This window comes from Schistocerca nitens, chromosome 3, assembly GCF_023898315.1.
Source record: "Schistocerca nitens isolate TAMUIC-IGC-003100 chromosome 3, iqSchNite1.1, whole genome shotgun sequence".
NCBI lineage: Eukaryota > Metazoa > Arthropoda > Insecta > Orthoptera > Acrididae > Schistocerca > Schistocerca nitens.
Window position 1 is genome coordinate 587,945,113 of NC_064616.1, and position 144,179 is coordinate 588,089,291.

The following is a 144,179-nucleotide window of genomic DNA, read 5'->3' on the forward strand; positions in this document are numbered from 1 at the left end:
TACGTTAGAAACAGTACCTGAAAGAAACAGGTTTTATATAATATTGAGCCGGAAAAGTACCTTGCATCCTTAAACAGAATATTGACTTGCAATTAGGAATTAATACCGTAGATATGTTCCATCTGGAGGCTGATCTTATATTGACTTGCTAGAACGAATAAAAAGTAAGAAAGCTTGTGTTACATCTACGTCATACTACGCAAGCCACCTAATGATGTGTGGCAGAGGATACTTTCGGTACCTCTCTCTGATCTCTCCAACCCTGTTCCACTCGCGAATAGTGTGTAGGAAGTATGACTACCAGTGAGCAGTCTACTGGCTCTAATTTCTCTAATTTTCTCCTCGTGGTCAATAAGCGAGATGTATGTGGGGCGGAAATAATATGTTGTCCGACTCCTGAAAATTGTTGTCCCAAAATTTCAATAGTAAATCTCACTGTGATGGAGAACGCCTCTCTTGTAACGTCTGCCATTGTAGTTTGTTCAGGATCTCCATAAAGCTCTCTCGCCAACTAAACGATCCTGTGACGGAATGCGCCGCTCTTCATTGTATCTTCTCTAAGTCCTCTATTAGTCCTGCTTGATGGGGATGCCAGACATATGAACAACACTCAAGAATCGAGCGAACAAGCGCCTTATAAGCCACTTCTTTCGTGGATGAGTTACATTTCCTTAACATCTTCTCAATAAATCTGAGTGTGGTACCTGCTTTTCCCACTATCTGTTTCATGTGGTCATTTTATTTAAGGTCGCTCTGTATAGTTACACCTAGATATTTTACGGCTATCACTGTCTCCAGCTGTTTGTCATCAATTGTGTAGCTGCGCAGTAGTGGATATCTTTTCATATGTGGGCGCAATATGTTACATTTATTTATGTTCAGGGTCAACTGCCAGATCCTGCACCATTCATCAATTCCCTGCAGTTCGTTCTGCTAATTCTAGCTTCTGGCGTTGCTACTTTGGTATAGACAACTGCATCATCTGGGAATAGCCTTAAGGAGCACCTGACGCTTTCTACTAGGTCCTTTATGTATACTTTAAACAGCAATGGTCCTATCACACTTCTATGTGGTACTCCAGATATTACCTTTACATCTGTCGATTTTGTTCAATTAAGAGCAATGTGTTGAGTTCTGTTTGCGAGGAAGTCTTGAATCCAATGGAAAGTCTCCTCCGATACTTGATAAGCTCGTATTTTTTTTAAAAAAGCAATGTGGAATGGTTTCAAATGCCTTACTGAAATCAAGGAACGCAGGATCAACCTGAGTGGTGTTGTCCACTGTGCTGTGAATGTCGTGGAGTAAGAGAGTGAGTACCCTTTGCAAAGTCCATATTGATTTTTATAGAGGAGCTGTTCATGTTCCAAAAATGTCATAATTCTTGAGCATACAACATGTTCCAATTAATGTGAAAAATAATGATAAAAATGTTTTTATGGGCTATAAAATCTAATGTGTTTGCCTTAGATAAAAATGCAAACACTGTTACAAAATATAGAAACGTTAGTGTTGATAGTGGTTTAAAACTTGAAAATTTTGAGTTTACTATGGTTATTCACAATATTCAAATAAATTGAGACTAAAATTAATATATGTATTAATGGTTCTCCATTTGATGAAAAATATTAAGTGTATCCACTAAAAGCTATGAAATGCAAAAAGGAAAGCATAATAAATTGATTTATTTTAAAACTGGTGAAAATTCACACTATTGATGTATAAAAATTTATCTATGCTTGTTTCCAGTCAAATCACAGAACATAAAGAAGTAAAATTTAATTGTGATATTTGTTTACTCCACTTCAATAGTAGGGGGAAAATTAAATAGTCACTTGCCAAACTGCCTAGTTAACAAACCATTAAAGGTAGACTTCCTGGAAAAAAGTTTCTATGTAAGCTTTAAAAATTATAATCATACCCAGAAAGTTCCTTTTGTTATGTATGCAGATTTTGAAAGTTTGCTTTTATGACTGTATAATTCCAAAAATTATAAAAAGATTTAAATTGCCTCAAAAATTCCTTTTTTGACAGGGTACATTATTTACAGTGGTTTATACAAGGAAATATTAAAAGATAGATATAAACTTAGCAATGAAAAGATAAATATAATGGAGTTAAAGTTAAATGACGAAACGTATACTGTGAAATGTCAAAAATACAAACCAAGTGCTTATCATTACTATCCAAAGTCCATCAATGGAGTTGTACAGATCCAGTCATATGTCAAGGTTCAAACTGTCATAAAAAATTCATTTACTGTCCAAAAAATGAGGTTGAAGGGATTAGAAGAGTTTATTCTGAAATTAGAGAAATGAGATCTTATGTAGATGTCATTAAACGAAAAATAATAAAAAAGTTCATCACCATGATCATTCACCTGGAAAATACAGTATATAGGTCCACTACACAATCAATGTAATCTTCACCTGAAGGACCATAACTTTGTACCAATATATTTACATGATCTCTCAGAATATTATTTTCATTTGTTCATAAAAGAACTCAGTTGTGATAAAAATGTCATAGATCTTATACCCAACAATGAAGATAGATATATTAATATAGCAAGAGGACAGGAAATTTGAAGAGGAGATTTATCGATTGATTTAGAGTCATGGCTTCAAGCCCTAAGAAACATTCATCAAATTTGGAAATGATCAAATGACCAAAATTAAAAATTGTTATCCTGAAAATGTAGTCAATCTTGTAATGAGGAAAGTTGTTTATCCCTATGATAATATGGAAGAAATTTGAAGGAACTCAGGTTCCAGTGAGGCAAGTATCTTACAGTAAACTAAATGACTCTTAAATCAAAAATGAAGATTATAACCATGCAAAATTAATTTGGAAGAAATTTAGTATCAAAAATCTTGGTGAATATCGTGATCTGTATCATAAAACTGATGCTTTGTTCTGAGCTGATGTTTTTGAAAATTTTAGAAAAACTTGCAAAAAAGCACTTGGTTTATCTTGGGATGGAATGCTACAAGTTACTGGACAACTGTTTGAATTTTCACATGATTTCAATATGTTTGCTATGACAGAAAAAGGAATAAGGGGTGGTGAATCCAAATGTTGTAAAATATATGTGAAGGCGAACAATAAATATCTTGTAAGATTATGAAGTAAAAGAGATATCAAATTATTTAGTACATTTAGAATAAACAATCTGTCTGGTTATGCTGTGAGGCAACATTTCCTGTATGATGGATATGAATTGGATGATCTAGATGCATTTTATTCTAAAAAAAACATCACTGAGATTTCAGACACTTTTAACTCTAGATATATATTTGAAATAGATATAGAACATGCAAAAGACCTGCATGATTTTTGGCTGTGTATGGAACTTTCACTCACCCTCTGCACATTTACATCTGGAACTCTTTGTCGACCGGTACTTTTCTGTTTACAGTGACAACCAGTGTCCCTATACTGTCGATACCAGCGCTCAATTCTCGGTTTACCTAGAGGCTATTTCCTATAATTTCCCACGAATGCGTGCTGTACGGTTGTAACAGATAAGCATTTTGCATCTTAAAACACACAAAAGCTCTTTTCAGAATGAGATTTTCACTCTGCAGCGGAGTATGCGCTGATATGAAACTTCCTGGCAGATTAAAACTGTGTGCCCGACCGAGACTCGAACTCGGGACCTTTGCCTTTCGCGGGCAAGTGCTGCCCGCGAAAGGCAAAGGTCCCGAGTTCGAGTCTCGGTCGGACACACAGTTTTAATCTGCCAGGAAGTTTCAAAAGCTCTTTTGTTGCCTTGTCCCCGTTTTGTGAATACACTACACTCCTTGCAATGCAAATTCGTTGAGTTTTCAGTTTTATTCATGCACTTTAGAAAACACAGAACTTTAAACACAAATGCATGTGTTATAGCCGCTGCTGTCAGTGACCCCAGAGGACGAGAATTACGTACCTATCTGGCCGTGATTTGTTTCATCTCACCTATGTGTATCTTCATATTACAGTTATGTACTGTGTTTCTCAGATGTAAGACACGGAGCTAGACAGCCAGTTCCTTGTGCAGGTGTTGGACACCTGCAGTCTCGCCTTGCACCAGGCTGATAGATATCAGCGCGCTGCCGAACTTTATGAGCATGTGTTGCACATGCCATCAGATATTTTACACTCTTAGAGCTGGATTATCGAACATGGATGTGTTTCTGCTGTTTCTGAGGTCATCAGCAGCCACCTACTGTTCCTACAATGATGCAGCCGGAATCGGTAACATGTTACTTCTATTTTCTATTAACTTCATGCCATTTTTCCTACCTGTAATACTTTTGGCTCAGATTTTTCCTAAGCTAGCAATGAGCTTTAATCCTTTCACCTAATTTCACAACGGACAGATTGAGGTCATTAAATAATGGCATGAAGTTGAAGTTGGTAGAGTTTCTATAGTCACTATAATTGTAAGCAGTACAGAAATAGGATAGAATTGATGCCCTGGCGTCATTCACGTCGTTATAGACATTACACTAGTTTAGTTACACTAGGACAGGACAGAAAATGGCTGAGACTTACTTGAAGGAATAAACTTGCCATCCGGCTGTGGTGATTTGTGGGAACTAAGATGCCCTAAAAGAGAACAGGGATCTGAATAGTGCTTCTCTGTGCATTAACCATTCCTCCGTCTGACTTTGTAGTTATGAATACCAATAAAAACGCAAAGCAGGAAAAGAGTAACGTAACAACCTGAGAATCACTATAAAGGTTTTGCCTTGTTTGTGAATATGGGGCATACGATGTGAATGTAAGAACCATTTTATTGGCCTATTGTGAGCTATTGTGATCTGGATTGGACCATTCTCTTGATAGCAATATGCATGATGTTACGAGTATAATACAACTGGTGATGCAGCTGTTAAGAAGAGCAGCAGCAACAAATTACACTTTCCGTTTATTCACACGTCACACTCAAACTGCTGAGTTGAAATACTTCAAATGCCCAGATTAAGGCTCCAGATTCAGCGTCCAGTGCTAAGTTACCTCTAACATACATTTTAAGTGGATTTTAATGATGATTGTGACACTTACCGTACCGTTATTTTATTAAGGCAAATTACTTGATCACCTGCATCGTTACAGCTGGCTCTGAGCACTATGGGACTTAACAGCTGTGGTCATCAGTCCCCTAGAACTTAGAACTACTTAAACCTAACTAACCTAAGCACATCACACACATCCATGCCCGAGGCAGGATTCGAACCTGCGACCGTAGCAGTCGCGCGGTTCCGGACTGCGCGCCTAGAACCGCGAGACCACCGCGGCCGGCATCATCGTTACAGCTGCCTAGGTAGATGATGTGTGTGAGCCTTTTACCCTTTATAAAAACAACCCCTCTCACATTTTCGTCATGCAAGTAGACTACCCGGCAAAGCCACAGGGGCCTCACCAGCAGACGACAGATAGAAGAGAGCACAGGCTCACCAGGTCGACAGGAGGCTGCGTCAGCACCACCAGAGTTCACTGGCCTTGCGGACCTGCTTCTTCTGTAGGTCATGTGGCTGCAAATAGTTCGAGCTGTATCCTGGCGGCGGCAGGGTATTTAGGCTAGGGCCTAGCCGCTCCAGGCCTGTCTTTTCCTTCTAGGTTTCTGGGCCAGGTGCCGACCACGGTAGTGGTCAGTCAGTCAGAGCTCCCGCTAAGGAAGAAATCGGAACCTTCGACGCCGCGCTGCAGCAGTCACCACCGAACGTGGAGCCGCCAGTGACTGCCTAAGGCATCGTCAGGAAGTGCCCTCTACACGGGAGACCGAAGGCGACTTGGGTATTGGCCGTCGGCGTTATCTTACGTTGTAACTGTTCCACTTCTCAGACTTTGACTTTGTCCGCAATTCGGGCCGTCTGCCCTCATATGAACTTCAGTAAAATCAACTATTACTTCTTGTAAATAACTTACACGAAGAAGGAGCTTTTGTTTGTGTGCTTTTTAATTAACTTAATCAGAATTGTTTAACTGGGCAGTGTTATCATCGTGCTTCCGCCAGCGCGAGACATGTCAGAAGGTAGTCAGGATCATACAAACGAAAGTACTTCTTAATGTACACCTCAATACAGAGGACACATTTCACTTTATTTTCACACTCCAATACAGTTTAATCTCTTGTGCTGGTACACACGAATGTATTTTATAAACTACTCGTGTACTTCAGTACGAAGCACACTATTTGACAGGGGAGGAAGGAGACCCAGACTTGGATCGAGTCACTGTGGTGGAATGGTCTGGCACACTGCCCGCTCAAGTTGAATTACTTTGAGAAATACGGTAACTAGGAGCTTTTATATCTTATATCATCCAAAGATGATGGAAGAGGGCGTGCAGCCTGGATAGCATTATTTCTTCTTCCGATATTTCGCTTGATAACCTTACAGCCAATATCAAGGTGAGTCGCTGGCAGATGGCTCAAAGGCCCTAAAGATGATGGGATATTCTAATCCGCTGGGGAAACTTCAAGGAACCCAGTTATTATATCGCCTTATTTATGCCACGTTTTTTTAGGCCTTCACCCATCTTCAGGTAGTGGAACACATTTACATTTACTTGACTACTACAACTCCTACCTCTCATGAAAAATGGACTTTCCCATTGTTGGGGTGGCTTGCGAGACTCAGCGATACAGTATATGCAGCCGCAATGGAGGGGATCTGTTGAAAGGCTAGTTCCTGAAAAGACGAAGCAGCCTTTTCAGCAGTTGCAGGGGCAACAGTCTGGATGATTGACTGATCTGGTTATGTAACATCAACCAAAACGGCCTTGCCGTGCCCATATTGCGGACGACTGAAAAATGGGGAAACTACAGCCGTAATTCTTCCCGAGGGCAGGCAGCTCTACTGTACGTTTAACTGATGATGGCATTTTCTTGGGTAAAACGTTCCGAATATCCAGTAGAACGCCACTCAGATATCCGGGCACTGACTACTGAGGAGGATATCGTCATCAAGAGAAACAAAGCTGGCATTCCACGAATTGGGGCATGGAGTTTTAGATCCCTTAATCCAGTAGGTAAGTTAGAAAATTTAAAAATTGTAATGAATAGTTTGAAATTAGATATAGTGGGGATTTCATAAGTTCGGTGGCAGAAGGAACAGCACTTCTAGTCAGTGGAACACAAGGTTATAAATACAAAATCACATAGAGATAATACAGTAGTTGGTTTAATAATGATTGAGAAAATTAAATACACGTAGGCTACTATGAACAGCACAGTGAGCGCATTATCGTAGCCATCGTAGTCACGAAGGCCAAACACAACACAGTAGTATAAGTTTATGTGCCAACTAGCTCCATAGATGATGAAGAGATTGAAGAAATGTATGACGAGATAAAATACATTTTTCAGATAGTTAAGAGAGATGACAATTTATTTGTGGTGGGGCACTGGAATTCAATAGTAGGAAAATGAAGAGAAATAAAAATAAAAGGTGAATATAAACTGGAGAAAAAAAATGAAACAAAAAGCCACCTGGTAAAATTTTGCAGAGAGCATCATTTAACCATCGCTAACATTTGGTTTTAGAATAATAAAAGCTGGTTGTTAGTCTAGTTTGGTTTAGTTATGTCATGTTCCGTAGATCATTTTCACGATTACTTTATCGATATGTTGTGGAACTAGTCAGATTACAAGATATATATACACACACATGAATAGCGCCAATAGTAATATTACTGAAACTTTTAGCTCTACACATTCAACTACATTTAGAGGTACAATTTTTCTTACCAGTTCTGAAGCAGAGACTGGTCCATGGAATAGAAGGAGTTGTCCAAAAGAAATGATTTGAAGCTAGATTTAAAACTTGATCTGCTACCTGCCAGACACTTTATGTTGTTGGGCAAATGATCAAGGATTTCTGTTGTTGAATAATGTACTCCTTTTTGAGCAACTGACAGCTTCAATAACGGGTAGGAACGGTCAGTTTTTCCTCTAGTGTAGTACGTATGAGCATCACTGTTCTTCGAGAATTGAGATGGATTATTTATAACGAATTTCATTAGCGAGTATATGTACTCTGATGGTGCAGTTAAAATACGTAAATCCTTGAATAGGTGCCTACAGACGTCCTTGGATGAACACCAATAATTATTCTCACTGCTCTCTTTTGTGCAATCAATACTTTATGTCTAAGTGGTGAGTTGGTTCAAATGGTTCAAATGGTTCTGAGCACTATGGGACTCAACTGCTGAGGTCATTAGTCCCATAGAACTTAGAACTAGTTAAACCTAACTAACCTAAGGACATCACAAACATCCATGCCCGAGGCAGGATTCGAACCTGCGACCGTAGCGGTCTTGCGGTTCCAGACTGCAGCGCCTTTAACCGCACGGCCACTTCGGCCGGCCAGTGGTGAGTTACCCAAGAAAACTATTCCATAAGACATTATTGAGTGTAAATATGCAACGTACGTTAGGAGGCTGATCTGTTTATTACCAAGACTAGCGATTATACGAAGAGCGAAAGAAGCTGAACCTAACTGTGTGAGAAGCTCAGTAATATGCTTCTTCCATCAATGTGAACACCCAAAAATTTGGAGAAATCTAGCCTGTTAACTGAGCCCTGTTCATATGCTACATCAATTATCAGTATGGCTATTCGCTGTACAGAACTGAATATAGTGAGTTTTTTTCAAAATTAAGGAAGAGTTCATTTTCTGAGAACCACTTAATAATTCTTTGAAAGCCATCCTTAACAATATCTTCAGCTGCTTTTTCTGGAATGGGGTTTATCATAACACTAGCGTCATCTGCAAAAAGTACTAGTTCTGCTTGTTGAACGTTAAGTGAGAGGTCATTCAGATGAATAATGAACAGCAGAGGAACCAAAATTGACCCTGTGGGACTCACTTTGTGATAACGCCACATTCACTAGAATCTACCACCCTCCCAACACTATTTGTGTTATTCAGCACAACTTTTTGCTTTCTGTTCGGTAAGTATGAATCAAACCAGCTATGTGTATAGCCTTCAATTCCATAAAACCTGAGGTTTTCTAAGAGTGTGACATGATCCACACAGTAAAATGCCTTGGAAAGATCACACAAATATACCAACTGGCAATAATTTGTTATTTAGGGCTTGTACTATTTGATGGGTAAATGTGTAGATAACATTCTCAGTCGAGTAACCCTTCCGGAATCCGAACTGTGACATGCTGAGTAAATTATTTTCACTTAAATGTGAGACTACTCTTGAATAGATAACGTTTTCGAATATTTTAGAAAATGAAGTCAGCAATGAAATTGGTCTACAATTTTTTAAGTCACTCTTGTCCCCTTTCTTATGAAGAGGTTTGACAACTGCGTATACCAATCTGTCTGGACAAATTCACTGTGCCAGCGAAGCTTTACATATATCACTAAAGACTCCACTTATTAAATTAGAATAACACTTCAAAATTCTGTTAGCGGCTCCATCAACACCACATGAGCTCTTGTTTTCCAGTATATTTATAATTCCATTAATTTCAGTGGGGGATGTTGGTGCTACTTCTAAAGGCCTGAAGTCCTGGGGAACGACATTTTTAACATTTTTTTTTTTGCTTCTTCAACTTAACCCATTAATTCTATTTTTGCTGCTACATAGAGACAGTGATTGTTAAAAACACTTGCAACTTGTGAATTAACACTCACAGCATCAACATTTAGCTTTATTGCTATGGTATGCTGTGCACTGTCAGGCTGACCCATCTCCTGTTTGACAATATTCCATATAGTTTTAATCTTATTATCCACATTATTGATTTCTGTCAAAACACATAAGATTCTCGACTTCTTAATGACTTTCCTTAAAATATTACAATATCTTTTGTAGTAAGCAAGTAACGTGGGATCCTGACTTGTTCTGGCCTCTTCATCTATTTCCCTCTTCCTCTTACACGATATCTTAATTCCCTTAGTAATCCATGGCTTACTTGACTTTGTAATGGCTTTTTTGGATAACGTTTCAGGAAAGCAACTCTCAAATACTGAAACAAATTTACGGTGCAATAAATTGAATTTGGCATCATCATCATTTTCTGTGCATACTTCATCCCATTCTACCTCTTCTAGGCTGCTCTTACCCTGTTAGCATCAATAAGCCTCCCTGCCTTGTATGAACCTGCCTGAAGCCTGTAAGGTGCTATATGTGTTATTTCCATTAACTGTGCATCTTGATCAGGTAGCCCATTAACAACTGGGTAAACATTAATTGTTTCTGCCTGAACACTGTCTTTGAAAATCTTATCGATGAGTGACCTACTATCCTGCTGCACACGAGTTGGAAAATTTACAACAGATACTAGATTGAAACAACCAAACAAAGATTCTAGCTAATTTTTCGTATCCGTATCTTTTAAGAAATCTACATTAAAATCACCACAATCTTCTAACTACATCTTTTTGTCTGACAGGTAGCTCAATAATGTCTCTAGATGTTTCATGAATTGATGAAAGTTACCTTGAGGGGATTAGTAGACTGTTACAATTACTATAGGAGTATATAGCAGTAGCACATGCTTCAAGGATCTGATCACCACAAAAACTATTTGTTGCTATATTTTTAACTTTGTGTCCAGTTTTTATATAAGTAGCAACTCCTCCTTTTTCCATGTTGACTCTACATGAATAAGATGCTAATCTGTAATTCCTTAAATTTAACTTCACCATCCCTGCTGTTGCACAAAACATCTATACCTTCAGAATTTACTCCATTTTCTAGGCATACAAGAAGCTCATCTATCTTATTTTCCAATCCTCTAATGTTCTGATGACACACAGAAATTTTATTTCTTTGGATACTGCTACAGACATTATGGCACTGTTCTGTTTTAATCTCTTTCAATACTCTCTGTCTGTAACCTGACGCCAACTAGAAAAATGTGTCCCTCTGACTCTAGTAATCTCGGGTATTTTGCCTTGGGTTCGAGGAAGAAACCTGGAGACTCCAGGAGGTTTCCGATCGATTATATAATGGTAAGACAGAGATTTCGGAATCAGATTTCACGCTGTAAGACATTTCGAGGGAGAGATGTGGAGTCTCACCACAATTAATTGGATATTAAATGTAGAGAGAAACTGAAGAAATTAAAAAAGAGTGGGAAATTATGGAGATGGGACCTGGATAATTTGAAAGGACCAGAGGTTACTGAGAGTTTTAGGGACAGCATTAGGCAACAAATTGACTACAACAGGGGAAAGAAATACAGTAGAAGACGAATGGGTGGTTTTGATAGATGAAAAAGTGAAAGCAGCAGAAGGTGAAATAGGTAAAAAGACAAGGCCTAGTAGAAATCTTTGGATAACCCAGGACATATTGAAATTTACTTGATGAGAGGGTAAAACATAATAATGCAGCAAATGATGCAGGACTAAGGGAATACGAACGGTCAAAAAATGAAATAGACAGGAAGCTCATAATGGTTTTGTGGGAATAGCTAGAGGACAAGGGTAAGGATTTGGAAGTTTGTTGTTGTGGTCTTCAGTCCTGAGACTGGTTTGATGCAGCTCCCCATGCTACTCTGTCCTGTGCAAGCTTCTTCATCTCCCAGTATCTACTGCAACCCACATCCTTCTGAATATGCTTCGTGTATTCATCTCTTGGTCTCCCTCTACGATTTTTACCCTCCACGCTGCCCTCCAATATTAAATTCGTGGTCCCTTGATGCCTCAGAACATGTCCTACCAACCGATCCCTTCTTCTAGTCAAGTTGTGCCACAAACGTCTCTTCTCCCCAATCCTATTCAATACCTCCTCATTACTTATGTGATCTACCCATCTAATCTTCAGCATTCTTCTGTAGCACCACATTTCGGAAGCTTCTATTCTCTTCTTGTCTAAACTATTTATCGTCCATGTTTCACTTCCATACATGGCTACACTCCATACAAATGCTCTCAGAAACGACTTCTTGACACTTAAATATATACTTGGTGTTAACTAATTTCTCTTCTTCAGAAACGATTTCCTTGCCATTGCCAGTCTACATTTTATATCCTCTCTGCTTCGACCATCATCAGTTATTTCTCTCACCAAATAGCAGAACACCTTTACTATATTAGCTGTCTCAATTCCTAATCTAATTCCATCAGCATCACCCGACTTAATTCGACTACATTCCATTATCCTCGTTTTGCTTTTGTTGATGTTCATCTTATATCCTCCCTTCAAGACGCTATCCATTACGTTCAACTGCTCTTCCAAGTCCTTTGCTGTCTCTGACAGAATTACAATGTCATCGTCGAACTTCAAAGTTTTTATTTCTTCTCTATGGATTTTAATACCCACTCCGAATTTTTCTTTTGTTTCCTTCACTACTTACTCAATATACGGATTGAATAACATCGGGGAGAGGCTACAACCCTGTCTCACTCCCTTCCCTTTCATGTCCCTCGACTCTTATAACTGCCATCTGGTTTCTGTACAAATTGTAAATAACCTTTCGCTCGCTGTATTTTACCCCTGCCACCTTCAGAATTTGAAAGAGAGTATTCCAGTCAACATTGTCAAAAACTTTCTCTAAGTCTACAAATTCTAGAAACGTAGGTTTGCCTTTCCTTAATCTAGCTTCTAAGATAAGTCGTAGGGTCAGTATTGCCTTATGTGTTCCAATATTTTTACGGAATCCAAACTGATCTCCCCCGAGGTCGGCTTCTACCACTTTTTCTCTTCGTCTGTAAAGAATTCGCGTTAGTATTTTGCACCCGTGACTTATTAAACTGATAGTTCGGTAACTTTCACATCTGTCAACACCTGCTTTCTTTGGGATTGGAATTATTATATCCTTCTTGGAGTCAGAGGGTATTTCGCCTGTCTCATATGTCTTGCTGACCAGATGGTAGAGTTTTGTCAGGACTGGCTCTCCCAAGGCTGTCAGTAGTTCTAATGGAATGTTGTCTACTCACGGGGCCTTGTTTCAACTCAGATCTTTCAGTGCTCTGTGAAACTCTTCACGCAGTATCTTATCTCCCATTTCATCTACATCCTCTTCCATTTCCATAATATTGCCCTCAAGTACATCGCCCTTGTATAGACTGTCTATATACTCCTTCCACCTTTCTGCTTTCCCTTCTTTGCTTAGAACTGGGTTTCCATCTGAGCTCTTGATATTCGTACAAGTCGTTCTCCTTTCTCCAATGGTCTCTTTAATTTTCCTGTAGGCAGTATCTATCTTACCCCTAGTGAGATAAGCCTCTACATCCTTACATTTGTCGTCTAGCCATCCCTGTTTAGTCATTTTGCACTTCCTGTCGATCTCATTTTTGAGATGTTTTTGTATTCCTTTTTGCCTGCTTCATTTACTGCATTTTTATATTTTCTCGTTTCATTAATTAAATTCAATATTTCTTCTGTTACCCAAGAATTTCTACTAGCCCTCATCGTTTTACCTACTTGATCCTCTGCTGCCTTCACTACTTCATCCTTCAAAGCTACCCATTTTTCGTCTACTGTATTTCTTTCCCCCATTCCTGTCTATTGTTCCCTTATGATCTCCCTGAAACTGTGTACAACCTCTGGTTTAGTCAGTGTATCCAGGTCGCATCTCCTTAAATTTCCACCTTTCTGCAGTTTCTTCGGTTTTAATCTACAGTTCGTAACCAATAGATTGTGGACAGAGTCCACATCTGCCTCTGGATATGTCTTACAATTTAAAACCTGGTTCCTAAATCTCTGTCTTACCATTATATAATCTATCTGAAACCTTTTAGTATCTCCAGGGTTTTTCTACGTATACAACCTTCTTTTATGATTCTTGAACCAAGTGTTAGCTATGATTAAGTTGTGCTCTATGCATAATTCTACCAGGCGGCTTCCTATTTCATTTCTTATCCTTAATCCATATTCACCTGGTACGTTTCCTTCTCTCCCTTTTCCTACTACCAAATTCCAGTCACCCATGACTATTAAATTTGCGTCTCCCATCACTATCTGAATAATTTCTTTTATTTCATCATACATTTCTTCAATTTCTTCGTCATCTGCAGAGCTAGTTGGCATATAAACTTGTACTACTGTAGTAGGCGTCGGCTTCGTGTCTATCTTGGCCACAATAATGCGTCCACTATGCTGTTTGTAGTAATTTACCCGCACTCCTATTTTTTATTCATTATTAAACCTACTCCTGCATTACCCCTATTTGATTTTGTATTTATAACCCTGTATTCGCCTGACCAGAAGTCTTATTCCTCCTCCAAAAGTCTTGTTTCTTCTGCCACCGAACTTCACTAATTCCCACTATATTTAACTTTAACCTATCCATTTCCGTTTTTAAATTTTCTAACCTACCTGTTCGCTTAAGGGATCTGACATTCCACGCTCCGATCCATAGAACGCCAGTTTTCTTTCTCCTGACAACGACGTCCTCTTGAGTAATCCCCGCCCGGAGATCCGAATGGGGGACTATTTTACCTCCGGAATATTTTACGCAAGAGGACGCCATCATCATTTAACCATACAGTATAGCTGCATGCCCTCGGGAAAAAATAGAAGTATGTATCGCTAAAGTAAAGAGAGATGCTGAGTAGAGGAAATTGAACTAGGCCTTTTGAAAAAGAGAAGCAGCTGTATGAATATCAAGACCTCATCGTGAAAACCAGTACTAATCAAAGAAGGAGAAGCTGAAAGGTGGAACGTCGTATAGTCGTTACAAGGGAGGTGAACTTGAAGGCAATATTCTAGAAATAGAAGAGGACGTAGATGAACATGAGATGGAAGATACAGTACTGCGAGCAAAATTTGACAGAGCACTGAAAGACCTGAGTCGAACCAAGGCCCAAGGAGCAGATGACACCCCGTGAGAACTGCTGATTGCCTTGGGAGAGCCAGGCATGGCAGAAGCAGGAAGTATGAAACAGGTGAAATACCCTCAGAGTTCAAGAACCATGTAATAACTCAAATTCCAAAGAAAGAAGGTGCTGACAAGTGTGAAGTTTACCTAACTATAAGTCTGACAAGTCATGGTTGCAAAATACTAACACGAATTCTTCACAAAATATTGGAAAAACAAGTAAATGCCAACCTGGAGGAAGATCAGTTTTGATTCTGTAGGAACATGTGAGGTAATAGCGAGCCTACGATTTATCGCAGAAGATGGGTTAAGGAAAGGTAAAGCCACGTTTGTAACATTTGCAGTCTTAGAGAAAGCTTTTGACAGTGTTGACGGGAATACTGTCTTTGAACTCCTCGAGGTAGCAGAGGTAAAATGCAGGGAGCGAAACGCTATTTACAACTTGTACAGAAACGAGACGGCAGTTATAAGAGTCAAGGGGAATGAAAGGGAAGCAGTGGTTGAGAAGGGAGTGAGACTAGGTTGTAGCCTCTACCCGACGTGTTCAATGTGTACACTGAGCAAGCAGTAAAGGGTACCAAAAAATTATGGTAGGAATTAAAGCTCAGGGAGAAGAAATAAAAAGTTTGAGGTTTTCCGACGTCATTGGTCTTGTCAGAGACAGAAAAGGACTCACAGGAGCAGGTGAACGAAATGGACAGTCTTGAAAGGAGTATATGAACATCAACAGAAGTAAAGCGAGGATAATGGAACGTAGTCTAATTAAAGAAAGTGACGCTGACGAAATTATATTAGGAAACGAGATTCTGGAAGTAGTAGATGAGTTTTCTATTTGGGCTGCAAAATAACTGCTGACTGACGAAGTAGAGAGCGTACAAAATGTAGGCTGCCAATGTCAAGGAAAGCATTTCTGAAGAAAAGAAAATTGTTGACATCGAATATTGATTTAAGTGTTAGGAAGTCCTTCCTGAAGTACTTCTACGGATTGAAGCCATCTATCGAAGTGAAACGTGGATGGTAAACAGTTTAGAAAAGAAGAGAATAGAAACTTTTGAAATGTGATGCTGCAGATGAATGCTTAAGATTATATGGGTAGATCACATAACTAATGAGGACGTAGTGAATAGAATTGGGAGAAGTGAAATTTGTGGCAGAACCCGACTAGAAGAAGGAAGTGGTTGATAGGACACATTCTGAGTCATCAAGGGATCGCCAATTTAGTATATCAGAGAAGAGTGGAGGGTAAACATCGCAGAGGGATACCAGGAGATGGACACGGTATGGAGATTCAGAAGGACGCAGTAGTTATTCGAAGATGAAGAGGCTTGCACAAGACAGAGTAGGATGGAGAGCAGCAACAAACCAGTCTTCAGATTGAAGATCACAAGAATAACAACGACAACACACAGTTTCGTCGAGAGCACCTTACACGATGCATTTGCCCTGCATCAAATGACAATTCGTTTCACTACCACATTTCCCGAGTTGAATATTTACGGATAATTAGTAGTTGATAGCACTCAACTAGTGGTTCCTTTTGTAGCGTCATTGATGGGCTGAGGAACAATAGCATTCACCATGTGGTTTGTTCAGGCATTAGATTACACTGCTAATTACATCTAAAGTCACGATAAAAGTCTACTAGGACACTTTCTGAACCTCAAAGCAAGAACTGTTTTCAGTAACTTAAACGTCACACTTTCTGAAAAGTACGGAAGGCTCTCAATACCTTGTAAGATAATTTTAACATTAATTTCTCTATTACAATGGAGTAACTTGACTTTAGACATAATTTCGCAAACAAACAAACGTATAAGTCGGCCACATTACGAATACTGTGCTGCATCAGTGAAGTTAAAAGCATTTGCGCTATGTATATAAAGGAAAAACACGGAGATAAAAAGTAAATACATCTAACTATTAGTTAAATGTAAATACACAATTCTGGAAACGTGTTAGCTAAACAAATTGTTGTTTGGTACAGACCAGGTGCATAGTTCAAAAAGCAGTGGATAAATGTTTGTTTTAACGAATATGTGAATGTATTAATCCAATTCAAGTGGCACAAATGAATTTACATAAAAAATTTCTGATTTCTGTATTTCTTCAAGTAATTTAATCCACAGCAAATAAGCTCAGACACCATTAACAGGGATAAATCAATCTGAGTGTAGCCATTAGGTTGTTTTCCAAGTTCGTTCAGGAAAGTTCCGGGCTGGTCCCAAATTTCAGCATCAGAAAATGCGATATACAAACAGTTAAAACACGGTACCACACAGAACAAAATTTACACGATTCACAGACAGACTGCGATACACGACACGACAACTTCGGTAACAGAGAGAACATCTGGCCACAAGGTTAAAATAAAACAAATTTTCCAAATCACGAAGCTCAGTCGTACGACGGAATAAAAGCTACGAAAGAGGGATGCAAACGTATTTAAATTTTTTGTTATTGTGAGATTATCTTAATTTTCTATGATCACAGAAGAAACATCATTAGGGTGGACAGAAAGGTTACAAAAATGAGCTTGTAGTGTCTTTTTTGACGATCAAGAATGCAGGCAGAAAGGAATACATCACGCCAGGCGTACCTCAGCGTCTGCCATTGTTGTTATGGGAGGGGCGTCACATCTGCATGGTCTGCAGGGCAGCGATACGGCACAATGGTCGGTCCATACTGGCCAGATAATTTATGACTCAATGGAATATGCTGTTTGCATATAATGTAGGAGATATTTTCGAAAACATGCGTTACAGATGTTTACCAAAATATGCATTACTGAGGAACACTTCTTGAAGTATAACACTTATTGACAAGTGTGTCCTTTTTAGGGCAAGTAATCACGAATTTGCAAAACAGCAGTGATTATTTCCAACAGACAGCTCGATTGGTGGGGCAGAAATACCGGGCTCGACAGTAAATTGTAAGGAAATTACGTCAGTGACTTTTCAGAATGCTCCGAGAGCACATAGACTTCAATAAATTGCTAAAACAGGGGGCTTTGCTACTATGTCTGATGTGAGACAGTTTATCATGTATTGGTTGATTCTTTCAGAAATAATAACAGCAACCAGCTGCTTTTTATAATGATATTTATTTACATAAATAGCGCCGTTACCGGTTTCGAAGCGACAGATTCATCATCAGACGACTTGTTCACGTTAAGATACATTTTTGTTGTAGTTTACATTATTTTTCACGTTTTATTCCCCAATATGTTGAAATTCCTTGTGGTGGTGATGAACTAGAACCAAAACATGTTATAAGAAACTGTCTATTTAACTGTAATTGTGCCTCATAACGATTGTAAGAGATGTAAACAAATTATTACGATGAAAATGTTTGTGTTACTTATGTCGAAAATTTTTGCCATTACGTTTGCAATGCTGGCTGCTATAGTGTTCACGCAGCAGCGAAGACTACTTGAAGTACTTTCTTTATGTGTATATGTAGGTGAATATATAACATAAACCACCAATCATACACACCAGAAAGTTTCGCCACATGGAAGGATGTATACAAGATAGCTGTATCACAACCATAACAATGCCAAAGAATTCCTCTCTACGTGATATTTCGATATATACAATGCTGTGACAATAGAAATTTATAAAATACAAACGTTCCAACTGATTACAATTAAGATAAACACATAAAGCAGACAGTTTTTCATAAAGCGTTACTGCAATGATGTTATTTAGATATCATGGTATACACTGGAAGCAAAGTAAGTAATGAGGAATAGATGTACATAAGTAAATATTACAACAGTGGACATTATATTAAAATTTTGGTAGCTAATTGAAGATATTGCATGGCGTTGTTATATTTTATGCATTTGAGTTATCGTCTGCATGTTGTTATTGTCAAAGGGAGTAGTGTTTACTTTAATCTGGAAAATAGGCGAATAAAATCTTGGCTAACGCAGCCGGGTCATTGAGAAGATTTTGTAATGATTTGCTTTTATGTAGATGTATTCCAATCTCTTCAGGCTAATTCATAATGCTACCTTTCTCAACTTGATGCAATACCTGATGTGATCTTCATGGTCATTTGTTCCACTACTTGTAATAGCTGTGTGCAATGCAAATATAGATTTCGTTATATTGTTCAAACGTATGGCATCTATATGATCGTTGAACCTAATCTCAAAGCTTCTCTCAGTTTGTCCTACATAATAGGAAGGGAAACATTGGCAGCTGAGTTTGTATACGCCGTATTTTTGGTATGGAGGGTTATTATTCTTTAAATTGTGAACTGGCACCTGCTGAAGTTTGTTGTTTGTGTGGAAGCTTATCTTAATGTTTGTGCTCTTAAGTAGATCGCTTACTTTGTAGAAATTTCTTCCTAAGGAAGGTAGTGCAACGTATTTCTGCTGTTTTCGCCTCCATCTTGTGTTAACTGCGAGGTTGTCTGGCGTACAGCTTTGTTGTATCACAGTTTTTTGAATTTTTATGACAGTTTGTCTATTATGAAAGGGCTGTATAGATTTATGAGGCTGTTGTCTTAACGATATTGATTTCTTTTCCTTTTTGAACTGATTTAAGTGGAATTTTGTGTAGGTCATTCAGTGTGGACGTAAAATATGCCATCTTATGCTGCTTTGGATGACAAGATGCGCTGTTGAGACACGTATCAGTGGATGTTAGCCTTCTATAAATGTTGTTGAGGCAATAGCGCCCATTTTTTCTGCAGAGCAGCTCGCAAGTTTAGAGAGTGGTTGGTGGATGCTGAGGTGATGCAACCCGTCTCCCTAGTGAATTCTAGACATGCTCTAAGGGATTCAAATCTGAAGAGCGAGCAGGCCAAGCAGTGTGTGCAATATCATCCGTTTCTAAGAGAACGTCAACCAGCCGTGCTCTACGATGTCGCGCGCATTATCGTCTATTAGTGCGAAGTCTGGGTCCACAGCACTTCGCAACAACCGCACTTGAGGTCCCAAGATTTTCTCGCGGTACCTGACAGCAGTTAAATCTTGCTGATTCATGCGTACAATTTCATGAATAGGCCTTCCAGTGTTAACATAATTCCTACCGACACTATTAGGGATCCTCCTCGATATTGGTCTCTTTCCTCAATGCTTGGTCCCGAAAACATGTTCCACATTCGCTCTAGATGCGAATCCGTCGAGAATCACTATCTAGACTACATCGGGCCTCATCTGTTAAAAGCACATTGGCCCATTTTTCGACTGTCCAGGTGCTTTGTGAACGACTCCACTCTAGACGTTCTCTTCTGTGAAGACGTGTCAGAGGTACTCATACAGCAGGTCTCCGACAGTAAAGGTCACTCTGCCGAAGTCTTCTGTACACCTTTTGCGTCGATGCAAGACGTCCAGTGGATGCTGCGAGGGCAGATGCCAGCTGCCATGCTGTTGCAGTGCCCCGGTCTTCGGGATACAGTTACGGTCACAATAACTGTTGCCACACCTGAGAAACAACGCAACCATTTACATTACGCCATCGGGCCACATCAGTTTGCGATTGTCCTGATACAATTCTTCCTATGGGCCTCCACCGGAGAGAATCTGGTACGCGTCTTCTCTGTGCATTATTGCACCGTCTGTGACTGTGTACACAGCGATTGTGGATGTGGGACTAACCGGAAAACAGTACACCCTTTTACGGGTGCCCTGACGTCATCTGTGGAGTGGTTATCCGTTCATCGGAATGGCATCTTCCGTACAGATCACAATCGTACGGACGTCTGATGGCAGTTTGTATGATTATATCGTGAGTTACATAAAGGTCGGGGAAATAGCGGTTTGTTGCTTTAATCTTGGACACAGTGTATTTTTGTTGTAGTGAATCACCACCACAAAGGAATTTCATCATATGGGGAATAAGAAGTGAAAACTAATGTAAACTACAACAAAAATTTATCTTAACGTGAACAAGCTGTCTGATGATGAACCTGTAGATTCGAACGGCGCTATCTGTGTAAATAAACAGCATTATGAAAAGTGGCTAATTGATGTTATCTTCTCTGCAGTAGTCAACCTGTATTTTGTACACAGCTACGGGCTCAAAATGTCAGTTTTCGACAAAATTGCAGTTTATTATGTGCTGGAAAGTCGATCATGGCTTTGGTCATGAATGCATGCGGTGACAGACAGTCAGAGTCAGTGATGTTAGACATCTGGTGCCGTCCTGCTGGGTCGCAGCTACACAAGTCACCGTCACTCCCTACTATCTCTGATACACGTCATATGAGTCGCCTGATGCCTTCAAACTCGTCATGTACCAGTTGGTAATGAAATAAACAAATACGTGGACGTGCTGAAAAGTAATTCCCTGTAAAGTAATGCTTTCAATTCTTTTATTCTGTTCTCAACATTAATAGAGTTATTAAATGTCGTCCATATTGCTCGACTGTCTCCCGCTTCTTTGATTCAAGTTGCAAACCTTTGCCACTAGAGGGTCCAGCAGTGTAGCTTGTAATATGGTGGTGAATAACGTAACTATATCGGTGCGTGAGGAACAGCTTGCTGTATTCGAGTTTTTACCCGCATAAAACGTTCGTCCACAAATGGAGCAGCTTCTCCTTCAGCATGACAATACCACACCACAAACGAGGTCTGCGACATCTACAACAGTCCGACGCCTTGGGTTCACTGTCGTCCATCACTCTCCCGACAGTCCCTTCTTACCCCCATCCGATTTTCATCAGTTTAAAAAACTTAAAGAACAGCCTCGAGGACCTCACTTTGATAGTGATGGTGCCGTGCAAGCAGAAGTATGGTTATGGCTACGTCAACAAAGTGAAACGTTCTACAGTGACGGTATCAACAAACAGGCTCTCGTTGGAAGAAATGTCTTCGTTGCCAGGGTGACTATGTTGAGAAATAAATACGTAGACATGAAGAATAAAGATGTAGAATGTTAATAGCGTTCGTTTTATTTAAAAAGCTTTAAAAGATTCCACATTAAAATTATGAGGAAATACTTTTAAGCACGCTTTCGTATACCCATAAAAGTCTGTTTGCTGATGTTCCATTCATCCCAATCATAAATAACAGCAAGGAAAGCAGCCGCGAGGTTATTGTTAAGGCAGTAGACGCTCGTATCATTGGTGTCACAGTTTTACTTCAAATGTAAATATGTTAGTTTTCAGATCAATCGCTTCATAGTATTGTATTACGTAACTTTGTAAACTGGCACAACAACTTATTTAGCAATTGTGCAAAATGCATCATTCATATAGAAGTAAAAGCATTTTTGATGTACTTTAACTAGATTCCTGCGGTATGGCAGCTAGCCTTTCTTTTATTCTTTTCAAATTCTGGACTCATGTATTTATCACATAAAGCAATACGCATTTTATTAATAGTCTATGCTTGATCGTAGAGTCAATGGCTACTAAAACCACCGTGTTTTCATTTCGACTAACAACGCTGTTCCCATTTTGCGCAGCAGTAGTTTTCCGATGACCTCAGCAACGAAAATTTCATTTTCTCCCCATTTCGTTCCGAGAGGTCGGGACGCCGCAATCACTCGCTGCCTACGCATGCTGAACCGGATGGTAAATTGCGCGTGGGATGAGAGCGGGCGTTTTTATTAGATGATCAGCTCGACGCTCTGATGAATTAATTCGAGTCTCCTAGCAACGTTATTAAATGTTGAAGCAACCAAACACTGTGCGTAACTGCGCAACATGCAGTCGCTTCAATGTTTTGTGGCCCTAAGGCGTGAGTGAAAATAAGTGACCTGGTGTTATATCAGCACCTACTCTTGCAGTGTGTACGCTGTCCGTAAAATTCTTGTCAAATTAAAAGTGCTCACAGGACAACTCTCTACGGCGTGTACTATGCAATCATACATCAAAGCCTCCCTTAAAGTCTTAACTAACCTTGTTGGCTCAATTGCCGGATGTAAACGCAAAATCCCTCAAATTACTTACTATCACAGTAGCCACAGGGCTTGCAGAGCTATCTGAATTTCACTGCTATAGCATTGTTAACAAATCTTCACGTGGCCGATACATGAGGTATGAGTCCGCTAGACTGTCATATTTAAAAACACACAACACAGCGTACCATTCAGGTTTTAGGCTGTCCATTGTAGTGTTTAACACCAAACCTGTTCTCACATTTTTAATGAGGCTAGTGAACCACCACCCTCTTATCTGGCGGCAGCTCTTCATGACGGAAAAGCGTCGAGTGTACTCGTATCCACATTCGCTTGCACACAGTATTATTGATCGCTCAAATTTCGAATGACCCTTTAAGAGCCGTTAGAGTAATGTGGCCAATTGAGATTTGTTAAAGTGTTTTGTTTTAGGAATTAGTGTCGTATACAGGGTGTTACAAAAAGGTACGGCCAAACTTTCAGGAAACATTCCTCACACACAAATAAAGTAAAGATGTTATGTGGACATGTGTCCGGAAACGCTTAATTTCCATGTTAGAGCTCATTTTAGTTTCGTCAGTATGTTCTTCCACCTACGCTCAATGGAGCACGTTATCATGTTTTCGTACGGGATACTCTACCTATGCTGCTAGAACATGTGCCTTTACAAGTACGACACAACATGTGGTTCATGCACGATGGAGCTCCTGCACATTTCAGTCGAAGTGTTCGTACGCTTCTCAACAACAGATTCGGTGACCGATGGATTGGCAGAGGCGGACCAATTCCATGGCCTCCACGCTCTCCTGACCTCAACCCTCTTACTTTCATTTATGGGTGCATTTGAAAGCTCTTGTCTACGCAACCCCGGTACCAAATGGTGGATGCATGTGTCCTCGCTAACGGAGGACATTTTGAACATTTCCTGTAACAAAGTGTTTGTAGTCACGCTGGTACGTTATGTTGCTGTGTGTTTCCATTCCATGATTAATGTGATTTGAAGAGAAGTAATAAAATGAGCTCTAACATGGAAATTAAGCGTTTCCGGTCACATGTCCACATAAGATATTTTCTTTCTTTGCGTGCGAGGAATGTTTCCTGAAAGTTTGGCCGTACCTTTTTGTAACACCCTGTATATGCGTACTGGACGTTTCACGAGAATAATTTGGAGTAGAAATCTAAGCTTTGTTTCTTAAGAGTCGCACAATTACTACAGTCTTAAGTATATTAAAGAAAGAGTAAACTAGACATAAAAATTTTGATTCTGTTTTTATAATACAGTCTGTTTCAAAAAGATTCAGCCGATTTCTCAAGACTGTATCTCCTAAAAGAGTGAAGACAGAAACTGTATGTAAATATTAGCTTACGGGTAGAATTTCAAAGAATTTACTAGGGACATCATTTACGCGCATGAACATAGAATATTGGACTACGTTTTACAATTGCGTGTAGCATCAAAGTGTTCATTTACCTGTCACGATCAAAGAGTGGGAATGTCAAACGTTCTAAGAGCCAGAACACGCAGGTTCTAATGCGGTATTGTGCTTCGTGTTGAATAATGAAATTTTAGGCATATTCTCGTAATGGTGGAGGTCGATCTCCAACATATTCAGGCACGCGAGTACTGTAACGGTCTTTTCAACAACAAATGAATGTGCTGCAAATTCTTCCTCAGGAACGGGGTAAAACAAATGACGCTCTGGTGAAGTATCCCTTGCATGTCTATGGTATGTGGGTGGTGTGTTACCCACAGTCTAACACTGTGTAAGTTCACTTTCCACTTAAATGGAACGTAGCCACTGAATTTATGGCGTGGGTGATGGTAAAGAGCAATAAATTGTGATGGTTGAAAGAATCTTCCAGCTGATTTGCACCCATCGTCGCCATTATCAAAGCGGCTCCTGTAGGACCTAGTCCAGGGGAGCGATCACAAATTCAGGCATTGTCCCAAAAGCTCAACGCCTTTACATGAGAGTGAATTTGAACTTTCCGTATTTTTAACGCTTGAAAATTGTACAATGGATTGAAAATATACCGAGCATATCGAAAAACATTGCGCTTATAATTATTGCCTTCTACGAACAGTATGAGGCACAGTTGACTCTATGTAGCTTACAAACGAGCATTTGACTATAACTGTCATTTCTACTGTCTCCTTTCCAAATGTAGCGTCTTCTGAGTGATAAATATCTCTCTTATTTTTCGCCACAGTGGGAGACTCCAACATATCTCGAGGCTGTCTGAAGCAAAACATAAATCCATATCTTTGTTTGTGTCTTATTATTAAGTAAATAAGTTGTACTGTTTTTCTATTACCACTTGGACTTTTCAGTTTACATCTGATTGGTGCATTTAGGACACAAGTAGTACGTTAGAATTTCCACACAAGTACACAGTCGTATACTAGCTCAGCTTATACCACAGTATCTGATTGTGGGATCTGGTAGTGCTCTCAGATGGTACCTAACGTATGCTAAACTAACCCATAGCGATCTATGTCGTGTCGCAAGACAATGAGCTCATGCTCCAGACTCTGATCGAATCTAATTTAATAGAAAAACTATAAACGTTAGCATCATTTTTGTGTTTTGTAAGTGAGATTTAAGTACGTCAGGACAGAGTACACTACCGTCGTCATTGCTGGAGGTCGATTTTACGATAACAAAAGCCAGTGTTCGACTGAATTTCCAGTCTCCCTATTTCCCATCGTACGTGGACCGTTGTTTTTCATGATGTGGCAAATCTGCGTCTTGCCACCAGTCTGCAGTTAATCTAACCCCAGTTTCGTATGTCCCATCTATCTATGAATCGTCTAAACTTCGACCTCTTCTTTAGTTGTTCGTGTATCAAATTTTCTGTGGCTAAGATTGGGGACCAGCGCAGCATTTACCCAAGCGCGAGTGGAAAGTCGCCTGAAAACAACAATCAAGCTGGTTTACGTATCGGACCAACATTCGTTTTCCGGAGCGGAATCAGATCCAGTCTGGTCGCTTACCTACCCTCGAAAGCTAGCGCGCTTCACCTTAAACTCTTCGACCAGTGACCAAATTTCCAATTTCTAATATGTTCCCTTTAATTTTCAGGATCTAATGGGTAATGTCGTGTTATCGACATGATCAGTAGCTACATATTGAAGCGAAACTTCTTATTTACTTTCTGTACTTGGCTTTCTATCGTTTCCGACAGTGACACAGTCTATTTGTAAGTATTCTAGTGAAGAAATCAGGACAAAAACAGTTTGGTTACTGTCCTGAAGTTTTCAAATCTGATTCCTTCCTCTGAAAAGATTTTTGAAGTATTTTTACGATCATACACTCTCTATTCTGTTCCACGGAATATAACCGACAGTAGCTTTAGTTTCCTTGATTCTTTGCTATGTGGGTAATATATTCTGTAATGAAGAGCTTTATAGCAATTTACCAGTCAAATGATCGGATGTCATTACTGGCGGCAGACCAGTCTGTGGTTGTTCGGGCGCCTGGTGCAAATCTTTCTATTTGACGACACTTGGCAGGACTCTCAGTTGGTATCTAACGCTGGCTATATTAGCACATAACGATCAATGTCGTGTCATCAGACATTTAGCTCACGCTCCATATTCGAATCGAATCTAATTTAATCAAAAAACTATAAATGTTAGCATTATTTTAGTGTTTTCTAAGCGAGATTTAAGTAAGTCAGGAAAGAGTACTCTACAGTCTTCATTTCTGGAAGTCGATTTTACAATAACAGATGCCAGTGGTCGACTCAATTTCCAATCTCCCTGTTTACCGTCGATGAAGATAAAATGAAATGAAAAGGACAACGCAATCGCCCAGTTACCAAGCGAAGAAAATCTCCAAGGCAACCGAGAATCGAACTCGGTTCCTAGATATGTAGAGGGAGCGACGTTAAGCTCTGGACGATGGGTTGCAGACGATTAACCAGTATGAGTGACTGAAGATATCAACAGAATAAGCCAGGCAGTACATGGAAAAGTCAGTTTTGAAAAATTTTAGTCAGATTAAGTTTCATCTAACGACCTCTTGTGAAATAAGGAAAATTATTAAATCTTTGAAAAATAAATGTTCTGTTGGAGTAGATGACATCTCTAACAAGTTATTAAAACAATGTGGAGCAATTACAGCTGACGTTTTGAGTCACATATGTAATGCATCACTGACTCAGGATATTTTTCCAGACAGGTTAGCCGGCCGGTGTGGCCGTGCGGTTCTAGGCGCGTCAGTCTGGAACCGCGTGACCGCTACGGTCGCAGGTTCGAATCCTGCCTCGGGCATGGATGTGTGTGATGTCCTTAGGTTAGTTAGGTTTAAGTAGTTCTAAGTTCTAGGGGACTGATGACCACAGATGTTGCGTCCCATAGTGCTCAGAGCCATTTGAACCATTTTGAACCAGACAGGTTAAAATATGCCATTGTCAGGTCTCTCTACTAAAAGGGGGAAACCACTGATGTCAACAGTTACCGGCCAGTATCCTTGCTTACAGCATTTTCAAAAATCTTTGACAAAGTAATGTACTCAGTAGTGGTTAGCCATCTCAACAGTAATGACATACTTAGTAAATCACAGTTCGGATTTCAGAAATGCTGTTCCACTGAGACAGCAATATAGAATTTCCCTGTCCCCATAATAGAGTCTTTAAATAGTAAAATGTCACCAGTAGGAATATTCTGTGACTTATCCAAAGCATTTGAGTGTGTGAACCTTGACATTATGTTAGAGAAATTACAATTCTATGGTATAAATGGAACAGCATATGAGTGGTTTAAGTCATATCTACAGAACAGGAAGCAAAATGTCTCTTTATATGCTTCAAGTGATTCAAAGGAGTTTGCCACTTCATCTAACTGGGTTGACATTACATTAGGTGTTCCACGAGGTTCGATCATGGGTCCCTCCTGTTCTTGATGTATGTGAATGACCTCCCTTCTTATGTGAAACAAGATGCTAAACTGTCACTGTTTGCTGATGATACAAGCATAATTATTAATCCAGTAAAAGATATTCCGATAGAAAATGATACAAATAAGGTCTTTGGATAAGTTATTAATTGGTTTTCTGCGAATAGGCTTGCTCTAAACTTTGAAAGAACAGATTACATCCAATTTTCTGCTGCAAAAAGTATAATTCCTTCAATAAACATAACACATCAAAAGAAGTCAGTAGCCAGGGTAGAGCATACTAAGTTTTTGGATGAACATATAGACGAAAATCTTAATTTGAAAATTCATATTTTGGATATCCTAAAGCGACTAGGTCAGCAACTTTTGCAATCAGAATAATTGCAAATTTTAAGGATGTATAAATTAGTAAGCTAACTTACTTTGCATACTTACACTCTCTGGTGTCATACGGAATAATATTCTGGGGCAACACAACACTTAGGCAAAAGGTATTCACTGCTCAAAAGAAAGTAGTTAGAATAATTTGTGGGTTTCATAGTCGCACATCCTGTAGGCATCTATTTAAAAGGTTAGGAATTCTTACAACTGCTTCACAGTACATTTACTCAGTAATGAAATTTTTTCTCAACAACATGGACCAGTTTAAAATCAACAGCGACATTCATGATGAGATTTTCACTCTACAGCGGAGTGTGCTCTGATATGAAACTTCCTGGCAGATTAAAACTGTGTGCCGGACCGAGACTCGAACTAGGGACCTTTGCCATTAGCGGGAAAGTGTTCTACCATCTGAGCTGCCCAAGCACTACTCGCGCCCAGTCCTGGTAGAGCCCTCGCCCGCGAAAGGCAAAGGTCCCGACTTCGAGTATCGGTCTGGCACACAGTTTTAATCTGCCAAGAAGTTTCAGCGACATTCATGATTACAATACCAGAAAAAAGAAAGACCTACACTATCCTTTACTTAACCTATCTTTGGCACAGAAAGGGGTAAAATACGCTGCTATAAAACTTTCTGATAAATTACCAGATGAAATAAAATGTCTGACAGACAGCAGTAATAGTTTCAAAAACAAATTGAAATCATACCTCCTTGACAACTCCTTCTATACCACAGATGAATTCTTGAATATGAGTAAATAAATCTGGAGATATAATACATGCATTTTGTGCCCTTTAAGGGAATGGGATAGATAATAGAAATATTTAGGTATAACACTATAATGTAAAAAAAAAGAAAAAAACTTGTTTCCTGTGCGCATTTCTTGTGCATTTGACACGTTCCACATCATAACGGTTTTTCCGTGCTATTGATCAATGGAACACGTAACTAACTAACTAACAGAAATCCGCGAGAAACACGTTATATTATAAAAAATTACATTCTATTGTACGACAACATTAATTCCATACAAGTAAATCTAGGGACAGATTTTTCACACTGACCTACATTTCATTCTGCCACAACTTATGATAGTGAAACTGTATGGATCACACTTTGACGAAAGCGTCTTATGAATGACACGATTTAGGCGGCTTGCTTCTCAGGTTACTGTTTCATTTAGGTGATCGTAACGGGTATGTGTCTAGCCCCGTACCATTTTGTGTTATTCATGATGAACGATGATGATGAAAGATGAATAAGGGAGAACCCAATGGTGGCACGTAGCATATATCTCTCAAGAAGTTTGACGTCTCGACGGACTGACCTCTCTAACGATACTGTAGCTTCCAGTTCTCCATCAGACGCTGCGGAGAAGTTTGGAATTAAATTCAGGATTTAGGTTTCAGGTATGATGATAAGAAAAATGTCACGAAATTCCCATAAATAACGTGTCGCAGGTCTGTGTGTGCAGACCTGGCGCCCGATAGTATCCTAGATGTGTTCCACCGTGTTCACATCTGGCCAGTTTGGTGCCGAAGACATCAACTATAGTTCAATATCATGCTCCGCAAGCCACTGTATAATAACACTGACCTTGTGACACAGACAGTTGTCCTAATGGAAGATCGCTATCGGAGAAGATATAAAGAATAACTGGATGCCGGTGGTCCACTTTAATGTTCACTTATTACACATCTGTAATGGTACCTTCAATTACTATAACAGGTCCCACGGAAGCCCCGATGATGTCCTCCGTAGCATAATATTGCCCGCCCCACTGGCCAGCTTCCATGGCACGGTGCATGATTCGAGCAGCTCTTCGGCTAAGTAATGCCGTATCCTGACACGACCACCGACCTGGTGTAACAGCAAACGTAATTCATCCGATCCGACAACATATTTCTACTAATCCAAGGTCCATTCTCGATGGTCCTATGCCCACTGAAATCCTAATTAACGAAGTTGCTCCCTCCATATGGGATATGCGGAGCCTAATGTTTAATAACGCGCGTTGAGCGGTGTGCTCCTGCGCCAGCACCTCACCGGCTCCATGGTATATTTATAATGCGATCATCTGACGTATGAATTAGTTTTAAGTTATTCCGACTTGTCGTTTGTAAGCTTCTGAAAAGAAACAATACCTCTCTAAATAACGATTTCCGTAAAAATGCCACATAACCCTTCGATTACTGTCTGCGTTATCTATATATCGTTTGTGTTTCCGTCCACATCGAAAAATCTCCTACTTTGCATATCATGACTTACTTGGAATTTTATCCGTTTATGAAGCGGTGGTGGTTTTCATGTCTGCTCGGCATGTGTGGACACGTAGGCATAAAATCGTAACTACTGTGAAGCAGCCTCGCTGGAAACAGCGGCTTTAGGCGGTACAGTATACGCCATCCATTATCTTGTCACATGTAAATGCAAGACACAGGATGGGTCCTGCATATGTGGACACGTAGACGTAAAATCATAACTAATGTGATAGCAGCCTCGCTGGAAACAGCAGCTTTAGGTGATACAGAATACGCCATCCAGTAACTTGTCACATGTAAATTGAGGACACAGGAAGGTCCTCCCGGATTGTGTGTAACTGAGGGAAAAAATTTTTCTCTCCTTGGCCACTACAAGAATGTCCCATCGCTCAACCACCGTCACTCCGTTGCTCTCTCTTTTTAGTATGAGAAAGTACGCGCCATTTTCAAGGTAGAAATTGGAAATCCTGACATGAGAGCGAGCGAGAATTTTAATAGAAGAAGGAATGTCATTCTCCCATTACGAGCAGAGCACAGTGAAAACGTAGAGCTGAATCAAGAAACAAAAACATGAGCCTCGCCGAAAGAAGGTTTGACAGGCAGCGCTGTACCATCATCCTTGACAGTACTTTACTTGCTCTTCCTCTAAATATGTAACGTTGACTGATTCATACACTCTTCTTAGTATCCTGCTCAGAGGCTAACAAAAGATATATTTTATAATGGGAAGTCAAATGAAAACGAGGCAGATGGAAAAAAGCAAGTAAACTGTTTATTATTTCAAAAGTAAGCGCCATAACTGTTTTTACATTTATCCCAATGTGAGGCCAAACGGTCAAGCCTTCATGGAAATGCGTTTGAGGCTGCCTAAGAAACATGATTGTACGCAAGCGTTCCCCTCTTCGTCCGAAGTAAATTGAGGGATACGAATGCCTTTCTTCAGGGCTCCAAAAATACAGAAATCGCGTGAAAAGAGATTGTATGAAAGATGTGTAATGCTTTCCAGCAAAACTTCCCCAGCGTGCTCAAAACAAACTTGGCAAACGTGGGAGTACCCCTGTTGTTTCTACTACGCTGAATAAGTTTATCTGGGAAGCCTTTACACTGTGTGTAAGGTTACACCCGGCACTGATGATTCGTAAGGGCCGTCAAGTACCGTTATATGCCGTCTGCGAGCTTTAGTCACTGTCCTATGATTTAAATGTTTAATATTTTTCCGTCATAGATTATTATTCCTTTTTTTTCAAATAAGCAAGTACAGTCTCGATATAAAGTGGGCTAGGACGGGGTTAAAAAGTGACTTTCTTCCGTTAGTGGGCGTTTCGGTGTGTCGAGTAACATTATGCATGCAAAAAAGCACACATTTATCCTGCACCTGGCCCTGAGTTATCCACACCGCAGCACACACACAAAATAGTGGAGTTGCATCGACACTTAGAAGGTATGACCGAAAGGGCTGCCGTTTTGGCTCCTTACTCAGAGGTGTTTACTACCGATACGAATAATCGACTAAACTGTGTTCCACAGGTGGGGATATATTGCAAAATTCTATCTAACTGTCTATAATTTTAATTATTTAACTGGAAACTGGTTACGAAAACTCGTGCTGTTGGTGTACTTATATAAAATAACGCAAAATGATTTACAATCACACCTTGCAGAGTGCTATTGGTAAAAACATTCAGTTTTTATCATTTTATCACAAGCCAGGGACTGTAACGTCTTGGTACAACCATGCTTCTCATCTCCAGATAGCGCATACAGTTCCGCGGGCAGGCTGTGAGCGATAGCGACTGTCTGCTACTAGACGCTACGTAGGTCTAAAATGTTGTCTCGTTGGCAGAGTAAAAAATTATTCTCACTACCTTAGCTTACTATTACTGTGGAATCAGTGCGTAACGTGATATCTAATTGACTCTGAGGTATGCCTGATGCTGACATATAGCATTGATAACTTCCGCGATAGCGGGCACCTGCTAAGGCGCATTATTAAAATACATTTGGTATTGTTTGAACAGAGCTGACAGCGGTGTCTGTGGCACGTGTAGTGCTCCGCAGATACCGGCCGCGGTGCGCAGAAAGTCTCGAAACGTCGGAAAATTATTCATCTCTTCCATTAGCGGCCGCACCGTCCATTTGATGGGCCATCTGCGCACCTGCACTGAAATACAATCCTAAATTTAAGAACGCGGACGGAAGCGGTGTGAGATAGAGTTGCCTACGCAAAGCCGTGGGCTGATGCTATTCTGCCTAAAACCACGTGACTAGAGATAGATAAACTCGGTTCCTATTGGTTAAAATAAGCATAGAGATATGGTTTTCAGCTATAAATGCGAGTCGTATCGGCCTGAAAAGTCGTTTTAGTTTGACATTGAAACATCAACAGCAACGATAGGATCACCAGAGATGAAACGCCATAATGGAAATGATTATGATGATGGTTTATCAGGAACTAATAAACAACTCTAACTTGACTCTAGTCATTCTACAGATATGTATTTAAGATTCTTCCCCTTACACGTTTGTGTGTGCTACTTTCAGCTGCAATCTGATGATTCATTTCTTCTTCTTCGTCTTCTTCTTCTTCTGCTCCTCCTTCTGTTGCAGATGTGATTGGCGTGGGCAGCCTCGGGGCTGCGCCTACATCAACTACTCCCACAACCTGACATGGTGATGATGGCCCAGTTCGTCGACAATGTATTCCCGGCACCTGCAAACTCCAGCGCAGCTGGGTTCACCGCCATCACCGTAATATGAACTGATGACAGCAGTTCGTTCGACGACGGAGCCACGCGCTCCACGGCCTGGATCATCTCGCAATTGTCGCCATCGAACAACGTCTCGACATCACTCTGGGCGTAGCAGCAGCAGTACCGCCACTCGCTTTTTTACTTCTCAACAGTAAGTCCTGCAGCCACAGTGGGCTACTCTGTGGCTGCTGGCGGTTTTGGGGATAGGATCTCACAAATCCGTATTGACAACACAATTCTGAGCTACCGAGATCCTTCAGCTTATCTCCATGCCTGTCAAAGCGTTTTGGGAAGAGTGCTACCTCAAATCGCCAGCGACCAGCGGTGTATCGCCATTAAGTGTAACACTGTCCTAAACTGTGAGCTCACGCACCCCCGAAAGATATTAGTGATGCAGATGAGGAAAAGAACATCGTCCAAATTTGGGGGAGAACTGGCTTGATATCGCGGGTGATTCAATCACAGAGTTCAAATGGTTCAAATGGCTCTGAGCACTATGGGACTTAACATCTGAGGTCATCAGTCCCCTAGAACTTAGAACTACTTGAACCTAACTAACCTAAGGACATCACACACATCCATGCCCGAGGCAGGATTCGAACCTGCGACCGTAGCGGTTTCGCGGTTCCAGACTGAAGCGCCTAGAACCGCTCGGCCACTATCACAGAGTGTTTCGCAACTTTTGTCAAGAGTGTCATCCTAGGATATTTTTCAGAAATGCAGAAAAGAAAGACGGGTAAGGTACTGAGCAGTGTATTCCATCTCGACATGTATTACCGCTTTATCGATCCGGAATAATGGTGGCAGGGGGTCTACTTTTATCCCTCTTACAAAAGATACTCGGCGAAATAGGCATCTGTTAATGATCAGAATCTAGGTGGGAGGGATTAACACCGCTTTTCATGATCACTTCTAGTTAGCTAAAGATACACTACGTGATCAAAAGTATCCGGACACCTGGCTGTAAATGGCTTACAACTTCGTGGCGCCCTCCATCGGTAAAGCTGGAATTCAATATGGTGTTGACCCACCCTTAGCCTTAATGACAGCTTCCACTCTCGTATGCATACGTTCGATTAGGTGCTGAAAGGTTTCTTGGAGAATGACAGCCCATTCTTCACAGAGTGCTGCACTGAGGAGAGGTATCGATGTCGGTAGGTGAGGCATTCCAAAACATCCCAAAGGTGTTCTTTAGGAACCAGTCCATAACAGGGATGTTATTGTCGTGTAACCACTCCGCAACAGGCGGTGCATTATGAACAGTGCTCGACCGTGTTAATGTTTAACAATGTCCACCACCGGGAACTATGTTCTTTCGTCGTATACGTATATAACTGCAGAAACTTACCGAGCCGATGCGACAGGACATGCATACCACCAGAGTCATATATCCCTATGATGAAACGTTTCAGCTTGTGACGAAGAAGTGTATCTTTCCATACTAATACCAGGATTCGGTGTAGAGACTCTGCGAAAACACATTGCGACATAACCCCAGTCTCAAGTAAATAACAGACACTGCCACAACACATGCCCTCTTATTTAGGAGAATATGCAAGATTATACATGAGCACTGACTGCTCACAGACTTCTCTGAGAAATTGCAGAATGTACATCTGAGCGCATACTGTTTGGATCCTGCCTTTCATTACACCATTCCAGGGCTTTCGTAGAACACAATGGCAAGAATAGCACGTGGGAGCTTGGAACTGTTGACCGGTGTTGACATACTGCTCTTCTTCGAGCGGGGGTTTCGCAGGGACTTTGCCGTACATTCATACGTACACCAAGGTGAATAATCCGTGAATGAGTGAGGAGGAGTTCAGGCCATCTGACGATTTAAGTTGCATCCTTTACTTGGATGTAAACGACCTCTACGGGATACGCCACGCAACAAACTGTACCTTTTGGAGATTGGGAAAGCAACCTGGAAATAAATCGTCAAATCGAAGGGAAAGAGCCATGATGTGGCTACTGATGCGTGTGAGGGATATATTCTGGAGTTAGAAATGGCATATCCTGTCCATTTCCATGGCGCTGTGTTCGGAGCGCTTAGTCCAATGAAATGGTTCCGTCCCGAAGCAGTTGACAATGGTGGGGGACAAGCAGCGATATATTCTACAATGCAGAAACCTCCAGCAATGTCTCAGGTTAAGGATGTAACTTGTTACAATCATCTGTGGCATCTCCTCTTGAACCAGATTTTTAACAAATTAATGAACAATCCAATTTTCGCAAACACAAAGAAATTGTTAGTTTACCAGCTGGAGGCTCGTCACGATGCAAGAGATTACATCCCCAAGCCAAATTTCAAGCCGGCCGGAGTGGCCGAGTGGTTCTAGGAGCTACAGTCTGGAACCGCGCGATCGCTACAGTCGCAGGTTTGAATCCTGCGTCGGGCATGGATGTGTGTGATGTCCTTAGGTTAGTCAGGTTTAAGTAGTTCTAAGTTCTAGGGGACTGATAACCTCAGAAGTTAAGTCCCATAGTGTTCAGAGCCATTTTTGAACCAAATTTCAAGCGAGTCATGATATTCAATGAAGGACTATTGACTGTCGAGATGGGCAAAGTTTCAGTGCAGTCCACGAAGCCAGTCTATATCGGTATGTGTATTCTGGTCTTCTCGAAACTCCTTATGTACCGATTCCACTATGAGTTTGCGATGCAAAACTTCGCAAAGCCAAGTTACTTTATATGGCTACAGTTTGATCTACTGGGTGAACGGCTGCGACCCATATCAAGTAATCAGGTACAGTTACGAAGAAGTCGACATGTCTGGATATGTGGGCGATAATCCTTGTGGAATAACACCACAAAACAAGAATGTTGTCGGCGTGATGAAAGACGAGCCAAAGGGTTCACCGATTGCGTTGTTTTTGTGTCTCATATCGATGCAGGTTAAGGGTGTGCAAATTGCGGCTTCAGAGTCCCTCACGTTCCAGGATTAGAAGAGGTGCCTGCTCGAGGACATTGGCACTGTTACACACATGGCACGCCAGTTAATCTTTCGACTGGAAGACCATGAGGTACATACTGCATTGCACCTCTGCACCTGAAAATTGGGCTGTCACGTCATGACGACAAAAGGTTCATCTGTAGGGGGGCATCGAGACCCTCCATTTCTTATAACTATTCACTGAGTGAATGAGCATGTGACTCTTATTTATTTGTTTGTAAATAGCGGCTGTGTTTTTAAAATAGTTGGATGAACCGCTTGTCACACTTGGGGTCGTGTGTGTGTGTGTGTGTGTGTGTGTGTGTGTGTGTGTGTATGTATGAGTGAGTGAGTACGTATGTCTAATTTCCTACTATGTGTACCTATATATATATAGTGCGCACACTGTGTATACATATTTTTGTGAATCTGTGTGAGTGGTTTTTCTTCGCGTGCCGCTACTACTGGTCCTCAGTTCCCATATACAGTTGGCCCAAGCGCCAATCAACACGCTCTTAAAGTGTATTAGGAAAAATATTGTAACACAATTATTTTATACGTTGTAATGTTGAAAACTGTGATTGTAAAGAGAAACAAATTGCAGCGTGTACCACGGAGAGAGATTGTAGTACCCACTAAAACATGGAAGAAAGTCCGGTAAACATGGTCTCTAAAATGCATACCTAAAGACCAATGAGCGCTTGCTCAGTGGAAGAGAGGTGTTTCACAGTAACGAAGTTGAATAAGTGCTCATGACTGTTGAGGTATGTATTTTATAGCGCATGTCTTCTAGACATTATTCGACAAGTTTTTAACACCCTGCATATTTTATATACAAAAATAATCCTTAAGAATTGATTAAAATTTGTATACTGTATACAGAATGACCAGGAAGGACATGATTCAAATGTAAATATTGTATAATAGAATAACAACTGTAATACCAACATGATAATGGAAAATGTAGTATGTAAGCTGTTCACCTCTCTACTAGGTTTAGTGTAAATAAATGCAGCTGATAGTCATTAGTCATAAGAAAAGAAAAAGGTAAGAATCCTTTGCAATTTACTGTCAATAAAACGATTTACTTACGTCATCAAAAAATTATTATACTTTGTATTTGGAAATAAAACTATAAACATTGTCATTAAACAATAAAAAATATTGTCCAAAACTTGTACTGCAAATAATAAATTGTTAATTATAAACCATTATTTATAAAGGATAAAAAGAGGGATACGGAGCTCGAATTTCATAGAACGAGGAGGAGAAGGTGAGGGTCTTTCCACTGTTTTAATGTGCTCCTATTGATTCGTTGTTTCAGACCAAGTTTGTATCATGTAACCAGTATCGGGTTATGTTATGACCCAGTCTACTTACCCAAGGTGATTGGATATAACAGGGATTCGCGTGAATGATATTGATCAATTGCCAGTGATTTCCCAAGGGGGAAGGGAGTGGGAGCTGACATTGAATATAACTAGCACATGTGTTAGTAACCTGACTCCAGAAGTGTTTCTAATGTATGGTGGTTATCTGCACAGAAGGAACATTGATTATCTGCTACTTATCAGTTACAGCGTTATCTTATCAATGTAAGTGCGAGTTGCCTATACCCACTGCTCCTGGATTCTAACGTGTAGTGAATAACTACTGTGGGACATCTTTACAGGGTGAGTCGGGAGCAAAGGTACATGCTTTGAGGGGTGATAGCATCAGTGATTCCGAACAAAAAGCTTCATATGGACATATGTCCTATTCGGAATGGTTTGAGGGATAGAACACATTTAATGTACACTGTTATTTATTTTCTGTATTATTCAAACTTTGTCACTGTTTACAACATACCACAGTTGTTTAGAGGAAGCTTAGTCGAACAATTTCATACCGTCCACTTAGTAGTCTATCAGGTCGGGAAACTACCTGATATTGGCCTACAAAGCTATCTACGCTACAGCGCATGTACGTCGCATGAAATTTTCAATATCCTCGCGCTCCCTTTGCGCAAACTATTATTCATAGAGAAAAAAAATTTAGGACATTTTTTGTAGAAAATTTAATGTAGTTTAATTTTGTATTGCGACACGTTTTCATTGAAGGGCGTGGCTTTCGAGTTTGTCAAAAATAAAGTACAATTACAGTTTGCGTGAAAATGCTATGAGAAGACGCGGTGATCTCGATGCACTTTTAATAACTTATGTCTTGACCACATTTTTATTTTTCATCAATCGTACACGTTTCGACTTTCCTTCCTTTCCAAAGGCTATACAAATACAGCACAAAACTGGTATCAGATGATGTGAAAATATGATACTCCATTGATAAGAGACATGTTGCAACAACTAGAATGTGGCTTAGATACATTGTATCACATCAACTTTCTCGAGAACGATACAAGTGCAAACTGCTACCAAGTAAAAATTTTCTAAGCCAAGTGGACTAGACCACCGGGAGGCGCTGGCTACGTGATGCACGCTTCAATTCTTTTTCATTTACAATCACAATTTTCATCGTTACAACTTATAAAATAATTTCATCAGTCAATATTGGAATTACTTACTATGTTTTACAAAAGATATTACTTTACAAAGCAATGTGTTACAGTTTTTCTCCTAATACACTGGAAGAGCGCGCTGATTGGCAATGGGGCCAACAGCCTGTAACAAACAAATCGTATGTCTTTTTTTTTAGAACGTAAACCTTAATAAAATTTTAAATTATATAGATTACTAGATAGTTGTAAGGGAATTGTTAATAAAACAAAAGATAGGTTTGTCAACAGACAGTTGGCCCCAGCGCCAATCAACACGCTCTTCAAGTGTATTAGGAAAAATATTGTAACACAATTATTTTATACGTTGTAATGATGAAAACTTTGATTGTAAAGAGAAACAAATTGCAGCGTGTACCACGTAGGCAGCGCCTCCTGGCGGTCTAGTCAAATTGGATTCCATAATTTTCACTTGGTAGCAGTTTGCACTTTTCTCATGCTCGAGAATGTTGACGTGATACAATGTATCTAATGTTTTATATGACTGACATAGGAATGGTAAGCTAGGAAGCCACTCTTATCAGTGGTGAAATGTATCATATTTTCATACCATGTGATACCTGTTTTATGCTGTATTTTTGTAGCCTTTGAAAATGACGGAAAGTCGAAACGTGTAAGTTTGGTGAATAATAAAGTGTGGTCAAGACACACGTAACGTTATTAAAAATAACGTGCAATAGTTATATTGAATGTCTCCTATCTCGGAATCCATTCGGGATAGGGCATATGCCCATATAAAGTTTTTTGTTCTGAATCACTAACATTATAATCCTTGAAAGCGTATCTTTTTCCTGCGGACTTACCAAGTACACTAGCAACACGCATTCCATAGTATCTTTGAATGAATTTCATTGAGTCCCAGTACTCATTTTTACAGTTACTTTGCACTTCGTGCTGCCTGTCCTCTTTGAAATTTAACTGTTATTTTAACTCAGCTTGAATAGTTGTTGTACGTAACTGCATGGAATATTGTTTCATTTCTCCATCGTTGTCCTGATTCCAACATTAGTTAAAACTGTGAACTTTCATGGAGTAAGATTCATGCATCATTTTGAAGCGAAACACGTCTCCGTGTCGATTTAAAGAGTTTCACTCTATTCTATTTGGTGAATTTCATTGTATCCAAGTATTCATTTTTACAGCTACTTTGCGCTTCTTGTTGTCTGTTGGGTCTAAAATTTAAATAATGTTTCAACTCAGCCAGGGAATATTTTCAGTGAGTTTCTTTAACTGCAGAACAGTTTTGTATGTAACTGCATTTTACTCTCCTGGTATATTATTTCATTTCTCCACTGTTGTCCTGATTCCTACATTAATTAAAATTATGCCCATTTATGGAGTAAGATTCGTGCCTCGTTATGAAGTGATGGATTTCTCGTGTCGATTTAGATTGTTTCACTATCTTCTATTTCGTGACGCCTGGAAGCAGTTCCAAACTTCTCTGCAAAATTCCTTAGTTTCTCGGATACGCTGTCGTTTATAGTTCATCCGTTGTTTTAGCATATTCTTCTACTCCAGCTAACTTTCTGCAAGTTTAAACTTCATCCTGGCATCCAGGTTTTTTCTTATTTGCAGATAAATTGAAGGCCCCTCCTCCCCCCTCCCCCCCCCCAATAAGTATTTCTGAAGTTTCTGCTGACGAATATTTGAAAGCCATGGTGAGCTTTTTGTTCCTTTGGGCAGTTGTGCTAACTAGACGTAGTTCAATACGATGCTGGCAAGTGTGTGCATCAGATCGAACGCTTCTGAACAGACCTTTGCTATAGTCGTACTTGAAATTCTGTCCACATGCATCAAAAAAGCCCAGATAACTGTTCACTTCATTTAAACTTACTGAAGTCTTGCATAAATGTATTTTTCGGTTTTCCGATCTTGACAATTTCCCCATAATAAAAGGTAGGTTTTCTTAGTTATTGTAATTCTGAGTTCATTCCCATTGCACCAGGTGTATATATATATATATATATATATATATATATATATATATATATATATATATATATATATATATATATTTCTTTTTTTTTCAGTGCTATTGTGTAACTTTCTATGATAGTAGTAATTAGGAATTGTGCATTTGCATCAGTTGCTTCAACCATCTCATTTCTCTGCACAGTCTTGATAATAGTAATTAGGAATTGTGCGTCTGCATCAGTTGCTTCAACCATCTCATTTCTCTGCACAGTCTGAGCAGTCGCTCAATACAGTTGTGTCACTATAATGTGACAGTTTATCAACAAGTAGGGCATAATCTCCTTAACTTCCTTGTAAATCACTTACAGGCTGAAATGTCAATTGTGAGAGTAACCGATACCACTACGTTCAGCTGTGTGGTCTTGAAAACGATGAAGGGGAAGTTATGTTGAAAAATATAATATGTGATAAGTTGTGCCTTGTGGTACTTGCAGTAGATAAAAATATACACTACGATGTTTACTTATCTTGGCTTTCAGAACTGTAGAGAGACCAATAAGCACATAGACACGAAATATAATGCTCTTTAAAGTTTTCTATTTTATTTGCTGTGAAAAAAGTTAGGAGCAAAACATGCGAGGCGTGAAACATCACAAAATCATTTCTAGCAGTCTCTTTGTGATGTGAAAAAAGATTCTGACGAGTACGAAATGTATTCCGACACCTGCGTATATTTTTTACTTTGAAAGCAGACAACAGAACAGTTATTAGGTTTACCTGAAAGAAATGTGTTCCATCGCGCACAAAGAACAGCCTGAGGGAGGCTTTTAATTTAACGTTCTGCGCAGAAGAATTATATGATAACATAAATGTGAAAACGAATATCAAATTTTCAGATCCTGCTGTGTTAATTTCTTAGCATAAGAATAAAAAATTCAGTTCAACATATGTATTTTACTTACGAAGACAACTCCTTTCTTGCTGTTGTGGTCATTGTTCCGAAAAGAAAATGGATGCAGCTCACAATGGCAGTCTGTCTTGTGCGGGGCTTTCATTTATGCACAACTCCTGCAAACTAGACAAAAACTAAAGATTGCTAACACTAGTATGGATTAAGAATTGTCAAGTGACTCACAGAATCATTTCTACTTTCAGGGACATCATAAAACTGTTGCTGACACACCATTTTCTGTAAATTGTTAATGATAAAGACCTAAAATTTTCAGTGTTTGTACAGTAAATTAATTTACAAATTTTTTCATAATACGTCGAAACAATACAAAATCAGAACCGACAGACATCTGCGAGAAAATTATTGTCAGAAAGAAAATTCGTAATTTACTGAAATCTAATAGTGTAAATTTCAGCTCCTTTCCCATGCGTGCCGTGTCTAAATTATGAATTAAAGAAGGTCCACCTTTTCGCAAGAATACAATTTTTGTTTTGTTTAATACCCAAACATGTTTCACCATAGCTATGGCATATTCAGTGTTTTTTTTCCTTTTATTGTTTCTTTTTTAACATTATGTGTGCTCTGTGGATGCCAAGAGAGATCAGTGGCAGGTGTGAATTAATACACCGTGTCATCATTGCTGCATTTGATTTGTCCTTCGATGTATTTGGTTTTTATTTCACTGTTAAATGTGTTTTTATTGTTGTTTTTATTTTCAAGATAAAATTTTCTCCCTCTCACTGGAGAATTCTGGACGTTATTATGTTGCTGTGGCTTGGACATAGTTTTCACGCACAATTTACAGTCTGTCGAAAGCGCATTTGAAACATAAACTGTGCACTTGAATAAGTGTCTAAGCCCTAGAAACATAACAACATCTAGGATTCTTCAAAGACCAGGAGAAAGTTTCATTTCCAACATAAATACACCAATTAGAACACATTCAGCACGCAAATAAAACTCAAGTACCGCTCAAGACATGTCAAATACAACATCTCATAGTGTACTGATTTAGACTTTCTGTTGGTATCCACAAGGAATACATAATTTACGAAAAGCACATTAAAACAAAACAAAACTCTGAGAATCCCACAACTTTGGTGAAAAATGATTGTAGATTAAACAAAACAATAACAGTGTTCTTACAAGAAAGGAGATACACTTCAATTCATTGTTACTAAAATCCCTTTGACAAAAGTTATGAAATTTTCCACCATGCTATTTCAAAAACAGTTATATTGAGAGTGCATGTAATAAAAGAACATATGTTCATTAAATTTTATATGGCAGGTGTAGGACGGTTAATGTCCTCTTAATATACAACATAAAGGGTGACAATTATTGAACTATATGAAAAAAAATTTAGATTACTTAAAAACTACGGCGTGCACACACTTTATTCAACATGTAAACGTCACTTCAGATATTCGGATTTATGTTATAAGATGTTCGATATGCCAGCCATCATTGATGATGATGTGGCGCAGACGAATAGCGAAATTCTGCGTGACCCGCTGAAGTGTCGGAACATCGATGCTGTCCATGACCAGTTGAATGACTGTTTTCAGCTTATAAATCGTTTTGGGACTATTGCTGTACACGTTGTCTTTAATATAGCCACACAAAAAAGAGTCGCATGTGTTCAGGTGAGAATATAGCGGCTAATCGAGGTCCATGCCAGTGGTCTCTGGGTGCTTCAAATGGTTGAAATGGCTCTAAGCACTACGGGACATAACATCTGAGGTCATCAGTCCCCTAGAAATTAGAGCTACTTAAACCGAACTAAACCAAGAACATCACACACATCCATGCCCGAGGCAGGATTCGAACCAGCGACCGTAGCGGTCACGTGGTTCCAGACTGAAGCGCCTAGAACCGCTCGGCTCTCTGGGTGCCCTAGAGCCAGAATGCGCTCCCCAAAATGCTCCTCCAGGACATAAAACATGCTCCTGCTTCGATGGAGTCGAGCTCCGTCTTGCATGAACCACATCTTGTCGAAATCAGGGTCACTTTGGATAATGGTGTTGAAATCATCTTCCAAAACCTTCACGTATCGTTCGGTAGTCACCGTGGAGTATCACACTGATTATTCCATGACTGGACATTGCCCACCACACAGCCACCCGTTGAGCGTGAAGACACTTCTTGATCGCGAAATGCGCATTCATAGTCCCCCAAATGCCCCATGTTTGCTTTTTGACGAACCCATCCCAATGAAAGTGGAATTTGTCGCTAAACCAAATTATAAATGCGCATACTAATTCCCTTCATGCCCTGCGGTCATCTGTGCAGTTTGAACATCCTAACGCAAACCGTTCAGAGGTCATGACGATTTAATTTCATATAGTGCCATAATTGTCACGCTATAAATGCTCCTCGTGGAGCAATATATTATTTTTAAAACTCGTCCTTCGAGAGAAAACATTTTTCGCAGAAATGCGACGTAAGGTATACCGGGACGGAGAGATTGTTTGGATGTTGGTGACAAGCATCGCAGAGGCAAGATTGGTGGATCTCGAGTGACGCGGTGAAATCGTTATATGCGCGCAGGGAGGCGTCGCCGTTGAAACTGAACCCGCTAGCGGTAATGATGCCGGCAGTGCTGCAGCGCTGTATCCGATACAGTAAAACAACTGGAAGCGGCACGCCTTTCCTCTTCTGTCTTACGGTCGCTCAGGCATAGCAGGTCAAGTCCACACCGACCAGAAAGTATACGAATATAAATGAAACTTCCTGCCCAATATTTTCATCTTTAATAACCTACACGATGACTGTAGTCTACGCCTGAAGAAAATGAGAAAAAATATATCCATTATCATAGAATTCAGCACCATTAAAAAACTGCTAATACTGATGTAGACCATACCTGAAAACTGCGTTTAATTATTTGTCATTACTAAGTACAAACCAATATTCGTTTTTAAATATGTTGTACGTAATATCATGTGAACGTTTAATCATTTTTCATTACTATGTACAAACCAATATTCGTTTTGCAATTTTTTGTATGTAATATCAGGTGAACAGAATTTCGTGATCTTCGATAGTAGGAATCCCTGCTCTCAGTAACGTTGGAACGAAGAGATGCTTTGGCGCGGGCTATTTGAATGTTTGTCGCACATTCGTTACATAATCTCACACTGACATTTTTAAAGCTATATTCTCCTACTGTCCGTACGAAGAAGAACTTGTATCAACACTTGTATCTTATGATAATAAACCAAACAAATCAGTGAGCTTGTTACATCTTAATACAGTGTCCACATTTGTAAGTCCTCGGAGGATTAAGTAAACTAGAACATTTTATTATTCATGGTAACCAGAGTAGGCAAGACTTTTTGTAACGTGTAATGTATGTGTGTCTGTTAACGCTGCAACTAAGTGAGACGTTGATTGCTCATTTTCTCTTGGCATATTTTCGATTTAATTCAAATGTAAATTACAACTGACTTACCACGCCGTAATACTAGACGTCGTCAAATAGTATGAGCAAATAATTAAAATTCTTTTGGTACGTTAAACAGTATTGTATTGCAAATGCCGTACGTACTGAAATCAGAGCCGACACTTAACAACGGAAATCATATCCGATCACAAAATAATTTCATTAAACTGTAAGAAATAATTTTTGTTTATTTCTTCGTGATTCAGTCCACCGTTAATTTATCCACAACTAATTTATTGTTACAATGGAAGGAAATTTAGCTAGAATAAAAGGATAGCCTTATCTTTAAGTGGAGAAAGTACGCTCCTAAAAAGTAATTATAAAACGCTTGATCGCGGAGCGTCATAACAAAGAAGCGAGGTTAAAAAAATGGTTCAAATGGCTCTGAGCACTATGGGACTCAACTGCTGAGGTCATTAGTCCCCTAGAACTTAGAACTAGTTAAACCTAACTAACCTAAGGACATCACAAACATCCATGCCCGAGGCAGGATTCGAACCTGCGACCGTAGCGGTCTTGCGGTTCCAGACTGCAGCGCCTTTAACCGCACGGCCACTTCGGCCGGCGCGAGGTTAAAAGTATCACCTCTCATGATCAAATGAAAAACCGACGAACAGCACTTAATTTGCACGTGGACGTTGGGGGACAGTGCTTTCTTCCTTTAGCCATGTAACTGTAGGCTCCCGAAAAGTATCTAGCTAGTGAATAACAATTTCACCTTAACTTACAGGGAGTGAACTTTTTTTTAACTTTTCATTTATTAATTCTCAAAGAATTCATTATCACCTTATGATCAATATTACAATTTAGCTTCCAATCACAGATAAACTAAAGATGTAGGAATGTAGGATCGCAGTGCATAATACGTAATGTGAGACCTGTTTTTGACACGTTGAGTGCACTCAAATAACTGTTTGACAGCCAATAATAGTAAACTTCTGGAGATCTCTTGTGTTAAGATGATGATTTCTTCTATATAATTATAGCTAATTTGCAAGATCACTTTCCTTGCGATACTGAATACAACCATTACTTAAATGTCCTCTTTAATGACGTCATATTGAATGAATTTTATCCATAGTGGATGCTGTTGAACTTCGTAACTGTTCCTTTATAGGGTGTAGAAAAATTTCCGCTACCAGTCACAATAGAAGGTTACTTATATGCCACACGACCGGTTTCGGGCTTGTGCCCTTCCTCAGGTATTTTTACATTCATGTACATTTTTATATTGCTGGAGATCTACACCCTTTGAAGTCATATTGTCCGCTTGGGCTGCACAGTTTGTACAGTCGGTCACAAACTGCATATGGAGTAGATAAAACTGCAGAAATCATAAAAAGTATAATTTTATCTGATGCTTAGCCACAAAACAATATCTTTATACTGAGTAAGAGAATGTTTTCGCGTTTGTGACATCTTTATAATCATTGTGAACTGCGCTGATGTATGCCTAATTATATATTTCAGAACTTGTAAAATACTTTCCATAACTAATCTAAAGGTGGTACCACAGTAATCATGTAAGGTACTATTTTTTTCCCTTATTTGCATGATGTACGACCTTAAAGATATTCATGAACTCTAAACAAGAGTTCTATGTCTGGTGCTTGTCAGTATATATTGAAAAACTGTTAATAAGATGAAAATGGTGTAGTTTCATATTTTCATTGCTAATGATTGACTCATGACTGTAGGTAAATGAAGTTTTAGATTCAAAAATCTTTCCTCAGTCGCATTTATCTTTTACTTTATTTGCATTTCGAGGCCTGTGGCTTCATCGCATGTTGCAGACTATAGAAATCACTATGCTTGAGGCTTAAGTTTGATGAACAATGATTACAACACAGACACAAACAACAAAACTGCAAACGAATAAATTAAAAGCTCTTCAGCGAAGAGCGCATACGAAATGGAAGACCGAATGACTGCCAACCGCACATTTATAACACAAATTAGTATGAAGTAAGTTATCAAATTTGTTATAGTTACACCTGCGAGTGACTACGAGAAATGCTTAAGTGACGGTCTGCTAATGTACATGACCCATTTAACGACGCTGCCGCAATTAATATGAAGCGTTTACAATTTACATATGAAGAAGGACATGATTCTCAATAAACACACTTTTAGCATTGATCAAAAGCTGTTTGGCAAAGTGACGTTTGCGGCTGCATGATAACACTACCGAAGTCTCTTCATAATATATCCGTAAGTAAAAAACCGCGTTGAGTTTTAAGAACGTTAATGAACCACATTATGATCTTTAGTACTAATTTTCGATAAGAAATATCACTGTTATTGTAAAAGCATAAGTGGCAATCCATTAACAAAACAATCAGTTATTAGTCGAAGCAGATGTGATCAATTAATTTCAACATACTTACAGGATCAAGGATCGATGCAACGTAAGTTTAGTTAGTTTCCTGATACCGTTCTAGTACTTGTTATTAATAATCTCTCCACTGAAAACTTAGGACCCATGAGTTAGTTAATGGTTTTTGGATGGAAAGTCAATATCCCACTGCTGTACATCAAAATTGGTGACGGACATTTGATTCTGAGCCTTCTGATGCAAGCACTTCGGAATATTTATTTGGAGAACTACTTAGTTTACAAAAAGAACTCTAGATCAGTAGCATTCATCTGTTACTTCATTGGTTGCCTATCCAGTCGTGGCCTTCAACCACCCTAAAAGTAAAAACACGTCTAATGGTTCAATAACTTCAGTCTTAATATTCTGGTTTTTCCACGTATTGATTACTTCATTCTTATTTTAACTGATTTTTAATCCTAGCTTTCCTACTTCCTCAATTAATTTCTTCATTTCCTTTTCATCAGGTTAAGGGTTAACGGTACGATGTCATCAGCAAAAAAATATTTTGACTTTTTCCTGACCTCCTTCAATTCTGAGTTTCCCATCATCCTTTTGAAGTCTATTGGAAGTTGTAGCATTCATGTTAGCACAGATATTAATAATTATTTCTTTAGCGGTAACTATTTTAATCCAATAATTTATACACATCCAAATTCAGTTTGATGATGAGACAATTTAATGCTTGTATACATATTATTAAATCGAGGTACCCCGCCCGTTTTTCTGTCTCTATGTGAAGGCTAATCTCAGGAATTGCTGCAGGGGTTTTGATCCGGTTTTCGTTGATCGACTGATCAGCGAAGAATATTTGTATATGTAATTCATAACTATTGTATCTACGAGTGTGTAATATATGTATTGTTGTCTCTTCCATATGTAATTTGCCTTTTGATAGTGCGGATGCACAAATACGTCCGGCCTTCTGTGGGAATCTCAGTGAGCGAACATGGAGGAAATGGGTGAACATGTTGGAAATGGACAGGGGACTGCAAACAGGTGGCGTTCGATGGGAATGTGGATCGATCGTGAGGCGTGTCGAGATAGTCCGCGTAGTTGCGATAACGCTGTGTCCCGGATGCACAGTGGTTAACGCACCTGCCTAGTAAACAGGGTATCCCGGGTTCGGTTTCGAATCCTGGTCCGGTACACATTTTCACTCGTCGCCGCTGATTCTGCGTGGTGTCCCGATGCAGCTGACAGCAGTGATCCCCTCGCTCTCCTTTCCTCCCCTCTCCACCTTCTATATAATTAGTAGATAGACTTATTAACGAGAAAAGCTTGGCTATATATTTTATCATCCCTTGACCACTCAAGTCGTCTGACCTTAGATACTAATCCTATGTGCTCGAAGCGAAGACAGGTCGTTAGTGTTATTTAAGCATGAGTCTTCAATTCATTCTGATATCATGTATACATTATAATATACTGTTATGTAGTGGTCAGTGTTCCGTAATTCTTGTGTGTATGACTAAATATAGGGAAAGCCAAATTTTTTACCACTCTCATGGCATATAAGGACTTGACTAAATGTATAAATTTACTGTCAAACATGTTGTTAAGCTAACAGATATTTTTCCTCTCCTGAAGGAAAGGGATTTCGGCCCTCTAACAGCTGCTGTTGTTTCAGTGTATGCACTATACATCTTCGAAATTATCCAGGGGATACAGATTCCTGGACAACTCTTCAGTCCATCGCAATGAAATCTAAATATCGGTTTCTTTCACGTTTGCATTCTGACTAGATGTTAACGCGACAATTGACAAACACAACATTAGATCACTACTATTGAGATTGCAGAACACTATTGATTGTCATCTACAGTTTGTTAGGCTTCCTGCATAATCTATCGTTCTGCCGTCTAAACCGACGGGATGTCAGCAATTCACACGTTGCAGATGTTAGTGGATGACCTGGTCCTAATCTGAGAATAGCTCCCATTGTTTGAATGTGAACCCAGAGTCATGAAACTGGACATTGAGAAACACACTAATATTCTGCTGCCTCATGCAATCAGTGAGCAACTTCTATCAAAAGTACCAATCGACAGTCAAGCCGCAGATAATCTAAATGACACCGATCGGGCGTTCCACAACATTTACTCGTATCGAAGTAAAGACTAGTAACACCATGAGCTTCAAGAGAGGAGCCATGATTTTCAGAGCGGCTTTTATCCTCTTTATGTGGCAATACTCAGGGGATTACACAGAACTGAAAATATGAATAGGATATTTATTCGTATTTAGAGATATGATGAAACTCCCATAATTCAGTCTCAGTACCAATTAAAGGCACTAGAGCTATTCCGAAACAAAAGCCTCTTACTTCTTGTGATCATGTTGATATCCCAGCCAGACAGTGATAGTGCAATACCGGTTTATGAATCTTCACGCTGATTTACTCTTGACTGCGTTGTCCTGCGATAGATAGCAGCAATGATGTGTTCAAGAATGACATCTGACATTTAGTGCGTATAGAACTGAGATTTGTCATTGAATTTCTCAATGATGAACTGATTGATCGAACTGAAATTCACTGATGTTTGTAAAAGGTGTATAGAGATGGTATTGAAGAAGTGTGTAATGTGATTTGGTGAGTACTGCGTTTCAGTTGCTGTGAAAACAATGTGCATAACAAGTCACACCTTGGTCGACTCCTCTCAGCTACAATCCCTCACAATGGACGCTGTCCCATTCATGTGTATTATGACCAAGAGGCTGTTTGCACAGTTGAATGTCGGCTCTAACGCCGTAGCAGATGTTACGCAATCTTGCATATCGCTAAGTATGTGCGAGTTAGATTCCGCAGATTCTCACACAATACTAAAAAACTGTTAAACATAAATTTGTCGGCCGTTCTGGACCAATCTGACAATATGCGGCTGAAATTAACAACATACAGAACACATCATCATCACAAATAAGGAGCCGTAATCCAAAAGACAATCAAAGAAGTGGTGACATGGAAATTTTCTAACAAAGAATAAGTTCAAGGCAGAGTTATCTGCGGGCAAAGTGACCTGCACAGTCCTCTGGTATAGGCATGGCGAGATAGCACACGCTCGCACTACGACAAATCCAGGCCCCCTAACAGTTTTAGGACCATGGAACCCTTTGCCAAATTTGGCCGGTCTTTTCTACTATAATCATCATACAGCCATGAGTTAGTGTCTTCAGACTTACATCTCCTTGAGACTATGAAAGATCGACTACATTTTCAACATTTTCTACAGCAAAATGCTATAGTCAGAACTGTACGATAACCTCGTTTGGTTCATGTTTTTATACGCTTGGCATGCAGGCTCTCCTGCAGCGTTGAGAAAACTGCAAAACTAACGGTGGTGAATATGTAGTAAAATGACAGTATTTGGCTCAAATCTTGCTCTATTTAATTGCTTTATTGCTCATTATTTATCTGTTATACACTGAGGTGACAAAAGTCATGGTATACCGATATGCCTGTATACACATGGAGCTACTATCGTGTACACACGGTATGAAAGGACAGCGTGCTGGCGGAGCCGTCGTTTGTACTCAGGTGATTCATGCGAAAAGGTCGCCGAAGTGATTATCGCCACACGACCGGAATTAACAAATTGTGAAGACGGAATGTTAGTTAGAACTAGACTCATGGGACATTCCAGTTCGGGAATCGTTAGGTAACTCAATATTCAGAGATCCACAGCACCAAGAGTGTGCCGAGAATACCAGTTTTCAGGCATTACCACTCACCACGGACGACGGCCTTCGCGTAACGACCGAGGGCAGCTGCGTTTGCGTAGAGTTGTTAGTGCTAACAGACAAGCTAAACTGCTTGAAATACCCACAGAAATCAATGTGTAAGTACGACAAACGTGTCCGTTAGGACCATCCTTCGAAATATGGCGTTAGTGGGCTACGGCAGCAGACGACCGACGCTAGTGCCTTCGTTAACAACATGAAATCGCCTGGACCGCCTCTCCTTGGCTCGTGACCATATCGGATGGACCAGAGACCACCGAAAATCCGTGGCCAGATCAGAAGAGTCTGGAATTCAGTTGGTAAGAGCTGATGGTAGGGATCGAGTGTGGCGCAGACTCCACGAAGCCACGGATGCAAGACGTCAATAAGGCGCTGTGCAAGCTGGTGGTGGCTTCATTATGGTATGGCTGTCTTTACATGGAATGAAGTGGGCCCTATGGTCCAATTGAACAGATCATTGACTGAAAATTATTATGTTCATCTACTTGCCATTTGCTACCATTGATGGACATTATGTTCCCAAACAACGACGGAATTTTTATGGATGACAATGCGCCATGTCATCAAACCGTAATTGTTCGCGATTGATTTTAAGAACATTTTGGACAATTTGAGCGAATGATTTAGCCACCCAGAGCGCCCGACATGAATGCCGTCGAACATGTATGGGATGTAATCGAGACCTTAGTTCGTGCACAAAATCCTGAACCGTCATCATTTTTCCCAGTTATGAACAGTTATAGATGCAACATCGGTCAATATTTCTTCAGCTGACTTCCAGCGACTTGTTGAGTCCACGCCAGGTCGAGATGCTGCATTACGCCGGGCAAAACGTGGTCCAATACGATATTAGGAGATATCCCATGACTTTCGTCACGTCAGTGTAGTTTCCATGAAAATAAATGGGAAGCATTAGTTTAGGATTGACTCGTAGTTGTGTTTGATGGAACTAAAATACCCAGATGTTCATGTGAAAGAAGACAATATTTTTCTCTTGAGTACTATCGGCAAAGGAAAAGTATTAAATGAAACAACAAGTTCACTGTTACCAGTCACCGTTTTATTTATTTCCGCGACGCGTTTCGAAGGTTTAAATCTCCATCATCGGGTGGATTTACATTAGTTAGTATGACATTTGTGTGTGTATTGTGTTACGAATTTTTGGAGGAACTTGTGGCACTGCCTCAATGGGTTCCAGGTTCCTTTCGCTTTCGTAACACATCACATGTACACTTTCACTGACAGTATACATGGGACACTGACAAATGGGACAGTATACATGTGATGTGTTACGACAGCGAAAGGAACCTGTGACCACTGGAGGCAGTGCCACAAGTTCCTCCAAAAAATCGTGACACAACACACACACAAATGTCATACTAACTAATGTAAATCCACCCGATGATGGAGGTTTAAACCTTTGAAACGCGTCGTGGAATTAATAAAACGGTGACTGGTAACAGAAAACTTATGGTTTCATTTAATGTCAATAACAGTCACGGTAAAGGTTAACCTAAAATGTTCACATTTAAAGGAAAAGTAACTTAAATAGATAAAACATAGTATTGGGAACCAGACAATTTGGTGGAAAGGACTTTTGAGAAGTTACCCGGCGTGTTGAAATAGATTTTATCAACACTTCAGTCAAATAATCATTGACACCACAAGAAAAAGAAAGCAAAAATAAATCAATAATGGACATATAGTCTTAGTAAACTGCTTGAGACCAAAATTTTAATAATCGTTGAGACCAAAGTTCTAACAATGTGTGCAACGTAAATGCATCTGGTTCCTCTGTTATTATAGGTTATCTGTCTCGATGATGATGATGATGATGTTCGGTTTGTGGGGCGCTCAACTGCACTGGTATCAGCGCCCGTACAAATTCCCAACCTTTGCTCAGTTCAGCCACTTTCATGAATGATGATGAAATGATGAGGACAACACAAACACCCAGTCATCTCGAGGCAGGTGAAAATCCCTGACCCCGCCGGGAACCGAACCCGCGACTAGGTGCTCGGGAAGCGAGAACGCGATCTCGAGACGCAGTCAGCTCAAGACAGATAACCTATAATAACAGATGTTAACAGCTGCTACGGAAGATGCCCAAACAAACAAACATCTGGTTCCTATTTTCATGTGTTAATCGATTCAAAGACCATGTCGCCACTCTGTATGTAGTTGTTTACGTGTCGAGCTCTTATTCGTGAAAAGCTAAACATACTGAAAAGTGTGGAACTTTTGTTAAGAGAACGGTCACGTATTTTAAATTGTGAACTTCTAAATACTGTTGAATCACTCAGATTTCGACTTTTATGCATTCTGAAAATCATTTTTCCTCAATTTTTGGTCGTCTCCCTCTTGGTGTCAAACTCCTGACCGAGTGGCTTTCATGATAAGGTGTCGATCAACTATAACCGTACTTCCTGCCTTACTAGCAATCATTAGGCTACAATGTGAGTGTTCGATGCACGTTCTCGCACAATCTGCTCGAACTGAATTCGTAAATATGACAGATTACCAGTGCCTCCATACTTTAGTTTACGTGATATTCTAGATTTTCACACGCAAACAACTTCCTGTTATCCTATACTGTACCGTGATCTCCATTTCCATACATGTTTACCGCCGGCCGAAGTGGCCGTGCGGTTAAAGGCGCTGCAGTCTGGAACCGCAAGACCGCTACGGTCGCAGGTTCGAATCCTGCCTCGGGCATGGATGTTTGTGATGTCCTTAGGTTAGTTAGGTTTAACTAGTTCTAAGTTCTATGGGACTAATGACCTCAGCAGTTGAGTCCCATAGTGCTCAGAGCCATTTGAACCATTGGAACCATACATGTTTACCGTGTTTTCTGATGGGATGGGAGTTTCCGATGCAATCAGAAACATTACCTTCATTACTACGGGAACATTGTGAGTCCGCCTCTGTAGTATGCTTCGCCGACTGAATATTATAACACACAAATAAGAAACAGATCATCCAAAAGGTAATGATAATTCGGGAGCACATCCTTTAAATTTTTTTAAGCCAAGCCGTCCATATTTTGTTGAAATACGTATAACTTCTCGAGATTTCAGAGCATTCTTCACTGACGCACTGGTTACGTATGAGAAAGTTTATATATTAGATTATGCAATATGTGTTCCTTTACCGTCCAGTATGTCGTCGTGACATAGAAAAACAAGTTCCTGAAAATGTAACTGCAGCTTGCAGAACTTTGTGAGTTCTTGGCCTCTTCATCGAGTTAACAAGTTAAAACCCGTAAGTCATCTGTGAAGAAAAGTTATGTAAGCACTCAGCGAAATGAGTTTTGCAGTGAGAAACAACTTAAGTGTTAGCTCTTCGCCCTGGAAGTGTTAGCCACTCACCGCAACGAGTTCCATGTCAGAGAAACGCTGTTATACTTGTGCTCTCTCACTCCGCGTACTCAACTCTTCTTGTTTCAAACTTTGCTTCTACTCATTCAGTAAATAGCCTAATTCTAGATATGGCCAGGGCGGGTCCGATGTAATTTTTCCACAGAAGTGACATAAAATTTGGCGTCCACTCCCACCTTCCCCTCCCTCCCTCATATCTTATTTGCCGTTCCTTGCGCTCTTGGTAAGACGTCTAAAAATAAATCTAAATCTAGTGAGCGTGGATATGGGTTGTTTCAGCTACTGAATATGATCCACCCTTTATATAAATATTGCATTTGGCCGCCTCTGCCGCCTCTAACTTTGGCGTCCTAGGGGACCGCTTGTGTCGCTTGGTACTTAAAATGGCGCTGGATATAGGATTTAATAATAATATTTATCTTGTGGTTACGAGGAAAGCAGTAGATTCCAGTGTTATTCAAGTTATCCTGTCATAAATTAGTAACATGAACTAATTTAAACTGACCTGAAGCATTCCCTTTGTGACACCTAGCTACGAACTTTATTTGCTGCTGGGTAACATTTCATTAATCATCGTACAGATAGTCGTTCACTATTTTACATCTTCCAGTGTCCATAAGCTTCATCATCATTGAAGTATGTGAATCAAAGTTGAAATATGTGAGCGATGAATCTTAGAGTTTAAAATGTATCACGAAAGGTTTCATTCTGGTATAGTACTCTTTAGTAAGTACAGTAGATACATACAATATAGTGACTGACAAACGAAGAGAAACAGCCAGAAGGGGAGGAGGAAACGAAACGAAACTTCACGGGTTGAGAGGATACGTAATGTTATTTTCGTAATTACAAATCGAGTTAAGTTTACAAAGAACATTGCAGTATGAGCCCACATACTTGTATGATGTTACAGCCCCTCTTGAATGTATGCTCTGATGGGGTTGGGAAAGATGTAAAGGCGTTGAATTCTGTCCTGAGGCAAACTGGCCACAACTGTTACAGATGGTGCTTGACATCCTTGATATTGGCACAGGGACAGTGATGACGTCCGCGCTGATCCTGCACATGTTCTACTGGGGCAGATGTGGGGATACTGCTGGCCACGATTGTTCAAAATGGCTCTGAGCACTATGGGACTTAACATCTGTGGTCATCAGTCCCCTAGAACTTAGAACTACTTAAACCTAACTAACCTAAGGACAGCACACACATCCATTCCCGAGGCAGGATTCGAATCTGCGACCGTAGCAGTCTCGCGGTTCCGGACTGAGCGCCTAGAACCGCGAGACCACCGCGGCCGGCGCCACGATTATACCTCACCATCACGCAGACGGTTCACACAGGCACGTTAAATAGGTATACGAGCATTGTTCTGCTGAAAAATGGCACCACAATGCTGTAGCATGAGACGTAACACGCAAAGACGCAGGTTGTCCGTGACGTATCGTTGTGCCGTCATAGTTCCCTCAATCATTATCGGCCTTTTCCTGAAGTCATGCCTGATGGTACCCCCACTCCATGATGCCGAGAGTAACACCGCTATGCAGGCCGAAGTGGCCGTGCGGTTCTAGGCGCTGCAGTTTGGAACCGCGAGACCGCTACGGTCGCAGGTTCGAATCCTGCCTCGGGCATGGATGTGTGTGATGTCCTTAGGTTAGTTAGGTTTAAGTAGTTCTAAGTTCTAGGGGACTAATGACCTCAGAATTTGAGTCCCATAGTGCTCAGAGCCATTTGAACCATTTTTTTAACACCGCTATGCATGTTTAAAACATTGGAAGAATGGTATTTCTACCCGAGTAGTTGACATACCCGTCGGCCATTGGTCATCTGAGGCAGTGCAGGACCGTGGTCGATCACTGAGCACAATGCAAAGACATTCATGTAGCTGGACATGGCACAACTCCTAATGCAGCAGTTCGAGTTATGGTTTTAACGGCAGCCTACGCTTGGGACGGTAATTCCGCAATCCAGATTGCTAGTATCCGACCAATGTTGGGCGATGAATGCTAAAGAATGTTGCAGCGAGTCCATTACTTGTTCTCGTATGGCAGGCGGAGATGAGATGGTGTTACAATGTCTTTCGTACTCAGTACGGGGATACTCCCTTTTGGTGGTCATACACGATCGACCGGAACCTTGACGTCGACTATGTCCACCACCATGCTTCAATGAAGTCCAACATCGAAGGTCTGTCACATCCGAATGCCCTATACATCTGAATATTACACAATTCGATCCGCCGACCAAATGGAGGCGCTTAGTGAGGCCTCTTTTAAGTTCTGCCAGGTGCTGATAATGCTGTCTCACACGTGTTCGCAGCATCTCGGTGTCATTCACAGTGATCACTGAACGTCTGACGTTGTTCATGCCACTTATATATCAAGCAAGGTCTAGTAGCAAAACTAAACACGAACAGTACTACAGCACTTTGATGATCGTTATACCTTTCATAGAGTACTGAAACTCAAACCATTTAAGTACCCGCTGATGGGGTGTACGTTTACGAAGTTAAATTGACATTTGACTATATTTTCTGCGTTTTCACTCTTTCATCAGGGAGTGTAGTTTCATTTTAACGTAGTACTACAAGTATATCAGATGTACAATATCGTGTTTCTGTGTCTTTTAACCAAGATTATTATATATACTAATTTATCTGTGGTTTAGTTACGTTGGATCGTTTAGACACAAAGACTTTAGGAAATTACTCACTGTAGCTTTCTTTCACCCAAGAAGCAGTTGCAAGACATCCAGAGAAAGAACGTGTCGATCTCAAAGTTCTCCATACGTGACATCATAACGATGTAAATCTACAAAAGTTCGACACTTAAGTATTGGAATACTGATTGACTTCCAGGTACCTGTTCAGTGAAGCTGCATGGTTGGTTGGTTGGTTCAAAAGAGGGAGGTGGGGGGGACCAAACTGCCAGGTCAACGGTCCCTAAGCTTATACGCTACTTAATCTAACTTAAACTAACTTACGCTAAGGACAACACACACACCCATGCCCGAGGGAGGACTCGAACCTCTGACGGGGGAAGCCGCACGGACCGTGACAAGGCGCCCCAGACCGCGCGGCGAATCTGCATGTTTGATGATAGCTGTAACAGACGAAGCGAGCGTGAAAAGAAGCACCATTAGCTACACTACATGGATGAGAAACTAAATTAAAGGTAGTTGGTGTGATGCTGTCACCACAGAGAACAGTGTAGTTCAGAGTGACAAGTGACTACGTTGCAGCCTGTCCTTCGGATGCACTCGAGTGCAGGAGGGGCAACACGCAGAATATTGGCGTGTTTCACATCGGCCAGCTCTTGAGTGTCTGACACATGGGAGAACAGATGCTTTTCGTGTACCAACATGCCAAAGCTCTACATTGTGTAGTGTAATTCAGGTTATCTGCCACTACCAGAGACAACTGCCACGGTGTTGTATAATAACACTCTGTGTGTAGCCATTCCATACAGAATCACCTACTCGCATATGTGGTACACCAGCCATGATTAGTAACTGTACTGCAACTCATCACAAGAGTCAAAAATTATCATGATCGCTGAAACACCTCCATTGGATGCGCTAATCATTGGAAAAAGTTCACTTAATATCGTGAGTACTGTTTCACATTGTTGGCAGATTCGCGCGGGATTAGCCGAGCGGTCTTGGGCGCTGCAGTCATGGACTGTGCGGCTGGTCCCGGCGGAGGTTCGATTTCTCCCTCTGGCATGGGTGTGTGTGTTTGTCCTTAGGATAATTTAGGTTAAGTAGTGTGTAAGCTTAGGGACTGATGACCTTAGCAGTTAAGTCCCATAAGATTTCACACACATTTGAATATTTTGTTGGCAGATTGTAGGTGTATAGAAACCTACATGAGGTGACTTACCCTCCTTGTCAACAGGGCACGTTGTGGTGCGTAATAGGTGTAAAGTAGTATGAGGATACTTAAATGGGATAAAATGGGGTCCCTGATACAGTTGGTGCCTTCTGTCACCGCCGAATGGTACAGTAAGCTACTGCTCGATCACGTACATCCGTTGCTCCACCATCAATATCCAGTAAGTGACATGTACCTTCAGCCACATAATTCCACTCCCCTCCGCATATCCCAGTTTTGTTGGTTCGTTGGTTGATTTGGGCGAAGGGACCAAACAGCGAAGTCATCGGTCCAATCGGATTAGGGAAGGATGGGGAAGGAAGTCGGCCGTGCCCTTTCAGAGGAATCATCCTGGCATTTGCCTGAAGCGATTTAGGGAAATCACGGAAAACTTAAATCAAGATGGCCGGACGAGGGTTTGAACCGGCGTCCTCCTGAATGCGAATCCAGTGTGCTAAATACGAGGCCACATCACTCGGTCCCAGTTTTGTCGGAATGATTAAATGATTAGAGGAACACCCATGGACACAAGTGTTCCTTTATAACCACTGAACAGACCTGAGCTCTGTCTATTAAATACCGTACATCAGTGATGAATTCCACGGGATGTGACATTCTTGGACTCAGATCCATCTCATCTCCGTTATTGCACGGGGAGATTAAACTGTCATGTACCGGGATTGCTTCCAAACAAATTTGGTGTCTCGTGGTCCACATGGCACGATTAGTAGCCGCCATGATCAGAGTGTCACAAGTTCTTAGGTAGTTTTTTCGAAGTGAGTAACTCAAAAGTGTATAAGATTCTCTTATTTATAAGTGGCAAATCATACAATACTATGGAGACAATATATGGTATAAAATGAAGTTTAGGTCAGTTGTAACAACAGTACACATGGGTGTTTATGAGGTTTTGGAATTACAGTCGCATCGTGTTGACTTCTTGGCACAATATTTCGCCTGGCAAAGGTCCAGCCACCTTCAGGTTACTGTCCGCCACTGACGACTGCACCTGAAGATGGCTAGAGAGTTGCCAGGCGAAATATTGTGACAAGAAGTCAACATGAACCAGCTGCAATCCTGAAACCTCATAGAAATTTCAGTGCGCGGGGAAAACTTCAAGAATCACTGTATACGTAGGACTTGCACTAAAACACAACTACATTTATGGCGATAAAAAGTATCAATTCCAATAAGAACATCAAAGCGTACTAGAAAATGATTAACGGGGAGTTTACAGGAGGCACTGGGAGCACTAAAATATCATACAACCGCAGAGAATCGTCTTTATATAACACAGGAGAATTTTTCTACTGCATATCGCCATTGAAGAAAAACTATAGCATCTTACTTCGGAAGAAAAAGAAACTAACTACTATCCTGACCTTGCAACATCAGCACAGAAACACTAGCATTGTCAGTCGTGTTTATATAAAAGATATTCATTTTAGGCACAACAGTCATAGTTTGAATAGTATGCTATAAGATGAGAAAAGCGACACACAACGATGGAATTATCCGAATGGGACAGATATCGGTAGATCTGACGTACCTGAGCAGACAAAAAAATGATTAAAATTTCAGAAAAAATAGATGATTTATTCAAGAGGAAGAGCTTCACAAACTGAGCAAATCAATAACGCGTTAGTCCACCTCTCGCCCTTATGGGAGCAGTTCTTCGGCTTGGCATCGATTGACAGAGTTCTTCGAAGTCCTCTTGAGGGATATCGGGCCAAATACTGTCCAACTTGCACGTTAGATTGTCAAAATTCAGAGCTGGTTGGAGGACGCCACCTACAATGCTTCGAAATTTTTCAGTTGGGGAGAGATTTGGCGACCTCGCTGGCCAACGTAGGGTTCGGCAAACACGAGGACAAGCACTAGAAACTCTCGCCGTTGCAGCGTCGCATGTTTGTTCCGAGCGAACGTTTGTTTTAGGATAGCTAGCTGAATATGACTTCGGGGGCTGACATCTGCCGACCTAACCGGGAGACAAAGGCGCACCTTTCTGTACCTGCCTTGGAAAAGCTATCCAATGTCTCTTACTGGACGCATACATTCACCACCTATAAGAACCTAAATAAATGATATTAAATATTATTCAATCATTTTTAAAATCGGTACACTACCTTTTGACTTTCAGGAGAAGATTGCATCCAAATTTCAGCTTTATACGATCATAGTTTTAGAGATAAAAAATTGCTAAAAAAATCAAAAACCGACACTTAGGAAACTAAATTCCGTTAGGAAATATAATAGTCTACCCTTTGGTATTATCTAAAAACATAAACAGCATTCTAAGTGTGGAGAATTAATTAATTGAGGTTTCCATATTAAAACTTTAATCATTTTTCGTTTTCATAGTATAAAAATCAGACAAAATTATTATTGGTGTCTAAGATTGTTGTTGGAGTATATGTGAATGAAGGAGAGTGCGTACGTAGGACATTTGTCAGATTTTAATGTTACATTATATACCATCTTAAGTAACCCGCCAGAGTTACGCAAGCCTGTGGGAAAATGTCCATAGGGAAATTACCCACTTTGCTGATGACGTATGTCTATATGTGATTGCTATTGTAACAGAGCAGCCAGAAAGCCAGTTGGAGTAAAATCTGTATCTAAAGGATATTTCCAGATTTATTGCCTCTTCGTTTTATTTATTAAACATTACTTTAATATTTGCACGTCAGATTGACGTAAATGCGTCTGTATGTAAGGATTGGTGCAGGTCAGTTTTGGCGCTAGTATGATCATGAGCAAGCATTCTGATTGACAGCGAGTATGGTTAGCCAGTCATAATTGAGACGGTTCCCTGATATTTATACTGGGAGTGAGGCCACAAGAAGAGAGTCGCTCGCTAGCTTTGCATGCGGACAGTCATGTTACTAGTGCAAGTCAAAATAATGTGTAAAATGAAGGAATACTGAGGTCCCAGCGTTTGATACGTGTCGTGACTAACACTGATGTGGTTACGGACAGTTTTGTGAAGTTTGGAAGTTCTATAACTGTTTCGTTGTAATGATATTCGCGCGTGGAAATTTGGCCTTCGTAGTATCCGTGTGGCATGTTTCAGTATTCAACCACTGAGCATTTTTGGTGAGAAATTTCTTTTTTGAAATCCCCCCCCCCCCCAGAAGGACCGAATGTAATAACTCGTATCAGTAACAGCTTTAGTAATTAGCATAGAAATTAGATTAGCATAGATCTTCTTAGTTAAAGGTAAGCAAAGGATTGGAGACTGAGGATCAATGGCTTGACGACTAATTCCAAGGCTTTCATCCTCTGGTCCCCAGGGTGGAGGAACTATAAACTTCTTCCTTTCCTATCTTCTTTCCTCTTCTTCATTCGAAACTATATTTCTGTATTTCTTTTTCAAAATTTAAACTTCATATAAATTTTTGTTAAACGGTTTGGGAAAGCTGCCATAAAGAAAAGAAAAGAAAGATAAATAGCAAACAAAGATAACCAAGTAAAAGAAAACAAAATAAAAGAGATAAAAACGAAACATGATCAACTATGACCCGCCTCCACGTGACGGGTCACGGGCAACGGTGCGATCGGATGTGCGAACTGGTGTGGAGGTTCAGCCATATCAGCGCCCATATATCGATCGCAGCAGCTAAGTGGTCAATAAAGACCCACCTTAAGCAATTAGGTGGTGGGTCGTAAAATCAGGGCGGCAAGTGAAAAAAAAATTGTGGAGGAATTAATGACTGTGAAAACGTTGTTTAGCTCGGGTCGGATTTGGACAGATTTCTGGCTGCTGTGCGTGTGAAATGAGTGTATGAATTGTGAACATGAAGAAAATAGCCACTAGTTTAAATGTGGACTAAATAGTACCTTTTCCTTGGTTAAATGGACAAAATAAACTTTTTTGTGTGGAAATTTCGGACATTATTTTTCCAAAAGTCAATCCATCTTCTTACCGCTCGATAATTTTTTTAATGACAATTTTTCTACAGAACTTTATTTCATTACTAGAGCTACGTGGCCTCAGTAATTGTAGAGATTAGATGGTGTCTTTTATAAACGCTGATTTTACATCATCCGGTGAGTATATACGTTGCTGAGTGAAGGGACATCGAGCAGATGCCTTTCTGAGATAGGTGAAATTCTAATTTGCAGCCTGCCCAGAGACAGCACACGGAATTTCAAACCCCGCCACACCGCACCGTGTGTGGAAGGGCATTGTCTTGTTGAAATGCAAGCCCATGATGGCTTGCCAGGCAGGGCAGCAAGACGGGACGTAGAATATCGTTAACGTACAGTGCAGTAAGGATGCTGGGAATGACAACCAAAGAGTTCCTCCTATGAAACGAAGTGGAACCCCAGACCATCACTCCCGGTTGTCGGGCCGTAAGGCGGGTGAGAGTCAGACTGGTATCCCACCCCTGTCCGGGGCGTCTCCTCACACATCTTCGCTGGTAATCGGGGCTCAGTTCGAAGCTAGACTCATCTCTGAAGACAGTCCTACTTCAGTCAGTAAGACTGTAGTGGTGCCTGACACCACTTCAAACAGGCTGGCTCTGAGCACTATGCGACTTAACTTCTGAGGTCATCAGTCGCCTAGAACGTAGAACTAACCAAACCTAACTAACCTAAGGACATCACACACATCCATGCCCGAGGCAGGACTCGAACCTGCGACCGTAGCGGTCACGCGGTTCCAGACTGAAGCGCCTTTAACCGCACGGCCACACCGGCCGGCTACTTCAAACAGGCTTGTTGGTATAAAGAGATTAATGGTAGTCCGCACAACCTGACTGTCGCATACCATACGGACCGACAACCAGAAGTGATGGTATCGACTGGCATTTTATTTCATACCACGACTCATTTGGTTGTCATCCGGGGCACCTTTACAGCACAGTGGTACGTCGACGATATTCTACGATCCGTCATGTTGCACTTCATGGCAAGCAATCCTGTGCCCACATTTCAGCAAGAAAACACTCGCCCGCATACGTCGAGAGTTTCTGCTACTTGTTTTCGTGTTTGTCATACCCTACCTTGGTCAGCATATTGCCGGATCTCTCCCGAGATGAGAACGTTTGGAGCATTATGGGCAGGTTGCTTCCACCAGCTCGGGAGTGTAACAATTTAACGCGATAATTGGACGGAATTTGGCACCATATCCCTGGGAAGCACATCCAATAGTTCTATCATGTCAAATAATTGCTTGCATAAGGGCCAGAGGTGGACCAACGTGATACTGGCAAACTCGATTTGTGAAGCTCTTTCTTTTGGATAAATCATCCAAGTATTGTGAAATTGTAATCATTTGTTTGTCTATACATGTACGTAAGATCTACTATTTCCCGTCCAATTGGATGATTCCTTCGTGATGCAGCGCTCTTTTTTGTGTTACAGTGACATAGGTGTCAAAGGACACAAACCATTAAAGCACGAAGGAGAATATGTAGGTTGTAGTTCGAGCACCGAAAGAGGAGCCCTCACGGTTTAAGTGGGCTACACGCGGCTGCATCGAGCATCTACCGTAACCAATCATGAATATCGCAGCTGATAGCTGACGTCATTGGTGCCAGACGCCAGGGCCCTTGTTTCACCTTAACGCAGCATAATGTGCCAGAAATATGCAGTTAAGATTACAGAGAAATAGGTTACAAGTAAGCTCAGCAGCGACCTCCATTATATTACAGTAAATCAGTATTGCGCCCTGCTGTCCATAAAGAAGCGTTAAATGAATTAGGACCTTAAACCGTTAGAACATACATAATGGACAACAAAGAATTATATGTAAGTGAAGAGTGGGTATTGGACGGAACAATCTGAAAACCACCGACATCTTCTCCAAGAAGTAGTACCACAATAAACAAGTTTCTTCGTTTGATGCTGGTGCACTGCAAAGACTGTCGACTTGTCTGTGATGATGGTTCGTTATCCATAAATTAAAAACCCTTCATTACAATAGGTCCGCCGACACCATTTGAGGCCCACTTAATAACAACACGTAGCACGTGCGGACGACTCCCACATCCATGTGTCATACTGCGATGACCACATTCATATAATATCCGAACAAAAGTATCCGGACACCATGTGGAATTGACCACTAGATGTCACGAGATGCGGACACACCATTACAAAAGAAGTTTGGGAGTATCAAGTTGTCAGTATAGCAGCAGTAACAGTAAAATGGGTTGGTCTGGAGAGCTCAGTGATTTCGAACATAATCTGGTCATTGACTATCATTTGAGTAATAAATCCATCAGTTGCAATGGAACCGTTCTAAACCTGCCCATAGCGACTTTTGGTGATGTGATGATGAAGTGGAAAGGCGAAGGGAGAACCACAGCTAAACCAAGTAACACCAAGTACTGAGGAACAGCACCGTCAAGCATTGTGGAAGGTAATTATAAAACCTCGCACGAAAGCAATGGAAGAAATCACTTCCAAAGTGCTACCATCAGTCCAGCTAGTAGAAGTTAAAATGAATGGCGTTTTAATGAACTGCTACATCGTAAAAAAATTAATTAATCAGCTAACTTGACCTTTGACACTGATAAGACAGGTACTGCATTTAAATTCTCTTTTAATTTTTTGTTTTTTTTTTTGCCTGGATGCATAAATTCTAAAATTTTTTACCTGTCTAAGATAAAAATCTGTGAAACAAATAGATTATAGATGATTATGGTTTCTTCGTGGCTACTGTAAGGAGAGAACGGGCTAGGTACGGGACGAGTTGGCTGTCGGTGGATTCTGTTTCTCCGGTCCTCAGAGAACACCAGACAAAATCGGAGAAAACTGCTACAACTCGCGGTGAAGACTCTCTCTCTTGCCAGCTAAAGTACTCACAGTCGCCGTAAGACTTTCTGGAAACACTTTCAGAATAAGAAAGTTGAATAAGTGGCAGTGTGGTATCTTCGGACTAACAGACTGGTCACTTAGGAAACGTCTTGAATACACAAGATGACGGCGAAATATTGCGCGTCGTTCGGACCGTGATAGTAGCAGATTCGCCCAGAATTATTAATTCGCGAAGATATCACTATGCACTGTATTGCTAAACACACTAATAGTTTTATGAAGGTCCGGGAATCCAGTATCGAATAAAAGTATGTAGATGATATTTACCTTCTTTTTCACGAGAGAAATTTCTTTTATTCTTGACAATTGCGATTATAAGTTGACCTCTGAACTTCAAATTAGGTCTATATGCAACCTTATCTGACCTCAAAAAAATAATAATAATATAAAAAATGTCCAATTAGCATTCCTTATCTCCAACAAATGCAAAAAAAAAAACAAGAAAAAACTAGATACTCCTTTTCACGACAAAGAGCGTTGTCGTCACAGCAAAGAGCGTTATCCTCTCAATTACAGTAGCACGTCATCACTGGCACTCGCAGCCGGAATATTACAGTAATATTACATTACAGCGTGAATGTTCGAGCCGCGCAATTCTGGAGTCAGTACTAAGCGACATTTGAGGTGCTGTACTGGAGTCAGTACTAAGCGACATTTGATGTGGTGTGCTGGAGTCAGTACTAAGCGACATTTGATGTGGTCTACTGGAGTTCGAACTAAGCGACATCTGATGTGGTGTACTGAGTCAGTACTAAGCGACATTTGATGTGGTGTACTGGAGTCAGTACTAAGTGACATTTGATGTGGTGTACTGGAGTCAGTACTAAGCGACATTTGATATGGTGTCCTGGAGTCAGTACTATGCGACATTTGATGTGGCGTCCTGGAGTCAGTACTAAGCGACATTTGATGTGGTCTACTGGACTCAGTAATAAGCGACATTTGATGTGGTCTACTGGAGTCAGTAATAAGCGACATTTGATGTGGTCTACTGGAGTCAGTAATAAGCGACATTTGATGTGGTGTACTGGAGTCTATACTAAGCAACATTTAATGTGATGTACTGGTGTCAGTACTAAGCGACATTTGATGTGGTCTTCTGGAGTTCAAACTAAGCAACATCTGATGTGGTGTATTGGAGTCAGTAATAAGCGACATTTGATGTGGTGTACTGGAGTCAGTGCTAAGCAACATTTGATGTGGTCTACTGGATTCAGTACTAAGCGACATTTGATGTGGTCTACTGAAGTCAGTACCAAGTGACATTTGATGTGGTGTACTGGAGTCAGTACTAAGCGACATTTGATATGGTGTCCTGGAGTCAGTACTATGTGACATTTGATGTGGCGTCCTGGAGTCAGTACTAAGCGACATTTGATGTGGTCTACTGGAGTCAGTAATAAGCGACATTTGATGTGGTCTACTGGAGTCAGTAATAAGCGACATTTGATGTGGTGTACTGGAGTCTATACTAAGCAACATTTAATGTGATGTACTGGTGTCAGTACTAAGCGACATTTGATGTGGTTTACTGGAGTCAGAACTAAGAGACATCTGATGTGGTGTACTGGATTCAGTACTAAGCGACAATTGATGTGGTGTACTGGAGTCAGCACTAAACGACATTTGATGTGGTGTACTGGAGTCAGTACTAAGCGACATTTGATGTGGTGTACTGGAGTCAGTACTAAACGACATTTGATGTGGTGTAGTGGAGTCAGTACTAAGCAACATTTGATGTGGTCTACTGGAGTTCGAACTAAGCGACATCTGATGTCGTGTACTGGAGTCAGTACTAAGTGACATTTGCTGTGGTGTACTGGAGTCAGTACTAAGCGACATTTGATATGGTGTACTGGAGTCAGTACTAAGCGACATTTGATGTGGTGTACTGGAGTCAGTACTAAGCGACATTTGATGTGGTGTACTGGAGTCAGTACTAAGCAACATTTGATGTGGTCTACTGCAGTTCGAACTAAGTGACATCTGATGTGGTGTACTGGAGTCAGTACTAAGCGACATTTGATGTGGTGTACTGGAGTCAGAACTAAGTGACATTTGATGTGGTGTACTGGAGTCAGAACTAAGTGACATCTGATGTGGTGTTCTGGAGTCAGCACTAAGCGACATTTGATGTGGTGTACTGGAGTCAGTACTAAGTGACATTTGATGTGGTGTCCTGGAGTCGGTACTATGCGACTTTTGATATGGTCTACTGGAGTCAGTACTAAGCGACATTTGTGGTGGTGTCAAGAGCGACGCCACTAGACAGTGAATGACTGGAGACGTGTGATTTGGAGCGATGGATTGCGCTCTGCCCTGTGAAAATTCAGTAGATGGTTTGGATTTGATAAAACAATGCCATCATGTGTATTGACAACAGTGAAATATGGAGAAGAGGTTGTTACAATTTGGGAGCATTTTTCGTGAGTAGTGTCTGCTCCCCTTGCTGCACTAAACGAATCGCTAAATGCGTAAGGATATGAATACATTTTACAGCACAGTGTACTGCGTAGATTAGAGGGACAGTTAAGAGACAATGATTTTTTTTTTTTTTTTTTTTTTTTGTATCGCCGGCATCTCGTGGTCGTGCGGTAGCGTTCTCGCTTCCCACGCCCGGGTTCCCGGGTTCGATTCCCGGCGGGGTCAGGGATTTTCTCTGCCTCGTGATGGCTGGGTGTTGTGTGCTGTCCTTAGGTTAGTTAGGTTTAAGTAGTTCTAAGTTCTGGGGGACTGATGACCATAAATGTTAAGTCCCATAGCGCTCAGAGCCATCTTTTTTTTTTTTTTTTTTGTATCGGCGTGACAATGCACGCTTCATAAAGCAGTATGTATGAGGCAATAGTTTGTGGACAATAACATTACTGAAATAGAATGGTCTGCGAAACGTCCCAACCGTAACGCAACGTAATAATTTTGGGATACGTTGGAATGTCGATTTTTCTCCAGGCACCAACATCCAAATTGTGCCTTCTCTGTTTCGGCTCTTGAGGAAGAGTGGGCTGCCATTCCTCCACAGACATTCAGACGTCATTGAAAGTGTTGGGATATCTTTTGATGAGATAGTGTATTTCATGGAACACTCCAATCTGACATGGGACCCAACTCCGAATAGAACGAAAAGAAATTACTAAACCTTATTTTTATGATTAAATCCGATAATTATGGGGCGGAAAAATGATGATGACCTTATCAAAGGCATCGTCCTGAAATCGATATGGCTGTACATAAATTTTATCTGGTCTCCTCTAGAATACGAACCCAGTGTGAGCCGCTACACCACCCAGATCAGTAGATCACTATTTTAACTGAGTTGTCGGTGTTGACATCATCGTGATAGTGTCACGAGAAATGAAACATGGACTTACCTCAACAGCGGCTGAGACTTTCACATTTACGTAACTTATCTCTCCATTAGGATAATGCTTTACAAGATTTTGTTTTCAAATCGATGGCATTCCATCCACAGAGCAGAATTTTTTAATGATTTCACTGATTTGTACTAGCAGTTAAGAGGAAAGAAATTTTGGCATTTAAGTCTAACGCTTTTGGGAATTCATTCACTTTGCGTGATTAAAATCATAGGCTCAAAAAAGAGGAATGTTACAGACGCTTTAATTCAGTCTAGAACTGTACCACGTCTAAATAAAAGTGACGTATTAATATTAATGGAATCTTTGCCGTCTGCTATCGATAACATTAACCTCTGAGAAGCATATACGGAAAAGTTCCCGTTGTTTTTCTGTGTGTCATATACACTTCAGCATAAATTGTAATTGTGCTCTCATGAAAGGTATTAGCGGAAATTTCTGTTAAATGTTAAAGCTTTCTACCGTGAATACACGCTATAAACGCCTACGTTTTGTGTAATGCTTCGAATAAAAGATGACCTACGATAATTATAAAACACACTTTACTTTAAAAACATATATCGACTATAACCATTTGCTTTCCATCTTACATACTTAGGTAACATATCTAAGGTGACTAATTTTCGATGATACCGTTGGTAACTAAACATTTACTTACAGAAAACGAAGTATTGAAAGTAAAGAAGGATGAGCGAGATGAAAAAATTTACATTAGTTGAATATAAAAACTGTGAAAACGAAAGTGATATTGTACAAAAACCAGACTGAGAAGTAGAGTAAAAAGTAGTAGAGAAAGTCATCCACAAACTTGCCGGTAGTATGTGGGTTGTTCATCTTAATATCCTTTACTCTTCAACCCTTTGCTCTGTGTTTCCATCAAAACCCAGAACACTTGTTTGCGGCTGTTCTACTCTCAACAGGTGGACTGACACTTCTCTGAGAGAGATGTGGCTTGATTCAACAGGATAATTATGATCAGCTGAAAGCATGCTACCCTCACTTATAAGCAAAGCAGTTCCATACGTCAGACGAATGACTGCGTCAGAAACCGACATGTAGAACAAGAATAAGACACGAGATATCTCTTGTTTGCATACGAATAGCAACCGCTGGGTCCTGATCAACAAAGGACAACGTAGGAATGGACTTTCACCGTATAAGGCGAGTTCTAACCAGTGGGGAGTCATCACAGGGAAGACACGCTGTGTATTTGGGGATCTGCGAGATACACAATAATTCCTAAGCTATATGAAAATTATTTTTGCTTGTATTATGGACTACCTGTTTAAAGCTAACGAAAAAAATATTCACGTTGCAAAATTTAGGATTTCACCGTTTAGTTTCTCCCTTGTGTTCGCATATTTTGTACATCTGAAATTCTTTGTTTCTAATGTTTGTGTATTTGTAATCTATAATGCATATGTTTCTGCCTATGAAACGAAATTTTTAAATAATGTTTTCTTATTGAATCGTTAATTTACTTGATTGAGCTAAGAAACTTTATTTGGAACTGTTTGTATCATAACAATCAAATTCCGGTGTATAATATAGTTTTTTACGGATGTGGTTACAGAGAGTTATAAATTTCATGAGGCAAGTAACTGTTGCGTTAAATCAGTTTAATGTAATTTTACTTCTGTTATTGTAAAACGAAGTCCATGTTCAGTATGTAAGTTGTTTCTGTATTTTTGTCGTATGTGTGGACTGTTTCCGTTGATATCGGCAGATTCATCAATGGCAGATTTTCTTGTTTCCTGTTGAGGTTTGTGAGATACCACTTAAGAGGTATAGATAGGAGCTTTGTTTTTGGCATAGCGAACATAGGGTGCCTTAGTTTACTTCCGTATGTGAGAGCACTTTCTCTCACAGAGCAACAGGTGAAGCTTAAACACCATAGTCGGTAATTTGACCAGAGCGTGGAGCTCAATGGATGTAACGTTGGTCGCCGGCAGTTTTTCCCTTCCACTCAAAATGTGATATCTTTTCTTAATAGTATCACGGCATGTACAAAAATCTCATTATTGGTGTTCGTTCCAGGGATTTCTGGTAGCAAGCAGTAGTAGCATACACAGGAACTAAAAAATTGAACAGATGGCTGGAGTCATTCTTGTTCAGTCTTTAGCACGAAAACCACGAGACTCATGATGTAATTAATAAAGCTCATACTGTGAATATTATTGTTATTTTTTGCAGTAGCAAGAGAAGCAGTTTTATCATTTCAAGGAGTGTTATTGTGTTTCCATTAGCCGGCCGCTGTGGCCGAGCGGTTCTAGGCGCTTCAGTCCGAACCCGTGTTGCTGCTACGGTTGCAGGTTCGAATCCTGCTACGGCCAGGATATGTGTGATGTCCTTAGGTAGGTTTAAGTAGTTGTAGGTCTAGGGGACTGATGACCTCAGATGTTAAGTCCCAAAGTGGTCAGAGCCACTTGAACCTTTTTTTTGTGTTGGCATCACTACTTCAAATACAATGGTATAATTTAGTGTCAAAATATCATGTCCTGGTAACTGATAACTGTTTCACAAAGTGTCTGTTTTAATATGCTTTACCCCATAAAATTTTGGACAGTTTTTGGTGGTATAGCACTGATTTCAACAACAACTGTTTCCATAGGTTCCATTCCCTTAAAGTTGCATATAGTGGCTATGTAATGATTCCTGTACTCGAAACTGCTAGAAATTCAGTTTTGTGCCCTTGCGTACACAGTGCCAGCGTAACTAATAATATATTCGTTATGACGTCTTTCGCAACTCAGTAATAGCATATTTCAATGAAATGCGTTTCAACTGATTCCAAGTATCATCAATATTCACTTTAACAACTTTAATTTCTTTTTTTAAATTCAAACGTCGGTCTTTTCCATATTGCATTAAAATATGCGATTCAGCCTTTTTGTATCTCTTATTTAAAGCACCTTCACTTTGCGTTACTGTTTAGTTTACTAAGATAAGTCACATACGTTGTACTTGAATCTGTTCTTGTGTACCTCGTAAAAAATTTCTTTTCCTATTAAAGAAAAGAAATGCCTTATTGCCGTGAAGTATATTTACGCATTCAGTGTGTATCTGTATTTTGAGCTACTCACTCTCACTGTATTACTATCACAATTCCTACACCACTTTGTAAACGGGTCCTGGTAAGATTAACTGGCCTTATACAATACTTCGTTTTATAGCTTTGTTTTCAGCCAGACATGTTTCATAACTTTTTGTGTATTTTGGAAGATTGGTTCGCCAACAAAATGCACATGTAACGGCAACAGCAAAAAAGGCATATCGCTTCGACAAAAACAAGGGAAAAACACCGCAACATCAAAAAGAATGACAAGCTGTAGACTGTGTAGTAGATTTAAAGCTACCACTATAAACAACCAATATCTTTACGTGAGAAAAAAAACCACTGAAAATAACATAGAAAGTACTGAAACACGTGTGGGAGAGACCAAAACAACAAAACGGTTTCTCGCGTAAGGTGGAATTCCTCTCCAATTCCTATAGCACTGTGAGATGATCCATAGGTAGAAATAAAATAAAATATCGAAAAAAGACGTAGTATAGATGGGTGCTACCGCCGTTGAACGAGGATATGGGAAAGATTCGGCCATGGCCAGTTACATAAGTGTGTTCCAGCGTATTCACCTGCTGTAATGGTCACGAACGCAAAGATCAATAAGGCAGATGTGAGATAATGAGCTTTCATTTTGAGTAAAAAGTGATTATGGCGACGAGACCTGACGATTGTACGCATACTGAATGTAAACCCGCTGCGGAAAGTTTAATTATGTAAGTTACATTTTTTTATCAAAAACCCTTTACCATTAAAACTTGGTATCAGTCAGACCCGAACACCTATTATCCTTCCTAAAACACAATGACTGGTGACACCGTCAAACTGTACTACAAGTTCATAACCCGGAGTTTGAAAATCGTGTAGTGTTACTATCTAGGGTGGTGGACTTTTCTGCGTACAGCTTAAATAAATATCTTTATCTTTTTGTAATATAGTCATATCATTCTTGTGGGAGGCATGAGATTCATAAAAGCGAAAGTAAACAATCGCGGTTCTTTATTGTTTGCGCCAAGTCAGCTGCAGCTGATGGTTTTACGGCGGGTATCTGCGTGAACACTGATAAACCCAGATTTACTACACGACAGAAGCGCATATGAAAAGCAAGGAAGGCGCCAATATGTGCTTTAATTGCAGCGCTGTCGACGAACGTGCTGTCCTTCGTTTCACGGAGTCTGATAAAGAATAGTCGGGTTATCAGTAATTACGTCTCGCAACAATATTAAATGAAGGTCCTCTCGGGTCTAGTTCTGTGTGCTATACTATGAAATTTCTCTTGTTAATGATGAATAACCTAGCGCTACAGTTCATCTATCCTGATACGTACTGTTTAGAGATACTAATAATTCTTGCTGTCTAGATATCACTTACGATTTTGTATGGAAATATATGTACTTCATTCCAAGGTAGGCTACAACTTGAGTAACGCATAGAACGCTAGCATATTATACTGATAAACGGACTATGCTGAAAGAAAGCCAGCCGCTAAGTTAATGACTGTTATTCTCTTTCACCGGTCAGCCAGTGTGCGTCTTTTGCCATTTTGCCCAATGACGGCCTGTTTTCTTGTTTTTCTCCAAGACGAAGTACACACACTAAGTTAAGTTACCACAATACACAGAGAAAAATTAATGTAAGTCACAGAGAAACAGCTCTCTTGCTATATTAAGGTGAAGCTGTGGAACGAGGGATGCCATCCAGTCTCTGAAACTAGTACCAAACTCACGAATGCTAAGGTTCATTGAACGTGAAGTCTGTGAATTAAGATAACATCATTAAAAAACAAAAAAAAAACGTTGTATATCTCGTTACTCTACTGTTGACGAGGTAAATATTATTAGTGGTGACGGTGATATTTCAAGCGGAAGATTCGTGTTCATATATTCCCTCATATTTACGTATAACACAGGTTCTTAGGTTGGTTGGTTGGTTTTGGGGAAGGAGACCAGACAGCGTGGTCATCGGTCTCATCGGATTAGGGAAGGATGGGGAAGGAAGTCGACGGTGCCCTTTCAGAGGAACCATCCCGGCATTTACCTGGAGTGATTTAGGGAAATCACGGAAAACCTAAATCAGGATGGCCGGACGTGGGATTGAACCGTCGTCCTCCCGAATGCGAGTCCAGTGAGGTTCTTAGGAATGTGTACATACTGTCTTTGGTCTCCTAGCGGAGTATACAATTGAACATATGAGTGGTCCATGGTGTAACTTCAGGCATAGCAATAAACATAAATATGCCCTCTGGCGAAGGCCCGTATGGGTCAACATGATGGGATGGGATGTCTGTGGAGCGGGGGGAGGGGAAAGATGAAGGCAGGATCAGGGACGGAGAGAGGGGCACTGGGGGATATACACTTTTTATTTGTTATAAAATTCTCACGCATTTCCTGCAGGGTCTCCTTGCGGAGTATACAACTGAACATAGTACGTCTTATTCAGCGAAACACATATATGTCTTCCATACAATACTGGACTATACGAGAGGTCCATCGTGTAACTTCAGGCATAGCAATAAACATAAATATGCCCTCTGGCATATTTGTTTACAAAATATGATAGTATACATCTGATGTTTTACGACTGTGAAAGGAACCTGTGACCACTGGAGACATTGCCACAAGATTCTACAAAAAATCGTAACACAACACACACACAAATGTCATATTAACAAACGTAAATCCACCTCATGATGGAGGTTTAAACCTTTGAAACGCGTCTTGGAGATAAATAAACAGTGACTGATAACAGTAAACTTGTTGTTTCATTTAATGTCAATAACAGTCACGGTAAAGCCTAACCTTAAATGCTAGCATTTAAAGTATAGGGCTGATACGAAGTGGTCAAGTGAACCGGCTGACCTTAGCCATGTCACCAAAATGGCGTGTTCTCGTATGTGTCAATCGGTTGTATGGAGCCAGCACAGTAATATAGTTTGACGTGGTGAGCTGACTAAATAGCGTAAAAGCGCTGTCGTGTTTGGCCATACCTATAACCACATGGTGAAGAAGTTCCCCTATTTGTTGGTGATCAACAAGGACTGCCTAACGTGTCCACAACGGACGGATGGTGTACCACTTGCAGTCATATAACACGGCATAAGTACAGTCGTCTAACCGTCAAGGTTCGGAGACCAGTTACACACCTTGTTAATGGCAATGGATTTCAAACTCGACAGGAAATGCTGCTGTCAGTGAATGCTGCTCCGTTTCAATCGGTTTCTGAGTGAACATTTCGAACGGAACTCCATGCTATGAACATTCGGAGTCGGATGTCTCGCAACAGCCCATTGTTCACAGTGGCGTTCAGCTGTACGTCTGCAGTGTCCCACGACATTGTAACAAGACAGTAACTGACAGGAGGCATGAAGTGTTGTCCGACGAGTTGCGATTTAGCTTCCTATCAAATGATTCCTAATGTCCAGTACACCATCTATCCTATGTGACGTTCAACCCACAGTGTGTGGAGGGTTTTTTACAGGATGAAGGTGGTTGTGAGATATTTTGGCGGTTTTTTAAGTACCATGACTTGAAATCACTCATTTAAGTTAACTTAAACGTGAGCCAGGATGTTTTCACATCTCCTTCACCAAGTGGTGTCCAGTCCTCTAAATCTTCGTAATGAGCATTCTGTGGAATTTCAGTTTTCAAAGCTCTCTGCAGCCTTTTTCAAAGAGCTACAAGCATACGATCTTCGTCTGTTGACCATTCAGCCACCTAATCGAACATCAAATTTGGTAGCGCTACGAAACTTAATCATCAATTAGCGGATTCAATCGCATACTGAATACCTGAAGAAACTTTTGGAGCCGCGCGGAGTGGCCGCTCGGTTAGAGGCGTCGTATCACTAATCGTACGCCCCCCCCCCCCCCCCCCCCGCCGGAGGTTCGAGTCCTCCCGCGGGCATGGGTGTGTGTGTGTGTTGTCCTTAGCGTTAAGTTAGTTTAAGAAGTGTGTAAGTCTAGGGAGCGATGACCTCAGTAGTTTGGTCCCTTAGGAATTCACACACACTTGAACATTTGAAACTTTTCCTAGACAAATGCGGCAATTATTGAGGCTAGGGTGTGTGTTTCAGGGTGTATCCTTGAGGAATTATTCAGCTCTCTGTCTCCACCCTAAAGGTGCATTGACAACGACACCACAACGACGAAATATATTTACGAATCAGCCCAAAGGGAAATTTGTAATAGAATGTACAGCACTTCCTTACACACCTTTTCTGAAGTTTGTCTAAAAATGAACTTTGGGAAAATCAAGATCATGATGAATTAATGGACACAGAAGAGAAATACATCTGTTGGAAGAATGCAACTACGAGTAAAAAGGGTCACAAATGTTCAAATTTGTGTGAAATCTTTTGGGAATTAACTGCTAAGAACACCAGTCCATAAGCTTACACACTACTTAACTTAAATTATCCTAAGGACAAACACACACACCCATGCCCGAGGGAGGACTCGAACCGCGGCCGGGACCAGCCGCACAGTCCATGACTGCAGCGCCTCAGACCGCTCGGCTAACCCCGCGCGGCAAAGGGTCACAGTATATGGCATATACTGTGACCCTTTTTTGTTGGGTTCTGGGTGAAATTGTAAATATGAAGAGAGAACTAAAGCAAGAAATACACTCCTGGAAATTGAAATAAGAACACCGTGAATTCATTGTCCCAGGAAGGGGAAACTTTATTGACACATTCCTGGGGTCAGATACATCACATGATCACACTGACAGAACCACAGGCACATAGACACAGGCAACAGAGCATGCACAATGTCGGTACTAGTACAGTGTATATCCACCTTTCGCAGCAATGCCGGCTGCTATTCTCCCATGGAGACGATCGTAGAGGTGCTGGATGTAGTCCTGTGGAACGGCTTGCCATGCCATTTCCACCTGGCGCCTCAGTTGGACCAGCGTTCGTGCTGGACGTGCAGACCGCGTGAGACGACGCTTCATCCAGTCCCAAACATGCTCAATGGGGGACAGATCCGGAGATCTTGCTGGCCAGGGTAGTTGACTTACACCTTCTAGAGCACGTTGGGTGGCACGGGATACATGCGGACGTGCATTGTCCTGTTGGAACAGCAAGTTCCCTTGCCGGTCTAGGAATGGTAGAACGATGGCTTCGATGACGGTTTGGATGTACCGTGCACTATTCAGTGTCCCCTCGACGATCACCAGTGATGTACGGCCAGTGTAGGAGATCGCTCCCCACACCATGATGCCGGGTGTTGGCCCTGTGTGCCTCGGTCGTATGCAGTCCTGATTGTGGCGCTCACCTGCACGGTGCCAAACACGCATACGACCATCATTGACACCAAGGCAGAAGCGACTCTCATCGCTGAAGACGACACGTCTCCATTCGTCCCTCCATTCACGCCTGTCGCGACACCACTGGAGGCGGGCTGCACGATGTTGGGGCGTGAGCGGAAGACGGCCTAACGGTGTGCGGGACCGTAGCCCAGCTTCATGGAGACGGTTGCGAATGGTCCTCGCCGATACCCCAGGAGCAACAGTGTCCCTAATTTGCTGGGGAGTGGCGGTGCGGTCCCCTACGGCACTGCGTAGGATCCTACGGTCTTGGCGTGCATCCGTGCGTCGCTGCGGTCCGGTCCCAGGTCGACGGGCACGTGCACCTTCCGCCGACCACTGGCGACAACATCGATGTACTGTGGAGACCTCACGCCCCACGGGTTGAGCAATTCGGCGGTACGTCCACCCGGCCTCCCGCATGCCCACTATACGCCCTCGCTCAAAGTCCGTCAACTGCACATACGGTTCACGTCCACGCTGTCGCGGCATGCTACCAGTGTTAAAGACTGCGATGGAGCTCCGTATGCCACGGCAAACTGGCTGACACTGACGGCGGCGGTGCACAAATGCTGCGCAGCTAGCGCCATTCGACGGCCAACACGGCGGTTCCTGGTGTGTCCGCTGTGCCGTGCGTGTGATCATTGCTTGTACAGCCCTCTCGCAGTGTCCGGAGCAAGTATGGTGGGTCTGACACACCGGTGTCAATGTGTTCTTTTTTCCATTTCCAGGAGTGTATTTCGACATATTAAATTAGGCTGGCAGTCTTATGGAACATACTCTTCAGATTTGAAGTCTAAGATGTCCGCTGAGCTGAAGAAAACTGTTTTTGACCAATATATTGCCAGTAAAAGTTAGGGTTACGAGAAATGGATACTAAATGAATTCATTATTAGAAAACTAATAGTAAACCAAAGAGAAATTGAAATATCGATGTTGGGCTACGCAAAGAAAGACAGAAAGAAAGCAGTTAATTTCAGACATATAACAAACGTCAGTGACATAATGGACAGAGTGAATACGTTGAAATGGCAGTGGCGTGGTCATGTCGCTCGAAGAAAACGTGGCAGGAGATCAAAACAGTTCCTAGACTGGAGCCTAATTTACCTAAAAAGACCAAGGGTAAGACCACCGGACAGATCGGGGAAAGAATTAAGAGAGACAGCCGCAGTGAATTGGAAACTGGAAGTTCAAGATCTGCAGAAATGAAAGAACCTGCAGGGATCCAATGTTGCACGCTGACTCAAGGCGGCCATATTACCAAGTAATCGAATTGGCCGAAAATGATGACGATGCTTAATCACTCAGGATGAATGAACCTAGATATCTGATTGATTATAGAGATTTTTCACCTATGGAGTAATTATCGGATCCAGTGAACGAAGTGTTTGAAACTCTCGCTGTTATCGAAGAAATTACGAGCGGACATTGTTAACATGAGAGTTCTTTTTGATCCGACAGCTGATAGTATGCATGGAAACGTAAAACAGTGTAACAAACGTTGTTAATGCCAAATATGATGTCTGAGAAATTAACTCTTGTTGAGAGGAGTACCAAATCTAACATTCACTAATTATAACACAAACCTTTGCTTATCGTCATCATGTAGTCTTTGAAACAGTACTAATTCCATTATTCTACAACGACCCTAACAGTCAGCTGCTATTTTCTTGTGTTACTCAGCAGCCTTATCTTCAGTACACTTATCAGTATTGTACTCGATACAATACTGTCATCTAGACATGAACGTCTGTTATTCGTACAACCTAATGGTAAGACTTTTATGAAAATCCCATGACTCGTAAGACCACGGTAGCTTCAGTACTATGTCTTTCAACTTGGTGATATTCTAGACCATTCGGATTACTCGAAGTGTGCATTAAGTCCCCAGTTGCGGAGTATATCATTATTCCATGCTCTGAATGTTGCACATTACTGTTATCTAAAAGATGTCGTACTGTAGGGAAGGATATGCGCTGCGATAAATATGCACTGAGAATTTCTGAGGACAGCTTTGAAAACAAGAGAGGAAAAATATTTTTTTATTTTTATTTTTTTAAAGATTCGCGTGCGCTATTCATGGTTTCCTGTTTTGGTCATCACTATTACCTATAAAAGCATTACTTCTATTTGTTGACACTCTATATAAACACATCAAAACAAGTTTTGTATCATCCCAGTTTCAAGAACTCCTGAAGATAGACGTTGACTGTGGGTACTGTATCGCAGACACAGTCCCTTTGATTGTTCAGAGACGTCACTAAATCCGCCCAAAGATGTAAACAACCATGCATGAGCAGCGCCTACTAGTCGGAGGGGCTCCGACAGCCGATCAGTTCCAGTCTTTCAACAGGAAGGAGGTACACGGCTCGAGTTGTATGTAGTTCAACCATGCCTAGATGGTCAATATCGCTATTCGATCGCGTCCGCATTGTTACTTTGTGCCAGGAAGGACTCTCAACAAGGGAAGTGTCCAGGCGTCTTAGACTGAACCAAAGCGATGTTGTTTGGACATGGAGCAGATACAGAGAGACAGGAACTGTCGATGACATGCCTCGCTCAGGCCGCCCAAGGGCTATTGCTGCAGTGGATGACCGCTACGTGCGGATTATGGCACGTAGGAACCCTGACGGCAACGCTACCATGTTGAACAATGCTTTTCGTGCAGCTACAGGACTTCGTGTTACGGCTCAAACTGTGCTCAGTAGGCTGTATGATGCGCAACTTCACTCCCGACGTCCATGGCGAGGTCCATCTTTGCAACCACGACACCATGCATGGGCCCAACAACATGCCGAATGGACCGCTCAGGAATGGCATCACGTTCTCTTCACCGATCAGTGTCGCGTATGCCTTCAACCAGACATTCGTCGGAAACGTGTTTGGAAGCAACCTGGTCTGGCTGAATGCCTTAGAAACACTGTCCAGCGAGTGCAGCAAGGTGGAGGTTCTCTGCTATTTTGGGGTGGCATTATGTGGGGCCGACGCATGCTGCTGGTGGTCATGGAAGGCGCCGTAATGGCAGTACGATATTTGAATGCCATTCTCCGAACGATAGTGCAACCATATTGGCAACATATTGGCGAGGCATTCGTCTTCATGAACGACAATTCGCCCCCCCCCCCCCCAATCTTACACATATTGTAAATGACTTCTTTCAGGATAACGACATCGCTGGACTAGAGCGGCCAGTATGTTCTCCAGACATGAACCCTATCGAACACGCCTGGGATGTATTGAAATGGGCTGTTTATCGGTGGCGTGACTCACCAACCACTCTGTGGGATCTACGCCGAATCGCCGTTGAGGAGTGGGTCAATCTGGACCAACAGTGCCTTGATGAACTTGTGAACAGTATGCCACATCGAATACTGGCATGCGTCAATGCAAGAGGATGTGCTACTCAGTATTAGAGGTATCGGTGTGTACAGCAATCTGGACCACCACCTCTGCTGGTTATGCTGTATGGTGACACAACATGCAATGTGTGGTTTTCAAGAGCAATAAAAAGGGCGGAAATGATGTTTCTTTCATAGTTCCAATTTTCTGTACATGTTCCGGAACTCTTGGAACCGACGTGATGCAAAACGTTTTTTGATGTGTGTATATATTATGCAACCACTGTTCAATCAGAATATATAAAACTTGTTAAATTTGTGTTTGAAACGCTCCGTTATTGTATTCACATTACAAAATTAAATTTCTTGGTAGAGAAGGCAAAGCACATCTTTCTAACTTTAAATTTCCCCGTAATTCCTTGACAGTCTCAGTGATGGCATTTAATGCTGTGTTCTCTCCTCTTCAAGTATGAACTTAAGTCCTTTGGGACCGACAGTCACAAAATTCGGAGCTCCAGAAAAGTTGTTTAGGGCTAGGCTATTCTTAAGGGGCTTCATTTCGAGTTTAAATGAAACTTTACGGAAGGAATTGCGACGTAGTTTTGAACGGATGGCATGTGATTTTAGCAGATGGCAGTGTCACAGTAATGATATCTCACCAGAACGAATAATGTGGGCCCAGTTGACTACGGAACCGAGACACTATGTTGCATGTCATGTTTTTTAATAGCATAGTGCAACTAAAGACTGAAAATAATCAGGCTAATCTTGTAACAGTGTATTTCAACCTAAAGATAAGATAATGAAGCGGTATATGGGTAAGACATGAATAAATATGAGAATAATTAATTAATACAGTCACGGGAAAGCTATAATTTGTTCATTTTTTAATCTATTATGGCTGAAGGCAGTGACGAGCAATTTCATTACAGACATCTATGAAGTAGCATATAACACTGTAGTAGCCACTTCTTCTTCTTCATGTGCCGTCTCCTCTAAGAAGGTTGGCTGTCATCATGGCAATTTCTGATCTTGATTTGGCCGATCTAAGGAGTTCTGACGTTGAACAGTTGTACCAATTTTTTAGATTGTCAATCCAGGATGTCCGTCTTCTACCCCTCGTTCTCTTCCCACAAATTTTCCCTTCTAGTATTATTCGCAATATTTTGTAATTTACTCCCCTAATAACATGGCCTAAATATTGTAGCTTCCTTACTTTAATAGTTTTAATTAATTCTTTTTCCTTTCCCATTCTTCTTAGGACATCTTGATTAGTAATCCTCGACACCCAACTAATTCTAAGTATTCTTCTATATGCCCACAGTTCAAAAGCTTCTAAACTGTTCATGTCCTTCTTTTTCAATGTCCACGCTTCCATTCCGTATAATAATTTTGAGAATACATAGCATCTTAGCAACCTCATTTTTGTGTTTAAACAAATGTCTCTCGAACAGAATGCATTTTTCATCTTATTAAAGATACTTCTGGCCTGTCCTATTCTCGATTTAATTTCTTCTGAGCTTTCAATCTCCTCATTTACAATTGTTCCGAGATATTTAAATTTACGTACTTGATCGACTCTTTCCCTATTGCTTGTAAGATTTTCTTGTTGGTGTGTTTTAGATATCACCATGAACTTAGTCTTGCTTACGTTAAGAGTCAAGCCAAATTCTTCACTTTTTTCTGCGACTTTGTCAAGAAGTAATTGTAGATCTTTGAGGTTTCCAGCTAGTAGTACAGTGTCATCAGCAAACCTAACATTGTTAATGTTTAGCCCATTCACTTTAATGCCAGCTATTTCATCTGATAGAGCTGCCTGGATTATGTCTTCTGAATACATATTAAACAATAAGGGTGAGAGAACGCAACCTTGTCTCACACCCCTCTTTATTTCTATATCAAGTTTATTGTTAGATAAAAATGACAAAATAATTCCTGATGTTAAAGGTAAACTGGACAGGTGGACAGAATATGTCAAAGAACTATTTGAAGACACAAGAAAAGATCAAAAATTTTATGATAACATGATTGGAGAACAAGGACCAAGCATATCGAAAGAAGAAATATTACATGTTATCAACAAATCGAAGACAGGAAAAGCCCCTGGACCGGATATATTTCGTTCAAACGTATCATGTTTTGCTTGTCTATCGCCGATTTTTTGCAGATGCACAGGATATGTTCCATTTCCCATTATGGAATGAATCGTGCTCCTACTTGTGTTCACATACTGGAGTTCCGTTCCTTCGAGAATCTCTGGAAACAAGTCGGAAACACGACGAATTGTATCTTTATTTCGCCGTTCCCTTTACCAAGTACAGATTCTCCGGGTCTTCAGCTGAATGTTGTTCTTAATTTAATCCCCAGTGATCCACCTCACGTTTTTTGCTGTTCCCTTCCTGCAACCAGTAGCATTCAGCTCTGTAACTGTCGAATGTATTAGGAAGTTACATTTCCAAAATTTATAACAGTGGTTTTCCTGGTCTTGCTCTAATTACTAATGTTAATTTAGAAGTTCACGTCTCTGCTGTACTTTCGCAAGTTGGTAGTGCCTCTGGTGAGCCCGCATGCTTGCTGTGAATCTAGCAATACCAATACAAGTGGCATTATAGTACTGTCTCGCTGCTGACAATGGTAACTTGTATGTCATAGTTCGAACTCGAGGTAGGTTGTACATAATTTTGCAAGTTTTCTATAATCCGAAATAATCTATAATCCTAAATACTCGCACATACGTCTCCTGTGAGTAGAAATTATTCCTAATTTTAGCTTAGTATTTCTAATTTAGTGACAAGAGGGCACCTATACAATTTTCTAAGGACTTGACCTCTTTTCATGTAATCATAGAACCAGTGTAGTGCGAGATCTAAAATGTTGTGTAATATCTCGTACTCTTCCTAAATTGTTGCCATCTGGATAGGAGCAACTCAAGATTTTAATGGCTAGACTCCCAATTTATTTGAGGAACGACGATGTTCGTTGGCCAGTTCTTGCGTCAGACCTAAATGCCGGCATATACATTATATGACCAAAAAATTGAAGAACCCGGATGACTCCACACAAGGTCTATCTGGAATGGATTTGGATATCTTGTTGACCACGGGAGTACCTCAACATCATGCAAACAGTTTACGGAAACACAAGTCATGTATGTACGGGTGTTGTCCTGTTAAAAAATGACCCCACGATACAGATGCATGAAAGGTAACACATGAGGACGCAAGATATCTGTGACGTACCGTTGTGCCGTCACTGTTCCCTCAGTCATTAGCAGCCACGACCTAAAATCACTTCTGATGGCTAGCCATACCGTGACGCCAGGAATAACACCGGTGTTTCTCTCTAAAACATTCGATGAATCGGATCTCTCATCAGATCGCCGCTATACTCACCGACGCTGGTCATCCAGGGTAGTGCTTAAACGCGATTCATCGCTGAACACAGTGAACTGCCATTCATCTGCAGTTCATGCTACCCGGCTAGAGCACCACTCCAAATGCAGCTGTTTGTGCAGTGATGTTGACGGTAGCCCACGCATAGGGCGTTAATTGCCTATTACGTCTGCTGCTAGTTTTCGACAAATGATTTGGTATGACTCAGAATGTTTAAGGTGTCCATTATTGTCAGATGGCGGGCGCAAGTTTTAAGGGGTAATAATATGAAAATTCTTGGCAGATTAAAACTCTGTGCCGAACGGAACTTGATGTTGGGACATTTGCGTTTGGCGGGAAAGTGCTACGGCGACTGAGCGATCAAAGTAGGACTCACGACTCCCCACCCACAGTTTAATTTACACCTATACCTCACCTCATTCAGATTTTCACAGAAGTTCACCTGCATACCTTGCGGGACTAGTACTTCCGGAAGAAAGAAGTATTGTGGAGAGACGGCTTAGCCACAGTCTCGAGGATTGTATCCAGAACGAATTTTAACGCTGCAGTGGAGTGTTCGCTGATTTGAAACTTTCTGGCAAATTACAACTCTGTGCTGGATCAGGAATCGAGCCTGGGACCTTTGTGTTCTGCGAGCAAGTGCTCCACCGACTGCGCTATGCAAGAACGACTTCCGCCAATACCTCATCTCAAAATATGCTTGGGTTACAATATGCTTGGTACACAATTCGGTGATCTTCCCTTGCAATAGTGGTCGACAGAAACCTAGACGACCAGTATGCCTGCCCTCAAATTCCCAAGCAGTCTAACATCGGACCAATGTGACATCCGGGTGCGCCACAAGTCTGTATAATGCACGATTCGACCAGTTGGCAAAGGGAGACCAAGATGACACTCCATTTAAATTCTTTCAAGTGTTGACAACGCTGTCTCACAGGAGTTCAAGCGTCCTTCATAATGACCAGTTGATTTCTGACGCTGTTCACTCCCATTATACCCCAAACACAGACAACACTAATGCACACTGGTGACCTTTCTGCCATGCAGAGACAATTGCAACTCTAATCGTTTACATACGTACCTATGGCGTGAACATGTACGAAGTTATACTGACATCTAACAGTGTCTTCTGGGTACTTCACTTACTTGTTGGCCAGTGCATTTATAGGGCGTCCATATCTATTATAGTATGTCAATACAGTGATGGTATGAATTAAGAGCAGTACTTCCAAGCAAATAGTTATAGTAACACAGTAGTTATCACAACCCAGCGATCAAGACTTATGAACGATTCAGATTTCTCGAAGATATTCAGGGACCACAGGGTAATATATATCTCTGACGGTCGTCACCTGGCTCTGGAATAGGACTGCGAAAATCATTAGTAATACAGATAATTAAACTCGATAATTATGTTCCGAAGATACCTCCCATTTGTACATTCATTTCTCATCGAAAGATCGTATAATATATACTGATCAACCAGAATATTATGACCACCAACCTAATAGCCAGCATATCTCCATTAGGCAGGGATAGCAGCGGCAGCGCATCGTGGCATGGCAGAAATGACACCTTGGCAGGTCACTGGAGGGAGTTGGCACCACATCTGCATACACGTCACCTGATTCCCGGAAATTATAGGGAGAGGTGCGATGATCCCTGACGCCTCGTTCAACCACATCCCAGATGTGTTCGCTCTGGTGCAGATCTGATGAGTTGGGAGGCCAGAACATCAATTGGAACTTGCAGCTGTGTTCTCTAAAATAATAGGGAGAAGAAGTTTTACAGATCGACCACGGCAACTTAGCCCGGAAGTGTTTATTGATGAAGACGCCGGCCGTGAAAGCCTACATGGAATGATTATAATAAACTGTTATAAAATTATATGGTAATAACTTAAATCTTCTTTTCGTGTCTCAACATTCCTTTGTACATTAGTTAACGTATACACACCAACGCACATTGTTGTTATTAAACTGGTTGATATAATTTTTTCATGAAGTAGAGTGTAAAAAGTTATAACGAAATTAAGGTCAAAATACTATCTGTCCATCTCCTATTCCCATTTCTTAGTGTCCATCTCCTTGTACCCCATCTCTCTGTCCATCTCCTCTACTTCTCTCTCTAACAATCTCCTCCTCCCACCTCTCTTTGTCAATCTCCTCCTCCTACTCCTCCTCCTGCTTCTCCTCTTTCTCCTCTCTCTGTCCAAATCCACTTCGCTTTCTCTGTCCATTTCCTCTTGCCTGTCTCTCTGTCCACCTCCTCCTGTCCTCCTCTCTGTCCATTACCTCCTTCTCCCTCTCTCTCTCTCTCTCCATCTCCTCATCCTCCTCCTCCTCCTCCTTCTCCTCCTCCCTCTGACCACCTCATTCTCTTTTCTATCTAAGTCCATCTCCACACCCTCCTTCTGTCCATCACTTCTTCCCTTCCTCTGTCTGTCACCATCTCCCACCTCTCTCAGTCCACCTCCTCCACCCCTCTCTCTCTCCATTTCCTCCTACCCATCTCTCTGTCCATCTCCTCTCCATGCCTCAGTTCATTTCCTCCTCATTCCCTTTTCTCCACCCATCCCCTCTTCTCTTTCCTTTCTTTGTCCATCTCCTGTGTCTCCTTCTCTGTCTGTCTATCTCTTCCTCCCCTCTCCTCTCGCCACATCACTCACATCCCAATAGGAACTTGCTGGTTCTTGTCCTCACAGTAGTTCTTTCCAGATAATAAGTAACATGTACTCCGAGTTCGTTTGAAATCGAAATAGGAGTTTAGAAGGACCTTTGCTACCCACAGCCTTACCCACATACGCACATATCATATATTTCACATACATTTAACAAATTTCACACGTATTTGTACACGTATTTCACCTAAATCTCTAGCAAATTTCGCCCTGCAGTTTCTTTTCCACGCAGTTTAATGTTTACGATGTCATATCCCCTGAAGTATGTGTCGTATAGTTATGAAAGTGTGCAAGTAGATCCAGTGGTATATGTAGACACTGTCTGCGAAATTTGTTGCGAATAGAGTTAGTAGTAAACAAATTACAAACAAACGCCATGTATGATGCGGTAGTTTTTCGCCCATGCCAGCATTAATAATGTCGTACCACCTGAACTATGTGTCGTATGAACTATGTGTCGTACAGTGATATGTTTTCATAGGTATATTCATTGTTATATATGGATACCGTCTGCAAAATGCGCTGCAAAGAATGTTATTAGAAAAGAAGTAATAAATCGAGAGGTCATGGCCGATGCGACAGTTTTGCTGCATGAAAACCGAAAAATTAGTAAGCAGTTAACATTTTACCCTTCATAATTTTTTGGGAGGGGCGGAGTGTGCGAGAAAAAGTCTCATAAAGGTTTGCAACTGTGTGTGAAGTTTGTTTCAAGTCAGTAAGTGATCTCATGCTCAAATACTGGATGAATATAAGCTGGCTATTTGAGCGCCGTAAGCTACATATCTTTCTTACCCCCACCCCTTTGAGATGTAGGTGGTTCTTGCCCTCACAGTGGTTCTTTGGAGACAGTAAGTGATATGTGTACGGAGTTTGGTTAAAATGGTTCTGAGCACTATGGGACTTAACATCTATGGTCATCAGTTCCCTAGAACTTAGAACTACTTAAATCTAACTAACCTAAGGACATCACACAACACCCAGTCATCAAAGTTTGGTTAAACTCGATCCATGAGATGTGGAACATACACACATACATACATACATATATACATACATTTTTATAATATGTATGAATATGTATCTGTGAATTAATAAATTGAAGCGACATGCATCAGTATCTAACAAAATGACTCAGTTTGCTGATGTCAAAATTTATTACCACAGTTAGGCACGTCAAGTTCAAAAGTTGCAGTCGCTGAGAAATAATACGAGCGTTTTGTGTGCTAAAACTCTGGCCTACAAACTCTATTATGTTGATTATGCGTGGATCTTCCAAGTAATTGCCAACGAAAAATGTTACATGCTGCAATCTTCAGGTATGTTTTTTTCTACGAGTATTTCTTTCCCGTAAGCGGCAGCTGGGCTTATGCGTTACTAGCTGTTAATAAGCTAATTCAGTATACTTACTGTGCTCTGCTATTACACTCAAATGAGGCATCAAAATGCCTCAAATAACTCAAAAATTTTCTGGTTAATGACTTACAATCGAAAATTTCATTCAAAACATCCTCGTTAACGGACAGTTCACCCATTAGTCCTATCGATTCTCACATTCATGCATGTACTCACACATTCAAGCATACATAATATAAAAACTGTTAATTTGACCTGTTCTCAAAGTATACTGCTGGCATACCTATACACAAACACAATGAAGTTAAATAGTAAGAAAAGCTGAGAACATGCTAAAATCTCGCATTTATCAATTTATGTAGAAAGTCTAAATAAAATAGAACCTTGATAACATTTGTCACATTCTTCTCATCGTAACCTACAGCAGAGAAGTCATCAGCTGTTATACAAATTTCTGCCCTTTTTTCATGACTCATGGTGGGTCCTTTTGCTGGATGGAGAAACAATATATCATAGACCAATGGCCTCTTCTGTAGCACAGTAACATTAGTTCTTCACGCATAAGTGGCCGGAAGGGAGAACATATTCGCCAGGTTGTTGTCGTGGCTACACACAGATTCTTGTTCTATACTTGCTGCCGCTCTTCCTGCCATTGACACGTGATCCTGTGCTTTATAGTCGAAGTGGTTTCCTGCACGCGGTCGACACATTTTTCCACAGGGTCTCCTTTATATGTACCCATAACTAAATCATCTAGGGCATCAGTTCCCTGAATTACTGCGTGTGCTGACACTTATTAGAGATGACACCTCCCTTTTCTCTTCCTTTGTAAGTAGAGATGGGAGTTCTGGTGGTCTCAATCTTCTTGCCTGCTGTGTACGAGTGCTAAACAGATTTAAGTCAGTTTTGGGGCGGGGTGGAAGGTTATGTGTTAGGAAAGATGAGAAATTAGTAGTTCAAATAAGTATTTCTAATGCTTTCAGCATAACATACATCACTGCATTTTTAACTACACTCCTGGAAATTGAAATAAGAACACCGTGAATTCATTGTCCCAGGAAGGGGAAACTTTATTGAAACATTCCTGGGGTCAGATACATCACATGATCACACTGACAGAACCACAGGCACATAGACACAGGCAACAGAGCATGCACAATGTCGGCACTAGTACAGTGTATATCTCGCAGCAATGCAGGCTGCTATTCTCCCATGGAGACGATCGTAGAGATGCTGGATGTAGTCCTGTGGAACGGCTTGCCATGCCATTTCCACCTGGTGCCTCAGTTGGACCAGCGTTCGGCTGGACGTGCAGAACGCGTGAGACGACGCTTCATCCAGTCCCAAACATGCTCAATGGGGGACAGATCCGGAGATCTTGCTGGCCAGGGTAGTTGACTTACACCTTCTAGAGCACGTTGGGTGGCACGGGATACATGCGGACGTGCATTGTCCTGTTGGAACAGCAAGTTCCCTTGCCGGTCTAGGAATGGTAGAACGATGGGTTCGATGACGGTTTGGATGTACCGTGCACTATTCAGTGTCCCCTCGACGATCACCAGTGGTGTACGGCCAGTGTAGGAGATCGCTCCCCACACCATGATGCCGGGTGTTGGCCCTGTGTGCCTCGGTCGTATGCAGTCCTGATTGTGGCGCTCACCTGCACGGCGCCAAACACGCATACGACCATCATTGGCACCAAGGCAGAAGCGACTCTCATCGCTGAAGACGACACGTCTCCATTCGTCCCTCCATTCACACCTGTCGCGACACCACTGGAGGCGGGCTGCACGATGTTGGGGCGTGAGCGGAAGACGGCCTAACGGTGTGCGGGACCGTAGCCCAGCTTCACGGAGACGGTTGCGTATGGTCCTCGCCGATACCCCAGGAGCAACAGTGTCCCTAATTTGCTGGGAAGTGGCGGTGCGGTTCCCTACGGCACTGCGTAGGATCCTACGGTCTTGGCGTGCATCCGTGCATCGCTGCGGTCCGGTCCCAGGTCGACGGGCACGTGCACCTTCCGCCGACCACTGGCGACAACATCGATGTACTGTGGAGACCTCACGCCCCACGTGTTGAGCAATTCGGCGGTACGTCCACCCGGCCTCCCGCATGCCCACTATATGCCCTCGCTCAAAGTCCGTCAACTGCACATACGGTTCACGTCCACGCTGTCGCGGCATGCTACCAGTGTTAAAGACTGCGATGGAGCTCCGTATGCCACGGCAAACTGGCTGACACTGACGGCGGCGGTGCACAAATGCTGCGCAGCTAGCGCCATTCGACGGCCAACACCGCGGTTCCTGGTGTGTCCGCTGTGCCGTGCGTGTGATCATTGCTTGTACAGCCCTCTCGCAGTGTCCGGAGCAAGTATGGTGGGTCTGACACACCGGTGTCAATGTGTTTTTTTTTCCATTTCCTGGAGTGTATGAATTAACTTTTCAAGCGAATAGCACAGAGAAGCCGGTGGATTCTCCCTGTTAATACCGATCTGCATGTACATAGTAGTGGTTCATTGCTGAAATATCGACAACATTGACTTAAAACGTAATCTGCGACATTGTATTGTATTGTATGTTAACCGGGGACCTAGAAACGACTGAGAGGCTCCGTCCCCGTCGCAGCTGCAGTGGTCCACAACCCCACGACGACTACCGCAGTCCACTTCACCCCTCTGCCGCCCCACACCGAACCCAGGGCTATTGTGCGGTTCGGCCCCCGGTGGACCCCCCAGGGAATGTCTCACACCAGACGAGTGTAACCTCTATGTTTGGGTGGTAGAGTAATGGTGGTGGTCGCGTACGTGGAGAACTTGTTTGCGCAGCAATCGCCAACATAGTGTAACTGAGGCGTAATAAGGGGAACCAGCCCGCAATCGCCGGGGCAGATGGAAAACCGCCTAAAAACCATCCACAGACTGGCCGGTTCACCGGACCTCGACACAAATCCGCCGGGCGAATTCGTGCCGGGGACCAGTAGCTTATTACAGCCCGGAAAGCTGTGCGTTAGACCACACAGCCAACCAGGCGGGCAAACTGGGATATACTTATATCCATAAATCGACAAATTTAAAATTTTCCTGAGTGTTTTTAAAGAATAGTGTGCCTACTATCTAAAACCAGGTCCCATCAAGGATCAATAGGTTGTGAGATTTTCTGTAAGCACTCCTACCTTCCACTCTATTCTGCTATAACTTTACCGATTTTCTCTAAACACCTAGGTTCCCAATCTAAGATATATGTAAATACGTGATTTTAAATGTTTAACAATAAGCACAATGCAATATTTAAACGAAGTACACCGACATCAGCGGATTTTAAAAAGCGCTCCCATATTGGAAATTTGGAAATTTGTGGTAAGATCTCATGAGACCAAACTGCTATGGTCATCGGATCCTAAGCTTACGCACTTCTTAATCTAACTTAAACTAACTTACGCTAAGGGCAACACACGCACCCATGCTCAAGGGAGGACTTGAATCTCCTACGGGGCGAGCCGCGCGGACCGTGACAAGACGAATGAGACCGCGCGGCTACCCCGCGTGGCGCACCCATATTCCGCGTTAATTAATTTGTATACTGCAACAACTGCTTACCCGAATGTCCCTGTGTTATTAGTTCAAAAATGGTTCAAATGGCTCTGAGCACTATGGGACTTAACTGCTGTGGTCATTAGTCCCCTAGAACTTAGAACTACTTAAACCTAACTAACCTAAGGACATCACACACATCCATGCCCGAGGCAGGATTCGAACCTGCGACCGTGGCCGGCTGTATTATTAGTGCGCGACGTCACTATAGAACTGCCCCTACTAGTCTCGTAAATATTAATAAGAAAACATTCACTCACAACACATCGATAAATCTACACATTAAACAATATCCCCACCATAGAATGGAAATGGCAAAGGAAATGCGCTTTAGTTAAAAACGAAACAAAGCATGTGAGGAAGACACCCTAGTGAAATCGTTCTAGTGTCAGGATGTAAAGCCGTCAGAGGCGGCCACAAAGCAGCCACTGCCCAGGGCGCTGCACGAATCTAGCCGCTCAGTGAAAACTGCAGCCATCTGGAGTAGGCGCTGTACAAATGGTTCAAATGGGTCTGAGCACTATGGGACTTAACATCTGAGGTCATCAGTCCTCTAGAACTTAGAACTACTTAAACCTAAGTAACCTAAGGACATCACACACCTCCATGTCCGAGGCAGGATTCGAACCTGCGACCGTAGCGGGCGCGCGGTTCCAGACTGTAGCGCCTAGAACCGCTCAGCCACATCGGCCGACTGTGTTATTAGTGCGCGACGTCACTATAGAACTGCCCCTACTAGTCTCGTAAATATTGATAAAAAAACATTCACTCACAACACATCGATAAATCTATACATTAAACAATATCCCCACCATAGAATGGAAATGGCAAAGGAAATGCGCTTTAGTTAAAAACGAAACAAAGCATGTGAGGACGACACCCTAGTGAAATCGTCCTAGTGTCAGGATGTAAAGCCGTCAGAGGCGGCCACAAAGCAGCCACTGCCCAGGGCGCTGCACGAATCTAGCCGCTCAGTGAAAACTGCAGCCATCTGGAGTAAGCCCTGTACAAATGGTTCAAATGGGTCTGAGCACTATGGGACTTAACATCTGAGGGCATCAGTCCCCTAGAACTTATAACTACTTAAACCTAACTAACCTAATGACATCACACACATCCATGTCCGAGGCAGGATTCGAACCTAGTGTTGTCCTAGTGTCAGGATGTAAAGCCGTCAGAGGCGGCCACAAAGCAGCCACTGCCCAGGGCGCTGCACGAATCTAGCCGCTCAGTGAAAACTGCAGCCATCTGGAGTAGGCGCTGTACAAATGGTTCAAATGGGTCTGAGCACTATGGGACTTAACATCTGAGGTCATCAGTCCTCTAGAACTTAGAACTACTTAAACCTAACTAACCTAAGGACATCACACACATCCATGTCCGAGGCAGTATTCGAACCTGCGACCGTAGCGGGCGCGCGGTTCCAGACTGTAACGCCAGAACCGCTTGGCCACTCCTGCCGGCTGGGTTATTAGTGCGCGACGTCACTATAGAACTGCCCCTACTAGTCTCGTAAATATTGATAAGAAAACATTCACTCACAACACATCGATAAATCTACACATTAAACAATATCCCCACCATAGAATGGAAATTGCTAAGGAAATGCGCTTTAGTTAAAAACGAAACAAAGCATGTGAGGACGACACCCTAGTGAAATCGTCCTAGTGTCAGGATGTAAAGCCGTCAGAGGCGGCCACAAATCAGCCACTGCCCAGGGCGCTGCACGAATCTAGCCGCTCAGTGAAAACTGCAGCCATCTGGAGTAGGCGCTGTACAAATGGTTCAAATGGGTCTGAGCATTATGGGACTTAACATCTGAGGTCATCAGTCCTCTAGAACTTAGAACTACTTAAACCTAACTAACCTAAGGACATCACACACATCCATGCCCGAAGCAGGATTCGAACCTGCGACCGTAGCTGTCGTCCGGTTCCAGACTGAAGCGCCTAGAACCGCTCTGCCACACCTGCCGGCAGTGGGAGCTGTCTCGCCACAGTTGGAAGCCCAGGTAAGGACTCCTGCTGCTGACGCCAGTGTATCTGAAGCGACAGGACTCTACACGCATTGGCCGCCAGTAACTGCCGGGAGCCGGCCGATGTGGCTGAGCGGTTCTAGGCGCTTCAGTATGGAACCGCGCGACCGTTACGGTCGCAGGTTCGAATCCTGCATAGGGCATGGATGTGTGTGGTGTCCTTATGTTAGTTAGGTTTAAGTAGTTCTAAGTTCTAGGGGACTGATGACCACAGAAGTTTAGTCCCATAGTGCTCAGAGCCATTTGAACCATCTTCTCAGTCATATTTCAGCTCTTGGATGTAGCTCGCCATTACATCTCTACATGACAGAACGCCAATGATGATTTTCAAAGAGACATAAATGTCTGTAGAGAATGGACTTGCGCGTTTTGATATTTGATGTCTGGCTGAATGGTTGGATGTTACTGTTCCGAAATGCTGTACCTATCAAGTGGATTCGTAGATTTGGGGGAGAGGACCAAGCAGCGAGGTCATCGGTCCCATAAAACCAGGGAAGAATGTAGAAGGAAGTCGGCCATGCTCTTTCAGAGAGACCTCCCCGGCAATTACTTGAAGCAATTTAGGGAGGTTACAGAAAACCTAAATCAGGATGGTAGGACCCATCAAGTCTGAAATGTTCTTATATTTTGAGTTGGCTGCCATGGTTTTTCTATGAAGTGGTGGATTGTCGTTCCCGAAGTACACTTACCTGAGTAAGCATTATGCAACAGACGTATAGCAGTTGCCCCAGAGGTTACCTTCTAGTGGCTGTTTCTAGTGACAGCCGCCCCGCCAAACGATACGAAATACATCTTGTAGTTAAGAGATTTTTTAGGAGATTTGTACCAAACACTCTACAGTGCCAGTTAAGTCGAGATTCCCGTTTCTAGTGACATACACAGTTCCAACGCCTAGCACGTCGCGAGCCAACAACGACAGACAACTAGCGGCGCTCATTAGAAATTAGCTCAGGAATCATTTTTTCGCAAAGCCCGTACTTAGCCAACGAAGAGCTTCCGGAAGTTCTCGCCATTTTTCAGTACCCAGGAAGCACGTGTCACTTATCGAAAACCACGGACGCGTATAGCAGTACACTCTTCGGAGAAAATTGTACTGACAGTTTGTGTACAATGCACACAGCTTAGATGATAAGAATACTGGAAAAAATAGTCATCGCAAGAGAATTGCACTCGTCTTGTAAAACCTTGCTAACGGACTCCACGAGGAAGAGTGTCCGAACGTTTTCTTCAGGTAGACCTTTTCCATCTGCAATCATGTACTGATGATAAGATTAAGTAGAGCTACCAAATGGTGGGGATGTTGATTGCTATATTGCTGTTCCAAATAACTCCAATCATTTTCTGTGGGATTAACACTGAATGTTTTAACGCTCAGTCAAGTTATGGTTGGGTGCCTGAGTGTTCGTCAAGCCAGGAACGTATGAAAGTGGTCCTGTGAACATTACTTTTGTCATCTTGGAAAACTGAAGTGTCCACAGCACGTTCATCATAAAGATGTAGACGAAGGGGCAACACTTGGTCACCGAGAACGTTCTTTTCACGGTAGCCTGAATCAGTCATGATACGAAAAAAAAAAATCCAAAAGGACGTCACAAAACCACCGCCCGCCTGACGTACATCCAGGTCACACTGTAGTTTAAATGCCCCATTGGGTTGTCGGTGCGCTCGACTCTTTACGTTATTTGAAAAGTGTTATATACACTACTTGTTGGACTACAATACACGTCTTCAGTCAGCTAGTGCTTAGTCTCTGTGTAGTTTGGCGCACAGATGACGTGCAGCTTGTAAACTTCCTTCCCCTATATTTTTGGCTAGTGCTTCATTTCCACAGTTTAGTTTACGGCGATCAGACATGGGAAAGGGATAAAAGAGAGAAAAAGTTTTGTTGCGAGATCTGATAATGTTGCTTACACGAAACCATGTCTCTTTACTTAACGAATATCAAAGTTCGTCAAATTTAGGTGGGAAAGTGTTGCTTTGAAAGCATAATAGCATACACCATTTTACTTAGATTATTGGTTTCGTAAGTGACACACTTCACAGCAATATCTAGCATCAACCATGCTCTTATTAACAGTTAAATCCATTGTATTTTCACACTGAAATTCTTCATAGCTGATTTCTTTTCCAAATTAATCTTTCACTCTGTAACTATACTCGGTAACCTTTGTTTTGTGCACTGGTTTCATGTGTAATTACACTTATCCTCCACGAATGAACCAAATCATAAGTCACTGCTGCTCTACCAATCGACGAGAAACTTCCAAACTCATATTTCATCACATCAGGAAAATTTTCAAAAAAATTTATATTGAGTCAACACAATGCTACCGCTCCGAGCAAAACCCGAACAACGATTCTCATTCCGCATTTTGGTACGTGACCCGTAGCGCTTGAGCATTGCTGAAAGTAACACAAAGACAATGACCCTGCGGGAAAAGATGTACTCATCTTCGAAAGTTACAAGGAATCAGCGATGCGTAAATGGTACAATTTACTATGCCAAAATGTTTTTTTGAAAACTCAAAACAAAGCAGGAAACAAATCCCTAAGGTTTTTTCCCAACCACAAGAACCTCAAAAAAACCGCACACTAACAAAAAACCCAATAATGGGCCCCTTCCTCATACGTCATCATAACAATGATACTATAAAAATATCAGGCATACTACACATACTCCCAGCCTCGCAATTAAAGTTACAGTATGTTTACACTTCTCTTTATACAGATGGCACATATACATACCATACACATGGAAATCAATTTTAGTGTATCATACTCTAAGCGTCAACACAGTATCAACAATAGCTATTATGTTAAATTTAACTTATATACTAGCGCAGTTATGGAAAACGTATACACCGTCCATCACATTAATGTGACCATCTGTCAACAGTTTGAATAATCACCTTTTGCATAGTGGATGTGGAGGAAGAGAGAGAGTGCCGTTCCGGAAGGTACTGACATGGCCGTGGAGCCGTGCCAATTCCAGTGCGGTGGCCAGTTGCTCTAGGTTTCTCGGTCGAGTATCCATGGCGCGAACAGCTCTATCGATGTGGTCCCATAGAATCTCGATTGGGTTCAAATCCGGGGAATTTTATTGCCATGGGAGTACCATAAACTCATCCTGATGGCCTTCGAATCATGCACGTACATTGTGAGCTGTGTGACACGCTGCATTCTCCTGATGGAAGATGTGATCGTGCCGAGGAAACAACACACTGCATCTAGGGTGGACATGGTCCCCAAGGATAATTACATGACTTGTGTTAATCCAGTGTGTCTGCCGGAACGACGGCATCACCGAGGAAAGGACACGAAAACGTTCCCCAGGCCATAATACACCCTCCTCCGGCCTGGACACTGTGATGATTGTTGCGGTGCCTTACACGCCAATGGCCATCATTCTGATGGAGCGTAAACCGTAATTCATCTGAAACGGCCACCCGTCGCCACTCAGTGGAAGTCCAGTTGCGATATTCGCGTGAAAACTTCAGCCTTCGTCGCCGATGAACAGCAGCTAGCAAGGATGCATGAACCAGGTGCTAGCTGCGGAGGCCCGTACATAGAAACGTTCCCTGAACGTTTGTTAAGGAGACACTGTTGGTTGCCGCTTGGTTCACCTGGGCGGTCAGGAACTCAATAGTTGAACTTCTATTCACCCGTACACATCTCTGCAACCGTCGTTCATCCCTGCAGTCTATGACCCATGTCGCATCACAGTTGCCTCGGCGCTAGTTTGGATAGCGCCATTTTGCCATACGGGGTATACTTTACCCACAGCGGCACACGAACACTTTACAAACGTAGCCGTTTCGGAAATGCTTCGGCCGTTGGCCCGAAAGCCAATGACCGTGCCCTTTTGGACGTCACATAAGTCGCTTCATTTCCGCATTAAGACAACGACTGCACTGTTTTCTCCAACTTCCAACACGCTTTACATACCCTACATTGCTAGTACTGTCACCTGCCCTCTGCGAGTGGTTATTGCACGTTGACGTAGAACATAGGCAGTGGTCGTATTAATGTGATTGGACCGTATACATTCATCAAAAAATGGCTCTGAGCACTATGGGACTCAACTGCTGTGGTTATCAGTCCCCTTGAACTTAGAACTACTTAAACCTAACTAACCTAAGGACATCACACACATCCATGCCCGAGGCAGGATTCGAACCTGCGACCGTAGCAGTCGCACGCTTCCGGACTGCGCGCCTAGAACCGCGAGACCACCGCGGCCGGCGTATATATTCATCAATCGGAAATTTAATTAATTAGGAATTTTGGTAAACAACTTTAAGACTTTACATAAAATACAGCATTCTTGTCTCAAAATGAAAATGAAATGAATTTACTAAAATCATGTCTATAATACGAAGGAGAAAACAAGGCACAAGAAATATTTACTACTCTAGCTGAGTACTTATACTGAAGGAGAAGAGATATTTTATTGTGTATTACCACATCTAAGGGTACACACGCAAAAAACGGAAATATTTATACCGCAAGGGTAAACAGGCTGGCATAGACATATTTATAACGTGACCAGCGTTGAAGTTTTTCTAACTACAGTTGCTTCAAGAAATAAGAAAAAAAAATTGGTTTCATGTATATTTTGTCAAACGGAATGAAAAAAATATGAGCCGGCTGTTGTGGCCGAGCGGTTCTAGGCGCTTCAGTTCGGAACCGCGCTGCTGCTACGGTCGCAGGTTCGAATCCTGCCTCGGGCATGGATGTGTGTGATGTCCTTAGGTTAGTTAGGTTTAAATAGTTCTAAGTTCTAAGGGACTGATGACCTCAGATGTTAAGTCCCATAGTTCTCATAGCCATTTGAACCATTTTTGAAAAATATGATGTTTATAGTTAATAAGTATTCTAAGTTAAAGTAATACAGGTTGTGATCGGTCTGCTGAAATTAAACACTGCATTAACAAATGTGAAACTGGCGATTTCTTTGTCACACAACACTTCAAACCACACACACACATACACACACACACACAGACACACACGCACACTTGGTGACGGTTGGATGTAACAGCTGGTTTCGTCGTCTGTAATATGTAGAAATCTCTTTGGCTGGTGTGCATGCCCTGCGCGGCTATGCATAGCTCCGGCTCTGCTGTCACTGACTCCCGTAGCAGTAAACATGGTACGTTGGAGCTTAAACTGCGTCATGCAACAGTCCCCACTGTTTTGCTTCCTCGGCAACTCGGCTGACATGTTGTAAGTAGGCTGTTTAGGTTTTTATGTTGGTAACGTCACGTAGCGCTCTGTATGAAAATCACTGGCTGTGCTGTGTGCAGTCTGTGGCTGGTTGGCGTTGTTGGAATATCATGAATGTCATGAACTGATATATATATATATATATATATATATATATATATATATATATATATATATATATATATATATATATAAAATGACTTTTGAACACTATTAAGGTAAATACATTGTTTGTTCTCTATCGAAATCTTTCATTTGCTAACTGTGCCTATCAGTAGTTAGTGCATTCAGTAGTTAGAATCCTTTATTTAGCTGGCAGCATTGGCGCTCGCTGTATTGCAGTAGTTCGAGTAACGAAGAGTTTTTTGAGGTAAGTGATTCATGAAAGGTATAGGTTATTGTTAGTCAGGGCCATTCTTTTGTAGGGATTATTGGAAGTCAGATTGCATTGCGCTAAAAATATTGTGTGTCAGTTTAGTGATGATCAGAATAAGTAAAGAGAGAAATGTCTGAGAACGTTGTTTTGCTCAGCTGTTTGAAAATCAAATTTCGTAAGGGGTTTACCAGCACAGTAATTCATAAATTTTTCTAAGGGGAAGTTGCAATGTGTAGAACAAAGTGATTCATAGTCCATACACATGACCAAAATCCAGATTATGTGCAGCGTGGTAACATTCCTACCATCACCATTACTGAAATCGTAAGGGTTTCAATGCCAATTACTGAAGAAATCCTTCCACTATTGGCACAAACGACAGTTCAGTTTGCTGTTCATAGAATTTGATAGTTCCTTTCTCTTGCGGAAATCACTCACAAGGAACTCCTTGAGCCCGAGGTCGTAAGTTCTGTCTTAAATAAAACTCATCTGAAAGTATTAAAAGTTATGACAGGAAAAATATTAGCTGCTATGTATCAGCATGTGAATCAGGAGGGCGACAGAAAATGAGTGCCCGGGAGCTGCAGAGATCAACATTCTATGGGTTATATGTATTACACTTCACGAAATGGACATCGTTAACTGTCAAGAAATGTTCGAAACAAACCATTAAATTGCAACATGGATACCGAATGAAAAATGATGCCCCAAAGTGATCACAAAGGTTCGCACCATCCAGATCGAAGGCGAATTCCTTGGGAGTTACAAACCGGGCAGGATGTTCAGCAAGGTATCATCTCTTAAGGAATGCAAATAATCATATTGGTGTAACAAAGTGATAAGGACAATGGAATGTGATGGCATGCATCCGAATGCGGAACAATCTGCCCTTATCGTGAAACTGGCTATCCTTTAAGGCGTAGCTGCAGATAGTGCGACAATATGTTTTATAGGCACGGAAAAAAGAAACGTCCAGACGCTGAATTTGTCCAGTAGTTCCATGTGGTATTAACTGCAATGTCACACACTTTTCAGAAGGGATACTTTGCTCCAAAGGAGTACGGTTATTATACACAGACCAGGAATCAAGAAAAACCAACTTAATTTGACCAGCTTATGCCCAAAAGCAGTGCTCATACCATAGTTTTAGTTCTCTTACGCCCGTTTTTCCATTCTGCTTGCTGTGACGTAAATACTCCCTACTTCCCTTGCAAGAGCACGCACACAAGAAAGAATGGTAAGGGGCAGAGCACCTCCAACTTCTCGCAGCGCAATAAATAACTTTCGAGCTAATTTACCATCGAGGTTAACAGTCGGTGAAATTGTATACGAAATCGTTAAGGTATTGATGTCAGTTGATCTTGATATAACTCTCATGGTAATTCTATTTTCCAGGGTTCCATTCACATACATTTTCTCTTCAAATCCCGACTGATCGGAGTTGAGAACAAATTCCTTACTGAACGGTGGGATAAGTTTGTTTATCTCATCTACGATTCCTCAGTTTGCTGTGCATCATCAAGTTGACGCTTTGTCTGAAATTTCGTTATCTTACGTCTTCCAATTCTGTAGCACTGTTTGAAGCTATGCACTCATCGACTGCTTCCCTCGAAATTATTGTAATCTATGTCGCGCTCAATTGGATGAGCATAACGTAATAGGTCACTATCAGGCACATCCTGTAAACTGTATCGAGCATCCTTGAAACGCGCAAACTCCAGTTTTTGTAATAAGTGCGCCTAGTCCTCCCTTGAATATCCGTAGTTTTTCTTAAGCACTACTAGCTCATATTGCTGCGGACTCATTCGAAATCTGTTCAAAATTGTTTTGTTAGTATGCTGCGGACGATTTTACATGTATGTAATTATGTTTAGTACCCACTCCTTGGACGATTGTCCTTCACTATGTTCCACTGGGGACAGGATTTGTGGCTCTTTGTCCGACAAGGCTGATGAAATACATGGCTCGACACTTGTTTCAATATCACTTTCCCTTGTTAAGCACTTATCGTTATGATTGCACTCCTCATGTACATTGTCCCCACAGTCGAGCGTACCGAGCGAGGTGGCGCGGTGGTTAGCACACTGGATCGCATTCGGGAGGACGACGGTTCAATCCCGCATCCGGCCATCCTGATTTAGGTTTTCCGTGATTTCTCTAAATCGCTCCAGGCAAATTCCGGGATGGTTGCTTTGAAAGGCGACGGCCGACTTCCTTCCCCGTCCTCCCCTAATCCGATGAGACCGATGACCTCTCTAAAAAAAATGGTTCAAATGGCTGTGAGCAAATGGTTCAAATGGCTCTGAGCACTATGGGACTTAACATCTGTGGTCATCAGTCCCCTAGAACTTAGAACTACTTAAATCTAACTAACCTAAGGACATCACACACATCCATGCCCGAGGCAGGATTCGAGCCTGCGACCGTAGCGGTCACGCGGTTCCAGACTGTAGCGCCTAGAACCGATCGGCCACTACGGCCGGCGATGACCTCGCTGTTTGGTCTCTTCCCCCAAATAACCCAACCCCAACTCAGTCGAGCGTATATAACACCACACATTCGACTGACTCATCTTGCAAAAACACTAATATTTCACCTGCCACTTTTTTCTCACTTTGCGAAATTCCTTAGATTCCTTTCTGATGGAATGTCAACGTCAGCAATTGTTCTTGTGGATATAATGCAATATTTCCTTTGGTCATCATTGCCATTGCTCTGCTTTGTATCAACACCACTAGCACTGTAACTTTGTTGTGAGTTACTCATCGAGTAAGCAGTTAAACTACGCTCCGTAGCTTCAAGCTGTGGTCACCATTGGATACCTCCATTCCCGTCCCCTGTTGCCATTAACAGCCAATATTGTGGTTGCGTGGTAGACAACATTTGAGGCATCGAATGCCGTAAACAACATCGGCCTTTTGCAGACTCGCACTCGATGGGTTCCTTGCCAGTTTTCTGGCTGGCCTACACCATATTCTATTTTATCGTGGGTGGCATTCTCGTCGCTTTCTTCCGCCTCTTCTTCCTTCGTGTAATATTTACGTCTTCTTAATACCAACGGCCTTGCCTCGTTGAGAACACTGGTTCTCGTAAGATCACCAAAGCTGAGCAACGTCGGGCGTGAGCAGCAACTAGATAAGCATCCGCTTGAGTATAAAACGTGCTGTTGGCAGTTTTTCCTTGCCTTTACGGCAAAGGGAAAGAGGGGCTTTGGTGTAAAATTTCTGGTCACCAGACGTTGTGCCAATGTCCTGGTCAAATTACAAACCTCTCCGCAGCGTCTCATGCAATGAGGGCATGTGAATCTGTTGATAATGATTTATCCGTCGGATGGGACGTTACGCACGGCGGCGCCCGTGGAGCTACTCGAGAAGTGTAGGCTATGTGCTGGCTTCAGCTTTCAGCCTCTCCCTTCTCTCAGCGGGAGAGAACACTGTACACATCCAATATCGTCACCTACACTTATCAGGTACACTAAAACGCATAACTCTCACACTTCTCGAAGAAAATGTGACATTGTGCCCGAAGGACAAAGAAATTCTTCAAATTAGGCGACTGAACTGTTCTTCGAGGTCTCCGAGCCAACGATGCCATACGACTTTACTTTTATCTTCCTAACAGTTCACATGGGAGCACGTCTCTGATGTTCTGTCAGTTACATTTTGCACTGGCCCGTAAGCACACAGTTGACCTCTTCCGTGACATACTCCACCATTACACGTCGTACCATCACATGTTCTGTTGTACAGATAGTGGCAAATAAAATTTAAAATCTCATCTTGTTTGCTTTTAGACAAACATGTAAATGTCTAACCAAACAAAAATCACGTTTACCTGTGTAAATTTTGTACAGCCATGTTGCAGCAGTTTCCCTAGAAATCGCATGTTAATTTGAGTGGCTTTAATATTCGTTCATCTCCTCGGCGTGTGCCACAGTTCTGGGGAGTGGGTTTCCTTATAGACGACTATACCTTCCTTGTCATCTAGGCTCTCAATCAAAGATCTTAGTTTTGCGTAGCGCACGACGTCATGGCATTCTAATCCAAGGTATACTCTTTACTTATGATAAAAAAAGATAGCGCTAACCAGTATTCGCATAGGGAGTACCAGAATTACCCAACGTTTTAATACTATAAAATGAATGGTGTAATTCAAGGAAGTCTACTGGTGTGACAGCTATCAATACCACTATATTCTGTGCTCCACCATCCACGTCTTGTTCCGTGCACCACATCTCTTTTCTTATAGACTACGCACATCTGAATTACGCATCAGAAGGTACTTTAAACCTGGAGGACGAAAGTTAAACATCTGTAAATTCTCTCTGGAACATACGGAGAACTAATTTCCTAAGTAGGAAATGTATAGTGGAGTCTTGTGTATATATTTCTTTCAGGTTTTTGGACAGCTTAAATATCCCTCCCACAAAACTGACACTGTGCTACATCTGCTACATCTATTTTTTTTTTTTAAACTGCAAGTTGGAGTCACTCTTTTCCAAACAGATAACCGAAATACTATTTCCAACAGCTTGAGAAAATAAAGAAATTACGGAGAGTTTTGGGCCAGCCTTTACAGCCAGAGGAATGAAAACTATTATTTTAGTACAGAAACTCTGAGCATGAAATACAGCAAAATTTTTAATCAGTATTCAGAGAATAAAATGTTTTGTATTATACTAGCAGAGATAAAGTAAAATTAAATGCACTGACCTCTAGTATGTGAGAATATAATCCGAGCAAAGATTAATTAGCTCGTGAAGCATTAAATAAGATTAAATTTATTTTTAGTTTAAACAGATCCGGAGCGAGGAGATTCGCCAGGATTTAGAGCATGCCAGAAAACGCGAATACACAATATATATATTGTCAACGGAAAAAATATGCTAGTATACTTTCCAGAGATCTGGCTCAAATGGCTGTGAACACTATGGGACTTAACTTCTAAGGTCATCAGTCCCCTAGAACTTAGAACTACTTAAACCTAACTAACCTAAGGACATCACACATATCCACGTCCGAGGCAGGATTCGAACCTGCGACCGTAGCAGTCGTGAAGTTGCAGACTGTAGCACCTAGAACCACTCGGCCACCATGGCCGGCCCACAGATCTGAAGTGAATTGGTCCTTATAGATGGGGAATAAGGTTAAAAATCCTAACTATATTTTCGTTTACAAGGTAATAGCAAACTTGCCACAAACATGTAAATATTTGATGCACTAACCTGCATATGATAATTTTTAAGCTATTGTAGCCATGCATCATCAAATAAAATAACCGTTTTACAGCACTAATTTACAATGATCGTATTACTACACTGAATTTTTACAGAAGCCCAGTTGTACACAGTACTCACATTATTTGGTATTATTAGTAATAAATACACATCAGTTGCTTCTACTAAGAAACTCATCAACAGAGGAGAAGAATTTGACCACCAATAAATGCTTAAGCTTCTCTTAACTGAATTTTATTGGGAGAACTTTTCGTACCCACTGGAAAATTATTGAACATTTGTTTTTCTGAGTAGTAGACGCCTTTCTGGATTAAAGTGAGCGACTTTCAGTTTTTATGCAGACTATTCTTATTTGTAGTATTGATTCCATAAACTGAGCCATTGGTTCGAGAAAGGGATTTATTTTAATGACAAGTTTCATCAAGGAATGAATATATTGGGAAGCAGTAGTTAGTAATCCTTTTATACGTTTTTCGACTGGGAAAACTTTAGTTTGGCTTGATAAGTTACCCAAAAATATAATCGCATATGACATTATGGAATGAAAGTAAGCCTAGGCAGCTGTTCTGTTTTTATAGCATCTATGACTGACAACATTCGCACTGCAAATAGATTATTGTTTAGCCTCTTCAGAAGCTTCGTCCTATGTTTTCCTCGACTGACTTTATTATTAAGCTGGAATTCAAAGAATTTAACGCTGTCAACTTCTTCTACCTCCTCGTCGCCAAATTTTAGGCATATAGTGGCGGGAAACCTGCTACAATTTCTAAACTGCGTACAGTGGCTTTTTTTTTAGGTTTAGGGGCAAAGAATTGGCTACGGATCATTAAACAGTACCCATGAAAATTTCATCAGCCAATCATTCCAAGACTGTATTTGAGTTGCTATTTATTGCAGTCTTTGTATCATCTGCGAACCAAACAAACTTGGCATCTGCTAATGTTACAGATGAGGAGGTCAGTGATATCCACTAGTAAAAGTAAGGATCCTAAGATGGAACACCAGATGTAATTAGTTCCCAGATGGATGAAGCCTGATAGCTTAACACATGTCCCTTTCTGACAGTCAGCCGTAGTTTCCTCTCAGAGATTTGGAATATGAAACATTTACTGAATTCCCTGTTACACTGTAACACTGTAATATTGTGGCACACATCCAGATGCATTCGAAGCATCACAAAATTTACGAATAAACTGTAATTTATTGTCTAATGAATTAAGTAAATTCTCGCTGCAGGTCTAGGTAGCCTTCTCAATAACGGAACACTTTAGAAATGTGAACTGTGACTTTGAAAATAAATTATTTGTTGTCAGGTGGTTAAGACGCCGTTGGTATATTGCTTTTACTAAAATTTTTGATAATTCTGCTAAACGTGCTATTCAACGGAAATTTGACGATATTTATTATCTCCTTTCTTAAACAAAGGCTTAAGTGCAGCATATTTCCATCATTTAGAAAATATTGCACTGACAGATGACTGGTTAAACATACTACCAAATACGAATGTATAACTAAACTCAAAAGCACACGTTTTAATTAACTTCGTTGATATTTCATCATAATGAATATTTTATGGTAAACATTACTTCTACTGGTGTAGTGAGGGCTCATATTCATATCACTGAAGTTATTTCCATGAGAAAGATAATGCATGCAATCCGGTTTAGTTCTTTTGTGTAACTCAGCACTCATCGACATGGAAGAAATACTTTGCAGTCCTTCCGAGAGATAATAAAAGGTCTACCTGCTACTTGTTTAATGTCTCACTTCATCAGTGAATCACTTCTGCTGTGGAAACAGATTCAGACACTTTGAAATTATATCAAGGAAAGCTGTTAATATCCTTTAACCATTGAGGCGTTACTTATAAGCAGTATAGCTATGGAGTCTCCAGCACACTCTTTTTGTATTTGTGACGTCTCGTGAGCAGGTCAGTAACCAACCCATGATGTCACAAACCACTCTCCTATCTATGAAGTCATCATTGAAATGTCACAAGTCACGTCCCTTTTCAAATGACGTAATCAAGATGTCCAATGCGGTAATTTTAAATATTAAAGATGAGGATAAATTAAAAAATTAAAAATGGCGAATGGTAGAAAATTTAAATAACGCAATATGACACTGGTGGTAAATGTTTTACAACCAATGACAGTGCAAGATGGAAAAAATCTTAGAACCAATAACTACGCATCTCTATCTGTAATTTTTTTACTCCGCCCCCTCCCCAAAAAAATCACATATACAGTTCTCCAGTACTCAACTGACGATTCCTTGATGTCTCAGAATGTGTCCTATCCATTGATTCCTTCTTTTAGTAAAGTTCTGCCATAATTTTCTTTCTCCGGGATTCTATTCTGTACCTCCTCATTATTTACATGATCTGCCCATCTAATGTTCAGCATTCTTCTGTAGCACCAAGTTTCAAAAGCTTCTATTCTCTTATTGTCTGAACTGCTTGTCATCGAAGATTCACTTCCGCAGAAGGCAATGCTCCAGAATCCTCTAGAAAATACTTTCTAACACTTAAATTTATGTTTGACGCTAATAAATTTCTCTTCTTCGGAAGCGCTTTCCTTACTATTGCTATTCTACATTTGATACCCCCCATACTTTGGCCACCATACGTTATTTTACGATCCAGATAGTAAAACTTGCCTACTACTTTTAGTGTCTCACTTCCTCATCTAAATTCCTCTGTATAGCTTGATTTAATTCAAATACAATTCATTAACCTTGTTTTACTTTTGTTAATATTCATCTCGTATCGTCCTCTCAAGACACTGTCCACTCCGTTCAACTGCATTTCCAAGTCCTTTGCTATTCTCTGGCACAATTACAATGTCATTGGCACACCTCAAAGACTGTATTTCTTCTCTCTGAACTTTAATTCCTTTCCAAATCTCTCCTTGCTTTCTTGTACTGCTTGTTCAATGTACATATTGAATAACATTGGGGATAGCCTAAAACCTTGTCTCACTTCCTTCCCAACAACTGCTCGCTTGACATACACTTCGACTCTTATAATTGCCGTCTGGTTTCTGCATAAATTGTAAATGACGTTTCGCACGCTGAATTTTACGAATATTACCTTCAAAAATTTAAATAGTGATTTCCAGTCAATATTGTCAAAAGCTATCTCCAAATCTACAAATGCTACAAATGCAGGTTTGCATTTCCACAACCTACCTTCTAAGACAAGTTGCAGGGTCAGTATTGCGTCGCATGTTCCCACATTTCTCCGAAAACCAAACTGGTGTTCCATAGTGTCAGCTTCTATCACTTTACTATTTTTTGTAGGTAATTTGTATCAGGAGAATGAATTTTTCACTCTGCACAGGAGTGTGCGCTCATATGGAAGTTCCCGGACTTCCTGCAGATTGAAACTGTGGGCTACACTGGGGTTCCAACCCTGGACCTTTTTTGTTCGAATGGAACTGTCCTACCGATCTTCTTGTTTTAGTGTTCATCGAACCTTTTGTTTTGTTTTGATTCGTACCCGGGTCTCCTTTTCTTTCTTCCTAATGCCATTACCGCCTTATTATTTTCCGGAGGTACCTGGAGGATGCGTTGATTTTTTATTTATAATCGTCTACACATCTGACCAGAAGTCTTGCTCATCCTGCTGCCGAATTTCACTAATACCCACTATATCTAACTTCCGTCTATCCATTTCACTTTGCAAATTTTCTAAACTACATACCTGATTAAGGAATCCAAAAGTTTACGTTGCAATCCATAGAATGTCAGTTTGTTTTCCTGATGACGGCATATGCATGGGTAGTCCCCGCCCAGATATCCAAATGGGGGATTAGTTAACTTCCGGAATATTTTACCCAAGAGGATGCCTTCATCATTTAACCATACAGTAGAGCAGCATGTTCTCTGTAAAAGTAATGGCTACAGTTTCTCCCTTGCATCCCATCCCACCGTTCGCAGTGCCAGCACAGCAAGGCCATGTTTGCTGATGTTTCAGGGCCAGATCAGTCAATAATCAAGACTGTTGTCCGTGTAACTGCTGAAACAGCTGCTGCCCCTCTTCATGAACCAAAGGTTTGTCTGTCAATTATCCAACAGTATTAGCACAAGCCTCTTCACCTGAATAGGCGCCATGTTCAAAAAAGTGTTGCTAATGCTACAGAACTTTCAAAAAATTAAGTTAGAGAAGCTTCTTATATTAGTTGTGTGAATTGATTTTATTCAGCGCATGCACACGCACACGTCCACGCGTGTACACACACACACACACACACACACACACACACACACACACATCTTTTGCGGAGTGCTTAGAAGAATCTAAACGTTCTGAGTATTTTTTTTCTTTTAAAATCATATTCGTGTATGAAGTTATGTAAGGGATATAACTTGTGGGATTTTTGCTCAAATGTATCCCAACGCTCTGCTTTTTTTGCTCCATATTGCGGTATCGCAAAGTACTTTGCAAGATTATCAAACGTATCCGAATACTCTAATTTTTTTGAGTCATGTCCTTAGTGTATTTATCCAATAATTATGTAAGGCAACAGTTGCATTCATGGAAAGTTCGATTCATTTACCATAGATGGTGTAAGACACACCGGGACTTCAAATGAATTGTTTTCCACACCTAAACTGTTCTATGATGAGTTACAGGTGTCACAGGGCTGGCAAGTATCGACAAGACTCAACATGCTGGCTGAGCGTTTTGTTTATTCCGTCAGGTCATGAGTTGCCGACTGTCTTAATTCGGCGCAATGCAGTGTGCATGCCGCGTGGCGTAACACACGTTGGCACTACCGCTGATCTGACCTGCCTCAAGGTGCAATTGTAGATGAGAGTAAATAATATAATTCTCACGTTAAATACACGTAGTTTTATCCATATTTCAGACGTCGATATTACTATGGAGATGAACAAGCAAACAGACGGTCGCTGAATGACATTTTCAGTCCTGTATAATGCGTTAGTTTTTGATGCAACAAAATAATATAACGACAGTATTAAAAGTGCGTGTGTTTCGACTGAAAACTTTTAGGACGACGAACGCTCGTGCTTACCTTGTAGACATCAAATAGATGAAATTAAACTCAGCTGCGTTTTTGAGGAAATGACCAAGCTTCGACTATAACAAACTCCCTCGTACTATTACGGATTTAGGGACAGCCCTGCAGGATTCATGGCGTCAGTTCCCTCCAGCACTACTTCAGACATTAGTCAAGTCCATGCCACGTCGTGTTGTGTCACTTTTGAGTGCTCACGGAGCCTCTACACGATATTAGGCAGGTGTACCAGTTTTGTGTTGTCTAGGAATCCTGTGTACTCGGTTCGCTATACAAACATTCAAACAGATCGTATCAATGAGTTTTATTACAAAATGAAAGTTACAATAATTAATTTTGCAATTATACAGATGTGTCGCAAGGAAATGGCGACATGCAAATTAGTCACTCTTTTCAGTATGAACAATTCCAAGTCTGAGTTACATAGAGAGTACAAGCGAAGTGACTAGAGTTGACTCTAATATAGAAGTGGGTTATCTTGAAGCTGCTATTGAACTGGCCGTCACCAGTCGGTCGCGGCGCTTATGTCCTCTTCACATAGGGGCCGCTGCTCTCTCGTTGTCCTCCTGGAGGGAGGTCCGGTCAGAGAGCGATTGGCTAACTTCTTTTTAAAGCCGTCTCTTCTCTTTCGTTCCCGACTAGCGTGACGGCTTCTGACTTTACTCCGTCTCCGTCTCTTCAGTGTGCATCTATAATTACAATTTAAACGAAAACTACGCGAATCCCTGATCAGCTTCTCTGTTTTAGATTTTTCACAGTTCACTTTATGATACCAAGACATTTCCCGACACATTTGAGAAGTGATTCCTTCTGAATGGCATCACTTTCCGATCTCCTGTCCTGGGACAACTTGTAGAGGAAAGTAAATTTTTAGGCGATTTACCTAAACCTGCTTAAGGCAAATGCCAGAGTGGTTATTTTGAAAGTGCGTTTCCGATTTTCGCCACATCCTACCCAAATCCTGGTTTGAGCTCGTCTCTAATGACCTCATCGTTCATGGTTTGTTACAATGTAATAGTCCATTCTTTTTCCTTTTCCTAGTAAATGGTCAGCTAATTTGTTTTGTAACGTATTTATTAAGGTTTATTTTCTCAACTGTATACTGCCTCGATGTAAATTTCGTTAAACAGTTCTTATCGAATGCCACACCGTACTTCTACGCACTCTTATAAGTGCAACTTAGCCTATACGGAGAATAAACAGCAGCCTGTAGCGAGTGATAAGATGACTAACGCCAGTAAGTGACCAATGTACGAGGCACTACAAGAGATCGTCTTCGAGCTGCAAATACAGAACGACGTCCCTTCATACCCAGCATTCTACCGTGATTAGAAAGCTGGATCAAGAACACGGAAGTCAGTATTTCAGTGAGACAATGAAATGTTTTTTCAGCAATGAGCTGTCAAATTTCAAGCTTCACCAGTAGGGGAGAGCTTATACCTTTCTAGACTTTCACCTCTAGTAATACACTTTCTTATCCGATTTTTAAATGATGGTATTAACTTTTTATGTGTTGCAGCCTTTTTCTGACATTACAAAAAATTACTATAGAAAATTAAGATTTTTCCAAAAGTGAAAACATTCTACGACACAACATGGTCGTTCACCCAGGAACAAATAATCTGTTGCAGTTTAAAAGTGTTGCAATCGAGAAAATCTTTCCAGTACTGTTTTTAATAATCCTTTCCTTACATTATTAATCTACTACATTCCAATAATTAGTAAGTGACATCAAATTACGCGAAATTATTTTAAAAACAGTTACAAGCTAAATACATTTTTAATTATAAACTATCAAAAACCCACAAATATTCATTTTCAAGACACCTATGATTGTTAAGACATTAAAGAAAATCAGCTAATTTGGAAGTATCACATGTTCTATGGTGGAAGACATGCTACCGTTTCAAGCCACAAAGTGCTGCACTGACGAATTGTGGCTTAACTGTCCATACGTTGTATAACTACTTTTAAAAATATATAGAAATTACTCATCATGAAATTTTATAATTGGAGAATTAACGATATCTTCCAAATACGCTGCACTTAATCGTATACCGTGGTAAGTTAATGTTAGTCAAGAATCCCTCCAAGGCTACAGAGGCGCCATTATCAACACTTCACTGAGTTTGAACGAGGTCGTTTAATAGGGCTGCGAGAAGCTGGATGCTCCTTCGCCGATATTGCAGAAAGACTTGGCGGCGATACAGCCACTGTAGATTATGCAGGCAGCGGGGGATACGAGAATATATAGTCGCAAGAAACTGGGTCCCGGACGGCTAATTGGCACAACCTAGAGGGGAAACCGCTGTGTTCGGCGTATGGCCCTGTCGCATTGTAATGCGTCTGTAGCAGCAACTTAAGCAGCAGTTGGTCCCACAGTGACACAACGAACTGCTACAAAGCGAAGTAATTCAAGGACAGCTCCGAGCCAGACGCCCTGTAGCATGCGTTCCGCTGACCCCAAACCACCGGCATTTACGAATTCAGTGGCGTCAAGTGAGAGCTAATTGGAGGGCAGGCTCGGAGATCTGTTGAATTTTTTTTTATGAAAGCTGGTTCTGCCTCGGTGCCAGTGATGGCCGTGTGTTGGTTAGAAGGGGGCCAGTTGAGGACCTGCACTTAACCTGTTTTCGTGCTAGACACAATGGACCTACACCTGGAGTTATGGTCTAGCGTGTGATTTCATATGACAGCGGGAGCACTCTCGTGGTCATCCCACACACCCTGACTGCAAAACTGTAAGTCAGTCTGGTGATTCGACCTGTTGTGCTGCCATTCATGAGCAGAGTTGGAGTGGGTGTTTTCCAACAGGATAAAGCCCGCTCATGTTCCGCTGCTGAATGAGTGTCGACATGTTGCCTTGGTTCTCTCAGTCATCAGATCTGTCTCCGATCGAGCACATATGGAGCATCATCGGGCGACAACTCTAGCGTCATTCATTAACAGCGTCAACCGTCCCCGTATTGACCGACCTAGAGCAAAAAGCATGGAATACTATGCCACAAACTGACATCCGGCACCTGTAGAAACAACGCATTCACGTTTCAATGCTTGCATTCAACATTCTTGAAATTGTACTGGTTATTAATGTGTCAGAATTTCACATTAGTAATGGCTTATCTCGCGCTTACATTAACCTGTAATCTTGCAATATTAATCACTTAAATATGTGACCTAGACAAATGTACTCCCGAAACTTCATTACTCTACATTAATTACTTATTCGTGTTGTGATTTTTTCCCGTCTTTGTATTCACAAACACTGCACAAAGCACAACCTCATCTCACACAACTATAAAAACAGCTGAAAAATGCTGGAAAATGTTTACGGCCGTATCCAGTGTGTACACCTCCGCATGATCTTAAAATCGGTCACTACAATGAAACACCGACGAGAAACTAATTGCTCCTATATACGCACCCTAGTTACAGCACTCTATTCTACTATATCTAATGTAATATCCTGATATTAATACCACGACTGTCGGTTGAAAGAAAAGATAACGCCCGTTTGCTTATTTTTAATTAAATATGCTCTCTGCAGTAACATTCCCTATAACTTTAACAATTATTTAACTCTCTGAGGCCAAACAATAACAAAACTTTTAAAATTTTTCATAAAAGTTTGCTTTATCATCACAGTAAACAACGAATACAAAAGAAATTGAAAAAAGTAAGAAATCAATTACTTTAAGGACGTGATTTCACTTTGGAATATAATGCTAAAATTTTTCCCAAAATTGATCTTTATTATCATAGTAAGCAACGAATGCGAGAATAAATTGGCACAAAGTAAACGATCAAGGTGTGGTTTCAGATTGTAATCACTGAGACACACAGTTTTCAACCACCTATCATTTCATGACATTTTATTTGCAAGCAATTTCGCGTTTTTCCTAGACGCAATGCCACGTCTCAAAACTTCAATGATCTCACAATGCCTAAAACAAAATTACAGTCCTAAATAACAAGCAAAAATGGGCACAAAATTTAATATATTTGACAAAAGTACATACTGCTCCAATGGTTTCACTTCGAAACCACTGTTAACAGCAGTAGTACAAACTCAAATTTACGGTACAGTAACTTTAGACGTATTCTCTTTCACTGTCAATGATCTCCTCAATATCATCATTGAAAAAAAACCACACACATGTCACAGTCTCCTAGAATTACGTAGCTTAATCTCCATGCCGATTGTTGCTTTGAACGCTGTGACTGGTACAATACGGCACATTCGTAGAAGTAGCTCAGTGTACTACCAGACATCTCTGTCTTGCAGTAGCATCGGGTATTTCACGCCAAAGGCATTGATACTTTTAAAAAATTGGTAAAATGGTGGTTTCATGCAGAAGTCACTGGTACTCGGAGGGTTAAGCCAGTGCACACAAGCTATGTCATACTAGTAACTTACGGCGAGACCTTATAATGAAAACTCGTAAGTGGATTTTATCCTTCCGACTTAGGACAGCAGTTACTATAAATTACAAGTTAGATCTAAGCTGCACACATCCTTCACATCAGTAGTCATCATGTTATATTTTTTTACAGATTACAAAGCAAGTTCACCATTTGTCTCTCTTCATTTTTAGACTGTTTTTTTCTGGAACAAGTGTGTCTGTTTATGTTTGCACCAATTACAAAACATTTTCTCACAAAGCACAGCACAAATGATACATTTCTCACATTCTACGTTATATACTAGACGTAAATGCATCCTTCGAATAATAGCGCAGCTGTGTGAAACTGATACGGCCTACATAACAAAGGCAATTATTGAGAGCTGGAGCTTGGCATGCTCATTACGCGTAATGAATACAGCCAGCGAATGCAGAAAATAAGATTAATTTTGTCTCAAGATTAGTTCATTTGGTTTCTTTACTACATCTCAGCTAATAGTCGGTATCTAATGATCTCATAGTCCTACAAATAAGAGATAATAATGATGCGTATCTGACATCGACGGTTCAAAATCAAGCAGATGAAACGTATATTGTGAACGACATTTCCAGCTATTTCTTTCCCTACAGTGTTTGCACGACATATGGCAATGTCCACTAGTGTTTAATAATCACTCATACGACGTTATAAATCATTCTTACAGTCTAGCTGGGTCCCCTTTCTGTCACGACAAACACCTCTTACCTTAAGAAAACAAAGCCGTGAGTGCCAACTCTCTATGAACAACGTAATCGTTTTCTGGGAATATTTGTATTTCAACTGTCTGTACATTCTGTTTCTGAATGTGGAGAACAGACAGGCATTTATTTATACAAGTTCGGAAAATCGATTGTAATTCACATTCTTGATGGCTGACATATCAGAACAGTGTATTTTTAGCGAGCCAAAGCACTGCGCCTTGAAAGTATACGACCATGTATAAACAAAATGTCATCTCATTTTTCAATAATAGTTTCTAGGGCTGTTGCAGCATAACACACTCATGTAGAATGCAAGCATCGGTTGTTTATTCAAGTAACACATACACAGAGTATACGCCTGCAAAAATACTGTCTTCTGTAAATAACAAATATTCTCGCGAGAAGATCGAAGCATAAGATATACGAAGACTGCTTGTTTATGAGTACTGGACACGTAGAATGATCAGAAACCACGGAAATGTACTTTAAATATGATCTACAACTATACAAAAAAGGGAGGAAATTATTAGTGAAAACCGCAAGAATGTGAATGTTCTGAAGTATTAATTTATACACTACATTTTTAATTTTTTTACTGTGTTTGCATTTTTACCTACACCAGGCGTAGTTCTTCATACTTACTGATGTACAGTTTAGCCTACGTATTTCCTGTTACAGTTGTCCCTGACGTCTTTTACATTTTTCCTGAATCACCTTCCATGTCTAATATCTTCTCAGACTACTCCAAAATACTCGTATCTTGTATGACTTTTATTTTACTGAGAATGTTAATTTAATTTAATTTTTGGCAATAGATTTCAAATATGACATTTAATCCGCGTCTGCACGTCACTATTCATGCGTAATATCTTATTCAGTGTTATTCGCCAGTATTGTAACCTCTTTGCCGACGGTAGTCATTTGTTGTTGTTGTTGTTATTGTGCTCTTCGGTCCAGAGACTGGTTTCATACAGCTCTCCGTGCTACACTGTCCTGTACAAGCTTCTTCATCTCCCAATACCTACTGCAACCTACATTCTTCTGTATCTGCTTAGTGTATTCATCTCTTGGTCTCCCTCTACGACTTTTAACCTCCACGCTGCCCTCCAATATTAAATTGGTCATCCCTTTATGCCTCAGAACATACCCTACCAACCGATCCCTTCTTCTAGACAAGTTGTGCCACAAATTTCTCTTCTCCCCAATTCTATTCAATATCTCCTCTCTAGTAACGTGATCTGCCCATTTAATCGTCAGATTTCTTCTGTAGCACCACGTTTCGAAAGCTTCTCTTCTTGCCCAAACTATTTGTCGTCCATGTTTCACTTCCATACATGGCTACACTGCATACAAATACTTTCAGAAACGACCTCCTCACACTTAAATCTACACTCGATGTTATCAAATTTCCCTTCTTCAGAAACGCTTTTCTTGCCATTGCCAACCTACATTTTATTTCCTCTCTACTTCGACAATCATTAGTTATTTTGCTCCACAAATAGTAAAACGCATTTACTACTTTAAGTGTCTCCTTTCCTAATCTAATTCCCTCAGCATCACACGACTTAATTCGACTAAATTCCATTATCCTCGTTTTGCTTTTGTTGATGTTCATCTTATATCCTTCTTTCAAGACACTGTCTATTCCGTTCAACTGCTCTTCCGAGTCCTTTGCTGTCTCTGACAGAATTACAATGTCATCGGCGAACCTCAAAGTTTTTATTTCTTCTCCATTGATTTTAATACCTAATCCAAATTTTTCTTTTGTTTCCTTTACTGCTTGCTCAATATACAGATCGAATAACATCGGGCTAAAACCCTGTCTCACTCCCTTCCCAACCACTGCTTCCCTTTCATGCCCCTCGACTCTTATAACTGCCATCTGGTTCCTGTACAAATTGTAAATAGCATTTTGCTCCCTGTATTTTACCCCTGCCACTTTCAGAATTTGAAAGTATTCCAGTCAACATTGTCAAACGCTTTCTCTAAGTCTACAAATGCCAGAAACGTAGGTTTGCCTTTCCTTAATCTATCTTTTAAGGTAAGTCGTAAGGTCAGTTTTGCCTCACGCGTTCCAACATTTCTATGGAATCCAAACTGTTCTTCCCCGAGGTCGGCTTCTACCAGTCTTTCCATTCGTCTGTAAAGAATTATTGTTATTATTTTTCAGCCGTGACTTATTAAACTGATAGTTCGGTAATTTTCACATCTGTCAACACCCGCTTTTTTGAGATTGGTATTATTATATACTTCTTGATGTCTGAGAGTATTTCGCCTGCCTCATACATCTTTTTCCCCAGATGGTGGAGTTTTGTCAGGACTGGCTGCCCCAAGGCCGCCAGTAGTTCTAACGGAATGTTGTCTTCTCCCGGGGCCTTGTTTCGACTTAGGTCTTTCAGTGATCTATCAAACTCCTCACGCACTATCGTATCTCCCATATCAGCTTCATCTACGCCATCTTCCATCTCCATAATATTGTCGTCAAGTACACCGCCCTTATATAGACCCTCTATACTCGTATACTGCTTCCACCATTCTGCTTTCCCTTCTTTGCTTAGTACGATTTTCCATCTGGGCGCTTTATATTTATACAATTGGTTCTCTTTTCTTCAAAGGTCTCTTTAATTTTCCTGTAGGCATCTTACCCCTAGTGAGATATGCCTCTGCACCCTAACATTTGTCCTCTAGCCATCCCTGATTACCCATTTTGCACTTCCTGTTGATCTCATTTTTGAGACGTTTGTATTCCTTTTTGCCTGCTTCATTTACTGCATTTTTATATTTTCTCCTTTCATCAATTAAATTCAATATTTCTTCTGTTACCCAACGATTTCTGCTAGCCCTCGTCTTTTGACCTACTTGATCCTCTGCTGCCTTCACTATTTCATCCCTCAAAGCTACCCATACTTCTTCTACTGTACTTCTTTTCCCCATTCCTCTTATGCTCTCCCTGAAACTCTCTACAACCTCCTGATCTGTCAGTTTATCCAGGTCCCATCTCCTTAAATATCCACCTTTTTGCAGTTTCTTCAGTTTTACTCTACAGTTCATAACCAATAGATTGTGGTCAGAGTCCACATCTGCCCCTGGAAATGTCTTACAATTTAAAACCTGGTTCCTAAGTCGTTGTCTTACTATTATATAAACTATCTGAAACCTCCAGTATCTCCAGGCCTCTTACATGTATACAACCTTCCTTCATGATTCTTGAACCAAGTGTTAGCTATGATTAACTTATGCTCTGTGCAAAATTTTACCAGGCGGCTTCCTCTTTCATTTCATACCCCCATTCAATATTCACCTACTACGTTTCCTTCTCTTCCTTTTCCTGCTATCGAATTCCAGTCACCCATGACTATTTAATTTTCGTCTCCCTTCACTATCTGAATAATTTTTTTTTATCTCATCAAACATTTCATCAATCTCTTCGTCATCAGCGGAGCTAGTTGGCATATAAACTTGTAATACTGTGGAAGGCCTAGGTTGCGTGTCTATCTTGGTCACAATAATGCGTTCACTATGCTGATTGTAGTAGTTTAGCCGCACTCCTAATTTTTTACTTATTATTAAACCTACTCCAGCATTCCCCCTATTTGATTTTGTATTTATAACCCTGTATTCACCTGACCAAAAGTCTTGTTCCTCCTGCCACGGAACTTAACTAATTCCCACAATATCTAACTTTAACCTGTCCATTTCCCTTTTTAAAGTTTCTAATCTGCCTGCCCGATTAAGGGTTCTGACATTACGTCCTCCTGAGTAGTCCCCGCCCGGAGATCCGAATGGGGGACTATTTTACCTCCGGAATACTTTACCCAAGAGGATGCCATCATCATTTAACCATCCAGTAAAGCTGCATGCCCTCGGGAAAAATTAGGGCTGTAGTTTCCCCTTTCTTTCAGCCGTTCGCAGTAGCAGCACAACAAGGCCGGTTTGGTTAGTGTTACAAGGCCAGATCAGTCAATCATCCAGACTGTTGTCCCTGCAGCTACTGAAAAGCTGCTGCCCCTCTTCTGGAACCACACATTTGTCTGGCCTCTCAACAGATACCCCTCCGTTGTGGTTGCACCTACAGTACGGCTATCTGTATCGCAGAGACACGCAAGCCTCCCCACCAACGGTTAGTCCATGGTTCTTGGGAGGGGGGGGGGCGGGGCGGGGGGGGGATAGTCTTTTGAAGTCTGTTAATGACCTTGTAAGTCGAAAACCATGTAACTAATTAAATTAATACCGTAGAATTTCCACACTTTCTTGGTTTGCATTTATAGTTATGAAATTGTTCTACTGGACAGCGACAGAAGAACCAGTTAAAATAAAACCAGTAAATGTGTAAGACAACAATACACGTCTAAAATTATTATTATTATTATTTGATACCGAGCTATGTGGCATCGAGCTAAGTCACTGGACTGGCATTCGGGAAGACCGTGGTTCAGACCAAATGTATCTTTCTCGTAGTTCTCCTAAACAGCGTATGGGAAATGCATTGATGGTTCCTTCTAGAGGACACATTCAGTTTCCTTCCTCATCCTACCCAAAACTGAGCACGTGTTCCATCCCTAACGATGGAGACGTTAAATCCTAAACCTACTTCCTCTTTTCGGTATTTGGTGAAGTTTTCATGGATTTGGATAATATCCGCTACGCGGCGTAGCATTAGACAGAACTCATTGTTTCTCTGAGAAATTGCACCCTAGAAATTTTCTGCCAAAGCTGAAATTCCATCTGTATCAACTCTTGGAAGTGTTGCAGAGGTTAGAAAGGTTGCACGGAATGGTTCCAATGTAGAAAATACAATTCACGATAGTGAGGAAATTCAACCTACGGTTAGGAACCACCAGCACTGTCTTTGATATGTGCAAAGTCGAGGTGTCAAATTTTCTGACAAGAACGGAGAGGCTGTTGACGTTTAATAAAACTTTGTTTTTGTTATATCGACATTTGTTTTGCAGTACAGTGAGTCAAGTGCCAACGTTATCTACTTAATAATTAAAGCTGTCCTGTCATATGTGTTTCGTTCAAATGAATTAACTATACTAGTAATATAGGTTGCATGCCGACTTTGCGAGTGTAATAAACGCCTTATTTAGACCATATGCGTTTCATATTGTTTCAAAGAGTCGTCAGTGGTTAGATTTTTTGCTTCTTACTAACGTTCGTCAACACGTATGTGTTCGATTTTTAGAACATTGCACCTCACTGACACTGGATCGTTTTTGTTTTCATGTTTTGTAGATGCACTTACACCTAGTCTACATCTTTACTCAGAGTAAAGGAATGTTACGTGTCGATGGAATGGATGACTTGAGGTGAAAGGTCGTTAGTGGACAACCTTTGGGGAAAGTGCTGTACCTCACTGGTATAAGGCTCACTCCGTCAACGGGGTTGTGATACCCCGGCCGCTCACGGGACACTTATGGAACCCAATAATTCTCTACTTAACAAGCATTACAGACAGTAAAGTGCTGTACCTCACTGGTATAAGGCTCACTCCGTCAACGGGGTTGTGATACCCCGGCCGCTCACGGGACACTTATGGAACCCAATAATTCTATAAAACAAAAACCACGCAAAGATTGTTTGGACCAATACTGTGTACTCACACCCAGCTAACAAAAAAGATTCCAGTGTATTACCACTGAAAATGCTTTGGAATAAAGTGAAATTCGTATCGCGTAATAGAACTTCTTACAGTCTAAAAAAACAGTATATGAACCATAGTACTAGTATAAAGGCGACTGCGGAGCAAAAGAAGGTCTAAAAACAAACTCCGTGCCGTCATATTATCCATTGTTCTGGACAGTTAGTAGAACTGGAACTCCTGATGACAACATCGGAAAGTACAGGACACATTATTGTTCGATCGTGAGTTAAAAATATATGAGGCGTCTATTACTAAAGCCACATCAGAGGAAAAGGTACCGCTGAATTTAAGTAGAGAATTAACTATTAGAAAGATTCGTGCAAAGTAACTGCTGCATTTGCTGAATTCCGACTGAACGAAACGTAGAAACTGATTTTCCTATAGTATTACCAACGTTTCAAAAAGAATATACCTGGATTTTCAGGCCGATTTGTTACTGTGAATAAGTAAACAGTCCTACACTTTACGCTGGAAATGAAAGCGCAATCAAAGTCTTGCATGAAAATCGATGGCGAAAGCAATGGAATCCGCTGGAAAGTATTTGGTCAATGCTGGGATAAAAATGCCGTATTACTGTTTACCCTACATATACCGAAACAATAACTGAAAAATATTTCGTAAATCTTCTAGATAAAGTGAAAATACGTAAGAAATGTACGCCTTGCTAAAGGGGAGTAATGCACGCTGATAAGCTAAATGCATTTCCTGGGTTCTGACAAATGGTGAAAGACTCAGAGTAAAGGAATGTTACGTGTCGATGGAATGGATGACTTGAGGTGAAAGGTCGTTAGTGGACAACCTTTGGGGAAAGTGCTGTACCTCACTGGTATAAGGCTCACTCCGTCAACGGGGTTGTGATACCCCGGCCGCTCACGGGACACTTATGGAACCCAATAATTCTATAAAACAAAAACCACGCAAAGATTGTTTGGACCAATACTGTGTACTCACACCCAGCTAAAGAAGGCAACTGAGACGGATAGCTCACCAGAGCAAAGTAAAACCCAAACTAACTATATAACAGTTCAGTTTTTTACTTAATTTTGAACTTAGTGATAAAACTAGAGTAAGAGACCTTTCAGAAGCTGACCCAGTCTCTACTTAACAAGCATTACAGACAGTAAAGAAATACTGTAAGCTAGTAAAAAAGCTTAGGAATTGCACCTTCGTCATCAGAATACCAGCCGTACAACGTCTTCTTAAATAAAAGAAACTGTGGGACCCTGTTTTCATTGTCGGAAACGACTATATGCTTAACTATAGCAAAGTTGTCATGTCCCGTGAAATTCATATTTGTTCGAGTAACTGAACTTGTAGTACCACGCATCAACCAGCTAACCCCAACGTAAGGCCCACTCCTACGCACAAAATAAATGATTCAACATCAAACCTCAACTCATGGTTTTAAACATTACACAGCTGTACGCAACAGAATATCTAATCGTAACCACTGAAGAATAGTTAATGACCACGCTCTGACTCGTACTATTAAACGTAATACAGCTGTGCGCAACTAAATACAGAATGTTAACTACGGAAGAACCAGTTAATCATCAAAGCCCGCCTGAAACAATTAAGGGTAAGGAATTACTTCACCCTCCTTTAACAAGAAACGATTACCGGAAAACTCTCCTACGCGTCTGCTTTAATTGCTCCTCAGCTAACCACGAGTGAGATGTTCAATCAGCTACCTCCTATATCGAACAAGAGAACAATTTTCCCCTTATTCATAGTGTTGTTTGTATAGCGTCCGCCGCTGGAAAAGTTGACTTAAAGAAAAGAGGTAGTGTCCAACTTTTCCTAATACTTTCTCTGCCCAGACATGTTGCACACGTCAATACAGACTTTAAAGGACTAAGAAAATTCTCATAGGCGAAGTAAGAATTATTGAAAGTATCATCTGAAAATGAATGTGTACTCAAAAGTTCGACATACCACAGAAACAATATAAATAGAATGCAGGCGAATGGGTAAATCAAATTACACTCGAGCCATCGATGCTAATCAGACACAGCTTTTATTCCTCAGAATCACTCAATCACGAGGTATTTGTAATACACTTCACAGTTACCGTAGAAATGTTTAAAGGACTTATAAGCAATCTTAAATTACAGGATGAGTGAGTTGTCCCTGCCGATGCCGTTTTATGTAAACCGCAATGTTATATCTGGCATTCAAAAACCACGCGAGAGATTTAACTACATTAATCCTCCAGACACAATGAACAGGACCTTTTTGTAGCAAATTTAACGCAGTTATGTTTTCTACCGGGATACGTTTTTGCTGGAGTCCACGATTTTCGAGTCATTCAAGAAAAAGTACTAAAGTGACCAACAAACGCACCTATAGTCACTTGTCATTTCTACGAGGGGTACTCAGTAAGTAATTCAATACATTTTTTTCGCGACCAGTTTCGGTTGAAAGAATGCGGAATTTGTTGTGAGGCATCGAGGGATATTCCCGCTTCAGTCGCTATAGTTTCATGTGTGGTGTCACCACCAGACACCACACTTGCTAGGTGGTAGCCTTTAAATCGGCCGCGGTCCGTTAGTATACGTCGGACCCGCGTGTCGCCACTATCAGTGATTGCAGACCTAGCGCCGCCACACGGCAGGTCTTATTCTAGAGAGACTCCCTAGCACTCGCCCCAGTTGTACAGCCGACTTTGCTAGCGATGGTTCACTGCCTACATACGCTCTCATTTGCAGAGACGACAGTTTAGCATAGCCTTCAGCTACGTCTTTTGCTACGACCTAGCAAGGCGCCATATTCATCTTCAAGAATGTATTCTGAACAGATAATATTGTGAATCATGTACCGTCAAGAGCGACGTTCATCATTAATGGATTAAAGTTAAATATCAAACTACTTACGTCCGCTTTCTGAATTCTAATTCCTTGTCATGTTCCAGACCTCACGTCAGTATAGTCCTTCCCTCCTCACGCCAGCCTGCGTGAGCTAAAACGCGTGCATTTCGGCCTCCTCTAGTAACACGGTGTTGGCTCTTCTGCCAACACAACATCATGAAGTTCCGATACGTGGCGGCGCTATACGTAGTCTGCAAAGTTCAACTGTATCGGAGTCACGTTTTAGGCAAGGAAGTATCATTGAGATTCTTTTGGCGGAAAACCAGAGAATCGCAGATATCCATAGGCGCTAGCAGAATGGCTACAGAAACCTGGCAGTGAAAAATAGCGCGGTGACTTGTTACAGGCGTCTGTCATCATCGCAACAAGGCCGCAAAAGCCTGTCCGATCTTCCGCGTACCGGCCGGTGCACACAGCTGTGACTCTTGCAATGTTGGAACTGGCGGACACTTTCATTCGAGTGATAGACGGATCATAATCAAATACCTCTCTGCTCAACAGGACGTCTCTGGCGTTAGTGTTGACACACTCGTCCACCAGTTGGGGTACTCAAAAGTGTGTGCCCGCTGGATTCCTCCCCGCCTAACAATGGCCGTAAAGAGCAACGAAGGAACATGTGTGCGCATTCGCTTGCGCGTTACGAGGCTGATCGTGAAAATCTTTGTCATCACTTTAAACTGGAAACGAAACGGCACTCCATGGGCAGACGCCACATCACCTCTCCTCCGAGGAAAAACTTCAAAGCCACACGCTCAACTGGTAAAGCCGTGCCGACGTTATACTGGGACGCAAGACCTCACACACGTCTATGTATCGGTGAGGGCAGATATCAAACTGCTTGCTGCATACAAGACATCGGTTAGGGGCAGCTGTATCATCCTGTATAGTCGCATCTCAAATGTTTAGGTGTTACCTAAGCCTGTCAGCGATGAACAGGTCCGTTTTCCGACAGTAAATCAATAAAATTATTCATAGACTCACTTAAAGTCAACGGGAAGTTCTTACACTTTTCAAAGAACATCCTTCTGACATGGAAATCAAACTTCTGTATGCGTCGTTACACCTCAGCTGACGATGCAACAGATTCGTTAGGCTGATGATTCATAGCCACGTTGTGCCCAAGACTGAGAATTTTAAAAACATCTATTATCCTAAATGGCACAAATGTACATAATGTTGCAACATAATGACTGTGTAGTTATTTAAGTAATGCATAATTGCGGCAGTGACGTGGAAACAGTAACGCTATATGTGCTTACGCAAGCTCACTTACAAGGGAGCCTCCCCATCGCACCCCCTTCAGATTTAGTTATAATTTGGCACAGTGGATAGGCCTTGAAAAACTGAACACAGATCAATCGAGAAAACAGGAAGAAGTTGTGTGGAACCATGAAAAAATAAGCAAAATATACAAACTGAGTAGACCATGCGCAAGATAGGGAACACCAAGGATAGCCTAAGCCCATGAGCGCCGTGGTCTCGTGCTTAGCGTGAGCAGCTGCGGAACGAGAGGTCCTTGGTTCAAGTTTTCCCTCGAGTGAAAAGTTTATTTTTTTATTTTCAGACAATTATTATCTGTCCGTCCGTCCGTCTGATGCGAGGTAACTGCGCCGTAGTATGGGGACGATACACCTAAACGGAAAATTTTGAAAACGTTAAAAACATATGTTTTGACAGAGCACAGGGAAAACTGTGCGACTGTGAAACTGTTGCATTCATTTGTTGCAGTTTATGTGACAAACTCTTATTTTCATCACTTTTTTGGGAGTGATTATCACATCCACAAGAAAACCTAAACCGGGCAAGGTAGCAGAATCTTTTTACCCATTCGCGAAGTGTACAAGTTAGGTGGGTCGACAACATATTCCCGTCATGTGACGCACATGCCGTCACCAGTGTCGTATAGAATACATCAGACGTGTTTTTCTGTGGAGGAATCGGTTGACCTATGACCTTGCGATCAAATGTTTTCGGTTCCCATTGGAGAGGCACGTCCTTTCGTCTACTAATCGCACGGTTTTGCGGTGCGGTCGCAAAACACAGACACTATTCTTACAGTGAACAGAGACGTCAGTGAACGAACGGACAGATCATAACTTTGCGAAAATAAAAAATTAAAATTTTCACTCGAGGGTAGACTTGCACCAAGGATCTATCGTTCCGCAGCTGCTCACGCTAACCAAGGGGCCACGGCGCTCATAGGCTCACACTATCCTTGATGTTGCATATCTTGCACATCGACTACTCAGTTTGTATATTTTGCTTATTTTTTTCATAGTTCCACACAACTTCTTCCTGTTTTCTCGATTGATCTATGTTCAGTTTTTCAAGGCCTATCCACTGTGCCAACTTATAACTAAATCTGAGGGGGGTGCGATGGGGAGGTTTCCTTGTTAGTAATAAATTCCAATTATCGGCTTGATACATTCTGTCACAAAACATTACACATTCTGAAACAACTTTTGAAATAAATCTGCAGAGCAAAACGTTAATGCACAGAATGAGCATCAGAATGTGAAACAAATAACCTGGGCGAATAATACACGGTCAATCGGCAAGCACTGTAAGCTATATACCGATATCACCGAATCTCCATTCCCCGAAATGACGTCAATCGCACCCTACCGAAAAGCCAACATTAGTGAACCGCGGGTCTCTTTTCAATTTCCGCTCGAAACTTGAATAAGCTCTCCAAAACATTCCACTTGACCCATAGTCACTAAACGTCCTCAGTCAACCTTTTCTTGTTTAAGTACGCTACTGATGCACTGGAGACTGACATTATCTTTGAACATAACTACTGCCAGTACGCTCGCGAGATCTGAAGGCTGTTTACATGAAATGGAAGCTCTTTCTATTTACATCAGTTTGACACTAAAATTATGAAAATAGACACGAATTATAAAACGAACTCTGCAAAACTTAAGTACGAAAGTAACTGTCGCACATGTGTCATTGTCAAGTAACATAACTCGATGAAACTTGGACCATAAATAGAAAGAAATTCTACAGAACAGTAAAGAAGGTAACAGAAGGAAATACACAATGAGACGAACAGAAATTCCTCTTTTATTAAAAGACAATAATTACACTGAAATCAGTGTGAATCATTATGGTCCCCTTGACAGTAGAAAAGGCGGAACGTGGTTCTTAATACGTTGTGTGATCACCATGGACGGCAATGCCTGTTCCACGGTTGGTTAGGAGTTCTTTTGGTAGGGCGTTCCATTCCTCCGTTAGCGATATTGACAACTGCTGGGTGGTGATTGGTGCATGTGGATGTGCTGCAATACGCCATCGCAACGCATCTAACACCTCTCGCCACGCAATACACCCAGGAATAATGTCGGACATTATGGTTTTGGTGTTCCAGGGGTTATGGCGTCAGAGACATAATACTGCACGGACGTGCTGACCTCTAAATTATTTAGCAAGGTAGTCTGACTGGTTATCGTTATTGTGACACAGTACGCCTTCCCCATGTCCGTCTTTTCAGGAGTAAAATCGTATCTGACTCCATTTTTATGAATGACAATGCGTGACTGCATCGAACAGTCCAGGAGGAGGAGCTCTTGGAACGAGAGGGATATTCGGCGGATGAACTGGCCTGCCCGTTCCTCCGCCTTTCACACCACAGAGCACGTTCACGATGTGTTGCTGGGACATATTGCAGCACGTTCACATGCACCATTGGCCATACAGCAGCTGCAGGAGAAATGGAATGCCCTACCACAAGAACTCCTTATCAACATCGTGGCCAGTGTGGGATCACGTTGCAGGGCATGTATTACCGTCCGTGGTAATCACACACCATATTTAGAACAGTGTCTCGCTTTTTTAATGTTCAGAAGACCATAATGATTAGCAGTGACTTCTGTGTAAAAGTTGCCTTTAAATAAAAGAGTAAAAAAATGGTTCAAATGGCTCTGAGCACTATGGGACTCAACTGCTGTGGTCATCAGTCCCCTATAACTTAGAACTATTTAAACCTAACTAACCTAAGGACATCACAAACATCCATGCCCGAGGCAGGATTCGAACCTGCGACCGTAGCGGTCTTGCGGTTCCAGACTGCAGCGCCTTTAACCGCACGGCCACTTCGGCCGGCAATAAAAGAGTCATTTCTGTTCATTTGATTACAAATTTCTGTTAGTTATCTTCCGCACTATACTCCAACAGGTCTTCCTATGTGTGGTATAAGTTTCATCGAGCTATGTTGCTTGGCAGTGGCAATTCATGCGAAAGTTGCTTTCCTACTTAAATTTTGCACATTAGTGTATTTTCAGTAATACGAAGCAACAGCACGCTTCACCATGACAACATTTCCACGAGTACTCCAGGATTTAGGTGAGGAGAGGATAATCAGCAGAGGTAGTACTATTTCCTGGCCGTCTCCGTCGTCTGATCTCTCAGTCCGTGATTGTTAGCTGTGGGGCAAACTGAAGGACCGGGTGTGGTCAATTAACCCTCGCGCACCGTTAGAACTACTGTAGAACATTGAAAACACTATTGCTGCATTCATTCAGGCAGAGCAGATACGCGTATCGTACAGTTTTATTAATCGAGTACAGCGCTGCACTGTCGTCAACGGTGGACATTTCAACATCTTCTACACTATGTGATCAAACGTATCCGGACACCTGGCTGAAAATGGCTTACAAGTTCGTCGCCCCCTCCATCGGTAATGATGCAATTCAGTATGGTGTTGGCCCACCCTTAGCCTTCACGACAGCTTCCACTCTAGCAGGCATACGTTCAATCAGGTGCTGGAAGGTTTCTTGGGGAATGGTAGCCCATTCTTCATGGAGTGCTGTACTGAGGAGAGGTATCGATGGCGGTCGGTGAGGCCTGGCACGAAGTCGGCGTTCCAAAACATCCCAAATGTGTTTCATAGGAATCAGGTCAGGTCTTTGTGCACGCCAGTCCATTACATGGATGTTATTGTCGTGTAACCACTCCGCCACAGGCCGTGCATTCTGGACAGGTGCTCGACCCTGTTGAAAGATGCAATTGCCATCCCCGAATTGCTCTTCAACAGTGGCAAGCAATAAGGTGCTTAAAACATCAATGTAGGCCTGTGCTGTGATAGTGCCACGCAAAACAACCAGAGGTGCAGCCCCCCCCCCCCCCCCCCATGAAAAACACGACGACACCATAACACCAACGCCTCCGAATTTTACTGTTGGCACTACACACACTGGCAGATGACGTTCACCGGGCATTCGCCATACCCACACTCTGTCATCGGATTGACACATTGTGTACCGTGATTCGTAACTTCACACAACATTTTTCCACTGTTCAATCGTCCCATGTTTACGCTCCTTACACCAAGCGAGGCTTCGTTTGGCATTTACTGGTATGATATGTGGCTTATGAGCAGCCGCTCGACCATGAAATCCAAATTTTCTCGCCTCCCTTTTAACTGTCATAGTAGTTGCAGTGGATACTGATGCAGTTTGCAATTCCTGTGTGATGTTCTGGATAGATGCCTGCTTATTACACATTACGACCCTCTTCTACTGTCGGCGATCTCTTGTCAGTCAACAGACGAGCTCGGCCGGTGCGCTTTTGTGCTGTACGTGTCCCTTCACGTTTCCACTTCACTATCACATTGGAAACAGTGGACCTAGAAATTTTTAGGAGCGTGGAAATCTCGCGCAAAGACGTATGACACAAGTGACACCTAATCACCTGACCACGTTCGAAATCCGTGAGTTCCGCGGAGCGCCCCATTCTGCTTTCTCACAATGTCTAATGATTACTGAGGTCGCTGATATGGAGTGCCTGACAGTAGGTGGAAGCACAATGCACCTAATATAAAAACGTATGTTTTTGGGGGTGTACGGATAAATGGTTCAAATGGCTCTGAGCACTATGGGACTTAACTTCTGAGGTCATCAGTCCCCTATAACTTAGAACTACTTAAACCTAACTAACCTAAGGACATCACACACATCATTGCCCGAGGCAGGATTCGAACCTGCGACCGTAGCAGCTGCGCGGTTCCGGACTGAAGCGCCTAGAACCGCTCGGCCACTCCGGCCGGCGGTGTACGGATACTTTTAATCACATAGTGTTTATTGTTCATTAACAAGGATCAAACTTGTGTCAGTCATGTAGATATTAGCTGCGCCCCGCGCTGTTACCCACTGTGTTACCCGCGATTAAACACTTATTTGTAAGAAATGGCTAGGATATGCATGTATTTCAATCCTCTACTAGTCCATCTTCTCCTTCCCCCTCTGTCCGTCTTCCCCTTGGTCCACCCCTCTCCGTTCATCTACTCCATCTCCTTTATCTATCCACCTCCTCTACCCCCCCTCCAATTCACTGTCAATCTCCTCTTCCCCCTCTTTCTTCATCGCCTCATCCCCCATCTCTCTGTCCAACTCCTCCTCTCCCGTCTCTCTATCCATCTCCTCCTCCCTCTCTCCCTGTCGATCTCTTCCACCTCCTCTTGCTGTTCACCTCCAAATGGTTCAAATGGCTCTGAGCACTATGCGACTTAACTTCTAAGGTCATCAGTCGCCTAGAACTTAGAACTAATTAAACCTAACTAATCTAAGGACATCACACACATCCATGCCCGAGGCAGGATTCGAAACTGCGACCGTAGCGGTCGCTCGGCTCCAGACTGTAGCGCCTAGAACCGCACGGCCACTCCGGCCGGCTGTTCACCTCCTCCTCCCTATTTTCTGTGCCCATTTTCTCCTCTTTCGTGTCTCTATCTCCTGCTCTCCTTTGTCCCTGTAGATTTCCTCCTCTTCCCTTTGCCCGTCCATCTCCTCCTCCCCTCTCTCTATTGTTCTCCTCTTCCCCCATATCTGTGTCCATCACGTCCTCCCCCCCTCTCTCTCTGTCCATCTCCTCCTCCACCCTTCTCTGTCCACGTTATCAGCCCCACACAGTATTTCTTTCCAAATGGTAACTAATATGTGTACCCAATTTGGTTGAAATCGTCCCAGATGTTTAGGATGAGATGAGATTTTTACCTGTAACTTTGCTCACTTGCGCATATATCAAATATATTTCACATCTATTTTTAAACATATTTCACCTCTATCCCTAGAGAGTTTCGCCCTTCAATTTCATTTTCATGCAACTCAGTGATTCTGACGCCGCATCTCCTGAAATATATGTTGTACAATAATATAACGTTGCAGACATCCAGTGGTATATGTGGCTACTATCTGCGAAATATATGCTGAATAGAGCCTGTGGCAAAGAAGTAATAAATTAAAATATCATCCATGATGCGGCAGTTTTTCTCGCATTTCAGTATTTAATGTCATGCCTACTGAACTATGTGTCGTGCAATGATATGATGTTACTGGTACATTCAGTGACTTATGTGAATAATACCTGCAAATTTCCTAACTAATGTTTTACTGCACGAACAGCGAAAACATAATAAAGAATAAACTTTTTCCTTTCATGATTTTGTGAGCGTAGTCAGCGAGAAAAACGTCCGTAAAGATTTGATATTATGTTGTAAAGTTTGTTGCAAATCACTAAGAGCTCTCTTTTTCAAATACTGGATGAATAAAGTATGGGTATTCGTGCGTCGTGTGCTCAACTTCCTTACTATTAACACTGTTTGTAACACATGTCGCAGACAGTATTCACACATGCCGCCGAATGTATCTAGAAAAACGTATCATTAGACGACACGCCATAAACAATGAGTTACGCGATAACTGCCGCATCATGCATAACGTTTTATTTTATTACTTCTTTGCATCAGACTCCATTCACAACACATTTTGCAGACAGTAGCCACATGTACCTCTGGATGTACACGCACAATTATACCATTCAGTTACATGAAGATCAAATTGCAAGGAGAGTTTCGGCAGAGATACTGGCCACAGATGAAAAGCTCGTCCTAAATCCCTGGAATGATTTCAAGAAAATTTGGTCCACTTATTAGGTACGATATGGAATGCTATTGGAGTGAGCGCGATGACGTGGAGAGAGAAGGAGGGAGAATGAGATGGAGAGATAGTGAGATATAAGAAGGAAAATGGTTCAAATGGCTCCTCCTCCCCCTCTCTCTCCAAATCCTCCTTCCCCTCTGTTAGTCTGGTCCCTCATTCTCTCTCTTTGTGTCCACATCCTCCCCCCACTATCTGAGTCTGTCTCCCTCTTACCGGCCGGCCGCTGTGACCGAGCAGTTCTAGGCGCTTCAGTCCGGAACCGCGCTGCTGCTACTGTCACAGATTCGAATCCTGCCTATGGCATGGATGTGTGTGATGTCCTTAGGTTAGTTAGGTTTAAGTAGTTCTACGTCTATGGGACTGATGACCTCAGATGTTAAGTCCCATAGTGGCTAGAGCCATTTTTGGGAAGGTCGTCACAGCCCTTCTGGCTCACATTTCACCCCTTCTTTCGACGTGCCTGCGATGGAGGTCAGAACCGCAACACTAAGCTTCGAAATCGGTTTTTCTCATAGAAGGCCGAGGAAAGCATTTTTGACACACCGCCGCTCCGAATCGATACGAAAAGGTCTCAGGGGCGGCACAAAGAGCGACGATGGAACAACCGCTTCCCTCGTAGCGTTTGTCCGCAGCTCGTGGTCGTGCGGTAGCGTTCCTGGTTCCCGCGCCCGGGTTCCCTGGTTCGATTCCCGGCGGGGTCAGGGAATTTCTCTGACTCGTGATGACTGGGTGTTGTGTGATGTCCTTAGGTTAGTTAGGTTTAAGTAGTTCTAAGTTCTAGGGGACTGATAACCATAGATGTTAAGTCCCATAGTGCTCAGAGCCATTTGAACCTCGTAGCGTTTATTCCCATACATTTCGCTGTCGAAACAACAGTTCGTAGTACATTTAACAACAGGACGACGTTCTTGAGAACGTTTGACACAACTGCCATCCCCTGGTCATTTCAACTTCAGTCTAAGGACATATTAGGGCTCCAACCGTATTGAACGTGGTATGATCCCTTTGGAGTGTAGTGCGACCGCAGGTTTTGCTATGAGATGTGGGGTGGAACCACTAGGGACCATTCAAAACCATTCGACGAAATGTAATTTATTTTTCTCCTGTAAACCTAAAGACAATTGAGATCTTAGAAGGTTCCAGGAGAAAAATGAACTGCTGATAGATACCCGTGCCCAGGCAACAGAGCTTCGCATTCATAGGAGACAAGGCCTTTCTACGCAGTAGCTGGCTCCATCTTTTACTGGCGACTGCACCAGGCAGTCCCGATCACTGAATAACAAAAAAAATTGCGAGAGAAAATTGCCTACGGTCTGCCTGCGTACAAAGTCACGTTTGCTGCTGAAGGGGTGGCCTAATGGCAGGTGCCAGCGCTCGTAACTTCTACACAATGGAGAATTCATGAACAGGAATGATGAACAAAGGAGTTGAACAACTAAATGTACCGACTAGAAAAAGTAGAATGCTGTTTTAGGCCCATCTGGTTCGTATGAAAAAAACCAGAACATGTAAGAGAAATTTTGAACATGTTAACAGGAAAAAATCTCCCTGTGGCATATGGCTCCAAGAAGTCGAAAATAATATGAAAGAGATTAACATGAAATGCTGTGTAACTAATTTTTATTATGAACTGGTGACTGGAATCTAAAACCGTTTTTGGAAACGTTTCGAAAGAAGGTTTTAGATTCCAGTCTCCAGAGAAAATGTGAAAAGAAGCTGGACTACAGTGATCAGAAGTTTGGAAAAAGCACCAATCTGATGGAATAAAAATAATTGGAAAAACCGGAAGTTAGATGAGACGAAGTTCTTTATGTGGTCCATAAGAGGTCCATATCGAGTAACAAGAAGAGGAGCAAATACAGTTGGCTGCTGCGCAGGGTAGCCGTGCAGTCTAAGGCGCCTTGGCACGGTCTGCGCGGCTCCCCCCGTCGTAGGTTCGAGTCCTCCTTCGGGATTGGGTGTATGTGTTGTCCTTAGCGTAAGTTAGTTAAAGTTAGATTAAGTAGTGTGTAAGCTTAGGGTCCGATACCTCAGAAGTTTGGCCCCATATGACTTACCACAAATTTCCAATTTTGTACCGTTGGCTGTGAGAATTCTCGAACTGTGTAAATCATTCCCCATAGTCTGTTTCAGTAAGGGATACCATTTGGACCATTTTTGGTAGTGATGGGTGGTGCCCATTATCTCGTATAATTACCAATAGTACTCTCCTGAAGATCCTACGAGACATATTCCTGACAATGGCGTAACATTCTCCAGAAGAGAAGGGTCCTGTTAGCCCGTCTCAAGAGTTTCACCATGACAGTACTAGTGCCAAGACGGGAAGATACGACTTTCTTTCCAAAAATAGAATCTTTACAAATCCCCTTTCTCTATGCGAGAGCTTGTGGTTAGTGACATGGCACATGGTTACGATAAATTACTCTACACCATGTTGTGGCACCTATCATAGGGAATGGAAGTTAAATCCTCCTTGTCCTTTTCAACCTCATATTGAAGACAGGAGATTTATCCAACACCTAAAGGGATGAAACTTCCTGGCAGATTAAAACTGTGTGCGGGACCGAGACTCGAAATCAGGACCTTGCCTTTCGCGGGCAAGTGCTCTACCCACTGAGCTACCCAAGCACGACTCACGCTCCGTCCTCACAGCTCTACTTCTGCCAGTACCACGTCTCCTACTTTCCAAACTTTACAGAAGCTCTCCTGCGAACCTTGCAGAAGTAGCACTCCTGAAAGAAAGGATATTACGGAGACATGGCTTAGCCACAGCCTGGGGGATGTTTCCAGAATGAGATTTTCACTCAGCAGCGGAGTGTGCGCTGATATGAAACTTCCTAGCAGATTAAAACTGTGTGCCGAGACTCGAACTCGGGACACTCGGTCCGACACACAGTTTTAATCTTCCAGGAAGTTTCATATCAGCGCACACTCCGCTGCACAGTGAAAAACTCATTCTACCTAAAGGGATTTTGCCCCAAATTCTCCTCCTAAAGCCATCGAAGGACCGTACTTGTCAGAGTAGTTGTCGCAGTATCCCTCATGAGCTGTAAAAGATAGTCCTTGCAGCCTTTGCTAACGTCATGTTGTCTGGGTTCTCGAATCCAGGCACCCCTTTACTCGCATTCAGTATAGGTTTAGAGAGTGCTGTTCTACCATAGATAGTTATACACTTCTGGGGATGGTTTTACAGCAGGGTTTTCTAAGTGGCAGCATCCTTGGGAGCCTTTCCATATATTTGGAAGGCATATTTCTTTACACAGTCCTTTCTGATACGGCACAATGTCAGACAACAAGCTGGGGCAGTGGTACCACACATTTTTGACCAGGAGAACAGTGACCCGCCGGCCGCGGTAGCTGAGCGGTTCTAGGCGCTACAGTCTGGAACCGCGCGACAGCTACGGTCACAGGTTCGAATCCTGCCTCGGGCATGGATGTGTGTGATGTCCGTAGGTTAGTTAGGTTTAAGTAGTTCTAAGTTCTAGGGAACTGATGACCTCGGAAGTTAAGTCCCATAGTGCTCAGAGCCATTTGAACAATTTGAACAGTGTCCCACAAGGAAGCGTTTTTAAGTGTCAGCCTTTCTTCTGTCCCCATTAACAGTGAAACCTCTTCGATAATGAACTCAGTAACTTCTGGACGATTTTACTATATTTTGCAAAAGTAACATATCAGTTCCAAAATATGTTAATTAAATTTGAGGGAATGGGCTACTGCACGGTATCAGAAGCTCGTTTTTGGCGAAAAGCTTCCATGGCAGACACACTTGAGATACTTTCCAGCAAAGTCAAAGCGCATTATATTTTCAAGGACTTCAGGTCTTACAACTACAATTCGAAATGGATTTCATGCGGTTTGGAATGGACTGTAGATTCCAACTGTACGAATCATCGATACATTTACATTAAAGACTCGCTCATGCTTGAGGAGATAAGGCTGCCCATAGGTGTCTGCAGGACCATACCCAAAATCTGTACTGCAGCTGGTGAGCCACCACTATCTATCCAGCGTCAGCTCTTCATTGTACACTGAGGCGACAGAACTCATAGACCAGCGACATGCACATGTACAGATGGCGGTAGTGTCGTGTGCACGAGATATAAAAGGGCAGAGCATTGACGGAGCTGTCATTTGTACTCAGGTTATTTATGTGATAAGATTTCAGACGTGACTATGGCTGCACAGCGGAAATTAACAGAGTTTGAACGCGGAGCGGTAGTTGGAGCTAGACGTATAGGACATTCCATTTCGTAAATCTTTACAGAATTCATTATTCCGAGATTCATGTGTCAAGAGTGTGCCGGGAATACCACATTTACGACATTACCTCTCACCACGGACAACGCAGTGGCCGACAGCATTTACGTAACGACCGAGAGCAGCAGCATCAGCGTAGAGTTGTCAATGGAAAAAGACAAGCAACACTGCGTGAAATAACCTCACAAATCAATGTGGAACGTATGACAAACGTCTGCGTTAAGACAGTACAGCGAAGTTAAGCGATAATGGGCTATAACAACAGACGACCGAGGCGAGTGCCTTTGATAACAGCACATCACCTACAGCGCCTTTCCTGGGCTCGTGAGCATATCGGTTCGACCCTAGACGACTGAAAAACTGATCTGGTCAGAAGAGCCCTGATTCCAGTTGCTAAGAGCTGATGGTAGGGTTCGAGTGTGGCGCAAACATCACGAAGCCGTCGACCCAGGTTGTCAACAAAGCGCTGTGGTAGATGATGGTGACTCCATAGTGGTGTGGGCTGTGTTTAAATGTAATGCACTGTGTCGTCTGGTGGAAGTGAACCGACCATTGACTGGAAGTGGTTATGTTCAGCTACCTGGAGACCATTTGCAGCAAACAACGATGGCATTTTTACGGATGACAATGCGCCATGTCACCAGACCACAATTGTTCGTGTACAGTTTGAAGAACATTCCGGACAATTCAAGTGAATGATTTGACCATCCAGACTGCCCGACATGAACCACATCGAACATTTATGGGACATAATCGAGAGATCAGTTCGTGCACAAAGTCCTGTGCCGGCAACAGTTTCGCAGTTATGGGCGGCTATAGACGCAGCATGGCTCAACATTTCTGCAGGCGGCTTCCAACGACTTATTAAGTCCATGCCACGTTGAGATGCTGCACTACACCGGGAAAAAGGAAGTCCGACAGGATATTAGGAGGTATCCCATGACTTTTCTCACGTCAGTGTATTTCGGATAGGTTCTTGGCTGATCTGCATTCGTCCATACTCCGCCTGGTTAAGCGACCGCCAATGGCACTGGTTTTCACCCGTTACCGACGAGTGCCAGAGCGACTTGCGTTCTGTGTGAAAGCAGATAAAAGTAGCAGTTGGTATGGGGAAGTAAAAGTGCTTCCAAAGTGTTGCTATCGTCACAGGCTCTGCCTTCTATCGACGCCCTATATTATTTTAATTTTAAGAGACTTCGTAATAGACGGTGATCTACATTGTATTTCGTAATACACTGCCTGACACAGAAGGTGAAGCACTCAGAAAACATTGTTGTATGTCAATGCAAGTTCGTATACATACACACCATCGACGGATATGTAAATGATTAGAGTTGTAATTCTCTGTGACATGTAAATGGCCATCAGAGTGCATTAATGTTGTTTGTGTTTAGTGTTTTAACCAGACATTGTAGCTTATATAACGGACGTGAGCAGCGCAGATGCTGAATGGCCACTGTGAAGTGCACATAGGTGGCGCGTACTAGTGTGAGAAAGTTAGCAACACCTGATAGAGCTTGAAAGGGGCGTCAATATGGGTCTCCATTTGGCCGGCTGGTCGAATCGTGCAATAACCAGACTTGTGGGACAATCGGATGTGACAGTGACTCAGTGCTGGTTTGCATGGGAAAGTCACGGCGGGGCATACTCATCATCAAAGTTCCGGTGAAGCGTAGACTGCTGATGAATGGCGTCGAATTGTATCCAGCGATGAATAGCGGTTCTACAGTACACCTGTCACCACACAAATGGTCAAAACATCTGAACTGTCTTCTCAAGCCCAGGGTGTTAAACAGACATTCTAAATAAATATGAACTTGGCCCTGTAAGGCAGCTAATATCAGGTGTGGATCGTAACAAAAATCATTAGAAATTCTGCTGCCACGTAAATAGAATGCATGAATTAATAAAGGTGAAAGTTTGGGTTCTATTCTAGAAAGACGAAACAGCTATTCCCACTTTTATTCTATGCATAATGTATCAACTGTGCTTTCAGGGATCAAGTGATACACAACAATTACTTTTGACACTCAATAACAAATTATTTAACTCTTGGACATATTAAATTGACGATTATTAAAATCGTTATCTCTACACATAAAATTTTTTATCACAGGGAAGAATGATTAAAAATCAACAACTCATTTACATCTATGTTGTCATAAAGGTCAATGCACTGAGTTGGTGGAGAATAAATTTACTTTTTGCGCCAATGAAAAAACTCTCATGTACTCAATGTGAGGGTAGGTTAGTATCCTAGCTTTTGATATTCAATGGTCAAAGTGTACGGAAGTTGGAGTGAGCAATTCTAGACTCAACATTTACTGTGGCCTAATGCGTGATGGTACTTTATCAAGCAGAATCTGCAACAGCATTGTCTCCGTGCAGGATCTGGGCCTTGACTGAATTCCCTCAGTCGCAATTTTCCTGTGTTCTATATAACATTAGTCTCTCTGGTCGAAATAATGGCTATTGCACATATGCTAAGGGTTGGAGCGATGTGCACAATGTATTTGCCTGTAAAAATTCCCGCAGGAATAATTAAGTACCTCTTTGCTATCTGTCGCAGATATCAAAGCTCTCAACGCCCTTGCTATTTTCCACACGCTTGTGCGGTCCGCCGCAAGACGAGAGAGAGAGATAACAATTTTAGTTCTCAGAATGCTTTTATATAATGGGGATCTCCCTACCGTGTTGCGTCTGCATCGCCCAATATGGTTCCAGCAAATCACCGTCTCACTAGAGGTGAATTTCATTTTTTCTTGCTGGGCCGCAGGCTAGACCTGTTAATGCCATGCAGCCACTTACCCTCGGTCTCGGCCATATCATATACATACTCAACCCATGAAGTTTCATTTCATTTCGCTGCTCCACTTCTGGGTGCTCAACTTCTTTTAATCAAACATTGTACTATAAATATGTACCACAAATTTATTCGCATCCACATTTTCGCGATACTTCTCGATATCAAGCACTTAGCAGTATGCTACCGACCGCTTGACACTATTATTCCGAAGATACAAACTGAAAATAATTTCTCTAGAAACCCGAAACCTTAGCAAGATGGAAAGTGCTGTAAACCACTGAGTAACTAGTAACTCACTTCATCTGTGAAGATTTTTACGCGAAAACTCGAAAAAAATAGAGGAAATTGATATTTCCACTCGTGAATACTGATGTGTGTGATATAACAGATTCCAAATCATCCTTATAATGTACAAAGTCAGCTGTTACTCATGTCTAAAGAACCAGCAAACATGTCTTTCACCAGTCTTTCACCTGCTAGATGCACACACCATAATCAATATTCTCTCGAACAAATGAAGACGAGAAATGTGCAGAAGCAGTCAGTCGGACAGTTTACATGGGAGGGAATAATGGTCCAGCATAAACATATGTTCATATTGAATCTTCTCAAATTTCTATGGGGTAGACACGTGATTACGAAGGCTGTCCAACACACACTGAATATTAGTTCGTTATTCAGCCGTCTAGAGGGCGACACGGTTAGGTCAGCTTCATTCCTGTACCCCAACTGGTCTTTCCATTAGGAAGGCTCCTGCCGTTACCGGCAAACGTGAATCATTCCTTCCACGGGCCACCGCTGACGTGCGCCGTACACCCCTAGACAGAAACGTCCCAAGAAACCGGCTACATGTATATTTGATTACTGTACTTACAAATAATTATTACGATCGCGGTCACAATGGGACGACATTCGACAATGAGCGTGGTACTGGAAATCCCCCTGCTGATGACAGTGCCTCTGGAAATGGTGATATCTGTACCACTCCTATGACTTGACAAACTTTTCCAGGTAAAAAAAAAAAAACCTATCATTTCCTTTGCTATCGCAGTATTCCACGCCAAATCCATACCTTCCTTACAACTGGACATAGTCATTTTCTTTGCACATGTTTGAACACACACACACATACTTTATAAGCCTGCTGCTCAAGACGAACCTATCATGCATCCCCCACTACTAAGTACAATACTTCGCCAATAACTGATTGCTGCTAATACAAAACAATAGTGAGAGAAAATCAGTGATAGGTGGACATGTTTCATAAGTTTTTTTTGCGAGTGGTACCACTGTGTCTTAGAGAGAGAGGCGTAATCGACTTCCAAGCTGACAGATGTTAAATACACGATCGCAACACTATGTTACAGTCACAATCGGTCTTGGTTCTTCGCCGGCCGAAGTGGCCGCGCGGTTCTGGCGCTGCAGTCTGGAACCGCGAGACCGCTACGGTCGCAGGTTCGAATCCTGCCTCGGGCATGGATGTGTGTGATGTCCTTAGGTTAGTTAGGTTTAACTAGTTCTAAGTTCTAGGGGACTAATGACCTCAGCAGTTGAGTCCCATAGTGCTCAGAGCCATTTGAACCATTTGAACCATCTTGGTTCTTCCGACGCACACAAGTATCCATGTTAAATGCTATACTGGCTTTATAAATCGAGATATTGCATTACCCCCGAATGAAGTGGTTTTTCCAGACAAATACCACGATTCTGAATATAGACGGTGATCGCCAGAGTGTATATTATCAGACCAACAGTGCAGTTACATGTCGCTGACAGTGCAACCTCGTGACAAAATCACCGAATTTTAAAAGTGATTCGGCTAAGCAATGTGGTATGAAGCCGGTTTTTGCAACTCCATCATGCTTCCACTATATATTTCTTCAGTATCAACTACCCCTCAGATTCTGTGCTGCCACCCTTTGCGCATGTGATCATTCCAATTTATGTAGGAACTAAAGAGAAGTTGGAGAGAGCTATATCTACCATTCTGTCTCAATGCCATGTCAGAGGTTATGCAATATGTCCATTGGGCTATAGGGAATGGTTGATTGAGAAGGATGACATACAGTAAGTGCTGTGCTGATTGAGGTCGTAAGAAATGTAGACAGGCTTTTTAGATCTCTAGTGTTATGCTCTCCAGTAGAAATGCTGTCTACGACTTGAAATCAAGTCTTCCCATTCAATCACATACCTGCGTATGGAGAAGTCTTTTAATGATTGCAGCCACTAGCGAATCATATTTCTGGCACTCTCATATCTATAAAAGAGTCATCTTTTTCTAACCTATCTGCTACAGTAAAATTTTAGATACTCCCTATGCATCTTGCAACTACCCCTCAGATTCTGTGCTGCCACCCTTTGCGCATGTGATCATTCCAATTTATGTAGGAACTAAACAGAAGTTGGAGAGAGCTATATCTACCATATTCTGCAGCCTGTGTAGAAACAGGCTAAGCTGAGTTACTGTGACAGGACTGTAGTTGGACCATTCAATGGAAATGGGAACACATTGTCGAGGCTCTGCCAACAATGTACGATACGTAAGGTCAGAGTCAAAGGAAACCTGCTCCTGCAGCACGAGGTGGTATAATAGACAGAACGGGAACTGGGAGAAGGATGAGGATTTTGCAACTCCATTGTGATGTGTGTCCAATCTACATATAGGTACTGCAGTCCGAAGCAGATCTGTATCCCTCACGGCCCATTCACGTCTGTCACCTCAACATGCTATCATTATTATTCCATACCATCCAACAGAGAAAACTTGCGAACTGTAAATGCTTTGCTAACTTCAACTGATAGAGAACTCGACAAGATTGTTACTACATCTCTCTCTTCCCTTACATCAAAAACAAATACTGTTTCCATGCCAGCATCAAGCACATGTGGCGATCCTATTAAATATACATGTCTTGATCCATTGCAGGAACCTGTACTATAGGAGGATGACCGTACCACACAGACTATACTGTAAGTCGCAAGAGACGCTCCCTGTGACCCTGTGTCGTTGTTTGAAACATTGTTCTTTTTCCTGCTGTAACACGCTTTGTACACTGACACACATTTTGTTTTTTCCGCCACAATCTCGAGGTCTGTATCAGGTTCTAAACTGATATTAACACGTTCTGATCCACTGTCCCTCACAGAAAAGCTAGACATATATCGCGAAGACAGACAGCATAAGCACCAGCACCATATATAATCCTCACAGCATTAGATATTTCCCATGAGGTTGGGTGGTCACCCACTGCAGCCGATGGTCACAACTCATCTACCCCCGGACACACAGTGGCCCAACATGGGACCAGAGCACCATCAGCAGACTGAGGTCACTCTCCAAACTGTTGTACAAAGGCTGAGTCCTTTGGCACAAAGGTTTTACGGTTTCTGCCCCCTAGCCACTTGCTTGTTTGCTTGCTTTCTACACCCATTTCCAGACTCTGGGATTACAAGAACATATGTATTTTCAAATTGTTTGCCAGAATACCATACCATTTTCGCGATACTTCTCTATATCAAGCACTTCACAGAATGCTGTCTGGTGGTCGATAGCTATATGCAGGATGCAGAAGTGGCGATTTTGTGTCGTGGAGGATATGAATTGTGAGTTTACTACACCAATATGGTACTGAAATATTCAAGCTTCCTTCGTCAGTGGTGGAGCAGCGTAATTGAGGAAGTGTCTTTCTGTATTTGACGATCTGCAGATCAGTTTTGCAGGGTTTAACTGTCAGTGCAATATGGCGATCTGTACAAAATAGTTTGCTGCTGAAAGTCTCGTCTGCAGAAAGAAAATGTCGGACAGAGCTCAGCTCTGAGAGTAAGGTGATGTATTCTTTGTTCAAGTTTTCAAGGACAAGTTGAAGCAGACTATCTATCTCTGGCGTGATACTGTCCCTCATCCGGCATTGTAGCATTAGGACATTTCCAGACCAGTAGGTGTAGGATACCGACAATTCCAGCCATGCTACAAAAACATCTCGCGTCTACGCATCAGCCACACTGGGCAGGTAAACACGTGCGCAAGACCCGACGCGTCTCGTATCTGGAACAGGCTGTCCCATTAGGATCACTAGGAAGATTGCGTCCTGTGTTATTCTGGGAAGTATTGCAACAGATTTCCATAGCGCATCCAGAGTGAGACTTGGCTGTTATTTACACAGACATATGATGTCGGTATAAAACTGATAACCTTTTAGCTACGATTGGAATGGTGAGGTGTTAAACAGTCATCTCTCTCTGGACCGCCAGTACAAAGGTTATGTATCGTCGCGCCAGCAGCGGTGAATACGTGTATGCTCAGACGAATCTCACATATGGGACCAGTGACAGCACACTGCCTTTGAACTCTGCAGGGAACAGTTCGCAGATATGTTGCGGTCTAATTTCTTAACAATAGTTCGAAAGGGTTTTTATGTGCTTTTATGTGCTTTTCGGCTGTTTAAGCGTTGTGAGCGTGTTTGCAGAGCGTTTTACATGCATTATTTTGACAAATTACATCTGTTTACTGCGTTATTTCGATAAATTACAAGTAGTTTGCAGGTCAGTATGCTATTTATTGTGACTCCAAGCACGTCAGGGCGAGAGTTTTATAATAAACTACATGAAATCCATCACTAAATAAATTGTTCCAAAACAAATAAAGTACACTCTTTCCTGTCTCCAGCAGCTAGACATAGACTGAGTCCTTTTCCTGTCATTTTGCCCCAGACCACCATGGGGCGACAGTGCCCTCTGTTTGCAGTACTGTGTACTAGGTCAGTTGGACTCTGGACCTCATGGTGAACACACTAGCAAAAAAGTGGTTCAAATGGCTCTGAGCACTATGGGACTCAACTGCTGTGGTCATAAGTCCCCTAGAACTTAGAACTACTTAAACCTAACTAACCTAAGGACAGCACACAACACCCAGCCATCACGAGGCAGAGAAAATCCCTGACCCCACCGGGAATCGAACCCGTGAACCCGGGCGTGGGAAGCGAGAACGCTACCGCACGACCACGAGATCCGGGCGAACACACTAGCAGCCCAACACCAGCTGAGTCCTCTTCCCACATATTCCAAGGAAGAGATGGCAGTCGGATCACTTAGTTTAGTGGAGGTAGCCCAAGTGACCTTTTGTCCCACCATTTTCTTAGGTGGCCCTATTGATCTTTTTTTTTCCCCTCTAAAATTTCAACTTCTCAAAATTTCCTGGGGGAGGGAGGAAAGAGATAGAGAGGATGGGGGAAGGGAGACGGTTAGGTTAGTGGATGTAGCCTAATTGATCTAATTTCCCGCCAAAATTTGAAATTCCCGCCAGGACGTCATTGCGACGTTTCCACATCTATCGCCGCCAAATTTTACAACAAAAGCAGAGTGGGGCCACACCCCTGTTGCATTACTACTCAGCACCACTATCCACAAACCTATACATCAGCTCGCAAGTGTCGATGAAGCGTCTACTGCTCACAAGTCCCTTGCATGATGTGCCCTTTTCTAGTTCGTCGCTAGATAGATTCGCACAAGCAATGTTTGTGTCTTCCAGTCAGAGGTCGATACATGCCTTCTCGATACTTTTAGCTTTCTGTGTCACTATATAGCAACTGCCGCTTTGGAAAAGTGGCCAGTCTTTCCAGATGGGCCGGCCGGAGTGGCCGTGCGGTTCTGGGCGCTAGTCTGCAACCTAGCGACCGCTACGGTCGCAGGTTCGAATCCTGCCTCGGGCATGCATGTGTGTGATGTCCTTAGGTTAGTTAGGTTTAATTACTTCTAAGTTCTAGGCGACTGATGACCTCAGAAGTTAAGTCGCATAGTGCTCAGAGCCATTTTTCCAGATGACGTCATAGGAGATACCCTCTTTGTCTATATGTCAGCAATTTAGGAAATAGATTTTAAAATAGAATTTAAAAAAATAAACACTGGGCTGAGGTTGGTTGACTCAGTTTACGGGTGAATTCTGGTATTTTTTAAGCGAACAATACCGGCTCGACAATTTACTTCCAACTCTCACGCGGTCAACGGTTTAGCCTGGCGCCGTCCCGTCGGCGAAACTAGACGTGTCGCACTCCACCTACCCATTCACAAATGGCTAGAATTGTAAAACTACCGTATGCTACCGTAAGTGTACGTAAGTAAATGTAGACTATGACAATTTCCCTAGTAGCCTAGGTCAGTTGAGATCATATCCGTATTACCTGTGCACTGAGTATGTTGCATATCAATCCAACGTTACCTCATATCAAGCGCTTTGTGTATGTGCGTGATCAGTATCTTACTAGATGCAACTAGAAACCAGATGTGCTGAACCACTTAGAAACTGAGCGAGGGTATACAAAGGGGCACGCAATCTACAAAATATTTTTGTTCTATATAATTATCCTTCCGTCTGTTATTTAGAAATAAACAGTATTTACAGCAAAATTGAAACAGCCAATGTTGAATTCAGGTTTTATCCGAAAACTGTTGATTTTTAACGCGAAACAAGGGCATGTTTTAGTAAAAATAATAAAAAGTACATATTTATCAGATAGCGCAGAAAAACTTATCAAAAACGGTAAAACTAAAAGAAATGCGAAGCAAAAAATATCAAACTCAGCTTCAACACTTCGTCGAGCTTATAAATAT